At 38.3% G+C, this 132,379-nt stretch overlaps 1 protein-coding gene across 1 annotated transcript; it reads right to left on the reverse strand.

Moving 5' to 3' along the window:
• Positions 1–24,257: 24,257 nt before the first annotated feature.
• Positions 24,258–53,080, reverse strand: Tbcd (tubulin folding cofactor D). Its single transcript, XM_071588003.1, has 18 exons — positions 52,580–53,080; positions 52,314–52,498; positions 52,101–52,239; positions 51,212–51,398; positions 50,534–50,670; positions 48,683–48,902; positions 46,975–47,207; positions 46,758–46,897; positions 43,560–43,665; positions 42,522–42,699; positions 40,002–40,160; positions 36,400–36,597; positions 35,794–35,973; positions 34,266–34,399; positions 33,003–33,154; positions 32,085–32,280; positions 27,975–28,333; positions 24,258–26,721 (listed from the first exon to the last, which is right to left on the reverse strand). Exons 1-18 carry the CDS (start codon positions 52,928–52,930, stop codon positions 26,460–26,462), a joined length of 3,516 nt encoding a protein of 1,171 aa, XP_071444104.1. The 5' UTR covers positions 52,931–53,080; the 3' UTR covers positions 24,258–26,459.
• Positions 53,081–132,379: the final 79,299 nt, after the last annotated feature.

The raw sequence follows: 132,379 nt of genomic DNA on the forward strand, positions 1-132,379 counted from the left end.
TTTTTACCACCACTTCGTAATGCAACATGGTTTCTCTTCTCCTTTGGTTCGATTTGGACAATTTCATGCGAAAGGAAACTACCCCAAAAAATATTATGCAATTTGTTTTTACAAGTTTAAGAACTTTTAAGTTTCTTTTAGATCCATCACTGAGTTTAACCCATGCTCACTCACAACATTTTATTCCATGGGGTTACTTCAAATTTCTCATAAAATGTATGCTCATGCTGATTGTTCATTCCGGGAAAGCCGATGTGCCATATGGTGCAAATCAACCATTGTTCAGCTGTTTTTTGTACAAATTTAGGTTGCATCATTAGGTACATATTCTTTATTTATTCTCCTTTGATCTACTTAGCTTCCTAATTGCTACGTAACATTTTTGTTCTTTAAATAGAATTTCAACACACATTTTCTCTCATTATCACATTGAGTAGCTTCAGGCGTGATGTGGTGGAAGTCGAACACAATGAATAACTGATCGAAGCGCTTTTCCACTTGATAAAAGTGGAAAAGAGCTACGATCTTTTCCACTTCTATCAAGTGGAAAAGTGCCACGATCAGTTATTCATTCTCTTATTATATCAGCATCAGAAACAAACCGCAGGAAAAATGAATTCGGAGCGTTTTGATTGGCGATAGTTATGTTTAAAACTGACTGGGTAACAGAGGGGAGTACGTCAGGAAAGAGCTGGTAGGGGGTAAGAATAAGACAGGCATGTCGACTGGAATGAAGGAAGTGTGCGGAATTGAAGGAGGGTTTATTATAGCGTGGGTTGTGTTTAGTGAGGAGAATCGAGCAAGTGAATGCATCCTAGTACCGCTGTGTAGACTATATCCATCCAAATCCTACCTTAATCGATATAATACCTGTAATAATAATATCAGCACCATCATCAGTGCCTGTGGTCCAAGGATAAATTTTCAGAGCTCCCTCGGCGTACATCTTATTTCAAGGTTTCCACTCTTCATATTTTATCGTCTTCCTTCGAAGGAATTCTGAAGTTGATGCAATCTCCAAGTTCCTCCTCTGCTACCAACTGAAATGCCACCCCCTGTTCGGGTTCCTTCAATCTATTTACCAGCCAACCTTTGACAATTTTTTTTCAGACAAAGCTGCCGCTTCAACAGTAGCTTTTATCGTGCTTCATTCCATTACTAAATCTCCCTACAAAAGAATATTATCGATTATTTTTATCTTCCAAGTGTATTCTCTCCACTTGCCAACAATAATTCGTACGGTCAATGGAGAACCATGATAACTTTTTTCTTATTTCATTTTATTTCTCCGAGACCCATATTTGGAATGATTTTACTTCTCATTCTTGTCCGACGATTAAATATATGTTTCCCAAAAATATTAGATTTCCTTCTTCTTTAACGGTCTTCATTTTTGCCGTGATGATAATTCATTGTGTGCTTTCTTCATAAACGCACCCGGCCTGGGGGTCATATCTCAAAAATACGAGTCAGTTCACAAGTAAGTCCTTGCGATTCACACGAACGGATTTATCGATGGTAATAAATGGTGAAGAGCTCTCTACTTTCCTGCATTGAAAAATATGCATGCATTTGAAAGAGCAATATTACAATCAATACTGCATACGGAGTACTTGTAAATCGAATAATTCCTTGGATAAATGGGCACGTAGTGGCCATCGCAGTTTGTGATTGTGCCCTTTAAAACGGTACTACTACGGTGTGCGCGGGTTGAATTGTGTCGGCACTGATAAGATCCTTAAATTAGTTGTGTCGCAAGAAGATCTCCACTCGCATCACAGGTCTCTTCAGTGCCACATTTTCACTCCCCATTCCAGTTTACAGATCCCTTGTGATCTACACAGCAGCCACTTTTCCAAAAGTCAGCGACACAATACCCATCTACAATACACATCACACACAATTAAATAAACATCTACACAATGCCCCGCAAGCCGGGTGTGTGGCGGGGGATGTTAGGTCACATTCATACATGCAGAAATATTAGTTTACACATTAATTTGAGTATTTTGTTTGCACATACAACTTGCATTAAAATTAATTTCATTTTTTCGGAATCTTGGGCGTATCTTTCTTATTTGATCCCAGGGGTAGAATCTACCAATATGATTTGATACAATAACAATGTCCCCGCAAGTGTCACAAGATATCTCAGGTTTCTTGTACTTTTCCTAACACCTAATTATGTTTTCTGTTGTCTTCTAGAATCAAAGAGACTCCCAACCTAATTACTCCAGAATACCCGCTAAGATTACTCTCTTTTTGTATTAATTTTTAACTTCGGGAAATGTTATTTAATTAATATGTATACATATGTATGTTTAAATAAATAAATAAATAAATAAATAAATAAATAAATAAATAAATAAATAAATAAATAAATAAATAAATAAATAAATAAATAAATATATATGCATATATGTATGCGTGAGTGTATGTATAAATATATATATAATGTGTATATACTATAGTATATATAGCATATATATATATAATATAGTATACTATAGTGTATATACTAATGTAGTATATGTACATATATATATATATGTGTGTGTATACGTGTGTGTGTGGGTGTGTATATTCCCTAAACTTTCGCAAGCACGAAATTACATATCTGACCATCCAAGTATCAACCCCCATTTGGCTCACGTACTTGGCTGATCTGTACGCTTTCTCTCTCGAGTTATTCCAACCAGAATATTCGAACGGGAAAGCAAATTATCCCAAAATATTTTTTAATTCGAAGAGATCTCAATCATATCTACTATTACGTCGCGAAAACAAAAAAAAGGTACATCTAGTGGTGACCTTCGAGGCAGTACGTGATGGTTTTCTTCTGCCTTTCGCCTCATAGGGCAACGATCGTTAAAGTGATTTTCATTAGACCGGCGACTATGATCTCCCAAGTTAATACAAAGAAGACCTGCAACGCCCTCGAGCTATTGATCTACCAGTCAAGTCATTATACCTTCACAGGGATTTTTAGTAATTTTATGGAATCGCGTATGCTTAATCGAAACCACGTTAACCAGCCCGAAAGGTTGCTTTTGATGGGTGGTGCTTGAGTTAGTATCAAACTGATTCCTGTATAATAATCGGTAAGAAAATCACACATAAGGATAGGGGTATCCCTGCGCCGCTTATGGTTTCCCAGGAAGCTCTGATACCCATCAAACACCATCGCTTAGGTATCAGAAGGGGTTTCGTCCGAAACCCTCTAACCAGGAACCCCCGGCGCTCTACCCACTGTGTAATCTGCTACGCCATCACCAAATATCCTTGTCGACCTCATTCGTCGAGTTTGTTTGATCTCTCTATTTGCTGGTCGAGCCGCAACCCGGCGAAAGTACACGATAGCTTTCGGTTCAACCACGATTCAATCAGAGCGGCATGTAAATAAGAGAAAAAAAAAAGGAATTCACCCAACCAGGACTTCACATTTTCCACCCTGGTGTGCTATCGGTAACAGATCCGATCCGGACAAATTTTTGAATTTTGTAGGTCCAAATTGAAAATTGGCGCCCGGACAAAAATTCCGACACGAAACAAAAGTTTTCCTCAAAGATTGGTGGCCCAACTCGCGAAAATTGGAACGGCGACAAAAACTGAAGAGGAAACTAAAATGCTCTCTGCTACAAAATGGAGGCATAATTTTGCCCATTCCCCCGTGATGTCGCGAAATAAATGCATACATACTTATTCCCAATAATTGGGTGGAGAGAATACCTAAAATAACTGATAAATAAGGGCCAAAGGAAATGTTTAAATTCATCCCCTTCCCAACTACTCCGCCAGTCCATGAATATGTATACATATACAGGGTGCGGCGCTTAGATCCGGACAAATTACAATTTGAATTTCCCGTCATCTCGATGTTCCACTGGAGGTCGCGATTGGCGTTCTTGAAAGCTATAGGCATCTAGTAAGCAGTCATGACCTCAAAATGACCGAAATGTTACGTACAAGTGCGGAGTACAATCGAAGAGCCGCTATTATCGAAAGTGCTCGCGCTGGGCATTATATTTCGATTCTTTTGGTACCCCAGATCAACTGTATACGATATTGTGGCTAAGTATAATGCTTCGGAGAAGTCTAAGGAAGGTTTCGCTAACCCGGCGAGGAAATCTCATTCTAGGAAACGCGCGCCTGTCCGGATTTAAAGCGCCGCACCCTGGATGCTACAATTTCATTAATTGACCATTAGCGACAATAGCGTGGCTATCCCTTTTTTTACCGTGCATTTATATTTGACATAGGAATGCTCAATCAACGCGTGATTATGCTAAAAAGAGAAGATCTATATTCATCAATATGTAAATTCCCTGTTGCACGCAGGAGTATTCGTTTTTTTTTTAAGTTTTGTCACGGACGGCTAACCCCTAAAATGACTTTATCGATCAGAAAAGGGGGAGGGAGATCAGAAATAGGTCGAGAAAATGGATTTGGAAACGAGCATCATAACACGAGAATAAATAAATAACTAAATATACATATAACGCTTTCCAGCGAATTTAAATGCCGACGGAGTCACCAGGTGGGTTTAACACAGGTTTGTGGATCGGAAGGTTTCCGAGATCAATAGAGGTGTTGATTCCGGAACTAATTCCCACTCCCTTGTGATTACCAGCATATCGCTAACGGCCGCTACCGCGTAATTAAAAGGTAAGTGACACCACCAAAGCACAAGGGATGTGAAGATTGGTGGGTAAGGGGGGGAGCAGCAGACGTCGATCTCGTTCAAATATTGGCCGAAGACTCATCCCTTCGTTCCTCAATGATTAAAGTAGTTAGGGTCGAAAATCGTTCCGCGCCCGATATCAACCTGAGATCCTAAATCGGTTTACGAAACGTCTCACCTGACGCTGAGGGGGTCTCACGGGTGAACCCATTCAGTTGAGCCAATGTCACGTCTCCACTCCTTAAAACGATGCGCAATAGATCCGCACATAGTTTAAAATTGATATGGAATTGATACAAAAAAACGAAGTCGCAAACTCAAGGAGTCCCAAGCGAGCCAGAGACATGGAAATCACCCACGTGACTTTTCCGCCGGGCAAAACATAGGGGAGATTTAGTAAAACTTGGGAGAGTCAATTAATATTCAAGAAATTTTTATGGTTAACCTTAAAGGGGAACTGTTATAATGACTGAAAACTCATTTGAATGAAAACCTCTACTTGTGACTCCCACACGGCTCCATTCGCCATTCCAAACAAAATAAGCGTGAAAACAGTTTTAATTTCTTCATTATAAATATCACATTCGTCTCACCGCAAATGTGTCATGATTTTTGCAAAAAGTGACGCCTTCTCTGTTACTATGCGAAAACCGAACGATAGTACCCGATAAAGTAAAATGGGACTTTGAAGTGAGACTTAGACGTCCATTTCCTCACAGTTAGGGAGGAGAATCCTTAGGCTGAAACAAGAAAGAACGAGCAAAGGTGACCTTGTATCCTCACATTCGTGCATGTGCATGTATAATAATGAAGCCCAAAGGAGCAACTGTACCGTGAACTTATGCGAGGTAAAAATTTATCTAAATGAGTCGATTATGCTTGCCTTTGTCCCGTATGTCATAAAACAGTCTCCTGAGTGAAGACAATTACTTTCAACATCACATCTCTGGGCTGTTTGATCGCATTGACACGCTTCGTTTTCATCGACAAAGGGTCCTTGTCGTCCATTCACGAAACTTACATATTTGGTTACACCTTAGCAAATAAGTTGACGAAAGGGTATCGGAGGAATCAACCTCTTGAGCTGTTAAGACGTCGGAAAGCGGGCAACTTTAATCGAATTAAAACTTCCCCGGCTCGTCTCGGCCCCGGGCGGGGTCGAGGGACGACAGCTCGCCTGCTGCATGGGGTGATCAACGACGGCTGTAAGCAGGTAATGATTCACCGTGAAACGGTAGGTCTGAAGTGGGCGGGAGCTCACTGTGTGACGCCCACCTGCGGCATGGCCTTCAGTTTTAAAGGCCGTATGTAAAGATGCTGTAGCTCGCCCGCTTTAGGTTTTCGTCGCTGATGAAAGAATAAAATAAAATGAAAATAAAAAAGATGATGCATTAGCGGTCTGAGGCAATGGAGTCATTGCCAACTCCGTTCCGGCCTTCCCACGGGGCAAGACGGGCAACCTGTTCACGACGGCGGCCATGGTGCAAGTCACGTCGTGTGCTTAGCGAATTTTGCACAAGTGTGCGCTCAATGCTCGGGTGTTTAGGCATAGGGAGGAGGAGAAATTCGCCCAATGCACGCATCTCACGTGTTACAGAAAAATGACGCTTTGAGACGGTTGTCCTTTCCGACAGAAATCGAGACGCAACCGATTTTCGGACCAATGCCGAACTGTTGGTCACCATAAATCGAAATAATATATTCAATCATCTGGAATGGATGATGACATCATCATCAGTATTTAAATCCTAGGACTGGTTTACTGCAGCCCTCCATTCTACTCTGTTTAATTTCAATGCCCTCAATCCTTGATACCCTCTCTGTTTTACGTCCTTAATTTGTCCTATGCACATTTCTCTTGGTCTTCCTCGTGGAATCTTCCCTTCTGTTATATTTCTAATCAATACATTGTGCCTCAATGTGTGTCCAATCCATCTATTTCTTCTTTGCCGTGGAGTTCTCCATGTGGTCTTATCCTCTTCTGCTCTTCTATATACTTCCTCGCTCCTTACTTTGTCTTTCCATTTAATCTTCAGCATTCTCCTCCTGCACCATGTTTCAAAGGCTCCTATTCTTCGCTGGTCCACTTTTCCAATGTCTTGGAACAATAGAGCACTATGCTCCACATGACAGTCTTGGCGAATTGCTTCCTTGTTTCCAGCCTTAGGTTCTTTGAATACAGTAATTCCCTCTTCTTCATGAATATGTTTCTACCCTGGGCTATTCTTCGCTTGATGTCAGTTGAACGTATTCCATCCATGTTATGCTGCTGCCCAGGGAGATGAAGGATTCCACTTGCTCTAGTTTCACCCCTCGAATGGTGATATCTGCATTCAGCTCCTCTTTTCCTTACACAAGGATTTTAGTTTTCTTCTAGTCGATGTTCATATTATATTCCCCCAGCACTTGATCCATAGCACTTAGAGTTGTTTCCAGGTCCTATCGCGTTTCCACCACTACTGCGATGTCATCTGCAAACCGGAGCATGTTGATTTCTTCTCCATTTACCTTGACTCCTCTGATACCCTGTTCTTGTGTTTCTTCTATTACCTCTTCCAGATATTCGTTGAATATTGCTGGCGAGAGGTTGCATCCTTGTCTTACTCCTTTGTTTATTTTGGCTTCTATTTTTCTTTCATTTTTCGTTTGCATTGTTGTAACCTGATTCTTGTAGAGGTTATGGATAATTCTTCTGTCGTCGTAGTCCAATCCAAGCGCTTCTAGTATCTTGATGACATATTTAATTGTGAAATCAATACTCTCAAGCGGATTCTTAAAATTAATGAAAGTTAAATAGTACTTGCCACATTTGGCATTTTATAATTGGTCATCTGGTTCGCAACGAAAAAATACCGTTTTTCCTCTTATGGGTGGATGGATGTCTTGACGAATCCCAGACGATACGATTCTCGTTGGGCTTTCAAGAGTTACATCCAGATGTCAATGGATTGCTTTTGTCACTAACGTGGACTGCGAGTTTTGGAATGCACACTCTTTACACGCTATTCAAAACCCTTGCATTTGCTCTCGATGGAAGGATGATAGCTTCTAAAACTTGGCATGAGCACTTGATAATATGATCAGCTTTACATTAAGACCGACAAAAGTACGTATAACAGACGGAACTCTGTTTCTGAAAATGTTTCCAAATAAATTTGAACGTGATAATAAAGAAAGCACATGGTCGTAGGCAAACCAAATACATGCGAAATAAATCCAAATCAAAATAGACCTAAAACACTAAATGGCCCACAACTCAGAGAGACAACATTGTTTCACCAACTATTTGAACATTATTGTTATTTACAATCTGCCCGCTATAATTACACCGTCGATTCGGACATCTTTAGAAATCTTAGACTGATGGAACCCTTAAAAATATTCTCATCCGCCCTATGAGAGAAGCTTAATTTGTTTCCTTTAATGCAGCATGGAATAAAACGGTCACAGATTAAAATGCCGCGAAGGATTCATGATGATAAACGTACGCCGTCTGCAGGTGCTGGCTGCAAGTAAAACACTTCCGTGATACTTTTGGGACTCCATAACTGAATACCTTGCTTTTAGAGGCATGACAAACTCATATGAGATCAGCAATCATGTTTCCGTTTTGTGAATTTAATTGGCAAATAACGTAAACTTTATGGATTCATGCTTCACAGCGTGAAAATTGTATACATTCATGTTAAAGGAGGTAACGGCGTACTTTTTCGCAGAATTAGCAGTAGCTTTTAAGGGAGGCGACCGACAGCTGAGGTCATTTGCGTCACTAGGCATAGATGGGAAAGGAAGGGTGGAGAGAAACCCGGCATCGACATTAGCCTACTGTGGTCGAAAGGCGCCAAGGGGTCCGCCGTTCCACATCCCATCCGACGGACGTCGTACTCACTCGAAGTGATCTCCACAAAGCACCTCAAGTACGGATCGGTATCCCACTGAAAAATTTTTGTTATGCCCGGGATTTGAACCCGGACACTTTCGGAGGGGAAGCCAGTACATTAGCCACCGCGCCATTCCGCGCCCCTTTTTCGCAGAATTTTACCTTTTGGTCCACAGCGTTTCTCCTTGATACGGAAACATTAGGGGCACAAAGAATGGGCGGGTGTATAATGTAAGTTGACTAATAGACGCTCAATGAAATGCAATGAGAATGGCGCACTTGAGAGATTTAAACGTTCGCTCGGTGTCATTTTTCGCTTCGCAAATTTTGGTTACGAGTGCGTGACGAAAACTTAAACGGATAGGATGTTTACCAGAATCTGATGGTATTTGGGTGTAATGGCGGCTCAGGTCCATTCATTCCAATTCCTCCATTCCACTCTCCACCCCAAGCTTGCTTCACGCTCCACATGACTCTTCATAGGCTTCCGGAGCCACGCGCCTATACGCAACGTCAGATTTTGACAGAGGAATGCGAGCGAGCCGAATGCCCGCTCCCGACAGCTGCCAGCATCCTATTGTGTTGCCCATGTGTCAATGACATCGGCGGTCGTTAATTAAGCCATTACCGAACTAACCCAAAATCATTACTCTACCATCGCTCAATGCCACTCTCTCCAGGGATGTGTTTAATCACCACCATCTGCCGCTCGCTTAGAGGAATTCAGTTACCTCAGAAATAAAACTAAGAATACCACAGCAAGCATTGCGTAATGTTGTCAGACGCCATGTAAAACATCTTCGATGACATCCGGAATCAATGAAACGAGGCTGCGACGAAATCTATTGGGCCACGACTAAATAACTGTGAGTAGCCCGTACATAATGTTGGTTTTTTCTCCACAGGAACAAATACGACGCAAACAAATCGATTATTTGAATTCTTCGAATGCTGATTTCATGAATCTCACTTAATGTTTCCACTAAAAACATTCTAACGGGTCTTGGACTTTGGACAGTTTTATGAAATTTAGAATATTAAAAAAATACTGAATGAGTGAAACTTGTTTTCAGAGCAGTTCAAAAAGAAAAAAATAGAAAACACTCGATTCACGAAGTCCAGATTTCAAATTTCATGCCCTGAAGACGATGGACGACTCGGCCATCGAAACGTCGGCAAACCTACGAACGTGGACCCGGTGGGAGACCCGAATAATCTTGGAAAAAGATTAACTTTGTTGACATTATTGGTTTTTTCGATTACGTCAGACCGCAATGTTTCATAATTTAAGCGGTATAGTGAATATCTTAATTAACTTGACTCCAAATTCACGGATTTTGCCGAACTTAACGATAGATTTCACAAATTAAAAGATTTTTTGAAATTTCAGATCGGGACTAAACGATTTGAAGGTTTTCTGAAAGCTCAAAATTTTCAATTTCTGGAAAAAAAACAAATGGAATTTTTGGCTCTTAAACATTTTTTTAAGAATAAAGGAAATCGTTTCTCGCAAGATCGCTCGGTGAAAAAGTTATCGTTTAGACAACGAGCCTTCGAACTTATCCCAAAAATGGTGCCTTCGCCACGTGTCTATCACTCAGATTAAATAAATTATAATTAAATATATTTTACTTAATGACCCCATTCTACATTTTATACCATTTACACTCATACATACGATTACATTCTGTTTTTTCGCAGATTTCAGGCATTAATAGCACAAATTACGAGTAAATTTCTAATATCGTTAATTTCCGTGGAGGAAAATCTGCGTCTAATCAGGATCATTTTTTATCCATCGGCTAAGCTCTGCTTCTTGGAGATTAAAAATCGAGATATTATTAAATGTCACGCTTTTAAATATTACTGAGCGAAAATATAAGAATTATTCATCTTGACATACTCAAACGTTTTTTGAAAAATAGTATTATAATTTTTTATCGCAGAACATAATAAAAAAATGAGTTATATTACGTAAAATATTATTAATTACATATCCGATGAGCTTATCTAAAATAACAGAGTAAAACTACTAGAGCACTTAAAAAATGACTCTGATGAGCCAGGGGATGTCGATCAATTTCTGGTTCATCTTTCACCACTCGCATTCGCTGCCCAACAGATTGAATAAAATTATTAAACGGGCATATTAATCGACTCCAAAGAGGAAGACAGTAACCAGAGCAGGGAGGAGACACAGGCCATCGACTTCAGACCCATTGCTGCAGGCGACTCGGTGCTTTTAAAAGAGTGGCATACGGGCGTCACAGGGATTTGAGAGAGGAAAGGATTACGGGGGAGGAATGCAGGCTCTCGGCGGGGAGCGACGGGACGATGGAGGCCGGTGTGACGACACGCATGAGGGAAGGAGACTCGTGGCCGGACAGATGACGCGAGCGGGGTCAGACGCACGTTTGAAACATTGGAAGTGGGACTGGTGCATTCGCGCACGAGGACAGAAATGGTGTCGGAGAGGGCGGAGGAGAAACGACTGTGACAGGGCCGACGAGATGAAATCGCTAAGCAAAGATGCGAGAAAAAAACATCTCTCTCGAGAAGGGGAGGGTCGTTTTTGCCAGTTCCATCGGTCATGCCGGAGTAGAGCTGGGGCTCGGTCACAACCGTTCCAGGAATTCGGACGAGTATAATTTTAAGTTGTTTTTGAGGACATAATCAGTAAAGAATATTGCATCGAGATGTCAATATTTATAAGTGTCATTATGATAACATTTCCTCGACTTGTAACGCAAATCTATCGAAGTACGATAAATACAAGATCTTCCTGTGGTAGTTTTCACAGAAATTGGCACCGAAAATCCAAGATTTAATATATCTTGTTATGACAGCGAAGGAATAACGGCTGAACTATGGATAAATGGTGGAGGAATACATATCGTTCTCACGAAAAACTGATATTATGTGCGCGATTATACTCGTAGAAGAGTTCTAACACTGTTAACATCATTGTATTATTGTACATAGAGTTGGTCCATCCAAAACCAAACATCTCAATCGGTAGACTACCAATTATAATAACACTAGTTTTAACGTAAAACTACCATCCCGCATTAGTTTCAATTATAGTCATTAATTTTTGGGTAAAATATTCCGAAATCGCATAGATTCAAAAATTGTCGCCAGAGAACTAATCCAAAATAAGTATTAGAAAAAGTTTCACAAATCAATAAGAATCTCTTAGAGAGCTTAAAACTGTACATTCACAATGGATATCTGTTTAAGAACCACACATGTAAGGGTGTTACATTAGTTTCATAATTCGTCAATAATAAATTGAACTAAGGTAACAATTTGACTCGTGAAGTCACGATGGAACATCTTCAAAATACCCAGCCTGGAGGAAGTCACTTCGACTTCGATTCCCAGGAATGTCCCGAGTGTTTCGATCGCATTTCGAGTTTGAATTGAAACCCTCTTGGAGAGTGACTCTCGGTATGTGGGAAAGAGTCCGCCGCAAAGAACGTTAACCCCTCTGGCCTTTCGAGCAAGACAATGCCTGCGCAACTATGCTTTACTCAATCCATTCTTCTATTACACAGTCTATTTCTATTCATTCCTAACCTCCAATCAGATTGTATTAATTCAAAAGCGATTCAGCGTCAACCAGAAATAATAGAATTGAGTTTTAATTGCACACGGGCAAATGCGAAATCGAGGGAAAACGATCGAAAAACTATTTAGAGCACGAATTTGAAATTCTTCACATAAAGATAAGGTTGTCTGGTACTCTCTGATAAGTAAAACCGGTTCACTTTTTTATTAGATTACCCTCTCCTGCACCTGAATTAGTCTCTAAAGGAGATATAAGCGCCAATAAGATCCAAACATTCGTGTTTGTTAGTCGAATGCACACACGAAAATGCACCACAATATCCGTGTCATTCGTCGGAGAAGATTTCTCCTCTGGATCTGCAGTTATTTCCCGTCGGTTATGTTCTGCGAATAGGTTGGTTATATGATCTTCGGAGGGCACTCAGGGAATGAGACAGACATTCGACGGTTATGCCTCGTCCGAAAAAATCTTTTCCGCCACATTCCTTCGTCCCGCAGCCGATACAGTTCGATTTCATCCCTCGCGTACGTATGACTTTCCGATACACGCAGGAAGTCGGACACATCCTCCGCTCCTTTCAAGCTTTTTTTTATCCTGTGGTTTCTCCGCAAAAAAATTGAAAATATGTTCTTCTTGCTCTTACTCCATTTCCTTCGCTTCTCCCGCTCTTTCCTCCACCCGCCCCCTCCCCCATTCACTCACAAGAACACACATTCCATCTCGGACGATTCGTTTATTTTTTTGTTCGCTTCCAGAGAGCACTTCGCTTCATCTTCGTCTCTTGAACACAAGTGAGGTATTCCCAGGGAGTATTCCCATCTTTTTTTTTTAGCATTTCATTTCCTCCGCGTCGCAGTTAGCGCGACTAAGCACGCTCTTTCTCTGTCTCTTGTTTCAAGTTAGCGCTCGTCATTGTGTCAGTGTCCCTCTAGCAGTCTAGGGGGGGCTAAGTTTCACATGTTTATCGCCAGTTGAAGAATTTTCTCCTTCTTGTACTCGCAACGATCTGGTCTAAATTTTCTGACTGGCCAAATGTTCCTGGTCGCCGTGCGAATTTAGAAATCCATTCCGGCGATTAATTAATATATTCATTTGTAATACATTAACGCAGCACCTATTGTTGAATATTAGCGTTCCGCGGCCATTTTAAGTTTTCCTCAATTGTTTCAGACTTTTTTCTATCAAGGTGGTACAAAATACGCAATGCGAGTCTACTTAAATTCGACGATTAGTCAGGGTTATTTAGAGGATAGTTTCCAATTTCGACAGCGTACTTAAAATATTGAAAGAGCGAAAAAACGCGTAAGAGCGAGGGAAATATTGCGGCTTATCTCGTACATTTTTGAATTGGTGCGATAACGGAGTAGGACGTCGTGTATAGTTCTAATCAAATAGGTACTGATAGGTACATAACTTGATTGCGTGTAAATCTAGGATTTATGATTTTTTTTTATTTCACTACTGTATTTGATCCACGTGTGGTAAAATTGTCACTTTTATGATAAAATTTCATCAGTTTTTTATCTCAAACGTATCCTTCATTTCTAAGAAGGCCCACCAGAAGACCAAAGCACAGGTCACATCTTCGCAGAAAGAAGGAAACTTAACGGCCTTTGAAAGTTGTTGTTTCCAAGGCCAAGCTAATTCCAGCACCATTGTGCGTTTATGAAAGCACTATTTTTATACCTTCCGGCTTAATAATTCGGAAAAATATCCGTCACGTGATGCTCCCCATAATCTATGCACACTGCATGGGTAAAAGTTAATTCTCTATGCACGCGGACCGAAAAACACAAAAAAACGCGCGCACCTACGCAAATACAACATACGATCATACATAGGCCCAAAGCATGTGCAAGGTGAATTGAAGGACACTTTAGAAGCATGCAAACAATCAATCTCCAAATATAAGTCCTAGGTTCTAAAACCAAATGATCCGAGCTAATGAATGACTTTAATTCAGGTGCCAAAAAAATTATCACTCCGGTCCACCCCACCCAAAAATGAATCCTGAGAGCTGACCTTCCTTTTTTTACCCAGTGACCTAACCTCTCATGTCGCAGTTATTTAAGGCAGACCCCACTGCATGTTAACTTTGTGCTCTTGGTAATACGGTAGAAATTCTTAAGCCGATACAGTATTTCAAATATGAAAAACACAGTGCTTTTCTGTCACAAATCCTGGTTTAAGAATTACGATGAACAGCATCTTGAAGAGCTATATTATATTTTTGTCTGATGACAATGCTCGATAGTTGAACGCATGATCCAACAAAATTCCGCCCCTTATCCGTATACTGTCGTTCATAATAATAAAAATATCGCTTCAGTTGAGATGAAAATTTCAATTAGGTTATCATCATTTCAACTATAAGTTTGGTTTGCAGCAACCCTCGATTGTTCTCTAACCATTGATGATTCCCTCACCCCGTGATGCCTTTTCTGTTTCACGTCCATTTCAATGTCCTATGCACTTGTCTTTGATCTTCCTCCCGGGATCTTCCCTTTGATTATGCTTCCAACTAATCCACCATGCCTCAAGGTGCGTCCAATTCATCTAGTTCTTCTTTGTCGAAGAGTCCTCCATGTTTTCTTTTCCTCTACTCTATACTTGATCGCTCCTCACTTTTCCTGTCATTTATTTTCCAGCATTCTCCTTCAACACCACGTTTCAAAAGCTTCTTATTCTTTGCTAATACACTTGTCCAAATGTGTGTGTGTATATATATATATATATATATATATATATATATATATATATATATATATATATATATATATATATATACATTTGACGGAGCTAAATTCCGTCGAAATTATTAAGAAATAACGCGTGAGTGTTCTTTTTATGTGTTCTTATATTGTTTATCGCTGTCTAAGCCCTTGTCAAATTCCTTTGTTTATCTTGGCTTCTATTTTCCTTCCTTTTTCCATTTTCATGGTTGTTACTTGATTCTTGTAGAGGTAATTGATTGTCATTTAATTATTAGAGTACATACATTCCAAGAGTTTGTAGTATCTTGAACATCTTGCTCCATTCGACGATGTAGAAGGCCTTCTCCACGATGCCCACGAATGCCACACATAATGGCTTTTTCAAATAGGTGAATCTATGGGTTTATATTAGAGAACTACATACACGTCGCCAATAAAATTCGCATTCTATTAGTAAGGTTGTTTCATATGGTCAGAAGGGCCAAAATCGGCGAAGCGACTACGCTTTTTTTTGCAAGCACACACACACACACAAAATAATGAAAACGAAGTGACGCCACTTAAAGAGAATGTGTCCAGGGGGGTGTGAGCAACCGCTATCCCCACATCCATGGCTGCCCCTTAACGATAGGATCACAACTCCTCCAGTAACTATGCCACAACGCCGTTATAACTCGGAATAATACCTCGACCGTGAGCGGCGGCATGCAGCCTTTTTACCCTCGAAAAACAATCTACCGACACGTGAGTTTAACATCAATGGAATTCTCTTCCCGGCGTCTTTTCTAATTTGCACCGTAATGCTAGAAATTCCGAGGAACAACGTGAGAATAATTTCGTTAGTCCACACTCCTGACACACATATATATATATGTATATAAAACCTCGTTTTGGCCAGCGGAATTTCGCCAATCCGCCCCAAACTGAAGGGCGAAAACTGCAGACCAACCCCCCCCCCTCCACAATGAGAATCTGGGAATATTAGTTTTGGGAGTCTAAAATGGGATTTTCCAAATTATTTTAAGCACGCGGAGCTTGCTGCTGACGTCGCGGTTAATGTGCTTTCCGAAACTGAGACGGAATTTGGATAACAAAGAGTAATTTAATGGTGAGCGATAAACATTTCTCTTCAACACGGTGAGGTAGGTGTGTGCAAGCCAGAAAGAGGTATTACTTATTACACTTTCCGAAAACAAGAAGAAATTTACATTTCGTAGTCTTCAGACTTTTTAAAGGTCATTTGAACTTGCATACCAAGCGCCGAGATGGGTAAATCCACATATTTCATATGACTGCGGAGACTGGATCGTGACTGCACGAGTCAAATGCGTCACGTTCAGTCATGCATTGATGGCAAGTGATGAAAAGTAATTCGATACCTTTTCAAGCGCGTTTCGTAAATATAAATTCTGTGAATATGCAATTACGAAGAACTCTAAAGAGATTTGTTGTCTCAGGCGTAACTTTGTGGAATTTGCATAACATATTGAAATGTAATGAAATAATTGACTTTGTAATTCCACACACTTTATTTTTCACCAACGTGCCACCCATGGAAGCGGTGAACCTTGCCGAAGACATCCTCATCCGGAAATCCATCCCAGTTCCAGTTATAAGTGAACTTTGTGCATTACTTAAGACGTGTGTTTCCCAAAATTATTTCATTTTTAATGGTACCTATTTCCAACAACCCAATGGTTTAGCCATGGGCTCGCCCTTGTCCCCACTCCTGGCCGATATGTATATGGACAATTTTGAAAAAGTTTTGTTCTCCTCAGCCTACCCTCTCATTAATAATGTATTTTGTTGGTTAAGATATGTAGACGATGTCTTCTGTGTGTGGACAGGTTCTGATAGGCAACTAGATCAGTTTCTAGCACATCTAAATTCTATCAATTCTAATGTACAATTCACGTGTGAAAAAGAGGAAAAAGGTTCCCTGAATTTCCTCGACCTATCCATTTCTAAAGACAAAGATGGGTTACAGTATTCCATTTTTAGGAAAGAAATGTATACAGACCAATTAATTAATTCCTCTTCAAGGCATTGCTTCACCCAAAAGCTTTCGGCATTTCATGCAATGATCCACCGTTTGACCGCTATCCCTATGTCAAAATTCAATGTAAATAAGGAACTTAATGTAATTAAAACGTTAGCAGTAAACAATGGGTATTCAGAAGATCTAATAAATAAACTTTACCGGAATAAACTTACAAAAATAGCCTTAAGCCACATTTACAACCCCGAACATGTAAAAGATCCCACTGCCAAATGGCGGAGAATACTATATCTTGGGACTATTTCTCAAAAAGTAATTAAAAGTTTACCTAAAGAAAAAATTAAATGTGCCTTTTACAGTCGTTCATGCCTTAAGAACCTGATCTCTCACACTAAAGACAAAGTCCCCGAAAACGAGAGGAGTGGAGTGTATGAGTTAAAGTGCTCGGATTGTAGCACAAAGTATATTGGACAAACAGGACGGAAATTTAAAGAAAGGATTAAAGAACACCAAACATGTGTAAAAAATAAGAACATAACATCCCTCTTTGCAAAACACCTCATCGAAAGTGATCACAAAAGTGACTTTGTGACAAAAATTATTCATTTTGAAGAAAAAGGTCAAAGGCTCGATGCTTTGGAGCAGTTAGAAATTTTGAAATGTGTCCGTTGGAAAGATGATCTTGCCAACGAAATTTTGTATCCCTCCCACTCCCCACTCCTAGACCTACCACTCTTCTAAATCAAAAATGTAATTCTCTTTTCTTCCCAGCTACATTGTAACCTTTTTTACCCCTCCGACCTCCCTCTCTGACCAACCCCCCCCTCCTATGATCAGAAGGTATATATAGCCAGCGTGCTTCTATGAGGACCACCTGATGATGACGTTCAACGTCGAAACCTGGGTCGTGTGTTTTTTAAATAAAGTGTGTGGAATTACAAAGTCAATTATTTCATTACATTTCAAAACTCTAAAGAGGTTATTTTAAATTAAATAGAAAATGCTCTGATATTTATTTTGAGGCGTCGATTTTCGAAAATATGAGGTTTCAACTAATTTTACCCACAGATTAATTCTTATCATTGAAACAAACACGGGTATATGCTAATATTTTAACTCTAACACAACTCTTCTTTCACTTAGCACATGGCATTGGTTTTTCATGAGACAGACATGTATTTCAGCATCATAAATCTTTCTGAGCTCTTTTAGTGCTAATAGTCCACTGCCATTAGGCGTGTATGAAATCTTGGATTTTCAACGTAAAAATATACAAAAACTGGAGGACACCAATTCACCGCTTAAGTCTCACTTCCCTTTAGATTTATATTCGATAAGTTTATGTTTACTGGTAGCAGTCTGCCTTCTGACATTCGATTGAAATGTTCGCTCACACTCCTTTGTATTCTCCATAAAATAGGAGATTCAGGCGTCAGGAAATAATGACAGAGGAACAACGTTGACACACAATGTAAAATACGTGCCAGATTCATAAATTCTAGACTAAAATCATTACAGACACGTTATTATAAGAACAGAATGGGATTCGGAAAGGAATAGGTCTTTGATAATGAGAAACGACCGCCATTATTTGCAATAATGGAGGATTTCCCTGAATAATCAACCAAAGTCTCCCAAAGTCTGTGTGTACATGTGTGTGTGTGTGTGTATGTATGTGTGTGTGTATATATATATATATATATATATATATATATATATATATATATATATATATATAAACTATTACCTAATCTATTTTTGAATGACAAATTATCCGAAGATATTCCTAAAAACAAAGGCGTTCAACAAGGGTGTCCTAGCTCACCCATAATTTTTAACATTTACATAAACGACATATGTCCTGTGTAGAAAGCGTATGGTCACCAAGGAAAATCACTCCACATAACTATACATCTCGATTTCCAACTAGACGCAAGCAGATGATAAATTTATTACACAAAACACTAAAGACCAGTGAAAAAGGTGTTATTTCCCTTTTTAAAAAAACTATAGTTTGCAGAATGTCACTAAATAATATAACCCTAAATTTGGTTACTTAGAATGTAGTTAACACCTCACACTACTGTCATTACTATTGGCTGGAGTATAAAACCATTAGGGTATGGAAACATACAGGTATCTTGGAAAATCTATCGAATACTAAGAAACAAAACTAGTGAGGGCAGACTCATAAAATTAAACTAAACAACAGCTTTTCTTAAATCATTTTATGCAAGAGAAAACAATGGCCTTCGGTACAACGAAAGAAAAGAGAGTACAGTCTGCAGAAATGATATTACTGAGATAAAATTAATTATGTCCTGTCGTCGTGTATATGGAAGGAATAAAGAAGAAAAGAGGGAAGCTTCAAAATCCAATTCTTAAAACAAGAGATCAATGAATGCATAAAGCAATGCTAAAAATTAAATATGCTAATTTCTGATATGCAATTACCGCCACGAATCGCGTTTTTTTGCTACCTTCTATCAGAAACAAAGGGCTGCTAGAATAATTTGAATCTAATTTTACGCGACCGAGCCGAATTGATTACTTTCTATTATTCTTTTATTATTTCGAAATAACTTGCCCTTTAAACATTTTCCCTTCACAACAAACATTAATGATTCAATTGATACATGCATAAATAAATATTTTTATTTGATTTTACCCAGTACTTAAATTCGCCAGAGTGGGTACGGAAAAATAAGTCTTTGAGCGTTAGGCGGTGAAAATGAAAGCATTGAGTTAATGGCGTCCAGCTCAAGGCAGCTTTGAATTCCCGAGTGCTAAAGAGGTAGGGCATCGGCGCCACTTATATCGAATACAAAACTGTGCACGTGAAATGCGGTGGCGCCAATCTGATAGTATCAAGAGTACCAATCATTAAAATGGGTATGAGTACAAAGCAGAAAAGGCATTACAAATCTGTGCATAAATTTACTGAAAGAGTTCTCTTAAAAAGAGTGCGAAAAGTGAAAAATCAAAACATTTTAAAAGACTCCTCCTCCGATGTTCAAGTTCTCGGGAAATACCCACGAACTGGGGTAATTCTGATTGCTCAATCTAAATGCAAGGAATAAGGCGAACAATGAACTTCAATGAGTTCACCCATGGAAAGTGCAGAGTAACATGATACGCACCTTCGCGCACCAGTACGAGTGATGCGGCATCCCACGCCGTTGGATTACGGGTGTAGCACGTATCTTCGTCGAGTGGAGAACACCTACAGAGTTTATTTTCCACGTCAGAGAATATTTATTCACAACTAAACAATGCTTGTATTATGACCTCACACTTCTACAATAATAACATCACACCTCCATGGTAACGTCTATTTAAGTATGATGGTTAAGACCTTCAGAATGATGTGCATGGAACATTAATGCTGATAAACATTCCCAGTAAATGAAAAGAAAATAATGCTGAACATCATACTCAAATGATAATTTCCTCATTTCGCTCGGGTACAAGCATATATCAGAGTATTTTTTGTGTGATGTGTAAGTAATATATCTTATTTGTATGTATTAGTATACACATTGTAAATGTCCACAGCTATTAAAACGGAAAATATTCCAAATTCAAAAGAAAGCCATTTAACTTCAGATTACGGTAGTGTAGTCGTTCACCCGACGTAAACTAAGCAATAAGAGTATTACACAGCGATCTGTTGACCAAGTGAAATATTGTAGTCGGAAATTTAATTGTAAATGCCGTTACTTTCGCGTTTCAATTTCACATTTGTAATAACCTATCCAACGTGTGATACAGATAAGTCCCGTGTCATTACAGCAAACATGCTTATTATTCAAAGAAATTTCATTTCTGAATACTTGAGTAAATTAAAAAGGCAAATGTCCTCATCAGTACTCAGGACCACATGTTGGGGTATGAGTCACCCGGGATTCCGGAAACTCGTACAATTTGTACGCGTTGTCGTGTTGCAGGAATTATCACAATCGCCGAGGAGCGTTCGGTAAACAAGAAACTATTTTGCCATCTTATAACGCTCTGCCCAGCCGCGGCACATCACTTTGTGAAGCAAAGGTTCGATATCAAAAATATACTTCGGAAATTAACAGTTACTGCCGAGTTTCAACAATTTACTTTTTAATTTCGACAGTGGACTGTTGAGATTCAAAAGTAGCTCGTTTAAAGTTTGTAGAAGTTTTCCGTTGATTTTTCATTGCTTTTTCCAACAGAACGAATTCGTAAACTCAATGGTAAGTCCATAATTTTCTGATCGTAAATTCAAAATTTTTCTGCGGCAAATGCATTACATTATTGACAGTCGACAGTTTTTTAAACCGTATATTCAACAGTCCAAATTCAGCACTGAAATTTCCAGTTTATTTCGCAAATGAATGCCTCGTCTAGCCCCGCCTGATCGCGATCCTTGCCGAGATTCACTTGCCTCCACGAAAATCTGACAAAAATGTAAGCGACCATCTCGCCGAGACTTGGTGCAACTCATCACGGTGAATGCTGGGCACACGACAGTGTGGACTTGGCAGAAAACTGCGTACATTTTAATTAGCCGACCAGCGGCCAGAAATTTCCAAACGAGAATCAAATGGCCCTCACTCCATAAAAGCTCACGCATTTTTTTATAGCCCTGCGAACTCTCTTACAATTCAGCCCACGCAGAGTGGATCACATAAAATTAAAAATATGCAAGTTCATAAATAAAATTCGGGCTTCTTTCGGCGCCTAAGACAAATCATTCATATTGATGGCGACGCTTCGCAGCACCCTCGAGTGAAATAACCCACTTGAGAACCCTTCTTCCGTGAAAAGTGGGGGGGAAGTCAAACAGTTACCCCTCCTCATTTGAAATGGAGAATGAGTACACAAAAATCCCTTTAAAATGACATCGGAAGCGAAACAGAAATATTGAAATGTTCATTCCGAGTGCACATAAATTATTCCATCACCTTTTCCAGTTTGGCACAACCATTTAATATTGTTAACAATCAAACGAAATGCCAAGGTGAAAATTTCTCCTCCCTTGTGACCAAAAAAATATGAATTTATGATCGACCTTGCAGAATTACAATTATCTTCACAAATATTAACTAAGGTTGACTACTTTTATTTCGGCCAGGAGAACTTTATGAACTAACTCACATACGTAATTAGTATTCTACTCATCTAATCTAAATAATTTTTCATTTAGATAAATTTAACATTTCCCTGAGTCAGTTCAAAGGAAATTCTTAATGAGTCACTCCAAGTGGACAGAAAGAATAATAATTTTAAAAAATCCGACCATAGACAGGGTAATTTTGTGGAACACTGACACCACTGCATAATTAAAAAAACTTGGAAGTATCCCAAAAATTTAAGTAACCCCGGCAAGTTTTGATGTTATCACATCATCCTCATGGGATAGGAAAACAAGGAGGGCTCTGAACATCTAATTTATTAGCAGGGAATAGGGGGGGTCATAAGGTACAGGGTGGGGAGGTGGTGTGATCTGTCATGTGGATGGAATATTGTCAAAATTAAAATAAAACCAAAATATTAAATGTCAGGAACCAATTAAGGTATGGGGAGAATGACAGTACACATGGTAGATGGGCATTCGATACTAATTCATTAAAAATTTATTTAAAATTTGAAGTTAAGAGTGAATGCAGATTAAAAAAAAACACAATTTTAATGTCTTTGTCACAAGTATGTAAAAAATAGTTGCGATGAAATCAAAGTAAAAAGAGTCATTAAGCAAGAATTCAATCAAGACACAGATTTATTTCCATTATTTTGAAAAAAATATTAAATGCTGACATGCTGCTGTTAAAGTTCCTTCCATTCTCACCAATATGAAAGAATCATAATCTGGAGTATTATACACAGACAACATAGAAAAGTCAAGTAAATGCATATCACATATCAGAATTATTTAAAATACTGTACATTCAAAGTATGCCCGATTCATAATGTTTCATTGATCCAATTTTCGACAAATGCTTCTCTTGAATAATACCCTCATCTACATTTAACGATCTAATTCCATCTATTACCTTCCATGTTCCTCTTTTCCTGATCTATAAATAAGATACAACATAGCCCTCCATATTTATCTTATCCCTTGAAGAGGTCGTGAAAATATTAGCACTGGTCAAGGCTCATCAAAACTGTGGAATATTACCAAGCGTTCAATACCCAGAAAATTGAAGTAATTAGCGCTGGAACTACCAGCATATAAGAAATTAGGACAATATTAGAGTAATCATAGCAGAGAAGAATAAAACATTATAGGCAGTTAGATTTTATCAGTGAATCAGCATGATAGCATGTTATCAAGGGATGTCACATTTTTCCAGCTTGCAGAGGAGGGCCAAATGTAATTATGTGACATGTTATCATGCAAAAATAACTATCATATTTTATGGCTGAGTATTTTTTATTTTTGCATATTTTTTATTCCTGCGTACTTTATGGCTGCGTATTTAACTGCACCAAGAAAATAGCAGACGCTCTCCCTGGACCGAAGGACACAATTCCGAAAGACCTATACGAAGAGGTCTACCAAGTACCCTGTTCATGTGGGAAAGCCTACATTGGGGAAATATGCTGCTCAATGAAAGTTCGGATGAAGGAACACCTCCGGACAACAACAAATAAGCAATTTCACCTGTCGGCCATTTCAGAACACAAATGGAGTGAACCCGGCCACAAGATCTTATTCCAAAAAGCAAACGTAATAGCAAAGGAGAGTAGATATTACCCACAATTAATTAGAGAGCCAATTGAGATAGCAAAATAACCCGGAGAACATCAACAGAGATGAAGGCTACCATTTCCACAACGCGTGGAAGAGAGTTCTCCAGGAACGGACCAATCAGCGAGCAGCCACTAGACGGGACCACCTGTATAAGGGTGGCAAAATTCCGAGTCCCTCATCTTCAACCTGAAGACGCTGAATGCAACTTCGGCAAAACTGTTGTCAGATTCAAACAACGACGCGGTGAAACCCAAGAATGCAGAATTCTTCAACTACCGTATTTCCCATCCTGTAAGCAAAACTTATTTTACCCCAAAATGAGCTCCTAAAATAAGCCTGCATCTCATGACATGAAGTTAAACTGGTATAACTTTGACCTAAAAGCACAAGCCGATTTGCTAGAAAAATACTTACTGCTAAGTATTTTATCCCACATCGTGCATGGAAAATGGTTGCCCTAAGGTAAATTTTGATAATAACACTGTTTTGCACCAGTAGTAAGCAATCAAGTTTTAATATTTCCTTGACAGTACTTCCTGAAAAAATTACCAAATAAATCTTAAATGTATACAATGTAGTGTGTTTAGTTAGATATATCACATGACATGATACTGTTGAAACATACATGTATTATGCCAAGGAGGATGTTGCCCCTATGCTAATACATTGTATCTCTCTCGATAATTTCAAAAGTCTACAGGCACTCAACCATAAGTAGTATAACTGAGTCAATGGTATTTCAATGGTATTTAGTGCCCATATCTGCTTTTATATGCAGGAATTAAGCATTGCATAAAAATTTAAAATTAGAATGACCTCATGGAATCTAAAAAGAGAATATTCTCATACAAAACATCATTTAAACTGGAAGTCATATATTACACTAATGGAAGTTATGAATCGAGACTTACATTGAGTGTTATTTAAAAAAATGTGGAATTAGTAATGTCCTAGATGACATCGTGTCTGAGGAAAGAGAGAACTCAAGCGAAAATAACTGCAGTTATGATTTTAGCGGAAGTGATTAAGGCTTTCTGTGATTCTGCAATGAAAAAACGTTGATAGACAGTTGCTAATTTTTTAATGTAACAATTCTATTTTCTTCACATGAAGTGTTAACATTGAAATAATTTGATCCTTTCCTATCTAATCCAAGTATTTTTCGTAATTATAACCAGAAATATCACTGTGCATTTTATGTGCTCGTACATTATGGTTTTTTACGGCCAGGAAATGCAGTAGTGTTAGAATAAAAGCTTAATGTTAATGACGGTTATAGTTTAATTTGGCTCAAAGTTTTTGGAAGCCGAATAATTTTGTTACACACAAGGATGGAATTTCTTTAACATTTTCTTTTCATGCAAGCTATTTTGATATTTAACCCAATCAAGCATTAGATATATCCCAATGACATAACCGGAGATAATGGGTAATCTTTAGTTAAGGGTAATCAAAGGTAACCTTAATACCTCAATATATCTGTCACTTGTTTCATACACTGTAGTTTGCTATGACATAATTTTAAATTCTGGTCATTACTTTAAGAGGCTCTATGCCCTACATAAGTAAATATAAGTAATATATATATAACAAACTTTGTTAGGCACTAAATGTCTTCAATATGACCATTTAGGAATAAATAACTCATTATCAGAAAGAGAAACCAATAAAATACAATATGGACCTATAAAGTATTTGAAAATAGCACCATCACTTTTTAAAGGGTTTTTTATCACTTTATTTTTTTTCATTTATACTTCAATTATCACTTTTTTTAAATTTCACCAAATCAATAGGCTTATATGTGGAAAAATATGGAATTAACTACTTTTTAATTCAAGTTCAATATTAAAAAACCTCAACTGTAAAAACAAGGCATTTAAAAATTATTCAATGACAAAGATAGGTCAGCTTTTTAAGCTGTATCCATAGATTTTCCCAGATCCCAACTTTGCAGGATCAGATAAACCCTGATATTTACCGCAAACATTTTTACATGGCGAAGGACAGCAACCTTGCTTGCAAGGATATCAACATTTGGAATAATAATAGAAAGCTTGGGTAGAACTAAGGAAAGAGGCGGGAAATCCAATTTTTTTTAGGGAGGAATGATCACAAATTCTAAGCAAAATGCCGGGCACAAAGAAAAAATAAAAAAAAATTCCATTTTTTAATAAAACAATTGTTGATTGGACGGTTTACCAGCAAAACTATTCGAGCCCTTTCCTAACAGAGTGTATACTTTTAAGAGAAGATGTAAACAGTTTATATAATAATTTGATTGATGTGTTGTGTAAAATTGTATGTAACAGCTTAGTTTTCATATTTTTTCTGTTGGTTTGGCAAACTGATGTAGATGAGGTGGGGATTTTCTTATTTTTGTGTCAGAGATTGGTGCTTGGAAGTTTCCTTTAAATGTATTTCTTTTCTGACTGACTTTATTTAATATCTTTTGTGATATTTATTGGAATTGAGATGCCATGTTATTTTTCCCAAGGAAAGTTTGATTGTAAAACTTGGAACTTGTGTGCCATCTGATACTGTGTATCAGCACATGTGAATTTTTATAATAATAATTATCTTGTGAGAATACACCGGACCATCTACTTGTCACTTAAAGTCACTGTACCAAGGAAGATGGTCACATATTTGGCATATTAAAGAGTTAAATATCCAAATTAAAGCTGTTAATGTCAAGATTTATTAAATTAGTAACAAATAGCAAAATATAAATAATAACAATCTGTAAATCCACCATCAGATCTACAAACGATATCTCATTAAAGGTTATAATACCATGTATTAATCAACTGAAAGAGCAAAGCTTAATATCACACGACACGCCTTTCCTTCATAAATGCAGCGGAATTATTAACCCACAGAAATACTATTGGGGCTTTGAAGTACCAGCGGTGGAACGAGGAATGGGTAGACCTAAGTGTTTGCAGAAAGCATTTCGAGATTCTCGAACCGCAGACATGTCTGGTGATGCCCAGTCAGTTTCAGCGAGGAGCGACAGAGCTTCCTCGACGGACGCTCCAAATATCTCCTCCCCGGCCACCAAAAGTGCCTCATACAGCAGTGCTGCAGTGGCTGTGCGAGCTCGCGAAGCACCACAGCCAAGGAGAATGGCGAGCAGTGAGAGGCACCTTTGATGATACAATGACAAACAATGACAATCAGAATCACATTCATCCATTGAGAATTCACATACGTTGTCAAACAGCAATGCACTTTTCACATTGTGTTTTGCATCCATACACATGTTCACAGAATTACACTTAAGATTTTCAACATTTTACGGCCACGGAACGGGGAGGGGAGGAGAAAAAAGGAGGGATAGGATACACATTTCCCTTGCATGGAATTTTGAATTATGTTTATCATGCATTGTGACCTCATTTGGAACAAGACAATACTCTGAATAACTGTCAATGGTTTGTTTCTTTAGAGAATCACTGGCTGAAGGAGTAATATCTCAATGACAATAACAAATATCTCTTCCCTTGTAAATTTTTCCCAGAATACCGCAGAGTTAAAATATATGAAAGCAGTAAGACAAAATCAACAATACACAAGTGACATTTTTCACACCCTAATTTCACTTTACTTTTCCACAGGGCAACTGTATGAAAGATAACTCCATTTATAAAATAATCTAAATGTACAGCAGGTGATTTTACATGCACACGTCTAGCGCTCTGAAACCTGTGCAGTGGAGACCTGTATCACCTGCAGTGGACACTTGTCTGTGATGAGCCAATTGAATAAATTGCACATTATAAAGGGGTCAGAGAAAGACTTACCTGTCCTACTCAGGTGTAATGGCACTTAAACTAAAAGGAATTGCTTTTTGAATAGCTGGATATATTTGATGGATAGTTAGAAGAAAAAAAATAAAATCGCACTGCAAGAATTTCAGTGAATTGGTAATTCACAGACAGTTATCGTTGAATTGATCAAGGATCACTTCGAAGTGAAAGAGGGTTAATTTTAAAAGGTACGGTCTCATCATGATCACTAATATTTTGTCAAGAAAAGAAGCATAAAACAGAACATAATTGACCCAATATTGTACATGGTACAGGCTAATAATTAATGAGCACATTCAGCTGGCCAACTAAAAAAGTATGAATTTTATGTGAAATTTAACAGAAGTGAGCTCAGGAAACATATTTTGCTATCAACAATTTGGAAAAGCTAAACTTACCCTTCAAATGGCAATTTATGTTAGAAAAATGATTGAAGTGCTTTATAAGGGGGAAGTTAAAGTCTCTCTTCAGTGACAGAGTACAAGGAGAAAACATAAGCTGTTCATTTTTGCTAGCAAGAAACATGAACCTAGTTCTCATTGGTACACGCTTACTTAACACAAATAAAGATAACATTCTGGGATACATACCCCTTAGAAACAGGCGGCGGGACTCCAGCTTGAAGCAGCTGACAAAGTACACCAGCAGCAGCCATTCGCTTATACACAGTTGGAGTATTCAACATTTCCTTGCGCACAATCCGCAGAATTTGAGCGGGAAGGCATGATGATCTACTCAGCTCATCTGACTCATCCACAGGCACCAAAAGAACAGGGTTAATTGCTCCTGAGCCAATTATCTGCTCGAAGCTGCGGAGTATTGGGAGAGAGAGGCGCTGGGAATTGCTGTGGTCATCTGCTACTTTTACAAGTTCACCAGTGATGCTTTCTAGGGTGGCGAGGGGCAATGTCTGCAGGTGACTGGCCAATGCTTCAATGGATTTCTTAGCCTATAAGAGTCAGTTATGAGAAATGCTGTTTAATATTGCTACCACATTGTCAGAAAGTAAAAAAGTTGAAATAAACTATAACATTCCTCAAACTCCCAATAAAACTGTAAACAATTCCTTAATTTAAAATGAATAATGTAGGTATTCATTTATTTTGCTGAGATACACAATTAATAATGTAGTCAGGGAAGGGTTTTTTTGGCAGTTAACCTCCTCAGGAGAAGTAAATTAAGATATGAGAAACAGTGGAAAACAAAACAAGAGCAAAGTGACAGAGATCACCATGCTATGAGAAGAAAGCATTCAGAGAAACCAGAACAAACTTAACCGATTCCAGCATTAAATTTGCCTCTATTTATATCAGCTTAAATATTGGAAAGTAACTGACCCAGGCTAAGATATGTATAGTCACCACACCAGGGTTCACACAGCCTGATTAGAGATGGTTTGTCTGCATACTACAGTGCCAATACTGGTAGGTGTACAGTGAGTAAGTTACACATTCGGATAGCATCTGATTTAGCCCAGATATGACTATAGTACTTAGACCAGAAATGTACATTTAAGTCTCGTTCAGCAAAATGAGAAGTTCTTCCACAGAGTTTAATCATTTATCATAAAAAATAAATAAAATATTTTTATGGGAAGTTTGAAACTGCAGTCAATATCATGAAATGGACAGGTTCCAATGATCCTGAAAAATCCATATGCCATCTGCTACCACAAAGAAAGAATCATCTACATATATAACCTTAATGACAAGTTTCTTCTCACTCAGCATGGTATTACGAATGTATACTATTCATATAAAAAACCATAAACAAAGTAATCAACCCGAAGGTCAGTTTGGTAGGTGATGATAGAGTTCACCTAGTACTAAGCCCTATATGGCGTGTGAAATTCACACATCAGGGTAGGGGGGCCAGTTCCTTTCCCTGTGCCGGTTATGGTTTCCCAGGAAGACCTGGTACCCGAGAAATCACATATCTTGGGTGGAGCTGCAGGTGCCCAGGGGCTCGCCCGGGAATCGAACCCAGGACACTTCGGTCAGTAGTCCAACGCTCTACCCCCAACACTACCGCGAACCACGCTATTCATACATCACCTGTATATTCAAGCCTGTTATGAGAGTCACCTAGCTAAAATTACCTTCACCTTTGCTTGCCACACATCATGGCTGACAAAGGTGAAGGATACCTTTGATATGAGAATCTTGGTATGAGCCTCAGTCTATGGTAATCAAAAATTAATACTCGGCAAAATTCAAGCTCTAAGACTACATGGCTGATCAGTGCTTTTCCCTTGACCACACATGCCATCAACAAGTACCCTTGACTTTTGCTGTCCTGTTCACTTCCCATCATGGATTAGCTTAGTACTGGCATTACTTCCTCCATGTATTCACTACCTTTCTATGAAAGACTTTGTGATGAAATGTAATGAAAAAGCTAAAGAGAGGTGTTATTTTGCTCTAGTTAGACCTCATTTGGAATATGCCGCAAGCATTTGGGATCCGTGGGAGAAAATTTGGCAAAAAGAATTAGATAAAGTCCAGAGAAAATCCGCTAGATTCGTTAAAAATTGATAAGAACACAAGGGTGACAGGTCTCTTAGGGGATTTAGGCTGGGAACCACTTGAAGTGCGGAGAGAACAAGCGAGGCTTAGACTTTTAGAAAGGTTCAGAACAAACGAGTTTAACTATGACACTGAAGGAATTCTAATGGCCCCAAACTACTTAGGTAAATCAGACCACAAAGATAAACTAAGGGAGATAGATTCCAGGACAGATAGGTACAAATACTCATTCTTTCCCCGAACAATCAGAAATCATAATAGTAAGAAACCGAAGTAACTTTAGAAATATTGAAAACATTGAATTTACAAGTTGGAGCAAAGTTAAACACTGCAAAGCTGTAGGTATACTTTCAGGTGCATGTGTATGTAAGATGTAGTTTGAGTGTTTGCATGTGTGTGGGGTATAAGTGTTCATGCATGAATGTATGCCATGTTTTTACTTTTTGGATATATGATTTTGTGGTTATTGCATGCGGTTTTTTTTCTTTTTCTTTTCTAAATTACGGGTGGTGTCCTAACACCCCCCGCCACATGCCCTTGCGGCGGCTTGCGGGGTATTAAGTAGATGTAGATGTAGATGAAAGACTTCAATTTTAAAAAGATCTTTGCTACCCCTAGCATATATCCAATCTAAAAAAATCCTATTGCTTGTTTACATGGTTCAAATTTTCAGAGAGCATTGAGATGTATTGAGAGGAGATTGTGAAAAAGGGTGTATGTATTCTCTTTATTTGATACATAAACAATAAAGAGCTAACGTGATGCTATGGCTAGCAACAAAATTTCATTCTATAGAATTGGGCAATGGAAAGAATTTAAAGTAAATAAAATGGACTTAATAAACAAATATAAAATCATTAATCTTTTTTACAGATGAATCTAAGAGGATCTTGAACTTCCGAGATACTTATAATCCAGCTCTGGCCCATAATTAGGTTTCCCAGGGCTAAATATTAAGTAGGTGTTACAAACCCTATCCCTGCAGCAGGATTCAAGCTTGTAACCTATGGCAAATACTATGGTACTAGGATCATTATACTAAGCAGAGTCTACTGCGACTATCTAATTTGAGTAATTCCAAAGAAATTGCGGGAGATGCCGCAACAGTAACTTTTAATGGAATCATCCGAGATTTTGAAATTTGAGAAATTTCAGAGTTTAAGAGGACGCCTCGATAGCTTAATGGCTGAAAAAGCACTTTTATTTTATTTTAAAACATTATTCACATACAGCAGTAGCGCTATTTTACAGTGAAAAATATAACAAACAAACTGACCGGATATTGAGGATCTGGGTTCGAATCCCGGTCAAGGCGAATGATTTTTACACTCTGAAATTGTTGCATTGAGTAATTTAAAAAAATAAGAGCATTTGAGGATAAATGCAAGATAAAAAAGACTGGAAATGATGTCTCTTGAAAGCAAAAAAAATAATTGAGGGTCATGGGTACTAGAGTAAGTTTTACCTACAGGTAACAATAAAAATACATTAACAATAGGGTGACATTTCATGTTAACTTTCTCTTCCTATAATTGATATTACCTGTATCGGAAAATATATGGACATATGCACTTAATGGTACTTGATCATAAACAAGAAATAAATGAAAGTGGTTATGAATTTGAAAAACGAGTAAAAATAATCAGTCTTAAGTAACATCGGTTATGATGTCACGCATTAATAATATGATTGGTATTCTATAAAAAGCACTGGGTATCATCCAATAATGATAAGAATCATAGAGGAATAGTTATTAAGTGCCTAGAACAATTTCAGCAAAAAGGTACACAATTTGGATAAAATATAGCATTAGGCCAGAGTACACCACCAAAATCATTTTTCAAAGAAACTGCGGGAGATGCCGCAACAGTAACTTTTAACGGAGTCATCCGCTAATGTGAATTTCAATGCAACAATTTCAGAGTGTAAAAATCATTTGCCTTGACTGGGATTCCTCAATATCCGAGGGATCTGGGTTCGAATCCCAGTCAACGCGAATGATTTTTACACTCTGAAATTGTTGCAAAATCATTTTTGTTTATCAATACTCATAAATATTGATGTAAAGAGTAAATTCAATCAATAATTTCTCCGATTAATGTGAATTTCAATGCCCTATGACGTTAATGTGAGGGAGCAGGATACAACCAAGCAGCAGCCCCACAATTAACTTACCAAGCTTTCAGTAAGACTCCCTGTGCTGCAGATTAGACCGAGGAGGAGACGATATGTGTACCGAGGCAGTGACACAAGAGTGACCAGTTGGGAAAAGGTCTCCGTCTCAGTGTAGTGGGTGAGTCCACTAGGATCCTTTTTTGGAATTGCATCAGTGAGTTCCGTACGATGAGGTACATTCGGAACAGGTGGATCCCTATTAGGTAATGAAAATTGGCATTTTTTCATCAAATATGCTATAAAAATTCTTCCACGTTCCTCAAAAATATGTTCAGAAACCAATGATGAGCACTGACTCTATTTTTATGTTGCCAAAATTTAACAGGAAAATCACTTAAGCATAAATCAGTAAGAAAAATAAATTTGGGTTCCTGAACTTTTCAACCACAAACATTAGGGTTGTGCCGAGTGAAAACAATTGTACAGCATGACAGATCCATGATAATCTGTCCTGGATATTGTTTGACTTCAATGAGAATGGTGACTTTATAAACTTTAACCATCATCCATGTAACCTGTATTGATACGTGGCAATAGGATTTCTATGATGAATAAGAAATACTTAGTTTTTCCACACAAACTTTATTTTTACATAAAAAGTAAAAAAGAGTAAAAGTATAAAGAGTAAAGTAGTAAAAGAGTAGTAGATCCATTGAGAAAAGAGAGAGTATAAAGAGTAGCATAAAGAGTAAAAATAAAGTTTGTGTGGAAAAACTAAGTATTTCTTATTCATTATGAATCGTTTCCACAAAGTGACGGCGGATACTATACAGGATTTCTATGATTAATGAAAGCAAAATGAAGCAAAAGAAAATAAATAATAAAAATGGGAAGTTACCACTTGTTTTAAAAAAGGACACATCCACGAAACATGAATATTTCACCACCCATCTATGTAACAGGGGTATATATACTTACATACTGAGGAGAGCTCCCAGAGACTTAATGGCACAGTTCTCCAACCTCCCAATTGGTTCAACACACTGCTGGAGTATCCTTGAGAACATATCTCCCACTAATTTCTCAGTCAGAATACTTGGTTTTGAAGATGACACAACTTGAGTCAGGACCTGGAAGTATTCCACGATAAATGAATTTTCTGGAAATGGCAATGAACCAAACCCGTAACTGCTCAATATATTCAATGAGAATACAACAGCAATCGCTATTGAATAGGGTTAATGGATATGTTAAGTCCTTAGCAACAAATAGTGTAGTCACAAAAGGGAGCAACATAGAGCACTAAATGAATTCCTTGAGTTTAAAAATGAGCAACCCACCAGCACATATTTAAAACTTCCCTTTTCATACTACAATGATATTTGGATGCTGGCAAACGTCTCTATGATAATGCTATTGCCATAAAAATATGAAAAAATATTAACTCTTTCCAAAACAAATGCCCAAATCATTAACATCCAACAAGCAGATGATTAAATATTTTAGAGCAAGGGCGATGTTCAGAGCATTCACAAAAATCAATTTTCAAAAATCAATTCAAATGAAATTATATCTTGTTCTACCCATTTCTCTGTTCTGACCTTTTGTATACATTTCATAACAAAAATGCTTAGATCAGTTTCTAAATTCCCATACATATATAAATTTGCCCGTTAGAAACAATATCATGCATGACTTTATGAAAGAATTTAACATGATTCTTGGTAAAAAAAAAAGATCCTCCTCTGAACACCACCCAATATTAAAGTTCAGACATTCATTGATGATCCCCAAGTTTTGTTCGATGACAGTGACTGAATTCAATCACAGTTGCCTATGAGGCACAACACATGATAGCCATTCGACCCTATTATAAATAGATATAGAAATAAAATTTCAGATTCTGCAGATACAATATTTAAATGGGAGGGATAAATTAAAAGCAATTTGTGCTAGCTGTTCCCAGTTCCTAGCATTTTCCAGAAATAAGAGTTAAGCTACATTCTTGATCCCCACCTAATGCAAGCATTAACTAATTTTTTACTAAACAAAGTAATCTTAAGTATGTTTAACAATTACTTTTCCCCTCACCAGATAAATACTTCACTGCGAAGATATCATTGGAATCCATGGATTTCTCAACACTGGATTTGGGGAACCAATCGCATTAGAGTTCAGAAGAGCACCGAGCATTTATAAATGATTTTTATGAGGATTACGAGAAGGTTTCATTTCACTCACCACTAAACCATCCATGGATGCCTCTCTCACCCATGCTCCAATGTCACCCGTGCCATCTGACGAGTAGTCTTCCATGCCTTTGAGAAGACACTTATAAATGAGAACAGCATGCTCCTCCTTCAACATGTTCTCTTCTGAAATGAGAAGTAAAAACAGCTAAGCAGCGCATGTTTTGGTAAGCTGGAATTGACGACAAAAGTCAGGTTCAAATGAAGTTTTCCCACTTCAAGTTGGGCGAAACATTAAGATGCATGACAGGTCAACTAAAGCTTGACTTTAACGAGTAAATCTGGCATTTCACTTGAAATGGAGTACTTTATAAATAGGAGTTTCATTATTGACACAAAACTCATATGTTAAGGAAGGAGCATGATATGAATATGGGGCTTACTTTTAACATTAATCCACTTCCACCCATACCCCTTAAAAATAATTGAAATAAATGATAAGAATCAGATAAAGATCATCATCTTGGGTTGTTCTGCTCTGTGGCAGGCTCACTTAGGGTTGACCTCCATGCCTGTCGGTCCTGAGCCAATCTCTTGGTTTCTTCATAGTTTCTTCCAATATTAACTCAGTCCAACATTGTTTACCTCTTTCTCCCTCATTCCCTCTTCCTTCTATGATTCCCTCGAATACAGTCTTCCGCAAGCACTCATTCCTCATACAATGTCCTAACTAATTTCATCATTCTTTTCTTGATTATCTCTACCAATTGTCTCTCTTCTCCAATGCTTCGTATCACCACCTCATTCTTAATTTCATTCCTTCCATCCTCCTCCAGAGGCACATTTGGAAGGCCTCTATTAATTTTACTTCATCTTTCCTCAAAGTCCATGTCTCCGCTCCATTAAACAACACAATAAAATTAAGAAAGTAAATTAAAAATTTCTCTCAAATGAAAAATAAAAGCTACCAATTTTTGTAATCTTTATGTTTCTTCTCTTATGACTGGCGGATGAGGATTTATTTAAGAAGCTACCTAATTATGCATGAGATTTTGAAATAATATATGAATTTAAAAAACCAGAGAAAACAATAATTTTTGCTACAGTATAATCTGCTAAATGAGGAATTCATCATAGATGGGTGACAATTGCTATTACTAATGTAAATTTATAAGCATTTCAAACTAAAATAATGTGAATTTTAGGAACTCTGTGTCATAACCAATCATTTTCTTCATCTCCACAAATTCCTGATTTTTCTAAGTTTCAGGTTTTCCCAGACTGCATCCACCCTATTTCCTTACCATGGCACAACTAATCAAATCCTTCCACTGAATTTAACCAGCTGTTTAGCTTTGACACACTGATAACTTCATTAAAATTATTTTACTAAATCAGAGACAACATCACGTATTCTCCGTTAATCTAAAAATGTAATTTTACATATCAGACGCCACATAACATTTAAATTACAGCCCTCCAAAATATTGAAGTATAGAATAAGAGCCATTAGAATAAAGTTGCCAGACTTGGGCTAGTTAACTATAGAAGATACCTGCAAACATGGAAGTGGAACTCACCAGAGTCATCAGAAGGTGACAATTTCAATGTGGAGGCCATTGAGGACAGAGATTTGAGTGCTGCCTTGCGACAATCAGCCCATGCCACCGTCTCAGGGGGACTGTAGCATGTGGCACAATTAGCCAGTGCAGACACTACTTGCGGTACTTGCCCTTGGAAAACAAATGCAGGCAATGCTCCTGGAAAGAAAGACACACAGCTCTGGTAAGCAGAAATATAGGTACAAGACAAAAGATTCAGATGAATAACAAATCAACCAATTCACAGATAATTCATGATGGAAGAAACAATCCCTATACCATGACATGCTAACTTCATTTATATTATTATCTCTTGGTGCATTTTATATTTTATTTATTTAAGAAAGATGAATTATGTATAGGGGCCTCAAATATTCTAAATGATATTTTTTGTGGGAATAACATGAGCAAAACTGATAATAATGAAATGGTAAGTCAAGGATTGTTAGTTTCGTTCCGCATGATAGAGGGAAATTAGCACTAAATATGGGTGACCATGCCTAAAGAGTCAGGCATGAAACAAGCCATGTTGACATTGTCAACAATTGAAGATAACAGAGTGAGAGGGGGTTAAATCAATCTTACCAAGCCCCAAAGATGATCCCACCCTCTCAATTCGGCCTCCACTCAATCCTTTGATTAAGCGCAGGACTAGTGACTTGGACTGATCCTTGTTGTCTTTGGTGTACTCGGTCATAAATGCTGCAAGGGTCGGTGCCGCTCTTTCACGAACTGATGCCTCCTTGTGCACCAAACACTCCTCCAACGATTCACTCCACTCATCTAAGCATAAAGAAACAATCAAGTAATTTTTGTTTGGGTAAACACATAAATACACATGCCCAAGACCCCTTGGTCCCATTTCTCGAAGCCACAAATTAACTCATAATTTCTCCAAGAGTGGTCATTAATGTGATAACGGGCATCCTAGAGCACATCTGTGAACTGAAAACAAACATCCTTAACACAGGAAGGAACAACAAACTGTTTTACAGAATATTTACTTCAGGTATTTTGTTTTTATTCTTCATTTCTATACTATGGATATAAGCAACTTCAACAGAGTTAAGCCTGAAACAATCAAGTTTATACACTTAAACAGGTGCTAAAAGCTTATAACATCAATACTATTTTCATTATATGAGTGAACTAAAAGGACTTATAAATCGACTTAAAATTTATTATCTACTTGAAACATTACTTGAAGAAAGAAAAAGTATTCATTACTGTAAATTGTTTAATTTTCACAATTATTGTCATCTTTAACAACAATAAACACTCCACCAAAACATACCTAATTCACTTATAAATATGTAAAATCTTAATGCAAGGATGCAAAATCAACATTTTTGGAAGAGCAATCTCAACTTTTATCTCATTCAAGACACTCCAAACGCATCAATGAATATTAACAAATGAAAAATCCATTCCTCTTTTTTTATCACCAATATAATTACGTGGGACAAATTGCACTTTAAATAAAATACATAATGAATGAAAATGAAAAATATAAACAAATTTTCAGGTATACTTCACTGTAGTGTTCTCTCTACAAAATATTTAGTCAAAGGTAACGAACCTGAAACTCACCACGATAGGATTTATATTTTATTTAATTCTCACACATTTTTCCAGTGGATTGAAAGAGTCATTTCTGTTTATTATGTCTCGAAAACAGGAATTAATTGAACTTAGGAACTCTTACTTGACCATGAAATAAAGAAAACACTATGATTCAATCCTCAAAAGAGGATAATCTGGCGCAAGGAAACAGAATTGAATCAGTGCCTTTGCTGATATTGAAGACACGTGCAATGGAGGTGGTGAGAGAGCACAAACATGTTAAGAAATAGAAAGAGGGAATGAATATTTAAAATTTCAAGGTTCAGAAACGTTTAATTAAATTCATTTAAAAATCTTGATGCATGTTAATGCATAATATAATTAAGTGATTTTTAAATACTGGCACTTGGTTCAAGTTTTCCCCACTAACTTACAGGGATTATGGCCAGAATACATATGTAAATTCATATAATATACATGACTTTTTTATTAAATATTTTCAGTTTGGATCAGATGGAGCTCATTAAAGCACCTAAATGAAGAAGAAATTGAAATTTACATTCAGGTGGACTATTATTATGTACAGGCATTGTAGAAAATATTTGATTTCAACAACTGTTGTAAGAAATTATGTAAGATTAAACTATTGAGAATTAAAGAATAACCTCCTTAATCTTTACGTTAACTCATGTAAAACATTTTATCATATTTTTTAAATACATTCCCTATATTTAGTACTACTAGATAATGAATTATAATCACCAGCAACAACTTTCTAACTTGTAATTTTCATTCAGAGACCAAAACATATTTCTGCAATGAAAAACCTGAATTAGCAATATATTCTATTGTTTCAGGCTTCACTTCGTGAAAGTATTTAATATCCATACTAAAAGGAAAGACTTGAACTTTTCCACACATTTGTGGAAAAGTACAAGTCTTTCCTTTTAGTCTGAATTAGCAATGTGCCAATCTATCAGAATTATTTTAAATATTAGGTAAACGGCTTGTCAATGGCCAATGATGGTTAAATGGTAAGAGATGAGGAATGAGATGAGAGAAAGATAAAGATTAAAAGGATATTCATTCAGTGTGCTTAATAGATTCAATTATCTCCTTGAAATTTTGTTATTGTTCAGTATGCTCAGATATACTCAAAAGCAAAACACTACTTTACATCCATTGTATTCGATGTAAACATCAAGAAACGCAAGGCTAACAAAAAAAAACACATTTTCAAAAACTAATTACTCTCTACTTTATCACTATATCCAATTTAAGTGCTTTTTTCTATATTTATTCATGCTAATGTCACAAAATACATGCACCAATGCTTTTGAATATTTAGGCTAGAATTGAATTCTACATTCCATATTCTACAATAAGTTGGACTAATTCTCATGAATAATAACCAAATTTCATTTTATGTAAGAGTGAATCCAAGCAAATCGAAGAAATTTTGTCCTAGGTTATGAAAAATATTGCAAATATAATAGCCAACTTGTAGCATATAATGGCTACACCATTTTAATGCCATTTTAATTATTTATAAAATTTGGAGTAATCTTCCATAGTTTCTTGAGAAAAACCACTGTTCATCATATAACTTTTTATAACGAGGACATTGGTAAATGGTGACTTATCTATATTAGGAACATTCAGTGTTTTTAAGTATTTGCATGACTGGAAAATATCTTGAATAACAAAGTAAGGATGTTTATTTGTGTATTTTTAAGTTCTACATGAGGAGGTGAGATAATAATAACAAGCAATCAAGTGTTTAAATTCCTTAATTTCCATCATTTTGTCGATCAATATTTATAAAAGAACCAACCATTCATAGCAACCAGACAAGATGATGCACTACCCATTCCTAACCTATGCATATTTCCATTTTCCTTTAGAAAAACAGAGTAGGTAACCATGACATAACCCCAATATGTCATAACCGGATACAACCCAAATATTTTTGGCATAGCTGTAAATTTTCATGAACCCTACCTCACCGCAAATAACAAGTCTGGCACCATTTAAACAGCGCTTCACTTAAAATGCACTGTAATCACAATCCAGGCATCCCCTCCTCCTGTCTAAGGGGTAAACCTCCAAAGACTCTCAAAGAATTTCTTTCAAAAATTTTTGACCCAAAGTGGAGACCAAAAAAATGCAAATACAAATTTAATAATGAAATCGCATTGAAACGTAAGATATATTCATGGGAATTTTGGTCAGTAGATGTCATTGTTATACTTTTAATTGATTCTGCAGTTATAAGATGTCAAATTAACGTATTATGTGAATTGTTTTGAAACCAAGGGTAAGGATCAGGTCATTCAAAGTCAAAATCACATTCCAAATCAAGCTAGGGAACCAGTTCCTTTCCTAGTGTTACCTTTTTTCTCAAGTACATGAATTCATTTCACAGAAAATTAAATAGCTTAGTTTTTGCTGAGGGTGTCCTATGTTATTGCCCAATTTGAACTTGAATAGTTAAATGAACTACATTAAGCAAGGATAGATATGTTCAACAGTAGTGTTTTGTCAATACCTCTAGTACGTGCCATAAAAAAATATTATAAAAACACAATAAAACCTTTTAGAATATATGAATACTTCAGGCTTACCAATGACTGGCATTGAGTGCAGTGGAAGGTGTGCCAAAGATGAATTTTCAATAAGCTTCAGCACTGCACACCACATCAGTTCTCCACCTATCCCACGGAAATAGCCTGCATTTTTTGACTTTCTAACAACTGCCTTCACTCCCTCTAGGACTCCAGCACCTGAGGACAAGAACAATTTTTAGTTACGATTGGAGAAAATAATGTCAAAGCAAAGGTTTCGAAAAGAAAAAGGACTAACTTCACAATTGAAGATGTGCAAAACTAGGAAGAGATTAAACTTTATCAGCCTAATTTTATTGCTGTTACGAATGAATTATAGAAAACTCTGCTTTTAATTAGCCATGTTCATCTTGAAAGAATAAATCATACACAAAGTAAGCCACATTACACGAGTAACAAATATAATGAAACTAAGAAAAAACTCAGTATCAATAATTTTGAAAGCAGTAACCAGGCTAGCCAACTATGTATATATATACACATTGATGTTGCAACCTCAAAACTATACTGTTTCACTATAAATCAGGAGATAATATATTATTATTATTATCTTTTATCAATATTAATTGTTCATGCATTATAAATACAATTAATAAAAAATATTTTTCCAGTTCAAAGCTTTTAATTCAATCATGTCAGTTTGGTAATTGTGGGCATTAGCGGTGTAAAGTAGAAGTAGCCCAGGAAAAGCATCAGATCACATACTACCACATAAAACCATTTACCATTTGCATTTTTTTTCCAAAAAAACACCACCCTAAACATAGGCAAGGCATGGATGTCATTTGATCAAGCAGTAGAGACAAACCTTCCAGTTTGAATGGAAAATCACACAGGATTGTAATTGTTCTCAATGAATGATTTAAGGAGTTTTAAAAAGACACAAAGGTGATGATATATGTCAGTTACTGAAAGTGAATTGAAGCACTAAAACCATCTGATTCATGCTTTCAAGTGATAATTCCTGCAGGTTGAAGGAGGTTTATTTTGTTAAACCAATGCTACAAGGGGGATTAGAATTATGTACTGGCTTCCCACCTCAAAGGGTTCAAATTCGAGAGGTGACATAATTTTTTTTATGTGGCATTCCAATCCCTACTAGGGGTGCTATGTGGAGAATACTATATCAAGTGGAGGCCACCATCTTTCAGATAGGAAGTTAAATATTCCCCCCCCCCCCTTGGCACCTTTCGTTAAAGAGTAGGCTAGTGCACATACCAAGTTCCTCTCCACCCTTCCTACATTCCCTGAGCATCTTAACCCTACTAAATTATCCACCTCCCATAATAACTATTGCTATTGCCAATACTCTGAAGTGAGGATGCAAAAGTTGAAGATCAATTTCAGGCATACGCACTTTGAAACAAGAATTGGAATGTACCATACACGCTAGCTGAATAGGAGTTGTTTAGAGTTTGTGAAAGTTTCACCTAATTTTTAAAAGAATTAAACAATATGGTTCAAAGAAGTTATGCAATGGAATAAAGAATTGACTACTCATGTTTTTCTTGTATTTGAACTTTTGTTTTGAGATGGATGGATTGATCTCAATCATTAATCACAATTTGACGAATCTAATGTACCATGATATCGTTCTATTTTCTAATCATGACATCACTTCATTCAAAAATCTTTAATCACTTGTCAAAATTTTTGTTTCAATGCTAATTTTAGATATTTTAGTGTTCACCATAAATATTCAATTGTTCCCAGCTCAACTTGGTGGAAATATTCATGCTAATTAAATGAAGAATACAATGTATCTTTCCACTGTCCTTTATTCACGTACAACTGGTTTCAACGCTCAAGCGTCATCATCAGGTACAAATTAATCAAGTGGCAGTCCATTTAAATACCATTCCTGAGGTAGAGATCAGGAATATTTAAAAAACGGGTCATTTGGTTAACGATTTATTGTTTGAATACCTCTCCCCAATCCTGGAAGTACCCCTTTCCTTCACAGAGAGACCCGACAAACCCCCTACCCCACTGTAAACCAACCAATCACCTTTCCTCTTGCCTAACACCCCTCTTCCCCCTCCCCATCAACCTCCTCTCCCTCATGAATGGTATATAAATGGACTGCGACTTGATTAATTTGTACCTGATCATGACGCTTGAGCGTTGAAACCAGTTGTACGTGAATATAGAACAATGGAAAGATACATTGTATTCTTCATTTAATTCACCATAAATATAGATTTTAAAAAATTCTGTGTTCATATAAAGTCACAGCTATTTTTTGGCCCTTGAGCCACATTAATACTCTCATTACTTCCCGAGCAATAAGTATGACTCAATACTATGATTTATGCAAAATAATAACCAGCCCACTGTAGGATATTTGACATTTTATGTACATGATCTTGCATGTAAAATAATACATTTTGGTAGAAAGTCTATGGTCTACATCAGTTCACAATTTTCTCTCTTAAAATAGGGCTAAAGTAGTCGGCTTGGTGCACATTCGTGCTAATAAATAGTGGGGTTTTAAATGTCTACGAAGTACATATTACTTACCAAATGCAATGGTATCTTCAGATGAAGAGCAGTCAGAGAGAGCAAGCACCACTTCTGCCAGGGCCAAAACTGCACCATGCCGCCAATCCAAATGGCTGGATGTGAAACGGTTGATTAATTTTGGGAGTACATCAGATGAGATGTAATGTGGATCCCTTTTTGTTAACACACCAAGTGCCTAAAAATGAGATAAGTTAATTACTTTCTGAAATACAGACAATTGGAGCTAATCTTCATGGTATTATCTTTGAAAATGAAAGGATACATTTTACTTTGCGAGTGAGGCTAAGTCATTAAAAGACACATAGGCTACCGCTTAACAAGGAATGGACACAAAGACAATAAACATTTCAAATCTCTTAAAGGAAAAGGATTATTAAACAATAAAAATGAGGATTCATGGACATATACAAATGAATATTGTTTATATATTTACAATCATAATTTTATGAGTGCATCTTTGGAGAAAATTTTCCTTCCACTCTTCATCTATCAATTTCCTGAGATGAAATAATTAGTTATGGCTGAATTAATTCAGTAAGAAATCAAAAGGTGCCCTATAATAATAATTAATTCAATGCGATACCATTACAACAAGTTCACATTAATTCAAAGAAACTGCGGGAGATGCTGCAATAATAACTTTTAACACAATCATCCATTAATGCGTATTACAATGAAACAATTAAAATCCCAGTCAAGGTGCATGATATTTACACTTTGAAACTTTTGCATCCACATTCATTATTTTTAATCACTTTCTCTTCCATTCAAATTTAACTTATAGTTTCTTTACACATGAGTGATAATTTTATGATGAATTATTGCTAATAATACTTAAAATAAGTTTACCAATGCGATTGTAAGGTGCATATGACATTGAGGTGATGAAATTGTTATCCGGCATAAACATAAACAATAAAAAAAAAGATTAATGCATTATTTCTGTTCAAAAATCAATGGAATCACTGCAAAATATGGCAGGTGCAGTATTTTTCTACGCAGATGGATGGTCGTCAGAACAATAAAATGACTTACCTTAGCAGAAAGCTCTCTCACAGATGCATCCCAATGATTGATCTTCCTCTCCACCAGATGGTTTATTAGCGGCCTTCTGTACTCATCAAAACCAGCAACAAAGTAACTAATAAGATAACAAAGATATACAAATAGATAAGGCACCTGCATGACAATATGCAGAAAAATTCACATTCAACTTAAAAATATTTTCTGACAAAAACTGCCCAGTAAGGGTTCTATGGTCCACTAAATGTTGGATAAACATCTCTCAGATTTAAAGTCAGCCCACTGAGACAATAGAACCTGACAGTCTGGGTCAGTAATAGTTTTTTTTAATTGTTTCCCATAACTTTAAACACAAAATCAATAATTTAAGACTGAAAAAAGAACATGAAACTTTTTTATGCACGTGGGGGATGAGTGAGAGGTAAAGAATTGTGCAGAATAAAAAGTTTCAGCAGAAAACACTGGAAGAACTTTTATGTGAATTTGCATCAAACATGACATTCCCTCCTACACTTAGTGCTTCTGATATATCTGCAAAAGAGAATATTCCACAATACTCTGAGGTTGATTGATTACTGAAAATGCAAATACCTTGAATTAAGGGATATTAATACCTTCAACATTTACTAGATGCATTCTAGTAGAGATGTTTGATAAGAGCTTTATACAACATTTTAATGGCTACATTACTTTTAGAAAAATGCATCATTCAATTGGTTCATCTGTTGCCCTAATGTTATTCACAAGGTGGATACTCATAGTAACAGAAATTGATAAACTAATACATTTTTCCCCTTTGTGTCTCTTACTACTGGAATTACCTAGGTTGTCATCCTCTAACATACATCTTTTTCAATTTCAACTCAATCAAAACTGAAAAATATTTACAGTGCGATTCAGTACTTCATGACTTGTACTTTATTAAATCCTTCTTTAATATTCACCCTAACTGCAACTTCTACCTCTTTTGTTCACCAAGTGTTAACTTAAATACCTGATAATACTAAAGCCAGAATTTCAATGGCTACATGGTCTTGAGTAAAAATTAATCGATAAGAATCAATGAGTAACAATTTTTACAATCTTTGCACATCTAATAAACTTTACTTTTTCCTGCTGTTTTCATTGCACATTATCACTTCCAGAATGCCATAAATACTGGGATTTAAGGATTTAGCTGATGTTAGGTGAAATTTCACTGTACAAGTTGACTTCGATCTATGGATACCAAACTTATTGATATAGAGTTTAATTCTGGTACATGCTTAGTGTGTGATGATTTTAAAGTATACATTTGTCCATAGTAATGTTGAGCATCACAAAGGGAGTAGGTGTAACTAAAATGAGATGAATGGCAATAAACAACTGAAACCAAAATGAAGGGAATCAACATCAACGTTAAATACCTTTATTTTTGCCATGTTTTGCTAAAATTTAGGGTCTACATGTGCTGAGCCTGTCTTTCAAAATATATATCTATGTGGCTTTAAAACCAAAAAAATAATGTTCTGAAACATTGAACTATCCTTGAGACCAGCCGGCCCATTCATTCTGAAACAGATGACTTAGATATTCAACTATCTGTAATCAAAGAAAGTGAGCATCAATACCTATCCTCTCTATATACACGCATGTTGATGATTTTGAATTTGATAGAAATTAAGCTGAAAACTGTGGTTTTCATTATCAATCAGAACTTTGCAAGAGCAATGGTCAACTAGGGTCAATAAATTACAAGGATTTAGGAGGAGGTAAAGGGGTAGTCACATACATTTTATTGAGCCAAAGATATTATGGTGTTCGTGCCTAAGTAAAAATCTCTACATAATAAATACATTCTTAAAAGAAATTATAATATTTCAGGGCATTGTCAAGCTGTATGTGCAACATTGCGGGAATGTCCAGTCTTACACTGAGGCAGGTAATAGTCATGGAAGACTAATAATTTGCAGTAATAATCATAGTCCAATGATCCAGAATGCATGTTTCGCCAGGTTAAACTTCAAGTGATAAAAGAAACTGAACATTCTTTGTAATACTTCTAGGAATTCGTAAAACACTCCATTGAGACCATTTTACCTTCCACTATCAGACTTTTTTAAAAATTAGCTGGAGACCCTTATCATGTGATCAACAGACAATTTGATGCCTTTTTTGCTCCTGGAACTTTATAAATTCACAAATATTCTTTTCCCCAGTGAAACTTATGGGAGAAGTATAGTTTGTGATTATCATTTGAGCTCACTTGAGATGGGTGATCTTTCTTCCTCCTCTAATTGGATGCAAGGAACTTAAAAAGGAGCTTTTGTAGTTTGATAAAATGGCAATAATCTCAAATAAGGTAAGCCAATGATGTGACTGACAAAAAATCTTTGGAACAAAACTGAAAATTGAATCGCATTTTACTGAGAAAACTACTGTCCCTTTGTCCTTTTACAAAGGACACGAATGAAAAGACAGAAAAAATTGAATCAAACTTCCACTTGATGCTGATTCCCCCACACATTACTTTCTGGATGGCCTTCCTTGGCATGATAGGAATACTTAAATAACATATTTACAGGGCAGAACTAAGTAAAAGATAATGTAGGTATTGAGGAAGCCATTACCTAAGATGCATTACATTTTTTACAACAACCAAATGAAGTGTTTTTACCATATATTATGATGAATTATCAACAGAATGAACAGTAATAAGTAACTGCATCATAAATTGCCAACCCTTCTTTGCAGATTCTATATCTTTTTTCAAAAAAAGGTATTTACATGATATTGAAACAAGGAGTAGTAAAGAGCACGATAGGTAATGAGTTTCATATGCATTACTAAGTTAAAATCATTGGCTTATTTCAACAGAAAGTGCATCTAATCAATACATATTTTAATAATGAAGATATTCAATGCCTGAAACAGATTGGATTTTTAACATTTGCTCCTTGTTGAAATAAAATACTTGGTAATACTCCACACACTTCATTATATCCAAATGGTTTTGACGTCAAAATTTCATTCCAACAGTAAATTACATATGTGACAATGACACAATGGCATCAAATAAAGTCAGGTTGAATAAATTAGGAGGAGCATTACAAAATACTTCGAATGAAAATTTATAGTTTTTCATTTAAAGAGGTTGATCTGAAAGCAATCCTTTGCATTTGAGCATTTAGAATGAAAGATTTACGATTTATAAAAACATTTTCACCATACCTGACTTTCAAAAATGAGTTGCTTCGACTACCTAAGGCAAAATAATCAGCAACCGTCACTATTTCTATTCCATGAGGAAAAGTTCCTTGTCTTCCAACATTTTCCTGGTAAGCTGCTGACGCTGCTCTTCTGCAATTTATCTGAAGAATTAAGCAAAGAATTAGTGAATCTAGCACAATATCTTCAAGTGAAACAGGCCATGAAGAATATAAATTACCTCGCGGTCAAACACAGCAACGCAGAGCAATGCTGATGCAATAGTCTGCACATGTGGGCACAATATTGGAGCTTCAAAGGCACGCGCCAGTGACCAGGCAACATAACAGGCTGCATCTCGCACTGATCCACCAACAGCAAAATTATGTGCACGAACGTCATCAAAATCTAATCCTCTCAACACTGCAGCTACAACATCAGGGAGACGAGTTGGAAGTAGCAACCCACGTCGCCCTGTAGAATGCAAATGATTGGTACACATTCAAAAATATTTCTTAACAACCTATCCACTAAGCATTTGTCAACACAAGGAGAGGGTATTATGTCAAACACGTATACGCTGAAATAAAAAATAATCTTTCAAGGACTTAAGTTTTGATTTTCCCAAGTCAAGAGAGATATAAATTAATACATGGGTTATCATTTAAGAAATAGTAGAATCCAATTCCACTAACAACAATAAATGCTTGGTTTCTGACAATATCCAGATTTAACTTTATATCATTTTCGAAAATAAAGAGCAATATTTACATGGCCATCTGTGATTAAATTAAAAATTAGATGGTACAAATAAGCACATGCTCAGTACTCAATGATTGAGCACAGTGTATCTATGATCACGACACGAATTTTTTTTTTTTAAAGAATCGTTGCTAATAAAGTGATTTGCAATCTAAGAAATGTAGTAAGATATTAGACTACACATGACAGCTTATAATAAAGATGTATTATGAATAAGCTAGAGCAGATGGAGAAGCTCACATACTTGGACAGTCTTTTAGAGGAAAATAGATAAAGCAATAGGGGCATTATAAGAAGAAGTGCTTTGTTAAATAAGGACTTACAGGAAGAAACAAATTAATTAGAGGCACTCTACATAAATATGTTAAGAAAATGTTAGTCAACACTTAAATATCAAGCAGAGTGCTGGTTGGCTCTATAACCTGGTTTTCGAGGCAAGGGGATTAATATACATGGGAGGTTTTTAAGATATGGGCGCAGAAAAGAATGGAGAAAATAAGTTAGATAGAGGTGAAAAAAATGTAGTTTTGCACATGGTGGGAGGGGAGAGGAAGTCATTAATTGCTATCTGATAAAATTAGTATGTTAGGTAAGCACCACTGGGGAAGAATAGCCTTTGCAGACAGCACGTAGGACAAACATAAGGAAGTGAACACAATAATTGGAAAATAACCATTTGGGGCTCTCCAGAGAAGGATGGAGAAGAACCAGTCTTTGGCATTAGCTTGATCTTTAACAAAGGTACCAAGAGGCCCACAATCCAACGTTACATCGGACAGAGCTTACTCATCTTGAAGCACTCTTCAAACAGCACCCCAACTAGGGATTGGGATACCACAAAAAAAAACCTGAGCCACCCACTGAGATTCAAACCTGGGCCCTCGAAGTAGGCAGCCAGTACATTAGCCACTGAACCATCCCAGTCCCCTTAGAATGACTCAAATGAATTTTATTGCCCAAGAGAGGAGGTGGCAGTAGGAGTAGCCTAGTAGATAGAACACGGGTGCTGAGTGGAGAGTGCCAAGGTTCAAATATCAAGCGATGCCAATGGAGGTGGTAGAAAAGACTCCAATGTCTCAATCTCACCCCATAATAAAGATGCTTATCTATCTATCTAATATCTCTCTTTACATCGACCCCTGATTTTTATCATTGAAATTTTGAAATACAGTAATTGAAAACATTACCAAGTTCAGCCAAAGCAAGGGATGCTCCATGCCATGCGCCATCAGGCTCTCCTGGTGAGAACAATTCCAACACAGTTGCAAGGATTTCATCAGCCATATCTTGGGGGAGTCTTGCAGAAAGGCGGCCTAAACCTTTGGCAGCTGAATAACGGACACGTGTGTCAGAATCTCGAAGACCACCAACCAATTCTTCCACAACATCCTCTATCTCAGATGGCACCTAGGAAGCAAGAAAGGCCAGAACACTATCCATAAGGATGAATTTGTATGTTTCATAGATTTTAAAAAGGTATTACATTAAGCATATTGAGCAGAATTAATGAAGTAGTAGTATTTAGGGGAGGCGACCGACAGCTGAGGTCATTTGCGCCATGGGGGATGGACAGGAAAGGATGAAGGGTGGAGAGAAACCCGGCATCACCATTAGCCTACTCTTTACGAAGGCACCAAGGGGTCTGCAGCTTAACGTCCCATCTGATGGATGGCGTACTCACTCAAAGTGCCCATCACAAAATACCTCAAGTAGGGATCGAGATACCTCTGAAAAATATTCAACACTGCCGGGATTTGAACCCGGGCCCTCAGGGGGGGAAGCCAGTACGTTAGCCCCCGCACCATCTCGATCCCCAGAAGAATTAATGAATGTCTTAAAAAAAAAATAGGAGTAGACTGCAGGGACAAGTGGCTTATCCAGACCTGTCTCAGACTGCTCAGGCGTGTGTGGTGGATGGAGAGTCAGGATGGGCAGTGTTAGGAGGAGGATTACAACAGAGGGGTCCAACATCACATATGCTTTTCAATGCATATGAGTAGGCGTGTGTGGTGGATGGAGAGTAAGGATGGGCAGTGTTAGGAGGAGGATTACAACAGAGGGGTCCAATATCACATATGCTTTTCAATGCATACGAGTAGGAATGCTAAAAGAGTCTTGGCAAGAAATAGATATAGGAATAAAAGTTGAGGAATTCATAAAAACAGTTAGGATAGGTTGATCAAATCACAATCATTGATGAGCAGATTAAAAATTCAGTGTGTTAAGTATGGGATCAGAATCAATGCCAGTAAATCTAAGGCAATGAGGTTTTTCTCCACTCATTATACCAAAAACCTTCATCCACATCACCCACCCCCCCCAATACTTTTCCTTCCCTCATACCCATACTCAGAATGATTATGAGAGGAAGATGGCTATGCTTTACGTTACACAATGATGCCACAGTTTACCAAAACTTGTTGACTAAATTCTGTCCTTCCTTTCGAAATAAGTTTTATGTATTCATAGCTCTGTGGTGCCCAAATTTTATTTGAAGAACAAACTTCCAACACTCAGGATGGTTAATAGAAAAATTACTTGACCCCATGTCTGATTTTCTAGATTTACGTGCATATAAATAAATAAGTCAATACATGGGCTCATGAGTCTTGAATTGAACTATAAGATATCAAGCAAGAATTCTATGTTTAAGGAGTCATCACCTTTTTGGCAACCTGATTTTATTTGGTTGGATCTAAATTTTACAAAGTAAGGGTTAAAAGGTTTTTCAAACTTAGAACGTTGGATGAAAAATTGTGTTTCAGAATCACTCTTCAAATTACACCATCTCAGGAAAATCCATTGAAAGATATGATTATATTTCTTTAGAGTTAATTCAACCCTGTCCCAGGGCTCATGAATCATACTAATAATACTATGATAATACTTTACATATAATTGTTCTCACAAAATGTTGAATTTTGGAAGTTAATCATATTCAATTGCTAGTTCATGAGCAGTAATTAGACTTTTAGCATACGTTTACTGAGCCAGTAGATGAGTCAAAAGGCATGTTATAGGTATTGAAAGGCATCTACCTCTACATCATCATCTTGATCACAGTCTTCTGATGAGGGTGACTGCAAACCCGCCGTCCGGTCTAAATTGGCAGCTAGGGATCGGTTGCCTCGCTGATATCTCCAGGTTGCAACACGAGGCTTCAGGAATGTAAGACCTTTGGAAAGATTAAATTAGCAAAAAACCTGTCATGTGAAACACAAGAAAAATTGCTGAACTTCACCTATGACAATACCCTTATTAACTATTACAATGACATTTACAATGCATACTTCAGACTAGGTCCATAGTTGGCATATATGGTCACTAAGTATTTCATTTTCAAAGGTCTACAATGAAATTATACCATGTAAGGTACGAAAGAGCATTTCAGGGGGTTACAGGTCACAAGCTGTTACCATAGTTTATAATTTTTGGCAGAGGCAACATTTTATTTTTGGTTATTGGATGTAAGCATGATTCTATTCCACCCCATCTTATTTTATACATGTAATACAAAATTGTGTTATGCAGTAAATTATGTTAAACCTATAAAGATTTTACCCCTTTAAGGATGCTATCCATATTCTACTGTTAGGGTTTGATTTACATGGTAAGATGAAAATTTAGCAGCCAAACATAACTTTTTTAAGATATTCCTCTTCCAGCAACTTATAATGTGAATTTAGTTTGGAACACCTCTCATGATTCATCCTTACCAATTCTCTGCACAACCTTAATTGAAAATTTTCTAGCCAATGACTCTCCACTTGAGCGAAAACCACTGTCCAGGACCCACTGAAGTAGTTTTGGAGCGAATGGTAATAATTCTTCTCTTCCACCATGCTTTAATAGAGAGGCCACTGGCTCCAGGCCACGCCATGACAACCTCACATCACTTTGTTTCTAAAAAGGATTAAACCATAAGAAATAGGTTATCATATCTATAGAGTGTACTCGTGTATACCAATCAAGTGCTACCCTAACACAAAATACACAGAGGAAATGTGAGGCTGACAAATGCCAGTCAGTTCAGTTCAGCATCATGAAATGGAGAAAAATAAGGACAGTTGAGAAAAGATTAATAAGAGTTTGCCTGGGTAACTACTTAAAACATGTTTCAGAAATGTGCACTCATATTAAAGAAAGGCTCCATTTATTGAAATAAAAATATTTTCCGAAAGTATTACATAGAAAACACCATTCAGAGCTGCAGCATGACTGAAGTTACAATGAAATTTTAGAACAGAATTTGAGAAGTTAAGGAGTGGGCATGAACACAATGATCTAAGAAAATTTATCTGATTAACATACAAGACTTCTATTAATCACACAAGTGCAAATATATACAGCAACCAAACTTACAGCATAGGCTCTTTGTGTTCCCTGCAAAATTAACTAATTTATTTGCTTAAAAGCTAACGTTAAAATATGATGAACATATGCATTTTTCAATCTAATTACTCATACATGTCTACTGACATTTTAAAGATGGATTAATGCATGGAAGGTTACGATTTAATATTAAGTTAAAATATCATAACTGACATTTACAAAAGTAGTTAAACTTATTTTTGTAAAATCAAGCTTAAGAAAAAAGATTCTCACTTCACAACACCAATCAAAAAATCCTCCAAGATGCTCTTGCTTGACATCTGCCCGGATGAAAAACCGAGATGCTAGAAATATTGCCACACTTTTACATGAATCCCTAGCCATAATGTATCTTTTGCAAACATCAAGGATTCTGAAAAAAAGTATCCAAATAAGTTTCACCATTCATTTATAAAGATTGATTACCAATAAGAAAGTAAACGTCACCTTTCAATTATGGTTTTTCTTTCAATTTCTTCACTTTGAGTGAATCCATCAATTCTTGACATGTGGAATGGAATCATTACAATTATTGAAAGCCAAAGGAGTAGCACATAACGCGTACACCACGTTTCCAAATTGGCTGGATCCTGAATCTCAATGAGTTTCAATACTTTCTCAAGATCAGCCACCTGAAATAACCCCAAATGTCATACACACGTCGGAAATTCTTCACACTCAATTCCAGTCAAACATTTGTTTATAAAACTAACCTGATGAGGTAAATGCCTAATGACAACTTTATGACCCCTTACTTTGGTAATAAAGTAGATATATTTAAAACATTCGTTCATCAAAACATCACAGTCTTCGCAGCTCTTCACCATCTCAATTAACCTGTTCAGCATATCATCAAGATGAGGATCAAGCAAGTGAGGTTGCTCCTGATATTCATCCATGATTTTAGAAAATCTTTCAAAAGCAACTTCCGATGATGCTGCATTCTTGCAGTTTACTTTCACATCATCGATAAGTTTCGTTACTTCTGCAACTTCAGTAAACATATCATGGGCACATCGAATCCCTACATCATCATCTCCTTCATTCTCTTTTATTTCCACCATTTTTACGCTTAACTGGGTTTAATGACTTCAAATAAAAGACTCAACTCTCTGATGATTTACAGTTCATTACATTCAAGTTATTAAAGACACTATTTCAAAATGTCATGAAACCCCTCGTCAAATTTTTTCGACTCATTCTTGCGCACAATGTTTTCCCACTCCCTTACAGTCAAATATGCTCCTAATGTGACATCTATGGTGGAAGTTGAAATTAAAAACAAACTCAAAACGATTTTTTAGGTTTGAAAGGCGGTGTACAAATTCCAATTAGACTATGCCATATCGTACATACCCAACAAAAAATATATTTCTGATAATATTCTGAATCTAAATATCATCCTCGTTTTAAATTTCCGAAATATGGTGGATTCTCTGAAAGAGACTGTGACCGTGCTATACATTAAAATACCAGGTTACTAGATAAATAACCGTCGACCTAACCGCAGGATGTCTTCATGATGGTAGCAGTCTTTAAATCTAGCTGGATTCTCAAGATGAAATAATTACACCGAAGTGGCCTTCAGGAGTTCCAAATAGGGTCAATAATTTACGACTGGGGTCGCAATAGTATTATTTGGATCAGAGAGAGTAATAACTGTCTCAAGTATTTAATAATAATAATAATACTTTATTCGTTTTGAAAAATGGTACAAACATATTAAATGCCGCCAATAGAAATATCATTTAACACATAAACATAAGTTCTTAAATGTTATGAAGATTGTCCCAAAAGAATACATCCAATGAGTAAAGTAGGTGAGCAAGTAACCAGGTATATACCCTATTCTTGAAACTCTGCATACAGTCCGATTTCAACTGAGTAGGCAGATAGTTATACAGCCGTATGCTCATATTATGAAATGTGTTATAAGTTGATGACAATTTAAAATAAGTAGTATTTAGATTTGATTTACCTATTGTGGAGTAGTTATGGATGTTATATCTTAATTAGTAAGTTTCTAGATTAACTTTCTAGATTAACAAACGGTATATAGCAATGATTATAGAACCTATGCAGATAATATCGCATATTCATACTCTATTTGTTTTCAACTAAGAAAACATACAGATAATATGCAATATTCCCTTTAAAAAATTTGAAAAAATATTATTTGTGGTATAATTAACTCACTCAGTTTCACATAAAATTTTCCTTTCACTTTAAAAATTACAATTAATAGGTATAAAAACAAAAATAATGCTCATTGAAGTAAATCATTTTTTGCTCTTTAATTATTTTTCGTCAATTATTTTTATCAATGTATTAAATTTATTTATATCGTCTTTTTCGGTTACAGTGACAATGTGGATACTTATCCTTCCTCCCATGGTTGTGAATACAATACATGTAAACACTGGTGCTTAAACGAGTCCCACTTCATCTCTGTATCGATCTATTTACATAGCCATCTTTACGACCTTGGGTGTGCGGCATCCAACGGCAGGCACAAAATATATAAAAAATGACGTTTTTCTTAATTTTAGGCTTATAATATATAGGTTTAAATAATTTTAAGCATATAATAATTCAAATACTGTAGGTAATGATAACTGCAGGTACATGCATTACGGTATTCAAGTGATATATACTTTTCTTAGCATAAGAGATCAGCCGCTAGCTCCAAGAAGGGAAATAAACTAAGGTTAGATGAAATAAGGATATCATAATAAGCCACTTTAAAGTAAAAAAAATACTCTCTATCCCCATGGAGGGGCCGCATGTAGTTATCCTGATCCCTTATCGTTAGTGGGAGAAAAATCATCTGCAATCTATCTGTTCTACACTCCTATTTCTTTAATTTAATCGACATGATCTCACCTATCGTAGTACGAATGGGATAATAATACATTTGCAGCATCCTCACTAGGGAGACCTCTTTCCAATTCATTCACACGTTTAATGCCATCGTAAACTTTCTCTACGAGAGTGATTCCCTACCTAGTGTCTCTAATAATCTTGATAAGCAACTCAGTTTATCATAGCAAAATTTTATGCATCTAGCTACTTAACGCTGCATGCGATCTACTTCGACACACTAACCAACTACATGAGGATACCATATAATACAAGTAGGCGCATTTTCTAAATGCGGTTTAATTAATCAAGTATTGCCCATAAACCTCCTTGTCACATTTTCCCCATAGTCTTCCAATAAATCCTAATATCACATCCTCACTGTACTATAAGGGTCAGACATCATTATCACGGATTTTACTTGAGCAATGCAATGATCTTCTATATTCAGAATTGAGATTCGACACAAAATGTTCTTTCAATTAACGCATTCCTAGCCTCATGGTGTATATTGAACGCGTAAGTTGCAAATAAAAGTCTTTGATATGTGAATAATAATTTTCTTTATGGCACCATTTGTTGCTTTACACATTTATTATGCATAAATGGAATTAGAGAATATGCGGATTAGGACCTATTCCCCATGTTTATCAAATGAGGATTACCAAGATATTTCGATAATTAAAAATTAATTATTCCAATGTTTGTTTATTTTACGATCCAGGTAACAAACTATTACGAGAAACTCTGCGGCCATGTCTTAACGATCGCCCGAATACTTTCCCAGTGGTCTCGATCCCAACAAAGCTCTAGAAGATTTATTTCTTTTTTCCCTCATTTTTTGTCAAAATATAAAAGTGAAAGTAAGAGTCAAAAAAGATTTATTTCACCATGCCGATCTCTTTTTCAAAACATTCAGCACGCATATACAATTATTTATTGATGGACACATTACTGAAATAGTGGACATTAAGTTTATTGAAACTAAGTCAAATTTGTAGTTTCATCGTAAGCATGCCTTCATGACTGATATCTGGATACAGCAATTTCAGAGTGTAAAAATCATTCGCCTTGGTCTGGATTCGAACTCGGATCCCTCAATGTCCGGTCGAGTGCTTTAGCCAATTAAGCCATCGAGGCGTCCTATTAACTTGGAAATTTTGGAGGCTTTAAAGGAACATGATGTTGTGACGAAATACCGTAAATACAATGTCACAGGTATTCGATGTCTTGCTCGACGCGCCACAGTCCACGAGGTTAAAGCCAACTTTTAAACACTTAGGCTGTTGATACCGTCGAGAAATTGAGAGATGTCCGATCGAGTGCTTTAGCCGAGGCGTCCTCTTAGACTCTGAAATTTTGGGGCTTTTAAAGGAACAAGATGTTGTGACGAAATACCGTACATACAATGTCACAGGCATTCGTAGTCGATATTGAGGGATCCGGGTTCGAATCCCGGTCAAGGGAAATGATTTTTCCACTCTCAAATTGTTGCATTGCAATGCATATTAGCGAATGACTCCGTTAAAAGTCACTGTTGCGGTGTCTCCCGCAGTTTCTTTGGAATTTGATATCTGGAATTAAACTTCCATTAAAAGGGTAATTAGTAAGAAAAAGCAATAAAGAGTATTTCGTGATAAACGAAAACTTTTTATGGTTATCGAGGGATTTTCGATGATCTCTTCAACAAACATGCAGAAGTAAGATGGCAAAATGATGCACTCGATGAAATACTACCTTGGTCACTTTTAATCCAAGCCTGCGCCTCTGGTCATGCTTAAAATATTCAGTGCTTATTAATTTTAGGAACCTGATCATATCCTTTGCCGAAAGTGGACTTGAGTAGCTACTTATTCAAATACTGTTAATTATTTCATATGCTAATGAAGTGAGGTATAATGTATGCAATATTGAAGAACAAGACCCCTTACTATATATTACATTAACCTATTCTTCAGCTCTGCATAGTTTCTGCCTCCATTCATTCTCTCCTACATTCATTTTCTTTTCCTACCTCTAACTCGTCGCTTTACAAGCACTCTCCCATTTTATTTACTAATCTTCAGCATTCAACTGCCTCTCAGTATCTCCTGCATCCACTTGTCCTGCCTTCTTCGATTCTCTCCCAACAGCCGTCTGTCTCTCTTCCCCGACCATGCCTGTAACTTCGTCATTTGTTTCCCTTTCCTTCCATTTCATTTTCTCCATTCTTTTACCCACTCACATCTTCTCAAAAACCTCCTATCTACGCTTATTCTCTTACCTCAACGACCAAGTTTCTGAAACAGAAAAAAATATACTCCATTTATATTATTATATTTAAGTTTTCAATAATCTTTTCTTAACATCCACACATATGGTACCTGACATCTAATCCCGCCGCTTTTTAGATATTTCTTTGTATGACGTAATTCTTCTGGCAATGTCCCCTATCACTCTACCCACCGACCACAGCACAAACCCTCTTTATAAAAATAATTCCAATGAAACCTTTCTCCGTAAGACGAAGACCTTTCAAAGCAGGAAATTTAGAAATTATAATGTTCACATTTTGAACGTTTTATTCTTAGATAAACCCTTATGAAATACGGATTTCGTGAAAGGCGGACGGAAACCATCCAGCTTGGAGTAGCCTAATGTATCCATGAAATCGGTTGTGTTTGACTCCGAAAATGGTGGAAAATATGGACGATAGGAGATAGATAGATAGATAGATAGACAGAGGTCTTTATTTGGGCGAAATTGAGCAGAAGGGAAAAGAAGATTGGGAGCAATGGCGTTGTGAAGAACGCTGAATATAAAATGGATTGAGAGAGTAGCAAATGAAGGAGTACTTTGAAGAGTGAGTGAAAGGAGAAGCCTACGAAGAGCAATTAAAAGACGAGAGAAAACGGATTAGGCACAACAGCTTGATGGATATCATAATTGGAGGAGGCATGGAGGGGAAGAATTATACAGGAAATCCTGAGATGTACTATGAGAAGCATATAATGGAAAAAGAAAACTATGAGGGAATGAAGTGATTGACGGATGGGAACGGGACACAGTTCGAAGAGCTGCAACAAACTGATCTTCAGATCTGGGGAGACGAAAGGTCAGGTCTGGGGAGATATATCTCAAATTTCCGGAAGATGTTTTTTCAAATATACGATCTCCAAACTGAGAATTATTTAAGAACACCAACTGCGATCATGAACTAGTCCTTTTATTTTGTTAATTGATATTTTTTCTTGACTGTTATACTCTAAAAAGGTAAATCACTCCGTCGAAATAAATTTAGTCGTGCTTTTCATGTCTTTAATTTTCTCAAGGACGTCCATGCCCATCCATTCGACTTGTCTAATATGGAAAACAGGGAACATCCCGTGGAAGTCACGTGATCCCCAGTGACTCCGCATTGAGCAGATTTTACTGCATTACAGCGATATTTGAAATCATAAACGAAATCATAAATACAACAACCATCAATGAATATGCTTTCGAGGAATATGAATTCTTCAGGGAACTTCTTATTTATAGTTCCACCTATCCGTGCAGCGCATGGTTTTTGAATTCCACGCACCTAGTAAAGCACTATAAAGCACTATACTTATCGCTTATATTACTTTTTTAGCACCACACATATTGAATACTTTCAGTTGTAACTCGCCGGCCATCAATCCAACTGCTTGGTTACGTATTCTTCACATTGGTGGGGTTTACCTTTATTCCGGTGAATTATTTATCTCTCTCAACCCATAATGGTCACACTGCCTGTATTCAATCCACACTATGCTGTTAAGTTCGTGTGGATTTGGAACCTTGAATCTTTGCTATAAGGGTAAACACAAATCTGAGCACAATATCAACTCTGAGCCAAGTATTTTTTTATGGAAAATGAGGACGTTCCCAACAAATACCTCAGTACGACCATTAGTTCTTTCTTAGTGATTTTAATGGATTAAAAGTGAAAGCAATTCCGTCTCTGCTCATCGAAAAGTTAACACTTAAGCCTTTTCCCCAGTTCAAGACTATGTATTTTCTATGCCTATGAAGGCGAACAATTGAATTACGCCGTTGTGAGTTGTCATAGAAGTTAGTATTAGTTTCACCTTATAGGTCTCTGTGAGGTTGGTTGGCATTATTCCCGCTGGGACAACGTTATTAATTTCAGTGACGCTTGTTGAGGAATACGGGAAATCCTCAACTCATTCCTGTCCTGATGGTCGTGCCTCCAAAGAATATTTTCTTAGCGTGTGGTACGTGGACGGGATAATTAAGGTGTGGCTGTGCATAATCAAAGTCGGAACAGGTGAATCAAATTTAATGCGGAGAGATTTTAGAGACTTGACTCTGATTTTGGATTGGACTTCACGCTTCTTTTATTCTTAGACGCCTGCCAACCAGTATTTATGTATTGGAGAGTTATGTAACGAGTCGAAATGGTTACGTAATTATGTTGATGTAATTGTTGATTCAATCTTTTTTGAAGAAATGGAATTTAATCGCGGATTACAAGCTAAATGTGATTCATGGTGATGAGGCTCGCATCACTTGCTTTTGTAAGGTGGTCGTTATTAACAATTTCATAAGAAGATAACGAATCCCCTGGGCATATAATAATACCTACGGTTCAAATCTTGCGATTGTATTCAAGAGATCTTTTGAACTCTAATCGTTACTTCAAATAAAGTTGCAGTTAAGTCCTGCATGGAATACTTGGCAGTTTTATCAACAACTTTTTGTTTCTCGTCTTTCTCTTTTTATTTTCTGCATACGAGGTGTGTCCGAAAACTATCCGACCTGCGTTCATATATCCGAATTGGTGCTATTCTTCGTCACCCGGGCCGTGGCATCCTTCAAAGTAGTCAGTTCGAATTCCGGCGATGGCAAAATATTTCAAGGATCTCGCGATCCCCTATTCTGGCGCTACGTGGAGAGCACTCCATGTGAAGTGGGCCGTCCGTCGGATGGGACGTTAACTTTTGTGACTCCTTGGCGCCTTTCGACGCCAAATTTCTCTCTAAACCCTCTTCCCCCGATTCATTAAAAATCCAACCCCCGCCAAATTACCCACATATCCACCCCAATGCGGCAAATGGTCTCAAACGTCGGTTGCCTCCCCTAGTATATACTACTATAGTTTTCCAATGCAAAACCTTAAAAGAAAATAAGAAATGAGAAATTCATCTTGACCACGTTTTCAGGTGAATAATCTAATTTTCCCCCACTGGCTGAATAATCTAATTTTCCCCCACTGGCCATGGATATCCCCCATCACCAACGACTCGGAGATATCTATAACTCATGCGTTGGACACAACCGCAATGTATTTACGAACTCAAGTGACAGTTTTCAACGGATTAAACCTACAGACCTTGGCAACAGAATATCCATCGAGTGCTGATCAACGAAAAGGTTTTTTTTCGCTCCCAAATTCCTCCCGAATCCTTCAATTTTTTTATTGAAAACAAATAATTCTCCTCGAAGTGTTTAACATTTTTCACAACGCGGTTCAGGGACAAGACAAAAATAAATTAAATTAATTCAGGACTTAACTGCACGTACCAACCCCCGCGATCTAAAATACCTACTTTCACCTCCGTGGTAGATTTTGGCCGAGCGCCCATGAAAAGCTGCGTACCACTTTAGAATTTTGATAACGATGAACGAAACGTAGAGGCAGTGTCACCTAAAATACCACGTGACGGATGCCAAAATTCAATTGTTATTCCGGAAGAGGTAAAAACGTCCAAATATAGGCCTCGTAAAAACTCTCGGTCGAATTCGTAAACGCTGGGGTCTGAGGAGAAAGCTAGGATCACAAATGAAAACCTCGATGGCGGAATGTGTTCCTGAAGCATGAATTATCTGGCATCATATCGCATTTAAATGATGGCATTGACGCAAACATGTACTCGGTTGGAGGAATAAAAAAACTTTAAAGGAGTCACTTTATTTTTCCTCAAAACCTAAATTCAACACCTGCGATGGAATTCACGAATCTATCAATAGGTCATTATGTTCATGATATTACTCACCCATGGGCACCACAAGGGGGTTCTTCTACACCCTCTAGGCTAATGGAATAAGTTGGGATATTTAGGTAAGGTGAAACCCTCCAAACGAACCCTATCAAGACGATATGCCTAGATTTGAGGATTTCGAGAGATGATGTGGAGAAGGATGGAAAAGGTAAAATGGACCGAGAGGAAAACCAAGGAAGAAGTACGAGAGTGGTCCCAGAGGTACCCGGCCTGGCCTAGAGATGGCGGCAGTTGTTTGAAAAATATCACTGAATTAGAAAGCGTGCAATATATAAAGCATATGCTTTAAGTTTGAAGACGCAAACTTGGAAAAATGGGTTGGTGGTCAATGATTTTCAAACCGTGTAGAAGTGATGTTGGCTGTTAATGGCTATTTTGAGGAGCAAGACAGTTCTTATTATACAAAGGGTCTATCGAACTTATTAATAATCGCTGGGAAAAGTGTATAGAGCTGAAATGAGATTATGTTGAAAAACAAATACATTTTTTCCAAAATGTTTGTGTTTTCTTTGTTGGGTCGGGTACTTCTGGGATTACCCTCGTACTAGGCATGGTGAATGAGAAGAGAGGGTGGCTGGGTGAAATCCAAAGGAAACAGGAAATGTGCGTTGGAATGTCGATAACTGTGAGAGAAGGGAGAACGTTAGGTAGGCAAGGTAGGGTCTGGAAAAGGATACGTCACGTGGGAAGGAAATGAAGGGAGGTGGAACGTGTGAGGAATTGAAATTGGCTGTTTAATATTGTCTGTGGGATAAATTTTTATCTTCAGCGAGGCTAAGAATGTAGGCGTGTTCAGTCTGCGTCCATCCAAAACCAATCTTAAAAGCTACAAATCAATAATAATTTACGAAAGAAAAATTTGACAATAATTGCGACTTGATTGCAACCATTTTTTCGTCGTTTTCACAAATAGAAATAATAAATTTTCGTGTTATACCTTCCTGTTACTGCGGAATATAAACAGTTCATATCATTGAGTATTTATCCTCTCAAAGGCCTTGTTTTGCATTTTTATTAGAAATTTTCACTTTATCGTCTTATTAAATCAACGAACTTATTGACTCAATGTAATAATCTAATCTCTTGGATTCTACATCTACATAAATACCCCACGATCCACCAAAATGATATCATCTACATCAATACCCTGCGAGCCACCAAAAAGGTGTGTGGCAGGGGGGGTGCAGCACTAAGAGGAAAGGGTAAGGGATTAGGGGGTTAGGGTTTTTCAAATGGATGGGGAAAGGTGGGGGGGGGACCTGCAAAAAAATATATCTCGTATAACTCGATATGTGCCAGGGAGTGCAAGCATCAGGTGTGATGTGTGAGGGATAAGGAAGGATAAGGGAGAGGAAGGAAAAGAGGAAAAAAACAATAACTAAAAACCTCGAAAAAGATGCAAATTTATATTCATGCCGGTGGAAAACTGAGTACCGAACAAGTTAATTTCGTCCTCTGGAAAAGTTCTTCGTTATACGAATTGGAAGGGTATTCGAAAAGAATGGGTAGAGCCTTTCACTTGGCTAAGATTTAAATCTATAAAAACATTATCCTTCCATCCCACTTCTTCATTCCTCCTCATTGCTGGCGAGCGTTTATATATCTAAACGATTCACTTTAGGTCACCTCTGAAATCATCGTGGCGTTCCAAAATTATATTCATTTTCATGAATGAGGAAACTCGGTGGAATTTGGGAGACTACTCGTACGTACGTCATCGTTATTAATTATGAAATAGTCAGTATATCAATGATGATTTTTGGTCATTATCGATACGTTTTCTAATTAAGTAATTACGTAATTTACTGCCCCGCGATAAAGAGTATCCAAATTCATTCCTGTAGCATAGAAAATACATATTTTTAATTTTTACTTTAGTAGTTTTGGTATTTCAAAAGCTCGGTCATTTGGGAATACTGTTTTCGATATCGCAAGCAAGAAAAGGAAACTATTAAAATAATAAAAATCCAGATAAGCACAAAAGATGGTGAGACTGATCGACTTTCATGGTTTTTAAAAGTTTTAATGACATACTTAGAAGATTTCATCCACAAGTCTTGATAAGTATGCGGAAAAACATGAAAAGCAAACATATAAGAAAGACCACCACCTATATACATTTTTATAATTAAGAAAATTACCTCTTACGGGTCATCTTAAGACGGTAACGGTTGATTTCACTAAATTATAGAAAAATTTTGATCGATAGTTTTCAGGTCACCAATATCCGTTAATTCGTAGTGATTTTCTAGAGAGAGGGACCCTTTTCAAACACAGCCGGCAACTTTTCGAGCAATGCACCACCGTTAAAGGCGATTCCAACAAGCGTTTACTCGATTAAGCGCGAGCTCGATTTTTACACTTTTAAAATACACTCAATTTATCTTTAAGAAAAAATTAGGAATAAGTATATATAAAAAATGGGGTCCGGAAAAGCGCGCTTTCATTTAAGTAACATTTGTCAATCGGAACGCGAAAGGAAGCCAATGAGAAGGTACGTATTCACGTTTAGATTTCCTTGAATGTCGACGCTGAATATTAACCGATAATCGACTACCCAAATAGTTTTCTAAGATAACTGGTAAGAAAACCCATCAGCAGAATTTTGGAATAAATAAAGTTTTGATCATTTAACAAAATGGTAGCCCAACCCTGTAACGATATACCAACCCGTGGCCCGAAGATAAATTTATTAACAAGCAGCAACATTGTTATAGGTAATCTTCTTGTTAAGGTAGGTTTTGGATGGACACAACTACGAAATAATTCACTTGTTTCTCCTAACAAAACACAACCCAACATCCTACTCTGCATCAGGTCCCTCTTTATCTCAGTGTACTTCCTTCCTCCCTTCATTCCGTCCAACATCCCTATCATATTTCTCCTCTTCTTCGTTTTCCTAACATTCTCCCCTCTATTAGTCAACATCCCACTGCCGATCAATATGCTTTCCATCCATTTTTCCCGTCTCATTAAGATTTCTCCCAACAAACCCCTCTCTTCCGCCCACTATACCCAGCACTTCCCCATTTGTACCCTTTCTGTCCACTTCGCCTACCATCCTGCTTCAATAAGGGGTACAAATCCTCTAATCAAACTCCCCTAAGCATATCATTCTAATCATCGTTGATCAATGACACGGCAGTATTTTCATGATGCAGCTCATTAATGATATTTCATTACACTGCCAAAAGATTAATTATAAGGTACGATCATATTGCCAGCATATTATGAAATTTTACTGATCATTCTCAAAGAATTCTTAAATGTTTGAGAAGAAAGTAATATTGATTACTTGTCAAAAAATTAGTTATCAAATTATATTTTATTAATTTGTGTCGGAATTTTGTCATAAAATATGTACTTTTAGGGTTGTATAATTATCAAAATATTATCAGTAGTACTTCTTTGAGAGTTAATGATCAACAAATCGCTCTAATCCTAAACTGAGAAGCCCACGAACAATTGCTAAACGTATTTAACCCAAGGTGCAATTTTCCTCTTCAGGACAGCGCGACACTAAATCCTGTTACACCCAATTTCACAATCAACCATTTTTCAATATGCACACTTTCTAACTTCCTTCATTACGTCTTACGTGCATTTTCATCTCTCTACCTCGATTGCTCTAAATTCTCCCCGCTATCACAGTCTGCTGACAATAAACGTCTCCTGAATTTGCCCATTCTGCCTTCTTTAAATTTCTGTCAACCACTCTTTCTCTCGTTTCCTACCATGCCTAGAACTTCTTAAATTGTTTTCCTTTCAGTAAACTTAATGTTTTTCCCATTCTTCCACACTTTCAAATCTCTAAATTCTTTTATCTACTCTTTCTCTTTATCCTATTCTTTCTAATTCTTTAACTGTGACGACCAAGTGTCAGATTAAAACTCAAAAGATAAAAGACACAAAATTACTCCAAATATAAATACTTACTTAAGTATTGTTTACATTAGTACTTTACATCCTTGTTGCGAGGGTTAACCCTTATTTTTTTCTCCTTTTTAAGCCAACGAGGGTATAGATGTGTTATACGAAATAAATAGATACATCTAAAAATATATACATACGTATGAATTAGTGTATTATTATAAGATGGATAGATAGAGGTCTTTATTTGGGTGAAATTGAGACCAAATGGTCCCTTCTTCCATTTAATCCATCATCATATGCATATTATTATAGCCATAAAATTTATAATTACTTGAATGCATACTACCTATACTCGTGCATACATTTAAATACACACAGGCTGCATTTATAGACAGACAGACATACATTATGCACAGATATGCACATCTAAAAAATGAGTAAGTGACTGCAGTGAGGCTGGTCACATTAGCGAGAAGGCATAACCACCCAGCAACAGCACATTATAATGATCCACAAGCATTTTTCCATGTACTCAGCATGAAATAGCGATTATATCAAATTCATCGAGAGCTTGATTGCCAAGAGTATATGATCGAGGTGATCTAATTTTTGCCATGTTATTGCATTCAAAAGCTGTGAATATAGTGATAGATTTAGTGGGTGATGTATTCGTTCAAATAGTGTTTATAGTTGTAACTAAAATAATTGACAATTTATTCTGATTCCTAACATCTGTGAAGTAAATTGATGAAACAGCGATTATTTAGAAAAAGGTCGACATCATGAAGTTAAGGGATTGAATTTTTTTCTAATTATACACATCTTCGTTTCGGACCATAATTGCAAATCGTCAGATTTGAGTGTGTTTGTCTCGTCGACTTCTCCGTTTTTAGTATCTCAATTTTGTTGTGTATTTTAGCAGCATAGCATGTTGACCCCTAATACCAAATTTCCGGAAAAATCAATAGGGGATGAATGCCTAGTTTTTACAAGTTTGACTTCGTTACCCCTCTTTTTAGATGTTGAAGATGAAAAAAATTACTTTATTAGATTTGCCGCAAGGATTTAACTGGGTATGATCGCTTTTTTTCTCCCAGTGTTCCCTCATTCGACTGGATATGCCGTCATGAGTCATTCAGCATATCCCCTTTGAGACGAATTTCACCTATACACATTGTCATTGAGAGATTAGGTAATATCAAATTTCATTTGCTCAAAGCTACTTAAGCAGAATTTCCCCTTCTTCCAACTTATTCTTATGTCAAAATTAGTTATTAACTTATTAAATGATTATTCAGTGGATGCTCGGATTCGGGTCAGGAAGGAGAGGGATACCCGTGATGCAATAGCAGTAATAAGGTCACGAATTGAGAGGAGCATAAAATACAATAGGAATGTATTTTTTTGTTTCGTAAATTCCAAGAAGGCGTATTAGAGAGTATATTGGGAAGAATCAATGAATTTATTACAGAGGATAGGAATAAATTGGAGGGTTAGGCGACGTATCCACAACCTGTGCACTCATATATATTCGGGATGGGCAGTGCTGAGCAGGGGAACGAGAGAGGGATAACCACTTTCACCTGTTCTTCTCAATATATACGTGGAGATAATGGCTAGAGAGGCATAGAAAGGGCTGTATACACGAGAGAAAATAGGCGAGGAATCCATCCAATCCAAACCAGGTTTACGGATGATCAAGCATTGGTTAGCTAGTCAGCCAAGGGGTTGCAAGCATTGCTGAGTGCATTGGAAAGTCAGACAAACATTCACAAAAATATCCAATTTAAAAGCGTAATTTCAATAAATCAAGATTACCTCAGCGGTTTTTCTTCTCTCAATTTTAATGCAACACTGAAACGATTATTTAATGGGTTAAGCTCAACAAAAAAAAGCAAATTTTCCCCACTGCCAACTCACGAGGTCAGCGAGATATTTTAAGCACCCACCAAGTCAACCTTCAATTTTTCTTTCTTTCAACCGACGTTATATCATCCAGAAGATTCCAGTTTCCTCCGCAGCACCGAGGAAACTTGAATCCAAGTCGAGAAAAGTCGTCCTGATTGTTATAATGTTAATTTACCGCTATTACTTCTTCGTACGTTATCATATTTACTTCAACGGGCTCATCGCGAAGACTCCTTTGCGAGAGGTATTCGACCACTGACGTCAATTTGTCATTTGCACCGATCAGGACCCTCTGATATTAATCAGGTTTATGTTGAGAATCGGAAACGGAAAGAAGAAACCGTGGGAGTGTCGTCGACACCTTAACTCTCGGGGAGAGAGTACAGAGAAGGCGGCAAGGCTAGAGATCATTTTTCGACTGAGAAATGCGAGGCAACGGACTCTCCATTGTAAAGTGCCCTCACAGGGCACAGGTAAGGTTCGAAAAACTATTTAAAAATTTTTCCGACTATCATACTACCAATTTTTTTCATAGAATCCAGAGACCTGAACGGGCGAATCAATTGGACTACCGATGGAATAAAGTACTCTGAGTGCATTTCTGGAAAAAGATAACGGAAAAGTAAACCTATCCTCAGCTACTGAGATAGGTTTGCTTTTCCTAATAATTCGCAATAATAGATAATTCATAATAATTCGCAATCCACGGCAATTCAAAATCCAATTCCAACGGAGAAGAATAAGAATACATTTTATCGGAACCTAGCTTCGGTAAGACTTAAGATTCAAAGGAAGTGCAATCAGAAATTTAAGAAAATGTTTTCGGTAATGCATATTTATGATGCAAACGGAATAGTAATGATGCACAAATGAATGATCGATATGATCAGGTTACTTGGGAAGGGCTCACTCCTTCTAAGAAGTTCTCTCGGGTTTCCCACCGGGTCAGGTTGCAGTACACCGACGTTTCGATAGCTGACTCTGCCATCGTCTTCAGGGTGAAGTTCACAGCATAAAAAAGGCCTGGTATTTATACCCTCCGCTAAGCCTCAGGTGTGCCCTGATTGGTCGGAAGTATATATTATATATAGTATATATATATGTATTGTATACATATATATATATATTATATATACGATACATATATATATATATTATATATACGATACATATATATATATATATATATATATATATATAGTATATATTTTTATGCTCTGAACTTCACCCTGAAGACGATGGCAGAGTCAGCTATCGAAACGTCGGTGTACTGCAACCTGACCCGGTGGAAAACCCGAAAGAACTTCTTGAATACCATACGCCGGGAAAACCTGAGATCCTTCATTACTCACTCCTTCATTTAACATGCGACACGTCTAAAAAAACAAAATAAGTGAAAAAGTGAACGATTTGTGTTTTCCTCTTTAGTCAAAGAATTTTTACATCCTTGGGGTAGTCGATGAAGTGGAGGAAAGGTGGGTTCTTGATTGGGTGGGAGAAATGGGTTCAACCTTGGGTGTCTCAAGACTCCAGATATTGAGTGGCTGCTGAGAGAAACTTGACAGACACGGATGTCGTTAAAAATCTTCCAAAAAGCTCAATGATTACCTTTTTATTCACTTTGCCAACGATTGTGCCCTCAGTCGATTTACGGCTCCCTTCCTCATTACAAGGAAGTTCTTCAAGGAATATCAAATTTTCCGTCTTCTCAGAATTTTTCATCCACAAGTTCTCGTCTCATGCAGGATATAACACTGATATAAGACCGTTTTTTATAAGAAAATGTTCGAGGGAGAAAATGTTCACCTTGGCATTACGATTATAGAGCAAGGGGCGGAGTGGCATCCACAGATTGCTCGATCCGCGAAAGGCGTTGGCGGTCATCAAATGCTACCAAGATATACTCACCCTAAGGACAGGGGCTCCGGCATTTCATCTCAATCAAAAGCAGTGAAAACCTTCATTTCTAACTGACAGCTTTCCGTGCATACACCGCGGGGTGAGTGGTTAAATACGTCTCTCCAATTATCAGTGAAATTATTCCTCATTTGAGGGAGAAAAGGAGGTCATTTTCACATGTTATTTTTGTTCATGACCAAGGCTTTCTTAAGCCCTCTTCGTCGTTTTCTGTGTCATCAAAATATTGCTCATACATCTCCCGCCAAGAACCCAACATTTAAATGCCTGTCATTCAGAGAGAGAAAGAGCACGTTTAGGATTTGCTTTTGACAGAGTAGACGTCTGTCGCAAAGATGGAACCGAAGTTAATTTTGGCAGCCTGCTAAGTAACCGTAAAAATTAAACTTCTAAAAAATTTATCCAAGCTAATTCACCGTACAAATTGCATTACATATGTTAAGCATACCAATTGACTTTTTACATACACCAGCAAGATACATAAATATATCTTCCTGGCGTACACCTGTGCGCCATTTAATTATATAGTACAGATCCTTGATTGAGGAATTTACGGACGAGACTGCTTACGATTCGCTATGACTTGGCATACGCCACGGAATCTCCGCTGTCTTAGGGCAACTGGGATATATATCTTAGCCTGGAGATAATCCCAACAGTGATTAAGGTATTGGGTCAGAAGGAATTATCCGAAAACAAACTTGGATAATAATAAAACATACATTTTTTCTGCTGATATATGTATGCAATGCAGCAACAAACAACAACCATGTAATGCATATAACTTGATATGTCTACGGCATAAATATAAGAAACGACAAAGACTTTATTGGAATAATATTTACTGTCAGTTACTTGATAGCTTACGTTTAGGATGTAAGACGTTTTTCTGCCTGGAGAGCTCACCAAATTTACTTCTGCGAATTTATCCATAAGCTCATAGCGCTGACCCGTGGCATTAATCGAAAAAACATCTATTTAAACATAATAAACGCGGACTCAATTCAAAAGCTTGCCCTGTTTACTAAAATATTATATCACACACACACACACACACACACACATACATATATATATATATATATATATATATATATATATATATATATATATATATATATATATATATATATATATATATATGTGTGTGTGTGTGTGTGTGTAACTTGTACGGCACAATGAAAACATAAAAATATGTATAGAAAACACGTATAAGGACACTCACATTTATGATAGTTTGAGCTTTTGGCCTTCTTACAAGATATATTATTATTCTCCTTCTCCAGGTCAGTCTGGCCTGGAGACCCTTATGGTGGGGAAGGTGGAATTGAGCAGGGATGAGGGAGGGTTCCTCGGAAAAATTCAATGTGCGCAAGAAAAGTGAATGCAGGGCATTTTGATTGGCGGTAGAAGACCTTAATAGAAGGGAGAACGTTATGCAAGGGACGTAGTGGGAGTAAAAGGATAGGCATGTTGGACGTAATGACGTATGCGGAAGTGAGGGAGAGTTTATTGTACAATAGATTTTCACGCTGTATCTTGTTAGTCGAGGCTTGGAAATATAGCACCCTTCACTACGTGTCTATCCAAACCCTCCTGTAAGCGGTAGATTACCATTAGTATAAAAATACTCGGGGGTAGGAGGACAAAACTGCTTCAATAATTATCGAGCATCTGTGAATGTTAATTGCACTCTGGTCACCCTAGTGCTAGATTAAATTCCCTTGGGTAGGCCATGCCTAGGAGCACGTTATTGCTTTCAATCATTAGTATTTCAATGCGATGATAGATAGATAGATAGATAGATAGTGGTCTTTATTTGGGCGAAATTGAGACCAAATGGTCCCTTCTTCCATTTAACCCATCATGATGGGTTAAATGGAAGCGATGATTGGTAGACTCAAGGGAAGAAACTCTCTAAACCTGCAAAGGCGCTAATATCCCTTCCATCTTAGGCGTATATTCATATTCGGATGTTACCTTATAAGTTTCTATTATTATTTATCTGCTTTTCCATTTGAGTTTATATTGAAAATAATTCATCGTCTCAAGGTGTCCCAATTAAATCGAGTTCTGTCTTCAGCGAGTGCTTCTCAAGACAATTTTCTCTTGTAATCTCCTGTATACTTCCTCGAATGTCATCCCAACTGTACGTTTAATTTTAAGCATGTGAGTCCGGCATTAATTTTTGATAATTCCTCTTTACACTGATTTTCCTCTCGAACGCTCTCATTCTCTCGCTCATCCTCCTTTCTCAAAATTGCATTAACTGATATCACCTCAAAGACTTCCGACAGTTTTCTGCATTTGATTGTTTTTAATTATGTCTTTTATCATATTTTTCTTCAGACCTTTCATATAGCAATAACAACAATAAGTATAACAAGCTGAACATTGATCTGCCATGATTTTTTCCTTCAGATTGGATCTACTTATTTTTGGGACAGACCACAGACCCTTCAGCTCTTTCCAATAAATTCCAATTTCCAGTACACTTGCCCCCAGAACTATCTCATCCACCTGGTTTCCATATTTTTATTTATTTATTATTTTTTATTATTTTTATTATTTTACAGTTAAGTTGCAATTAGGCGATTTTCCTGGTGGCAGCGAAATTTTTTCAAGCCACATACAAGAAGTTTTGGCTATGTTAGTTCTTTGCTTTAATCCTGTCCCCGCTGCCTTTATATTCAAATTATCACATTAACTTTTGTAGCAGTAGTAGTATTTAGGGGAGGTGACCGACAGCTGAGGTCATTTGCGCCATTAGGGATGGACAGGAAAGGATGAAAGGAGGAGAGAAACCCGGCGTCGGCGTTAGCCTACTCTTTACGAAAGGCGCCAAGGGGTCCGCAGCTTAACGTCCCATCCGACGGACGGCGTACTCACTCAAAGTGCCCTCCACAAAGCACCTCAAGTAGGGATCGGGTTACCACTGGAAAATATTCAACACCGCCGGGATTTGAACCCGGGCCCTCAGGGTGGGAAGTCAGTACGATAGCCACCGCAACATCTCGATCCCTTTAACTTTCGTATATTACGTGACTCGACTAAGTATTTATTTACCTGAAGCGACCTTCGCTCACTTTCTTGCTGTTTCGATGTTTCCCTTCTCCATGATTCCTTTGAAGCATATTTTATTCCACTCTAACGTGGATCTTCCTTAGACGCTTGTGTAGCTTGGTCCCCTAACTTACTGAGGAGGGTTTCCTCATCTTCTTTACTTGTGTTCTTGTATTTTCACTTTATTCTTTGTCTCATCTTTAGTAGCAGTCCATGGCCGACCGGCGTATCTCCCTTTTGCAACACTTACTTCCTATTCAGCTATGACTGCGTGATTTGAGATCATTCCATCTTCCTTCATTCGATACTTGTGTTGGGGTGCGACCAAGTTCAGCAGTCTTCTAACTTTTTTCCTGACTAATTAATTACACCAGAAAGTTGAAAATCCTGTTACTTCTCGGCGTCATTTCCCTATACGTAGAAGTACACATTTTTCACAACGTGGACGCCATAGTTCCATGCCTCCAGAGAACGCTTCTGTTGAACGGATCCATTTTGCCACACGGAAAACCGACTGGTCCCTCGCCGAGGCTTCTTGGGTTCGTTGTCACACCGATGTTCGCCCCTCTTTGGGACTATATTACCCACGAAAGCACAGGTTATACACATCAAATACACCATTGCTCCATATCTAACTCAAATGACGATGAATTTAGATTGCTTTTTAACCATGCAAATGGAGAAAATGGTGGACAACACAGTGTTCTTGTACACTAAAAGGCGCCATTTTAATAATTGTAAACACTTCTCACTCTATCCATCTACGTATGCTTGCGTCCGCCTATGTTTTCTATTCGTAAATAGTGCCCACATATTTTAAGCTCAACTCTTCTCCTGATTCAGTCCAGAGACAAAATTGGATGGCCTCAGAATTTGAACGGACCTCGTATTACCCTCTCTCCACTTTATCTTCAATGGTCAAGGTGAGTCTCTCTGCGGTATATTTATCCTATACGTTCGAGTTGCATTTTTATTGGTATTTTAACCCCTTCATTTGCATGTCTCTTATAAGACATTTCATTAAAACTTGGTTGTAATCATCAATTTCGCCTGAATAGCAATTACACCACTCCAATCAGTCCTTCATTTCCTCCCTCTTTGACAAGGATGTGGTCAATTTTTTTTAATCTGGATTTTTTAAAATTACCCAGACTGATGAGTATCTCCTGCGCCGGTATCGATGAAAGAATGTGCCCGCCGTTATCACACTGTATCTCGCATTGGAGAACTCCTCGTCTTTTTTCTTTGGGGTTCGCATACCCAACTGGAATTTCTTTACGCTGCTTCCCTCATTGCCCTTCCAAATAACGCTGTTCCATCCCCTCAATTTGATTAGGTTCTGATTTTCATTGAAAACGTCGAGGACTTCCACAAGTTGCCTGATTATTTTTTCTTCTGTAAGGCTGAAAAAATTCCATATCGGAACATACTCTGGCGTAATCACTGCATCCATGGGTTCTTCTAACTCAATCATCGGGATTCTCTCGCTATACTGCCATAAGGACTCAAACCGTATCCCAAATTCTACTGTTAACATATTTTATCTCACTCTGGTCGTACTCCAAGCGTATGAATCTGTATCCAAAGCTCCATAAGTCGTCTAGTTCATCTATTTCGTCCAGCTAATACTTCGTGTGTCTAACTCCAATCCTGAAATATCGAAAATGGACATGCTTTAGGTCGAAATGAGGCAAATAATGGTTTCGGAAAAAACTTCAAAAGTGATAGATCGGTCTTCAAAAAAACAATCTTTGAGTTTTGAAGATTTTCAGCAATGTCTTTATTCTTGGCTGCATTTAACTTTGAGTTTTTTGACTGCTAAATCAAAACAGAAATTACATCCAAATTACAACATTAAGGCTTAGAATAAAAATATTATATATTCAGTAAAACTAAAGAATTCGCTTTTATCATGTATATCACACCATAAATAGTCGTCATTATAAAACAAATTTGCAATCTAAATGAAAAACTGGACGAATTGGATGGAGCACAATCTTTAGAAAATGTATAATTTCCTTTTAATGGATATCTCAAGAGTATTGCAAGTATTATAACTCCTGAGGCTACTGGCAATGTGGAGTAGAGAATTTTGCTACAGCCTGAAGGGCCCAAGTGATGAACCTGATGAAAGACGGCTTCTCGCAGTCCATTTATGATTTTTAGGGTCCCAGAATAAACGCAGTGAAAGGGACTGTCCGCCTCTCCGCTGGATGTATAAAATTTACACGGGACTGCTTGAAATACCCATCAAACTAACTTTGGTTTGATAACAGTTATGCTTTTAAGGCTGATTCATGCACTCGATTCTTTATTCTTTCACATTATAATGCTGTAATGTCGCATTGAGTTAGCTCTGCCCTTATAAGGCCGCTTTCAATAAATTTCAATAAGGTGCACATGCTTCGAAATGCACATCACGCACCACACAGTCCTACACGCTCATTCCATTGGATCTTAAATTTTTTTTCTCCAACCTCTGGCATTTAAAAATAGAATGCTTACTTTGAGATTTAAAATAATAAAAAGAATAATAAAGTGAGATTAATTAAAAAATAATAATGAAACGTTTCGCAAATATTTGGATCATTTTAAAAAGCTCACACTTAATGGCCCAAAAGTTCGAAGAAGGCCTTAAAAGCCAAAGGCTCCTGTAAGTGGACATGATCCAATCATCTTGATTTCCATCACCTTCCCGCAAAGTTACTCCCTATCACCTGCGCCGCGGATTGAATCGATTGCAATATCTTTTGCTGTTGCCAATTACATCGTTTCGTTTGTGAAAAAAATGTGGTTTTTTTTCGATTAAAAATTTTTAATCACTCGGTTTCTTCGATATACCATTCAAGAACCTTTTGATCGGGGATCTGATTCTCAAACACTTCCGCCTATCTCCCTAACCCGTGTTTTTGTCTTTTTTTCTCGTATGATAAGGTACAAATTAAAGCTCACGTGGAAAGGAAATATTAGTTCTGTCCAGCCATCCCTCCCTCCGTCGTAGTCAATACTGCTATCCTACGGTCGCTTATGCAAATAACCCCGGGCAAGGACATCGCTGTGTCACTATCGCATCTCGTGATTTCGTCATTGTCAGATGTTCTGAAGAAGAAACGTGAGTTGCAGTGAGAGGCAGTCGGAACGGTGATACTAGTTTCTTCGTCACTGTTTTTATTACCCTGAGGAATCAAGACTGATGAGTGTACACATAGAATGACAAAATCAATGTAGTTTTGCAGTAGTTTATTCATATTTCACACGTGTGATAAAATCAAGGGGACAAACAAGAAAATGAAATATCCAACAACTAATTTACTCGTGGAAATCGTCGTGAGCATGAATGGCAAAACTAAACCCCTGGGCCTTACGTAACCTTGCATTAAGAGAAACAGGTTTTTGACACTCCTATAACTAATAATAATTTGATCAACACCAGTTATCACTTAAACTGTAATAAAAATTAACAATAATGGGTCGACCTAGCCATAGTCATTTGTTACGTGAGAGGGGGAAGTTTCCTACATGTACATTTACATAATACCCCACAATTCGCCGCAAGGGTTTATGGAGGATGGTGTTAGGTCATCACCCATAAAACAGAATACAACCACAAGCAAAAATAACAAATTCATATGCCGATTCCCACCCACAGAGGCGTAGATATATTCGTGCAAAAATCATTTTAACTTACAAACACGCACATGACTCTTTTTTAAATAGAACTATTATTGATTGGAACCAGCTGCCTGGAGGTTTGTTTGAGCCCTTTCCATCCAATTTTAGGAGTTTTAAGAATAAGTGTAAAGCAATCACAGGTTGATAAACTTCATTTTATTAAAATATTGTTTGTATGTGATTTGGGCGGCATTTTGTATGTGATGTGGAAGTTTGTTTGCATGTGATGTGGAAGTGTCATTGTATGGAAGATTATTTTGTCTCCTATATGTTTTTCTAGTGCGTATATGTATGTTATTTTTCGTTGTAAGAGTGATCATTGATCAAACTTGACCGTTGCCACCAGGACAATTGCCTAATTGCAACGTAATTCTTAAATAATAATAATGAATATACTAATAACTAACATACACATGCAAATACAACTACGAATATACTATGTATCTGCGCAGCGTTTAATCTTGTCCTCACTTGTAAATCGAATGTCTTTACAATTTCTATGACTTTAATTTCTTGCTATTATGATTCCTAATTGTCCGCGGAAAGAGCGAATATTTGTATCTGGACTCTATCTCCCTCATCTTATCTTTGTGGTCTAATCTACCTAGACGGTGTGGGGTTCTAACAATTACTTTTGAGTCATTGCTAAATTCTGAACCTTACTAAAGGTCTAATTCTCACTTTGTTCTCTTCGCATCTCAAGTGGCTCCCAGCCTAATTCTTCCAAAAGGCCTGTCACACTCATCTTTCTATCGGAAACCTTTTTGTCGAATCTGTAGGATTTTTTCGGATCTTAATCTAATTCTTTAAAAATAAACTTTCTTCCGATGATCCCAAATACTTTTGCGGCGTATTCCAAATGTGGCCTAACTAGAGCAAAATAAAACCTCCCTTTAACTTTCTCATGACATTTCCCCACTACGCGTTTAATCAACCCGTATTAAATGGCCGTAAGACCAAAAAATGAGTCAAATTCTGCTTAGCGCAACATAACTTAGTCCAGGATCGAATTTGAAAAACTCTTAGTTTAAGGTTCATCAAAATAAAATTTGAAAACACTTTACTACAGAGAAAGTTGTATCTCGCGTTAAATCTGAATCGTTCATTCATCGCGCTTTTGTACGGCGAGGAACAATGGTCGCTGAAGCAAGACGATGGTCGTAGATTTGGAGGCTTTGAAATGTGGATGTGGAGGAAGTAAAAAAGAAGTGGACAGACACGGACGCAAATGTGGAAGTTTTAAGTATGATGGGGAGGAGAGATGATCTTTGGAGAAATCCAAAGGAGACAGGAAATGTAGATAGAGAGCATATTGATTGGCAAAGGGATGTTGAAGGCTATGATAAGGAATAGGATAGATGGATAGGATAGGCACGTTGAAAGGACTGAAAGGAGGAAGGAAGTATGCGGAGTTGAAGAAGAGCTTATTGTTTTTGTCAGCGGTCAGGTTGTTTTTCTAGAGGAGAGGCAAGGAAATGTATCGTTGTACATTTTTATAGTTTGTATTTATCCAAAATCTACATTAACTGGTGGAATACCATTAATATGTGCTTTCTATTAAACAATTTGAAGTCTCCTTAATATTGCTTAGAAGATATATATATATATATATATAAAAAATATATATATATACGAGGGTCATCCGGAAAGTAGTACCCGTTCGTGCCGCATGAAGTGCTGACGACGCGAGTAGCCGCTGGACGAGGTCAGATAGCTTCAGTGGCTTGTCTGCCTTCTCTGAGCCAAGTTGCGTGACGCTAGCATTGCCTGTGTTGTTTCTGTGATTGTTTACAATGTTTAAAAAAATTGAGAACGCCGCCAGTTGTGAAGTGAGGGCAGTGATTAAATTCCTCAATGCAAGAAACGTTCGCCCATGTGATATTCATCGCCAATTAAAGGAGGTGTATGGAGACAATGTAATGGACGAGTCGTCTGTTCGGCGGTGGTGTCGCAACTTCAACATGGGGAGGGGGAACACACACGACGATGAGCGTTCGGGGAGACCGTCTGTCATTACAGACCAACTGGTGAGCTCAGTTGACGAATTCGTGAGGAACGATCGGCGCGTCACAATTGATGACATCTGTGAGCATTTTCCCAATGTTTCTCGAACAATTGTTCATGAAATTGTTAAACACCATCTGCATTATGCAAAAATTTGTGCAAGATGGGTCCCTCGCGTATCTCAATGAGCTGGCGGCGAAGGACTATGCAGCAGGAATACAGAAACTTGTCACACGTTATGACAAATGCCTTAATTTGCTTGGAGATTATGTTGAGAAGTAGTTTAAAGTATCCTCTTTCAAATAAAATTTTTTATGTTTGTTAATATTTACTTTTGTGTCTTTATTTCACGAACGGGTACTACTTTCCGGATGACCCTCGTATATAATATATATAATATATATATATAATATATATACTGTATATAAACATATATATTATATATATATAATATATATATAATATATATATATAAACATATATAATATATATATATATATATATATAATATATATATATATAATATATATATATATACATATATATATATATATAAACATATATATATATTTTATATAAATATATATAATATATATATATAAACATATATTATATATATATATATATATATATATCTTTCATTTGTAAGGAGAGAATGGAAGCAAAAAATTAATAGAAAGAAGTTCAGGTGGTGTAGGTATTCGACTTTACGTGACATTAAGATTGGAGCCGTTAACTAAATACGTGATATCCTTACTGATGATATTTCAAGAAAAGAGCCTCATCAGCTCCGGAAAAAACTGGAGGGGATAATAGCAGGAGGAGATAGCGTTCTCTTAAACATATAAAAGATAAGTCCTCACTCAGCAGATAAATATTTGGAAGAGAAATAGGAGCTAATGCGAATACAGGATTCAGGAAATCATATAACCTCTCACCGATATTTTCCCGCATATAAATGGTGATCAGTGTAATGGATGCGTATAAAATATTCGTTTTTGGCTGCGTTGAAAGAAGGCGGAAATTTGTGAGACAACGAACCCCAGAAGCCTTGTCCACAGACCAGCAGGTTTTTGTCAGTGGGCAAAAGGTACTCACTCTGACAGAAGCGCTCCCAGAGTTCATAGAATGATGGCGTTAAAGCTGTGAATATGTGAACTATTAATTCCCCTGGGAGATTAAAATGGAAGATGAAAGAATTTTCAAATTTCTATTTTTCTTAGTTTGTCAAAAATATTAGGAGATCTTAGAATTTGAAAGCACCACATTGCAGAAGAAGACCAACTGGAGTAATGGTGATGGAGTAATGTTGAATGAAGAAGAAACTCTATATTCAGAGGAGAGCTATTGTCATGATATCGAGAATTACTGCATTAACATTTTAATGCAATGAACTAAGTACTTTAAGAAGGACAAAAGAAGAAAATCAACACGAGAGAAGCTAAAAACATCATTATTTTTACGTAAAAAGATATTAAAAGGTAAAAGGCCAAAGGAAGACAATTTAACAGAAACCGTTCGCCAGTCTCGATCGGAAACAAACCACGGGATGGAAGAACTTAAATTGCCATGAAGTTTCGAATGCCTCAAGAATACTATCACGATGAAAAGGCAACTGCGAGAAGTGTTTGAAAAGTCATGAGTCTGCATTTGAAGGAGTCATCCCAGGCGAATAGCAGATTATTTAGAACTTCTATACCTAGTCCTGGAGGCACTTCTCCCAGCGGTGTTCCGGCTTTGAGAGCCCTCGGCGAAAGAAAGACCTGTCCGGTCATCAAACCGTACGCAGACTGCGTCCTTGACTTCTTCGAGAGTTGTTGAGGAATGTTTGCGTTGGAACTTGGTTGGAGTGTTTCCGTTGTTTGGTTTCTTCATTGATCTCCGGGGCAAAATGGTGGGCACATGTTTGGTCCTGGGTGACCGGATGGTCCGACAAAAATATTAAGGTCGGAACGACGGAAATGCGCTTCTGACCGATGCACTCAGCTTTCGTTTTTGATCAACTGCGAGATATCCGAGAACCCAATACAATGAGACCTTTCCAACGTGCAGATTGTCAGATATTGGCATGGAAAAGCTCTGTTGATACTACCATTAATACGTGTCAAGAATTCTGCTTGATAATCTCCTCAGCTTCATTTGGCTAGCACCAATACTGTTCCTGAAACACGCCATATTGTTTTATCTGGAATGATATAACAATCGCTATAAGTGAAATGGATACAACCAGTATATGTAAACAAATCGTTTAAGGTTTTGTTTAATGGAAATTCCGTGATTGCGACAGTTATCTTGTTTAGGGCTAATTATTGATGATATGTATGTTTGTGACTAATTCTATTAATCAATAGTGGAAAATCCTAGGTTGAGAAAGAAAAAATACTGTTCCTGAAGCACCAATAAAAATATTTCCGGCATTTATGATAGTAGTTGGGATGGAAGAAGCTCGACCGACATCAAGCGAAGAATAATAGCCCAAACAAAGAAGGCGTTCATTGAGATGAGGCAACTACTATTTTCAAAGAACATAAGATTGTAAACAAGGAAGCAATTCGTCAAAACGTTCGTGTGGAGCATGGCACTCTACGGATCGGAGACATGGAATATTGGAAAAGTGGACCAACGAAGAATAGAAGTATTTGAAACATGGTGCAGGAGGAGAATACTGAAGATTTAATGGACAGACAAAGTAAGGAACGAGGAAGTACGTACACAGACGAGCAGAAGAGGAGAGGACCACATGGAGAGCTACGGCAAAGAAGAACTAGATGAATTGGACATACCTTGAGGCACAATGGATTAGTTAGAAACATAATACGAGGGTCATCCGGAAAGTAGTACCCGTTCGTGAAATAAAGACACAAAAGTAAATATTAACAAACATAAAAAATTTTATTTGAAAGAGGATACTTTAAACTACTTCTCAACATAATCTCCAAGCAAATTAAGGCATTTGTCATAACGTGTGACAAGTTTCTGTATTCCTGCTGCATAGTCCTTCGCCGCCAGCTCATTGAGATACGCGAGGGACCCATCTTGCACAAATTTTTGCATAATGCAGATGGTGTTAAACAATTTCATGAACAATTGTTCGAGAAACATTGGGAAAATGCTCACAGATGTCATCAATTGTGACGCGCCGATCGTTCCTCACGAATTCGTCAACTGAGCTCACCAGTTGGTCTGTAATGACAGACGGTCTCCCCGAACGCTCATCGTCGTGTGTGTTCCCCCTCCCCATGTTGAAGTTGCGACACCACCGCCGAACAGACGACTCGTCCATTACATTGTCTCCATACACCTCCTTTAATTGGCGATGAATATCACATGGGCGAACGTTTCTTGCATTGAGGAATTTAATCACTGCCCTCACTTCACAACTGGCGGCGTTCTCAATTTTTTTAAACATTGTAAACAATCACAGAAACAACACAGGCAATGCTAGCGTCACGCAACTTGGCTCAGAGAAGGCAGACAAGCCACTGAAGCTATCTGACCTCGTCCAGCGGCTACTCGCGTCGTCAGCACTTCATGCGGCACGAACGGGTACTACTTTCCGGATGACCCTCGTAGAAGGAAAAATTGAGGGAAGATCCCGCGAGAAAGGCCAAGAGACAAGAACATAAGGCAAATGAAGAAGGACGTAAAACAGGAAACCTATCAAAGGGTGAGAGAATTAACACTAATTAGGGAAGAATGAAGGGCTACAGTAAATCAATCTTATGGTGGAAATACCGATGATGGTGATAGTAGCAGATGCTTAGAATTAAAAAAAAAGAGATAATATGAGAACGAAATTTTGGCTTTTGAATAACTTTCTCAGATGATAATTATAATGAGGCATTTAGAAATTCCCCTTGCTCAAAGTGAAGGAAAACCCACCTCGATGGGAATCGAACCCTTGATGTCTGGGTGAGCAGATGAGGACTTCACCACCAACAGGTTGGCAAATGATTTGAACCAAATGTAAAATTGATGCATGAATCGTGTATGAATGCAATTTGACTTATGCAAATTGTATGGGTTCCTATATCAAGACCGTACATACCTGTAGCATATATGCGTAGCAGTGCATAAAGATAAGTCTAGCATCATCGAGATAAGTTATCAATCCGAAAATTAGTTTGTAGAAGTACTCCATGCTCTAACATTCACATATTTTCATTTTACTTTTAAGTGTCTTTCATCGACTAGATTCCATGATTCATCCTTCACCTTCTACTCTATAATTTAACTTATACGGTTTCCTCATTTGCGGTCATCAGTAAACTTTCTCAGCTTTCTTCTTTGAGTGCCCAAGTTTTCCATCTCTGCCGCCATTTTCAAACTGATTTATCTCCTACTCTATTCATTTGATTTTTAGCATTGTTCTGATTCATTGCACTCTTTAATGTCCTCTCCTCCGATGCCCGTCTCAAATCCGTCACAAAATAAACTCCATATAGAAATGTTTATGAACCTCTTCCTTATATCTAAGCTTATTGCTACTATTGACCTACAGTGGGTCCTCATTCTCAAAAGAAGTCTCGTTTCCTTGCGCTATTCGGCTTACTTTCTCTCTTGCCAGTTCAGTTACCGTGATCGATTTGCCTTGATAGCAAAAAATAACTCTTCCACTTGCTCAATCAAGCATAATCTTCCCTTTCACTATTCTAAAATCATCTTTCTCGCTTCTATCAAAGATCATTACAATGGATATATAGTATTGTTGTTTATCTTGAGGAGACAGTTTTTCCACCGTTTCCATGCAGGCTAATACCCTCGCAGGGTTTTTTTTCTCATCTTTGCACAAATTGTGACATTGTCCGTGGATTACAGGCTGCTTATGTTTTATCCACACATCCAACCTCCCCCTTCTTGCCCACTGTCTCGTTTATTGCCTTCCGTATGTATATATTACAGATTAAGGTGAGAATGAGTATCCCCGCCCTATTCCTAATAGTATTTTATCTTCTTCTATGTGCTGAGCGAATTTATTGACCTCCACTCAAGATAGAAAGGAATTGCTGGAATATCTGCCGGATGTCCTCCATACTATCCGGTCTTGAGGGCCTTATAAATAATTTAAATAATAAATAATGTAGATAGTCATAACTACAGATACCTGCAATAAGGTATCTAGGTGAGATATACTTCTCCACGCATACGATAGGAGCTGGTAGCAACAAGGACAACTACGTTTATAAGAGATAACGACTATATAAAGCCTTAGATTGTGAATAATATTTGTATTAAGTGTTTTTTTGCATGAGACCGAAGAAATACAATGAATGCACAGCAAAATATTGCAGTAAATGTGCTGCTTCGTCAATAAATATGATTTCCCACCGAAATCCTTCTCCTATGAGGGATACCACGCGCTCAGTAAAATAAAGTAGCTTCATGGAGATGCATAAACAGGCGCTTTACCTTCACTTATCCTTCCTCTCCTTGCTTCCAGTGGCGCGAAAATTTGCGATATCCACGCACGGCCGTGAATGGAGGCACGTGCAACCGCGGGGTGCACAGCACGTGCTTTGCCGAGACGGCGTCTGCTCGAAACCTGACGCTGGAGTGGGAGGCCGAAGATCAAATTGTGAGATAAAGTGAGAACCTAGGAACTGCACGGAATTAATAGAAGAGAACCAGAGCGAGAGACGGCATTTGAAGCAGGTAAAATACAACTTGATGAACTGTATACGGTCAGTCAGACTTTAAATTAGCCTGATTTCACTGTGATCAACCTTATCTTCGCCTTTGTAGAGAGGGGTTACGTGAACTAGTTTAAAGTCGCGAGGTTTTGAAAATTCTCCTATTGAATTTTAAGAAACTACTTCTACTCGAGAATTTCCACATATGAGGCTTATTCGAAAAGTAAGGGTCATTTCTTGTGTTAAAATATTGGCGGGTCAGAAAAACGTTATAAAACGCCAACTATTGATTGTTTCCGAAGTCACTGAAGTAACTGTTTTGATTCAATAGTCGTTTGCTTGTCGGCGACTGAAGACAACAATGTCCGCGACATCCGTCGCTCCCGCCATTTGCGAAGTGCGTGCCGTGATTCGATTTTTAAGTGAAAATGGATCATCAGCGGCCCGAATTGATCAAAATTTGTGCCTAGCTGATGGACCTAGAGTGATGAGTGAAGGAGAGGTTTGACAATGGTGTGGACACTTTAAAAATGGAGGCACAAATTTGCATGATGAATAACGGGTTGGTAGTCTCAGTTATTCAAACCGATGAAGTCCTTTAACCAGTGGACCAAGAACTTCGATCTGATCGATGACTGACGATTAGTGCTCTGGCTGATTAAGTTCATCTTGGTTGACGCACTACTACTTACACGACTGTCACAGAAAAGCTCGGATATCACACATTGTGTGCAAGTTGTGTACCTAAAATATCGACCAACACTAAGAGGAGGGGATATTGAGTGGACGATCGTTTTTGGAACGCTATCTACAAGACGGAGATGACTTTCAACCAGCGACAATTTCCTCTTTTTGTACTTGAAGCAGTGGCTTGGTTGGGAAATGATATGAACACGTAGAAGAACTCCACTTTGTCATTTTCAATTGGTTCAATGCCCAGTGCGATGCGAACTTCTATGATGAGGGATTATAGAAGCTTGTGGAGCGTCAAGAAAAGTGCATAGAAGTGAACATGCGATTATGTGGAAAATAAAGTAGGTTTGTAGGGATCTAAAACCGTCAAAAGAAACTTTTTCTAACGGATTTGATTGATTTTTTTTATCCAACTAGCTTAAAAAATAATCCTCGTACAAATGGCACCCTACAATCCACCGAAAGGGTTCATGGAAGGGAGGCGGCCGGACGCCATTCATGCAACATCCGTTATGCAAATTACGAATATTGAACTGTTTCTAACTACTCCATTTATGAGTTGCACGTCCATGTGATAGTAGAATTTCCTCTTCCTACTTTTCAATTCTGCATGACCTTTCTTGTTATGGTCGGGGCTCGTCGCGTTGTGGTAAATTTTTATTCTCTTTTTTCATATAAGAAATAACTAATTTCTTAGGTGAATTAACCCTGGTTTTGAATCAAGTCTTCCTCCAGCATGTATACAAATTTACATAGCTTTGGGTAGATTTTTGCTAAATTCGTGGGTGCATGTGTCTGTTAGTTGGTAGCTAGTGTATATATTTGCATCCTTGTAAATTAAAAAAGTTTCCCCGTGAATATATACGCCTACGTAGATTTGCATGCATTTGTTGGTTTTGAATGTGGCTTTATTCTCTATTACGAGTGGTGACCTAACACCCCCCGCCACACGCCCCTGTGGCGGCTCGCGGGGTATTATGTAAATGTAGACTCCACTGGCTATAATTAGGCATATAAGGAAACCCATTAAAATGATTGGGCTCACATCCAAGACAGTAACTAATTACCAGTTAGCATCATACGCACGTAGCACTGACAAATCACCACTGAATTAGATCTACAAAGAAAATTTCACGCCACCACACTACCCGACCGAAGGGCTCGTGGTGAGGGGCGTTCGGACGCCAATCGTGAAGAGCATTGAGGGGGAATGTAACTTGTATGACAATTGGTATCTTTATGATAGGTTTAATCGGCCCTGTTCTCATGAATGTAATCAGTGTTTTTTTTTCGATAGATCCCATAAGCTCGCCGCTTACCCTATATTGGGGGTCTTAATTAAATAAAAATAGCACATTCCCTCCACTCGTTCATCGCTACATTTTCCAATTAATACAATAATAGTCGTCATAATTTCAAATTGGGTTCTTCGGCAGAGCCATCTATCAAAATTGGAATTGCAATTGGAAAAACACTATCAAATCATCTGTATCGTACGCATCTCCTGTGGTCGTATCGGTTGTCAGCCCGAAATTCACTCCCACTGCTCCTTATGCCATTGGCAGGGAATATTCGCAGTGGATTAGATATGCGGTTGTGATTTAGGCTTTTTCTCTCCACCTTCAACTCTTCCCAGGAGAATTGTTTTGTGCTCTGTATCATAAACAACGGTGACTAACGGAAAGTCCGTATTACGTACAAAGTGTCCTTCAAATGATGTCGGGCTCTTGGAATCTTAACTTAGAACACGAGACTTTCACTCTCTCTGGAGATCTATGGCTGCACTTCCACACCTCTCTTCTCATTTTGCGAATTAAACGCTTTGTTCAATTACCCCCGTATGGGTGATCGTCATGCCATTAGCCCTTTGGCGGACGCGGGAGTTCGTTTAGGCCTCGCGCCTCTTTCCGACTCCACCGTTCTCAGCTGTGAGTTCACTCACCACTTTCTCCAGTGATATCTTCCCGTCCCACGCGGTTCAGGCGCTCCAGCGCATCTCCGGGTCATCACCCTCCTCCACAGCCTTCACCTCAACCTTCCCTAAAAGTTGCACTGGATGACGATCTATCCCCTGCCATTGCCACCATTCTCGCTCGGTCTGGAACGTGGACGTAATAAAAAGAAAATAAATTTCGATTCATTAGGTGCGACTTCGAGATCGAAATCACACCCAAAATACTCGTAATTTTGGGAAACGACTGTTCTGGGGAATGTATTCCTCAAAATATTTTAGCTGGAGATTAAAAGCTGGATCATTAGCTAACGCATTGCCCTTACCTTTAATCCTTACCCTTACTCAACGAACATTTGGAGGACAATACTACGGGTTTTGAGATAATTTAGTTCCTACTTTGTTTATTAATTGTTTATTAAAATTGTTTATCATTGTTTATTATTATTATTATTACTTGGCCTGACTGGCATGATATTTAAAAATTCAATATCTCGTGATGTAATCAATAAAGCTTTTAATTAGCTTTTCATAAAGCTATTGAAACGTTTTTTATTATGCATATGATTAATGGTTCATTAAAAGTTTCTGTTAAATTTTTAAATTAATATTATTTTATCTTTTATCCACCCTCAAAATGGATGCAGAAATTTTCCATTAAATTTTCCTGTTTCCGATAAATTATATTCCGTCGCCAAAAGAGTGTTACCAAGACAGCGGTCTGAGAAAATGAGTAGTGAATGATGCTCGTTCGGTCAGCGGACTCAAAAATGCACCCAATTTTGCGTTACTTCTTCGGCAATCGCACTATTTATAAGATCGGAAAAAAATCCCATATCCTTTCAAAATATTTTGCTAAACCCCTTTCAATATGAGAGCTTTACATCATTGCTGAATCACTAACACGAGTCAGTTCTGTTCCTGCAGTAAGGAAGGCCGAATGAAAAATCGAATGTTTACTGGACAAAATCACTAGACATATGGGCGTGTGTGTTGTGTTTTTACACAAGTTTTAATCTTGATTTTTTTCTAAATCGGGTGATATCCAACCCAGGGTACACAAACTAAAAATTTTAAAAATAAAATTTGTTTTAAATCGAAAAATTAATACCCTTAAATATTCAGGTATTATGATGAAGGACATTCTACTGTGAGTATCGTACTAGGAATACCTTTTATTTGTATTATATGTATTATAATGTATATTAATATGGTACAGGTCATGCAGAAGATACTATCTATTCATCCCTCGTTTTGTTAGAAATTTAGTCTCTCGGACAATGAATGGAATAGTTTTTTTTCTGAGACCTCAGATACTGGAACATTCCCTCCTTTTACAATGCTAACGTAGAGGAATTCTGAATACTCGTATTTCTTAACCAAGTAAAAGAGTCGTAGCCATGGCACGAGGATATGAACATTTCGTGCTATATTTTTTATTTCCTCAAATTTTAAATATTTCATACATCCATCTATTTCACGCATAATGATATCAATAGTTGATATCACCATTATCTTATAACTGATCGTTCAATAAGTCCCGGGACTAACTAAGAAAACAGCATTTTTTTCGCAAAATTCATTTTTATTCATCAACATGACATCATGATTCATCAACATGATTCAAGAGCTACGTCCAACGTTTTTCTAACTTCTCGATACCATGCATGCAAAACGATTTGTCCTTGTCCTCAGAATAAGCTTCAGTTACAACGATGACATCCTCATTCGAGCCCAATCTTTTTCCCTGGGGCATCTTTTTGGGATCAGCAAACAACCAGTAGTAATCGCTGGGGGCTAGATCTGGAGAGTATGGTGGGTGGGGAAGCAGATTGAAGCTCAAATCGTTCAATTTGGCCATTGTTTTCATTGGCTTGTGACACGTTGTATTGTCTTGATGAAAGATGATTTTGTTTCTTCTTCATGTGCGGTCGTTTTTTTGCGATTTTGTCCTTCAAAAGCACCAATAACTCAATTTAATAGTCGCTATTGATAGATTTTCCCTTTTCAAGGTAGTCGTAAATTATACCTCGCGCATCTCATAATAATATCCCGTTAAATAGGTCCCGGGACTTATTGAATTATGGGTTATCTGCTCATTAATCCTCACCAGCTCCTTTCACCAAAAATTTCTGAAGAGCAATAATTGCATTTCTCTAGCAATAAGGTAACGTATGGATCTCAAGACTAGTCTTCTGTCTTTTACATAGGGTTAGTCAGTGACAGTCTGTTGAGACGTTTTCCTAGAAAATAGTATGAGCATCTCCCCAGTTGTGGATACTTGATTGAAGACATTGTGCACAGCATCGAAGAGTTTCACAAAATATCCACGAAGTTAATATATCTATTATTTTTATGGAATAAAAAATGTAACACTATATACTCGTATAATCTACAAAGCGGCAAAATATTCTGGAAATTGTTCGTGGTTTTGAATTCTTGCAGTGGTCGTATGGTGATAGAGAGAAAAAAAAACTTTTGGAGAAGGGAGTGAACTTTGAGTTAATTAGAGCGCACGAATAACTTGAGGGCATTATTCAGTCATTAAGGCGTAGTTCTAAAATCTGATTAAAACGATACAATGAAATTTACAGTAAGTACGTACTGCTGTCCTTTTGGTCCTGGAGGCAATTCAAAAGTGAGTGGGGTAACCCATCGATAGGCAATGGATTTAGGGAACATTGCAAAACACCATGTAAATTAACTATCGTTACAATCAGCGATCCGTATGGAAATATTGGCAGCATTAATTAGGATATCCTTTGGGATGTTGGTAATACTTGTGACGTAGTTATCCGCATGTAAATGTCTTCTTAGAATTTTTTATGCTCCTGTTTATATGTGGTGCCATTCCTTGATTAAGAATCTTTCCTAGGCCAGAATACAATGAGAAAATTTGCTATAGGTGGAAGTAGAATTTGAAAAGGTTGAAGGTCAACGATAATCCGAAGAGAGATATCAATTAAGAGCCTTTTAAGCTTAATAATAGGCACAGAAGAGGAATTAGACAGGAAAAAGTATACACCTGACTTTGAAGGTTTATGTGTATTAGACGCCAAAAATGAGGAATATAGAAATAATTGAAATACATTCGCCAGTAATGAGTACTTCTTTATAGATATAATTGAGTTGAATTTCTTTTAAACCGTAAAATGGCAATGACATTTGTTTTCTGTGAGTTTCCACATTTCCGATCCAGCTAGGTGTATTTCGACTGTGGACTCCTCCATATTGGTTGGCCTCTTGAATGATCGCCGTAATAGACGAAGAGACTTTTTTCATTAGAGAATGTACGGCTTTTTTTAATGGTTATTAGCATGGATGCAATCCTTTATTAGAACGATAGAAGTTTTATAGTATCGTTCATTTACACTAGAGATGACAGAAAATGGAAACCATGATTACCGATATCTCATACTGGATTCCCCTTCCTCGTAATTTAGTTCTGACACTGATTTCACTAGGGTGGATTCAACTTTTCCCCTCGAGGGAAATTTGACCGTGAGACCCTAGAAATGCGTTTGGGCGCAAGATAGGTATCTGATTCCAGGCATGCAGGAGACATGTAGTTCTTAGAAATGGCGCTAGGAAGAACATATTTGTTTTTGAAAACCACGTTAAAACTAACTGCCACTGAAGATATGGATCACTGTTGATGGACGACTCGCCCAATCACTTTGAATTAGGGATCCATCAGCCATGTCTTGGGGCAATCAAACAGGGAAAATCTAAAAACGTGGTCTTTGAGGATGTAACATATGATTTTTTTAATATAAAAACCAGAAAGGTGAAGTTTTTTTTGCAGTATCAACAAAAGTAAACGAACCATGACTTCATGTGTCCATGTTTTTAGTGACTTACTATATATATGAACAAATCAAAACAATACCTTCCTGTCAACTAAATGTAACATTTAAAAGTTATATTTTAACTGATTTTATACTCATGAATATATTGAACATATTTACTTGGGTATCGGGAGCGAGAGATATATGTACAACCGGTAAAATAAGCGTTACCCCACCTCTCCATTTGCAGAGGCTATATGTGGGCATACGTGATATTCGTGAATATTCCTTTTTAGAAATATTTGTCACTGAGTAGAGATCGTGCAAGATTTCATTGAGGTGAGAAATCTGTCACCAAAGGCGACATCCCATTCTCTCGATGAGAGGAGCAAACCCTGTGAAAACATCCGAGTTATTATTATATCTGCATCGAGAGATAATTGTTATGTAATGGAATTGACCTCGTGGTATTAGTAAAAGTAGACGTTTTCCAGTTCTTGTTAGGCAAGGACATCGGTTAACAGTAAGGGGTAACTCTCCTCATGAGTGATAAAGATGCGAAAGCAGTTAAACGGAGTTCAATCGTAATTTGAAGTCAGTACATGGATTAGAGGTGTCGAATCTTTACATTTTAAAATGTCACATAAGGTGTGTACACAAAATTAAACTTCGCAATACTTGCATGCAAACACATTACTAGTGTCTTTATATGGTCATGTATTTGTTTTGCCTTCACAATACATTCAAAATTTACATTCAAATAAGGCTGACATCCTAATCTGCGAAATTCAGTATTAATGCCTTAAAAATTACGGCATTTTTCAAAATTAATTTTATCCTTTTTCCTGATTTTCCGAATTTCAAGATTTATTTGACAGTTTGCATATAAAGTTGCTTGAACTATCGAGATACTGCGTTATTGATGGAGCAGCTTGGCTCTTTGCCTCTTCCTTGTTTATGGGAACACACTGAGAAATCGTCAGGCACACCTGCTGGAGAGCTCCCTCTACCCGAGAACATTATGCAATGGGATGCAAGGTGGGGAGGTTGATGAAGCATTCCACAGAACCTGAAGTTAAGTTTTAAATTCAGTTTTGGTTTGGAACTGGCAGCCTCTTAGGGTTTGATTCATTCTTGCTCATAACATCTTTCAGAGTCAAGCATTCGTCTTATCCTTTCTAAGCTTTTGCACGACAAATTAACTCTAAAACTCGAAACTCTCAACGCTCCCCTAGTACTTCTTCTTTTGCGAAATCATCCTGGGACAAACATCAACTTTCTCTTCGACTGGTTCTTTGTCCTGTGCATCCCTTTAAATCCGTTCGTAATTTCTTATTCCTATTTATTCCGACAACGAGTGAGTCCTTTTCATTTCACTTCCTCTTTTTCCACCTTCCATTCTTTCATTGACTCGTCATTGTAAAATACGATTATCCTGTCCAAATATGTGCCCAAGTCATTTTCCGTTTCTTTTTTAATTTTCCAAAGACCTTTTCCCCTACGACTACGAAAATATGAACCAATCCAGGAAAGATTTTACGTGACCATGCGACCTCGGCAACGTTTTCCCATTCCCGCCTCATTGCCGCAGGAAGAATACGTAATTTCTGAACTAGCCACGAGTGTTTTTGGTCTTTAAAAATTATAGCAAGAAGATATTATCAACAACATAATAAATTAAAACTATTGATTGGGTTTGAATGTATAGCTCTTTGAAATGTGATTTATATTTAACAAAGTATTACATACGATTTATTTTCAATAAATATTCAATAAAATATTTAAAAACATAATTTAACATTTTGATAGTTAAATGATTCATTGTTCAAAATTTGAATTTTATGTTATGATGTTAGTTTAGCGCATAATTTAAAAGGTTTGTATAAAAAAATCGGTACCAATTTTTAATAACGTGTGCGTGTTGTGCTGAAGTCAGAGCATTGGTTAAGTGTGCGAATGATCGCAGATCGTACTGGCATTGATAAGATGACAGTGCACACCATCATCACTGAAAATTTGGCGATGCGAAAGAGCCGCACTAAAATCGTCCCGAAGGTCAAGACGGACGACCAACAGCAGAATCGAAAAGTCTGCTTGAATACCTGACGAAAAACATCTTCGCGACGATCCCCAATCCAATTACAGTCCCGAATTGGCATCAGCAGACTATTCCCTATACTCAAAAGTGAGATCTTCCCTTGAAGGACTCCACCATGGGACCCTAAGTGCCACCAAATAAGCAGCGACTGGCGCTGCAACTTGAAACGTGTTCAGGTCGCCTTCGGTAACGATGGATAAAAGAAGTGGCAAGCAATACGCTGCATTTAAATGTTGCTTTCGCCTGAATAAATCGTCAGCTGGTGCCCACTTAATGCTACAGTACGTTAATGGAGAGTCTATTCTTCTCCACATTACAGCTATTGGATGGTTTAAAAAGGTTTCATGGATGATACAATCAATTTCAAATGGAGGTGGACACGAAACTACAGGCACTGCCCTCACGGATGAAAAAATTAACCCCGCTGCCCCCATTTAGAAAGGAGATCGTCGAATAGTGTTAAGAGCAATATCAGAAATATGGAAAAATGGCATTGGGTTGGGTTATGCGAGACCCAAAGCGAAATCACCATTATCTCGACGAAATCAATGTGATGTGTTTGTGCCTTTTAGTCCATGCGAATTTTTACCTTCCCCCCGATTAGAAGGCAAAATTTTGAGGGAAGCGTTTCACCATCAGAAACAGGCGTAAGCGAACTGAACATATCCACAGCAGCTGTTGCCGCTGACGCAATACTGGAACAAGATTAACGAACTTTGTGTCACATATTTAACAGGCATTAAGTTAATAACAAAAAAATGAAATAAAATGTCATCGCCTTTAATTACGCGAATTAAAATTACCTTTTGATCACTCACTCTCTATTGCGAATATCTCAAGGTTATTTAATCAGAAATCATATTAACAAACTCACTCTTCAAAAATCACCAATGAAGTTGGCCGCCCCCAATTAAGAATATAAGTAAACTCAGTAGTAAGTAAATTATTCGCGTTTCGTTTTGCGACCCATGACAAGAAGAGAAGTTGAAAATGAAACGATCTCGCATCGGTTCGCGAGGAAATATTTTGTAACTTCAGCCCTTGACTTAAACATGATATACCCATTATTGCCAAATAGGCATGTACGTGTGCATTGGTTCATTTATTTGTGCACATGAGGAGATGCAATACGGCCATATGGGCCCGCATTGATTCATATTTGAGCATTTATGGCAGCCTTGGCCCCTTCCACCCTATAACATGCCGTTTGCTGCGATGACTGGGATCTATTGTAAATTTGGATGTAGAACAGTTTAAAAGTACTTGACCTAATATTTTATGGTACCTTTTAACCAGAAAGAAGTAATATTACTATACAATTGGACGAATAATGCAAACAAACTCGCTTTTCGGACAGCCTACACGAACGGTATGCCCAATGAGTCGCCACAGGGATGTGCGGCGGATTTTGTTAGGACACCAGGCCTTATTAAGTTGTTACGGGTTAATGTTAAACATTTGGTGATGATGACGATTAGTTCGTTCTCTCTTAGTGGTCAACCAGTGCCTAAGAAAATCCATAAGAGGAGTGGCGTTGCTTCGAAGAAGAATTTCATGGGTCCTTTGGGTCAGAAGGATACTGGTCCTCCATTGCGGGACCGGTTTCTGTTTTGGTGCCGGGCGAATATTTCTGACGCTGAAAATACGAATGTCACGATCATCCGAACCCGGGACTCGTTCGTGCATGTGTGTGTGAGAGAGAGGAGAGATCTGGGGGGGGAGGGGCTTGCTTGGGGTTATTGGGTGCGAGGCACGGGGGAGGGACGAAGGCAGGAGTGGTCAGTGGTGGGGGAAGGGGCGAAGAGACTGATAGAAGGTAGAATCTGCGAGTAAGGCTTGCCAACTTTAGAATAATTCATTCTTGGTGATGACCACCCTCCGAGAGAGAGATTCCGGGCGATAATTTTAATTGCCAAACTGTCGCCGGAATTGAACCGTGGAACCCAGATTCCTACTTAATGCAAAAGTGCGAGCCTTCAGTTTCCTTCATGTTTACTGGACGATAGATGTAGTGGAAGCTAATATTATTTCAATATGCACGTGTGTTGGATGATTTCACGCGTGTTCTCGGAGAGGAACAGAATGTCTATCCAAGAATATGGTAATTGGAGAATCGGAGGGTATTCTCAACCAATCCAAGATGAAATTGTTGCGTGAATTTTATTGTTCCGCAATGCCTCTTGAAATTGAAAATTATAAGAGAACGTGTGACCAAACTGGACACCTAAATTTTTATCCTTTTGGAAAATGGAAATTGATTTTTTTACGATCAGCTGCATCGTCCGGGGAGAATTTGTGGATGCATATACAGATCAAGATAATTAGCATAAGTGAAATGTACGAGGGTAGGCTGAAAAGTAATGCACACATGCTTGTAGAGCGCGAACGAAATGACCTTCAGAAACGCACTGGATGGCATGTGGAAGTAACATTACCCCTCAATGCACAAACGCACGTTTGAGGCCGTTACATTCATCAAGTGAATTCCAAGAAGCGGAAGTATGGAGACGTGTTCTAGTGCTACGTCAACGCGAGTTAAACAGCGTGCTGTTAACGAATTTTTAGCTGCTGAAAAAGTGACTCCTACTGAGATAAAGGCTGTTTATGGTTACGATGCTGTTGATACGTCTATTCTTGATGGGTGGTAAAATGTCGTGGTTGCGATCATGGAAAAGCCATAATTGTTGATGAAACACGCAGCGGACGTCCGATCACTGCCACAGACGATAAACATCGCAAACTCGTCGAATATTTGATTCAACATGACCGGCGAATCACTCAGAAGCGTATCGAAAACCATATTGGAATATCCAAGGAAGAAGTTTGTCATGTTAAAGGCAGCCTGGCGCCAATAATGTTGACATCTTGTATCTTGCAACATGACAACGCTCGTCCACACACGTCGCGCGCAACTGGAGAAGCTCTGCGAAACCTGAAATTTGAACCGATTCCACACCCTTCTAATTCTCCAGAGCTTGCGCCCTGCGATTTTTATTTTTTTCCTCAACTCAAGAGACACCTCAAGGGTAATTAGTACACCTCGGACGATGAGAAGAAGGCAGTTGTCAAGTCCTGGATTCAAGAAAAGTCGGAAGAGTTTAAAAGACGGGATGAAATAACATGTTGCACGTAGGGAGAAATGTGTTACCCTTAACGGTGACTGTGTTGAGAAATGAATAAATGATTTTGGAACTCAAAAATTTAACTTTTGATGTACTCTTTGCCCGATGCCCAGTGCCCGGAAACCCGGAAGGGTGGGAATTGAAGCAGGGCGTAGATTGGAGGCATTTGAAATGTGAGTGTGAAGAAGGATGGAAAAGGTGAAGTAAACTGAAACAAGCGAGGAAGTGCTAGGCATGGTCTGGGATGAGAGGGGATTGCTGGGAGAAATCGTAAGAAGATAGAAAAAATGGTTGCAAAGTATTCTGATTGGCAATGGGATGTTAAAGACTGAGATAGAGGGATGAATGTTGGTCAAGTGAGGAAGGGTTAGAAACAGGATAGAGATGTTGGACGGAATGAAGGGAGGAAGAAAATACGTAGAATTTAAGAAGGGTCTACTGTAAGTTTGGATGCCGGTTGTGTTGTGTTAAGAAAGACGGAGGAATTATTGCTGTGCCGTTTGGTAGCTTGTGTTCCATCAAAAACAAACACTAACCGGTGGAATACCAATAGTAATAATATTTATCAACGTTCTTTGGCAGAGCCGCCCAAGAACAAACGTGCAGGTATAATATACAATCCAGGATTACCCGTATTGCTGCAGATAAATACATACGTTTTGTGTTTAACGCATGAAATAAAAGCCCACTTTCCTAAGGATGCATGGCTCGTGCCCTAAAACTCTCTGCCACACGCTGTTGCTGCGGCTTGTAGAGTATTTAGTTGATATAGGTGGGAATTACTCCCTTCAACTTAATTCTTAACACTGTCTCTTATAGTTAACACTGTCACTGCTACAATACTGTTACCGTTCATAGCAATGATATATAACTTGACAGAAATTTTATCAATTTTTATCAGATATTTTTCGGTCCTGTCAATAACCTTTGCATTATTCTTGAACATTCTGAAGTACTCTTAACCTCTCGGCATTTCCGAATTAAATATTAGCAAAAATTAAGAGAAAATGGTTCTATTTAATGCCATCCTCCTCCTAAGGACGAGTACTACTGATAGCATCCCTCACCAACACTTTATCAGGCGAACATTCATGCATTCACATTGTTTTCGCGAGGAAAATAAATTGCACGTGGCAATTCTCAGCCTTGACTGTTTTTGAAGTTTGACGAGAAGATCTCATAATCGAATGAATCATTGGAGTGAAAGATACATCTAAATGAACTGAATGCATCATACAATGGAATTTACAGACAAATACCTGAAGGGTCTTTATACCGAATGATGTAATACCTCGCTGCATTGGCTTTTGTGAATAAGACGTGGAAAAATTCCAGACGTACGTATATAGATACGAGAAATATCAAATGTTTACGATGGAATCCACGCCCGACAAACCGGTATTTATTCCTCAAAGCAAGCACTTTTTATGGACTTGGTTTAAATCCATCCGATGTATTTTTTTATCCTCAATTAATGTTGAAAGTTAACAAGACGCACGGCTGGAAGTATTTTGAATCGATCTCATGTAACCGTAGGATATTTGTGCTCGGCATAGTGGATAATCGTAATCAATCCAACCAAATTCATTGTATTGGTTGTCATTTCGCTCGTCTTCTCCTTCCCATCTGTCAGCCCGATGTAGTGAAACGGTCTTTCTTTCGGACGTTCTAACTGATCCTCCAGTTTTGACCATGGAAGGGCTAGGAAAATAATTTAGCCATCGTTTTTTCGATTGTCGTATGAGTTACAATAAATTCTCTGAGCCGCAAAATATGTTGCCATAATAAGGCTGGCTGCACTCCAATATCCGGTACTACGGCATCGTAAACTGCAAGTATGTAGATTTTATAGATCCACACAAGATAAATTTAAAGCAGGCAGTAGGCGAAACCTGCCTCCCGTCCGGGAATATTTGGTGAATCGGATCAAGTCGTTTCGGTGGCTAGTGTAATGGCTTTCCTCTCCTAGGGATCGGGTTCGATTATCAGTTCTGTTGCAGGATTTTTTCAGTGGTGTCCCCAAGTGCTATTTGGAAAGCACTTAAAGTGGGGTACAACGTCCGCCGGATGGGATGTTACACTGTATGACCCCTTGGTGCTTTCCACTATAACAGTAACATAATGCCGACGCCAGGTTTCTCTCCAACCATTCTTCCACCATTTCCTGAACCCTTCACAATCACCCACCTATCCCAAACGGTGCAAATCACCCCAACTGCCGGCCATCTCCTCTTACAGGGTACGTCCGGAAAATAAGTGTACTGACTCCTGGGCTGGGCGCGCCGCTCCAGGCGCGCCCAGCACCGCCCTGACGGGCTGCGATTGGAGGGGGGTATGTTGGCAAGCGACGCTGAAAAAGGCAGTCGGCTCTGAGCTGTGGTGTAGTGAGGAGCTCTGTTAACGCGAAACTCCACGCTCGACCCACGTCACGGAACGCGATGCCGAAGTTTTTGGAGCAGCGTTATTCCATCAAATTTGCGGTAAAGCTTGGGAAATCGTCTACCGAAACTGTCGGTATGATTAACCAGGCTTACGGGGAGTCAGCCATGTCCAGAAACATAATCTTTCGGTGGCACAAGATGTTCGTGGAGGGCAGAGAAGAGGTCGACGACGAGTCTTCGAGAGGTTCCCGATGATGCCTTCGCGGGAGCGTTCCAGGAATGGGAACGCCGCTGGAACAAGTGTATCGACTCACAAGGGTCCTATTTTGAGGAATATTAGCTTAAGATATGTAAAAGTGTAATAAATTTTTTTTCCTGAGCTCAGTACACTTATTTTCCGGACGAACCCTGTATAACTACTCCTACATACTCGTATACTTCGTACATGTTTTAAGGCCTAATTTTTTTCACATTATGGCTTGTGACCACGCCCAAGATTCAGCGGTCGTGATAAGAAGCACAAAGCGATTTGGGGAATGATTCTCTGAAACCTGTTTTGCAGTGGGTCAAAATACCAAAAAAAAAGGCGACTGAAAAATCTAGAAGTAACATTGTTCGTTAATTTGTGTGGAATATGGATCTTTTGTTTTATTATGGAGCCTATAAAGGTTTTTAACTTTGCACGTTTACATCCGTAACTTACGTTAACTTAAGGATTTCGCCATACCCGCATGTGAAATTGCCAGCAACGCATTCTTAACAAAACATATATGAGTCTGTAACAAAAAGATTGGCACGCTCTAATATTTAATAGTATTTCCGAATGCATTATGTAAAATTTAAAAAAAAATGCACGTACCGGAATGGCTCGTAGATCTACTTGATTGGCACGCTCTAATATTTAATAGTATTTCCGAATGCATTATGTAAAATTTAAAAAAAAATGCACGTACCGGAATGGCTCGTAGATCTACTTGATGTACTAATCAGTGAATCCGGAGGCAGATGTCGGGTGAAGGTAAGCGAGAACATTTCAAACCCCTTTTGCTGATCGACTTAGGACAACACACCCTATAATCTGACCAGTGCATCAACCAAGCACCATGATTTTTACGGTCGCATTGAGTTTAACTATCCAGCACGATTAGAATTTCGGTCGTCGACGAAGAAAGCATCCGTCAAGGAGCGGAATGAGCACAACTGAGACAATGCTGCTCAACGAAATAAGACACCTCTCCTCGCAGGATGACCAATATTTCGAAATATTTGCCAAATTACTCTCGGTTGATCATGGAGTGAGAGAGAGAGACTCAATTTAAACGAGAAGAAAAAATAAATGGAAGAAGCTGGAAACGTTTCTAAAACGCCAGAAAAAATTTGCGAAGTAAAAATATACTCAACACTCAACCTACAGATCTTTAAAATTTGAACCAGTTCTCAAATAAGAACAACCTTGTGGGAGCTATACCGAGGCTCTCTGACCAGTTATCCAACGAGAAAGGGCATTGCGATTGTGCGGCGGCCAACGTACTGGTTTTCCTTCCCAGATGGACTCGAGTTCGAACCCCTGAGAAGACAGAGTTTTTCATTGAGATCCCGATCTCTACTTGGGGTGCGGTGTGGAAATAGGACTTCAAGTGGAGTACGCCGTCCATCGGATGGTATGTTAAACTGTTGACTCTTGGGTGCCTTTCGTTAATACGAGGGGTGTCAAGAAAGTAACTTACGTGTCTGCCTAGGGGGTATGTTGGGTAGAGCTAGAGCCACTATCTTAGTGTTAAACGTCCCTACACTCAGTACGCATCCTGAAGTTTTAGTGTGCAGACTAAGATTCTTCTACTTTGCTCACTGCGAACTGTTAAAACGTGCGCTGCAATAGAAAATCCCGCGAGTTGTCGACGCATTATCGTAGGCTTAATGTCGCGACGCCGGATTTCTCGCCTTCCAGTTCCTAAACATCCTGCTCCTATCAAATTACCCACCTATCCCTAATTGCGCAAGCGATCTCAGCTTCTCAGGGCCTTCTCCCCTAATAACTCTCTGAATCAGTCTGTCAAAGTGTAACTATTCCTCGACGACTGCACCGAATTCAACTATCTCTTGTCGCTGCTAAGGCAAACGGTATTCATCTTTATTACATCGAAGTCTTGATGAATCGTGAAAATATTATAGGAAAACCATGATATTTGATGGAAGGATCCCACTTATAGTCCTTTTTGTCGGTAATTTTACTTGTTTGTAATCCCATTTCACACCTTTGCCTATTGGCTTTCGATATTTAAAAAAAATACATTTTGGAACACTGCCTACAGTTAAATCATGCGCAAAGTGGGAAAAGTTGAAGAGCATGGCGAGGAGGAATGGAGTCAATACTGCTACACGTTGCTATCCACAAATCTTACGCGGTTGCTTGGGTTCTCCTTCTCGTGTTGGTAGGGAGTGGGGGGTATGGGAGGGACGTAAGGTAAGGGGGGGAAAGAGAGAGAGAAGAATATCAAGCAGCACGTGAGCTTGAAAAATACCCGTATTCTGGTCAAAACCAGAGGGGGAAAAGGGAAACTTGAATGCGGCGGACAAAGTCCTCCGTGATACACATTTAAATTCGATTCTGATGACGGCATTAAAGTCGGAAAAGAGTAATGGATTCTTTTCCAATCGCTGATCGGTGGCATCTCCCGACGATAACTCAATTGATCGTTCTTGTACGCGCTTTTTTTTCACCTTTTCGACAAATAAATAGTCTTGCGGTTCGCTAAACTTCATGTGTCTTTCATAAAATAAATTTTAGGCTAGAGGAGAGCTTCTGCGGCCTTATCGACGTACAAAGTTGAGCAAATTGATGCAGTAAAACTTCATAGGTCCACGGTCACAATGGATATTTCATTAAAAATTATAACGCACCCCCAAGTACTCGTATACTCGTCCTGCATTTATTTACGGGAGAGAGGGGATTCCTATGCCAGGGATAACCACGGCTTCCCAAGACACCCCCACCTTGACCGCTTGCTGGGGACCTTGTGCTATTGTCACGATAGGAATCGTGTGCGGTTGCGAGTCTGATTAGGTGGTGTGTGGTGCGGGATGAAGTTCTTTGAAAATTTCTTTTTTTTTAGCGTGTAAACAGATCATTTTTTTCCCGAACGGACGCCCTTGTGAGGAAAAGCTTAATGTTAGAAATGTCAGAACCTTGAGGTTGTCCCTGGTAAGGGATTGAATTTCTTGCACACGGCCACCGGACGTGTGCACGCGTCCACTCGCTCCGATCGATGTGAACCCTTTGCTAAAACCGCGGTGTTTTTCCATTCATATATTTGGTGTTAAAGGGCCTCTACTTTTCTTGATATACAGTGACGATCGATGTTTTTACGTTAGCTACAACCTTAGGTTATCGAGAGAGGACACAGCGATTCGCAGAAAATTAAGGTCACCGAGAGATTGTGGGTTTTATCTCTGGCGATTTAGACCAGGTATCAGAGTGGCGTGGGGAATAGAGGTTAGGAATTAATAACAGAAAACGCGAAGCACTGATTTTTTGGAATAAAATAATAGAAAAACAAGGTGTTACTTATGAAATAGATAGGACCAAATTATGCATCTGATAATCAGCCAAACACTTGAGTGTTAAACTGAAATCTAAACTTTCATGGGGAAAACACATTAGAAGAAAATTTAGGTTAGCCTTAACGATACTACGTTTCATCAGATGGGCTTGAGGAAAATGAAATGACAATGGAATGGAGAGATATTGCTACGTATGAGTTTTCTTTCTACATCGAGGGAATTATTATGGCACCAAATTATATAGATAGAGTCGACAATCTGGATGAAATATGAAAGAGAAAGACACCATCACAGACAGATTCCAGTGCTCGGTCTTTCCTTAAGCGACCTACTCACAACAAAATCAAACCCAAGCACCCTATATATATATATATATATATATATATATATATATATATATATATATATATATATATATATATATATATATATATATATATATAATTATAAACATAAATGAAATGATTCAATCAATTATTTCATTAACTATTTAGGCAGGTGTATGTAAACGAGTTTTTTATGTGTGATCAAATGCATACTCAAATTCATGTATGAGATATAAGTCCCGCGCCCATCTCCTCCCATCATCGTGCTCTCAGCCTTCTCCCTTCCGTTGGGAAAAGTGGTTGTGCCAACGAAATTTTCAAAAAAACATACTCCTGTCTTTTTTTGTGTTTTTCATTGTTTTATGCCATCGTTACGGCTTTAACTAGTATGTTAATGTAGTTTATGTACAGTTTGGTCGTACAAGTTTCTTGACAGCACTGGTGGCTTTCTTCCAAAGAGAGAGAGGTAGTTGGAGATGAATAACATATTTTATCTACGAGAAAAACAATTCATGCTGCGTAACACCATCTGATGAGTACAACTTAACATCCTACGCCACTCCCGGATTACTAGTCTCAGCAAGCTCACCATTCCTTCTATATGTAACCGAAAGTGTTTCCAGTGCAAATGTGGCAATTAGATTTTGTGTGTATACGAGGGTCATCCGGAAAGTAGTACCCGTTCGTGCCGCATGAAGTGCTGACGACGCGAGTAGCCGCTGGACGAGGTCAGATAGCTTCAGTGGCTTGTCTGCCTTCTCTGAGCCAAGTTGCGTGACGCTAGCATTGCCTGTGTTGTTTCTGTGATTGTTTACAATGTTTAAAAAAATTGAGAACGCCGCCAGTTGTGAAGTGAGGGCAGTGATTAAATTCCTCAATGCAAGAAACGTTCGCCCATGTGATATTCATCGCCAATTAAAGGAGGTGTATGGAGACAATGTAATGGACGAGTCGTCTGTTCGGCGGTGGTGTCGCAACTTCAACATGGGGAGGGGGAACACACACGACGATGAGCGTTCGGGCAGACCGTCTGTCATTACAGACCAACTGGTGAGCTCAGTTGACGAATTCGTGAGGAACGATCGGCGCGTCACAATTGATGACATCTGTGAGCATTTTCCCAATGTTTCTCGAACAATTGTTCATGAAATTGTTAAACACCATCTGCATTATGCAAAAATTTGTGCAAGATGGGTCCCTCGCGTATCTCAATGAGCTGGCGGCGAAGGACTATGCAGCAGGAATACAGAAACTTGTCACACGTTATGACAAATGCCTTAATTTGCTTGGAGATTATGTTGAGAAGTAGTTTAAAGTATCCTCTTTCAAATAAAATTTTTTATGTTTGTTAATATTTACTTTTGTCTTTTTATTTCACGAACGGGTACTACTTTCCGGATGACCCTCGTATATGTGTATATGTATGTGTATATGTATGTGTATATGTATGTGTATATATATATATATATATATATATATATATATATATATATATAGTACAATACACAGTAACACACAATATAGAAACACAAAAAAAGAAGAACACTCACACGTTATTTCTTGATATTTCGACGGAAAAAATCCGTCTTCATCTGAAGATATAGAAGTAATGATATATAAAATATATAAATAAATAATATATATAATATAGAATAATATAAATAATAAATAATATAAATAATAAATAATATAAATAATAAATAATAAAAAATAATATAAATAATATACATATAATATATATAAAATATATAAATATAAAGTAATAATATTTATATATATACATACATATACACATATATATATAATATTATCATAAATTATATATTATGCATTATATATAATATATTTAGTATTCATATCGATGATTTAGAAGCACTCGTGAGAGTAATATAACAACCTGCCTGAAGAGGGTCTCAGATAAGGTCGAAAATTTTAACCCTCGGAAAGATCTTTTTACGTGTACTCTTGTGCCGTCCAAATATTATATATATATATATATATATATATATATATATATATATATATATAATATAAGTGGGATGTTGAAGACTGTAATAGAGGGGAGCATGTTAGGCAAGCGAGGAAAGGGAAGGAGCAGGATAGGGATGTTGGACGGGATGAAGAGAGGAAGACAGTACTCAGACTTGAAGAGGGACTTGATGTATAGTAGGATGTTGTGTTTTGCTAGGAGTCACAAAATATTAATTTAGTAGCTGTGTCCATCCAAAAACCGACCTTAACCGGTAGATTACCTAATAAAAATAATACTACCTTGATCAAAAATTTCCCGGAATTTATTCAGAAAATTAAAAATACAAGTTTATTCATCTAAATCTATATTATCCCCTTCAAAGTAATCCCCATCGACTGCAACACACTTATGCCAGCGCTTGATCCAATCCTCGAAACATTTTTTATATCCGGTTTTCGGTATGTCCATCAGTGCTTCCTGCGATTTTTCCATTACTTCCTCTCGGCTGCTAAAACGCGTTCCCCGTAATGGTTTTTTAACTCGATTGAACAGAAAGAAGTCACAGGGAGCCAAATCAGGTGAATTCGGTGGCTGTTGGATGGTATTTGTTGCATTTTTCGTCAAAAAATTACGAATAATGATAGCACTGTGCGACGGTGCGTTATCATCGTGCAAAATCCACGAGTTTTCTGCCCACATTTCTGGTCTCTTTCGGCGAATTGCTTCACGCAAACGTCTCATAACGCCCAAATAATACTCTTTGTTTACTGTCTGGCCTTCTGGCAAAAATTCATGATGCACTACACCGTTGTAATCCATGAAAACCGTCAGCATTGCCTTCTTTTTTGACTGAAAACGACGTGGTTTTTTTGGTCTCGGCTCATTTGGTGAACGCCATTCACTTGCCTGATGTCTGGATTGCGTGTCGTACTCATAAACCCACGTCTCGTCTCCAGTAATGATCCTTTTGATGAATGTGGGATCGGATTCAGCCTCGCAAATCATGTCTTTTGCGACGTCAACACGGTCTCTTTTTTGCATGAAATTGAGGTCTTTTGCTGCTACACGACGGAAACCCAAATCATTAACCACAATGTCTTGGGCGGATCCATAGGCAATGTTCAAGTCCTCCGCTATTTCTCTGATGGTTAATTTGCGGTTATTGACCAACATTTCTTTTACTTTATCAATTTTTTCACCGACTTTCGATGTCGATGGTCTGCCACTGCGTTCATCACAATATGCGGATCAGCTTTAAAGAAACTTGGCTTCATTAAACGGGTGGTGGGGAAATGTAATGAAAAAGGTAAAGAGAGGTGTTATTTTGCTCTAGTTAGACCTCATTTGGAATATGCCGCAAGTATTTGAATTCCGTGGGAGAAAATTTGGCAAAAAGATTTAGATAAAGTCCAGAGAAAATCCGCTAGATTCGTTAGAAATTGTTATGATAAGAACACAAGTGTGACAGGTCTCTTAGGGGATTTAGGCTGGGAATCACTTGAAGTGCGGAGACAACAAGCGAGGCTTAGACTTTTAGAAAGATTCAGAACAAACGAGTTTAACTATGACACTGAAGGAATTATAATGGACCCACACTACTTAGGTAGATCAGACCACAAAGATAAACTAAGGGAGATAGATTCCAGGACAGATAGGTACAAATACTCATTCTTTCCCCGAACAATCAGAAATCATAATAGTAAGAAACCGAAGTAACTTAAGAAAAATTAAAAACGTTGAATTTACAAGTCGGAGCAAAGTTAAACACTGCAAAGCTGTAAGGTATACTTTCAGGTGCATGTGCATGTTAGTTGGTAGTTTGAGTGTTTGCATGTGTGTGGGGTGTAAGTGTTCATGCATGAATTTATGCCAAGTTTTTTTTTTAATATGTGATTTTGTGGTTATTGCATGCGGTTTTTTTCTCTTTTTTTTCTAAATTACGGGTGGTGTCCTAACACCCCCCGCCACACGCCCTTGCGGCGGCTTGCGGGGTATTAAGTAGAAGCGTAATTTACACTGAGATCTACGGGTCTTACATGTCACCAAGTGCCCAGATTCTTTGGCCAAGAGGGAGGCTGTTTCACCCATCAAAGGAGAAATAGACAATACACAAGAGGAGAGGACAGTGGGTAAGCAATCATACAACGTCATAAAGGATAGAAAGAGTGCGTTTCATGGCACGCATAGCTAGAGGAAAGAGATGAGCCACATTGGCCGAATACACATTCAAACACGAAATCCCGCCTTCCACACCTCTCCTGTGGTCGTCCTTTTTATGTGTTCCTATCCCTTTTCCTTATATCTATTCCCATATATATACATACATTATACATACATACATATATATATAAACATAAACAAGCATTAAATACATATACGTAAATGACTGTTATGCAATATGATTTCCTTTTTTCGGAGATTATAATACCTGTTACTCATTTCCACCCTATTGGAGGAAATGACCGCAGAGGTCAAGAATCTTGTTCGGCAAAAACTTTCACGACTAGCATTACGCCACATCTTACTGAAATATCGGCTACACACTACCGAAAGGATAAGAGTAAGAAAATAGGAATTCATCGAAAACCCAATTCGCTTAATGTAAGGGTAAATTTTTCAACAATGGTAAATTTTTAAATATTTAACTCTTTTTAGACTGGCATATATTCTCTATTTAATGCACATCACGCGTTTATTCAATAATAATTTACTCATATTTATTTCTGCGTCATGTTTGAATCACTTTCAAGCATTCGGTCATCAAAAGATAGGAAAGCATTCTGTAATCTAACATTAATAGGAATTTAATAAATACCGAACACGATAATACCGTAAATGGGTGACTGTAATTGACAAAATAAGGTAAAAAAGACACCTTATACGTGCTGATTGACCAAAGAAAACGAAACAAATCTACTTGACGGTGAACGTAAACAATTAATCCAAGATGCAGTGTTTCCATGATAATATTCTCCTTCATGAGTGTGCTGGACCAAACTTTTTCTTCGGTGGTACTCTCCTCTGACGTATTTCAACCCGGATTTTCTTCATCGCACTCTATCCTGAGCATCTACTTTCATTTATCGGTAACTTCTGCAATTTTGTACTATTCCCTCAAACATTTCTAGAAGTTTTCTTCCCCTTCCTGTCTACCGTCCAACTTGTCTCTCTAGACCTCTTCTCAGAAAGTAATTTCGGCGTATGAATATGTCCCAGCAAAGATCTCTTCTTCCTTTTCATTTCTGTTAGCTGTTTCCTTGCCTCTCCTGGTCTCATCATTACTTTCTCATTTATAATTTTGTCAGTCCTCCTCACTCCTAAGCATCGTTCTCCGTTTCATCCATATCGTAAAACTTCTCAAGTACTTTTTTAATCATTCTTTTTGGCTTGCCATGTTTTGCTTCTATTAGACGCCGCAATCTTAGCCAAATGATTGCATTGTCTCAACACATTTTTTTCCTTCTCATGATATGTCAACGATTGCTTCATTTCAAGTTACTCTTGACACTTTTCCCTTTCCTACATTTATGTTCACCCCGTGAATTCTTTCCTCACTCTCTTACGATACCCGAACATCATACCCCGAGGCTCCTCTTCTGATTCCACCCGAACTGCTCTACTATCTGCATATTTCAAGGCCTTCATTCTTTCCCTTGCCATCGAAACAAACCGAATTTAAATGAGGTCAACCACGTGCTCAGTGCTAGTCTGATTTCTCAGTGGACACCAATGTGCAGATTTTCATTTTATGTTATATGCAAATGTATTATTTAGATAATTTAAAGTGTTTTACTTCTTGTTCATGAATGAAAACACTGTAAACCTCTCATAATGTATGAGGGGCAGTCAAATGAAAACCGAGCACCTGCTAAAACAACCAGTCCGCGCAACAACAAGGACATAAATCGACAACTGCGTGCGCCTGTGAGTTGTCACTGTGCTGTTCTCCTACCACAGCGATGGCAGTATTGATGCGTAAAAAGCTAGCTTCTAGCTTTTAGCGGATATTGTGATGGCGGGTGGTCCGTTATCATATGACTGTCCCAAGTAATATCAAATTTTTGACACAGAATCTATTTGGCGTGGAATAGCTTTTTTTTACTAACATCGACGACGAAGGAAGTTTTATCGAGCCACTTCAAAGAAATTTGGCATGTCGTGACCAAAAAAGCATGAGCGACGATCGGGAATACTAAATATATGTTAATGACGCAAATAAATTTAATGTATTATGAGTTGCTTTGAAAGTTACTTCGAACATAATTATTATTAAACATGTCTCGGATTGCATACTCCTATCAAGATGTTTGTGCCCCCGAAAATTTGCCAAAAACAAAATTGGCAGATGTTTCGGCGCCACAAGACATTGCTTCGTATGTTTGGCGTGTTCAACGTCTACGCAATACCCCGCAAGTCACCGTAAGGGTGTGTGGCGGGGGGTTTTTAGGACACCAGTCATACATCGAGACTTAATTAATTTATGTGTACGCTTGAATACACTTCAGCTCGTATATAACTCTCGTGCGCATACATGCACATACACATTGCAATAACTATTGCGCAAGATCAATCAATTCATCAAATTCTATTTAATTACATTTTTTCGGGCTATTAATTTCGATTTTTCCTATGTTTACCTATCGTGCGAGGAAACATGAGTGCTTGAATCTGTCTGCGAAGGTGTCTTATCTCTCTTAATTTATCCAGGTGGTCGAATATACCGGCATAATTTTGTACCGTGATAATTCCCTCTCGGCTGCAAGAAAACTCAGGTGACATATACCTTTTTTTTAAAAAGTCTACCTATTGCCCGCTATCTTCGAGAATCAATAGGCTTTCAACCTATATCCTCCAGCATACCCGTGATGCGATACCCCTCTTCTAGTGGCAAAATTTAACAAACCTAACGGGTTTTCTCTTAACCTTTTCTGAATCTTTGATTAGCGTGTCCTCCCATGGATCCCAGATAGTTTCAGTGTTCGAAATGCGGCCTAACGAAAGTGAAGTAACATCTATCTCTTGTCTTTCTATTATATTTTTGTTACCATTCGTCAAATGAAACCTAGCTTCTTTAAGGCAAACCAACATATTCCTCTAATGCGTGTATCCCGTAGAAGGTTTAATGTCATGGTAACGCCCAGGTATTTGAGCGATGTATATTAAGAATGTGCTTCCGACAAACACGGCATACGTCATTTCAGCACTTTGAGCTTGCCCGCTCGTGACAAATTGATATCATGAATTACCGCACGCTTTCCACGTTCTGAGGGAGAGGGAGGGAAATGCCATCCGATTCATTCAGTATTTGCGTCCGTGGTTCGAAGGGCGGGAAGTTTGTGACCTGCATCGAAAACTATCAGCACGACCCTCGTTCCTCTCTGCACACCCACAGTCTCCAATGAGCACGCGTGCGATCGCGGCGGGTCTCATAACAACCTCGAAGAGCTCTCAACCTCCGCCGCCACAGGTAACTCTTACATAAACTAAGGTCACCGTAACTCCTCGAAACTCTCCCCTTCCTTCCCCCTCAGTCCGCACGACGGACTTACATAAGAGGGGTCCGGTCGACTCGTCCCCCTCTCTCCCGCCCACCTCCCCCCTCTCGTCCACTGCTACAACTCCTGCCCCCGCCGCCGATCCGGCTCTCGACCGGGCTTCATTCCCTCCCTCCCCCGCCCGACATTCCAGCCTCCCACCTCCCCGACCCCCTCTCATTCCCGCTCGCCCGAACAGCGCGAGACACCGGTCCTCCCACCGTTCACCCCGAGAGAGCGCGCGGCCCCATCTCTCCCTCTTGTGGTATCGGCGTGATCCGGAGAGATGCTGCGGTCGGGAATGCGTTAAGTTGTTGCCTTCGATGAAACCGCAGCACCTGGGAACGGGTAAAGGCTTCCGAAAAGATTCTCCCGGCGGTGAATTCATTGACGTGTCACACCACCAATATGATTAATTTTGAGAGCATGCAAACGAAGGAAATTATGCAAGGGCGAAGGGATTCATCCTGCTCCTAGAGGTAAAAAATAATGGTCGTGGTAAAGGCGCGAGGGACGTGATAGTCACGAGTGTAGAGCCCATTGCCACTGCCCGGAGGGTCCAGGTTTGGCTCCGGGTGGCATCTCTGAACACCTTCATCTTCACAGTCAAGTTGTGTGATTTTTCAGACACCAGAACTTCCTGGGAGACCATCGGCGGAGCAGCGAAAGGAATCTCTACCTTGATATATGAATTCCACACGCCGTTCCGCTTAGTACATTAATTGAGTGAGCTCTATCCTCACTTATCAAACCGACCTTCGGGTTGGTAATTATAGTGGAAAACGGAATAGCCGAGACCGTAAACTTGACTGGCACTAGGTTTGTTTAAGGGCGGGTGGGGGGGGGGGGGGCTAAAAGCAAAGTGACAAGTAAGGGTAAGATGGGAAACACACACTAGGTCACTTGGGTGTGTTTGGGAAACAGTGACCCACGTGTGCCTCAATTACACACATTTTATGCAAAAATAATAAATTAGGAGACAAATTTACAACCACTCGATCGCTAGGGTGTGTTTAGGAATAACAGGCACTCAAGTGAATCACATTCACACACACACACACACTCAGGGTTTGCAGGGATATCAAACCTAGTGCCAATCAAGCTTACGGAATCAAGCTTAAGAGGACGCCTCGGTAGCTTAAGTGGCTAAAGCACTCGACCGGATATTGAGGGATCTGGGTTCGAGTCCAAGTCAAGGCGAATGATTTTTACGCTCTGAAATTGTTGCATTGAAATGCACATTAGCGGATGACTCCGTTAAAAGTTACTGTTGCGGCATCTCCCGCAGTTTCTTTGGAATTTGTCAAAGGGAAAACACCATACGTGTTTAAAGTTGGCTTTAACCTCGTGGACAGTGGCGCCTCGCGCACGACTACGAATGCATGTGACATTGTATGTACGGTATTTCGTCATAACATCTAGTTCCTTTAAAAGCCCCAAAATTTCAGAGTTTAAGAGGACGCCTCGGTAGCTTAAGTGGCTGAAGCACTCGACCGGATATTGAGGGATCTGGGTTCGAGTCCCAGTCAAGGCGAATGATTTTTACGCTCTGAAATTGTTGCATTGAAATGCACATTAGCGGATTACTCCGTTAAAAGTTACTGTTGCGGCATCTCCCGCAGTTTCTTTGGAACTTACGGTTTCGGCTATTTCGTTTTCCATTGTTTCACGACCGTAGGTACGTTCATTTGAAATTTACAAGATAATTACAGGTTGGTTACGGTGGTAAAGGTTGGCGACCCGGAAGCATAGAAGGTGGAAATTTCGGTGCATGAGGGTGGCGGGTCCTTGGTTAAAACCCTGAACGTAGGAATAACCCCATCTAAAATCCAAGCAGCTAGATGTTCCTGGTTTTTAGAGCTTAGCAGGAAGCCGAATGGTGGCACTGGAAAATAAAATGCCCCCCTCCTACAACCAAGAATGTGTGAATTTATATCCTTATGGAATCCTTAAGTACTCATTGACTGTGGGTAAACTGAGCGATTGCAGTAAGTTTAAAGAATATTACAATTGAAAGTACAGTGTGATAGGTTTTCTTATCAAATGAAATAAATATATGAATAGGCATTCGAACACTTCGAAGTGGCATGCATAATCCCCTACGCTTAGGTAAATAGATGTATACCCTTTCGAGTCCTTAGACGTAAGGCTGACGGTACTTCTTCCCACATATATGCATTATGGGGCTTCACTCGTGGCGTCAAGCAAATAATATTGATTACGTCGCCTCGAAGGGTCGTTACTATTGCTCATCATTGAAAGAAAAAAATATGGATATTTTTTCGAATTAAAGTCACTGACGAATGTCAATAAAATAAGGGGATATGTCATTCTCTTTACGGAATGTCGGAGGCTTCCTTTAAAAAAATCGGACTAATTCCGTGAATTTTAACTTTTTATTGATGCTCAACGTGTTTAAAACGAAAAACGTGAGTATTGCTAATTATATTGAATCTAATTTAACATGGTAATGATTTTCACATCAATTTATTCTAAGTTACTTGGTGAAATATGCTTTATCTTAATCCTATTTTAATCGATTATAATTGTTTTTATGACTTTCCAACTTTGAAACTCCGTAAAAAAAATCCAGATGTGTTTAACAAGATCCACTCTTTAGGGAAGCATGTTGATGCAATTTGGAAACACTTGCAATTTTCGAGGAGTTAAAATGTTACTGAAAACTGGTCAATTGTTCGATTCATTTGCATTGAGAGGATTTTAATTAAAACGGTGTGTTTTTTTCTGGAATATTACTCATTTTTCGTTTATACATACGAGAGAGTTTTTAATGAATAACTGATCGTAGCACTTTTCCACTTGATAAAATTTATTTACGACCAGGTTTCGATATACTGCATCATCATTAGACCTGATGATGATGTAATATATCGAAACCCGGTCGTAAATAAATTTTATCAAGTGGAAAAGTGCTACGATCAGTTATTCATTATGTTCGACTTCCACCACATCACGCCTGAAGCTAATCAATTTGTTCTTGACGCTAGAGAGACTTTTTATTTCTAAATCAATAAATATTCGGTAAAATATGAGAAAACCGTATTGCTGGAATATATAATGATTACTGTCGCCAGTGAATCAGACATTCCTTGTTTTAATTTGAAAAATGATAATTTTTTAACGGCATTAGGTATAAAACTTAAATTCAATTCCTGTAATTATGCATTATATCTTCCTTCACGTAATACCCCGCAAGCCGCAGCAACGGCGTGTGGTTGGGGGGGGGGGGGGGGTTTGGTCACCAAGAATGCCATGATAGTTCCGAAAGCAGCGTAAAAACTGTGCGTTGGATCTTCAATATGACTCCAATTTAGGAAATGATTTAGGATTAACGTAAATACATTTCAATTATGCTAATGATCTTGATCTGTATATGCATCCACATATTATCCCTGGATGATAAAGTTGATCGTAAAAAAATCAATTTCCATTTTCCAAAAGGATAAAAATTTGGGTGTCCAGTTTGGTCACACGTTCTCTTATAATTTTCAATTTCAAGAGGCATTGCGGAACAATAAAATTCACGCAACAATTTCATCTTGGATTGGTTGAGAATACCCTCCGAGATTCTCCAATTACCATATTCTTGGATAGACATTCTGTTCCTCTCCGAGAACACGCGTGAAATCATCCAACACACGTGCATATTGAAATAATATTAGCTTCCACTACATCTATCGTCCAGTAAACATGAAGGAAACTGAAGGCTCGCACTTTTGCATTAATTAGGAATCTGGGTTCCACGGTTCAATTCCGGCGACAGTTTGGCAATTAAAATTATCGCCCGGAATCTCTCTCTCGGAGGGTGGTCATCACCAAGAATGAATTATTCTAAAGTTGGCAAGCCTTACTCGCAGATTCTGCCTTCTGTCTGTTTCTTCGCCCCTTCCCCCACCACTGACTACTCCTTCCTTCATCTCTCCCCTGTGCCTCGCACCCAATAACCCCAAGCAAGCCCCTCCCCCCCCTCGATCTCTCCTATCTCTCACACACACATGCACGAACGAGTCCCGGGTTCGGATGATCGTGATATTCGTATTTCCAGCGTCAGAAATATTCGCCCGGTATCAAAACATAAACCGGTCCCGCAATGGAGGACCAGTATCCTTCTGACCCAAAGGACCCATGAAATTCTTCTTCGAAGCAACGCCACTCCTCTTATGGATTTTCTTAGGCACTGGTTGACCACTAAGAGAGAACGAACTAATCGTCATCATCACCAAATGTTTAACATTAACCCGTAACAACTTAATAAGGCCTGGTGTCCTAACAAAATCCGCCGCACATCCCTGTGGCGACTCATTGGGCATACCGTTCGTGTAGGCTGTCCGAAAAGCGAGTTTGTTTGCATTATTCGTCCAATTGTATAGTAATATTACTTCTTTCTGGTTAAAAGGTACCATAAAATATTAGGTCAAGTACTTTTAAACTATTCTACATCCAAATTTACAAAATATCCCAGTCATCGCAGCAAACGGCATGTTATAGAGCGGAAGGGGTCAAGGCTGCCATAAATGCACAAATATGAATCAATGTGGACCCATATGGACACATGAATTCTCCTCATGTACTCAATTAAATTTGAAAATACACACGTATATATCCCTTATGGGTTAGATGGAAGAAGGGACTGCCACAGTCTCAATCTCCCCCGAGTAGTAGTAGTATTTAGGGGAGGCGACCGACAGCTGAGGTCATTTACGCCATTAGGAATGGACAGGAATGGATGAAGAGTGGAGAGAAACCCGGCATCAGCTTTGGCCTATTCTTAGCGAAAGGCACCAAGGGGTCCGCAGCTTAACGTCCCATCCGACGGACGGCGTACTCACTCAAAGTGCCCTCCGACAAAGCAGCTCGAATAGGAATCGAGATACCACTGAAAAATATACGACGACGCCGGGATTCGAACCCGGGCCCTCTGGTTGGGAAGCCAGTACAATAGATACTGTACCATCTCGATTCCACAATCTATCCAAAAATTGCAATCAACATTTGACAATAATGGGTATGCTATGTTTAAATTATTAAATTTTGCTTTTTAATTGAAAAAAATATTTATCTACTCGGGTTCAATTTGTCATGATTGAGTGTTTTGCGAATTTTTGTGAGTCAGCTAACTGGTATAATCAGTTAACTTAGAGTTAACTTAGAATTTGATTTCAGAAAATATTTCAGGGGTAGTTACGCAGACTTGAAGCGAAAAGACACGAGCGTGAGAATGCATAGTAGTTCACCTTCGTTAAGCGAGCATGGAGTTCACCCTGTGATTCGTAAACCTCCTCCAACCCCTCAGAGCGTGTGAAATTCACACCTGGCGTCAGGGTCGGTCCCTTTTCTCCACGGTTTACGTACCAGAATGGTTCTGCACCCGAAAAAAAACACAACTCGCTTGCAAAAAGAGTACCAAGAGGGTTCACCCAGATTTGCACCCCAGACTATCCTATCAATAGATAGAAGTTCTAATCACAACGCTACCACTTACCGTGGGAATCTATAATTAGTCAATTCTCAAAGAGGTGTTTCAAAGTTTTAGGGGAAAAAAACGGATGGAATAAATAATATTATCACCCTTCCCCTGAAATAGAGATTACTGATAATCCTGGCACTTCCCCTTGCAAACTAAATTCCATGAATTAAAAGTAACGGTAACCACGGCCGAATGAATATTATAGGAAAGATAAATTAATGTTAATTCCATGTGATTGCTCGCTAAAAATCATTGGCAGGGAATTTCGCACAAAAACTATCCGCGCATCGAAGAAAATTAAAGTTGGTTTGACACACTATTGTATAAAACAGGAGCTAAATACGTGGATGAAAAGTAATTTAATAATGGATTGAATGCATGAAGCATGTAGCTACTTGTAAAACATTTCAGTCTAAACGCCTTTAGCTTTTGTAATCATAGTGGTCAGGTCTACCGCATCAATTGTACGTGATATATAGGCCAAAGCCTATGACAAGGGCATAGGTAATGTGCTTCGGTGTAAATAAATCCTTTATTCATAGTTTCCAATTAAGGCCAAGGAAGGGGTGATTCTCACTTCCTCACATGACGGAACTTTAATGTTGTTAAATCATGTCTAAGGAAGAAGGCTAATCAAGACTAGGAAATAGCTTTCAAAACAATTTATAATTCCTTAGATGAAGCTCGGTGAACGTGAGTTTTCATCGTCATATCCCTAAAAAGGATAAACCTGTATTTCTAAGTTGAATCGGACGTAGTTTTTTGGAGAAGAATCGCTTATTTTAGAGACGTTACTTGTTAGTAATTTTACTTCACAAGTGGACTTGATCGAATTTCTTCTTCTCAAGGGGAATTGTCATGCAAGAGGCTTCAATAGGATGTTCTCCAGCTCTGAGGTACTTATTTCATTTACTGGTAACTCCTACCATCCAGTATGCTCTCAAACATTTCTATAATTGTTCTTCCTCGTCCAATATCCGCTTGAATTTTTTCTCTCTACGACCCTTCTCAGCGGGAAATTTCTAAGAAATGTATTTCCCAAGATTTATTCCTCTTTCTAATTCCTCTCGGCAATTTTCTTTTCTCTCATTGCCTTCTCGTTTCTCAGTCTCTCTGCCCACTTCACCTCTAGGCGTTCTACCTTGCAACCATTTAGAAAAACTTTTCAACTACTTTTCATCCTCTTAACTTTCCATGTTTTGCTACTATGAGAATACACACTCCATACAAAACAATCACTTAACCTTCATGAAAAGAAGAACACAAGGTATTTTTCCACTGTTCTTTATTTTGGTACAACTATTTCCAACGCTTAGGCGTCATCATTAGGTACCTATCAGCTTCCTTAGTGGAAATGAACATGAACTTCCACAAAGGAACATGTACCCTCTCTTATTTCCTCGGCAGAGCTTCCATTTCAAGTTACTAAACTTCTCAAATACTGAAATGATATCAGTAGCTCAATTGTTTTTGTATATATATATATATATATATATATATATATATATGTATATATATGGGTCGGGTCGCGGTAGTCCAGGGGGTAGAGCGTTGGACTGCTGACCGGAGGGGTCCGGTTTCGATTCCCAGGCAAGGTACTCTGGGTACCTGCAGCTCCACCCGAGCTGTTTGATTTTTCGGGTACCAGATCTTCCTGGGAAACCATACCCGGCACAGGGAAAGGAACTGCCCCCCCTATTCTGATGTGTAAATTTCACACGCCGTCGGGCTTAGTACTGGGTGAACTCTATATAAAACCATAAACACAGTAATCAACCCGAAGGTCGGTTTGGTAGGTGATGGTAGAGGTCACCCAGCACTAAGCCCGACGGCGTGTAAAATTCAGGGTAGGGGAGCTAGTTCCTTTACCTGCGCCGGTTATGGTTTTCCGACTCACACACACGCACACGTATATATAGGTTACGGTTATTTGTCTTTATTTGTTTTTATTCACATTTACAAATTATTGCTATGAGTAATTCATTAGTTTATGTGCAGGAAATGACCGACTTTTAGGTGCAATGAGAGTAACAATCCGGTTAGCGCGGAGGTCAGGGACATGAGAGTGTTTTGCCGTTTCACCAGACAATGCGTACCTCGCTTCGTCCTGTTTTACGCAATCCGTGACTTAAACTGTACTCTAATCCTCTACGTGACGGAATCCTTACCTACCAATCTGTCATGTGCGCGAACTCCGATCAAAAAAATCTTTGTTGCTCCCTCCGGGCCTCTTCGGTGGTCCATGTGTGACTGGCTCCCCCGACAAGTGTCACCCACAGCCTGCTATCGAACCACCAGACCGAGGCCAGTCTCATGGTTCCACCTCAAAGAGCCACCATTGGACGAGGCCGAACCCACGACCTTTATGCAGGCAGAGGGGAAGCTCTTACGCAACAGGCTGTCTTATTTTTGTATTTTTGAAGGCAGATACCGTTCATGTCCTGATCATGTTAAAAAAACTTATGATTATTCCCAACCTCCAACGGAAATTATTGTCTGAGTGCATCTTAGACGGAGACAGCGTATTGGAAATATCATCAGCCATGATTTGAATCATTACTAACTGGTCTACCGTTTGAGGTAGATTTTTAATGGAGACAGACTGAACACGTCCATATTTCTTAGCTTCACCTTATAAGGCACAACATGACACTCCACAATATATAAACTGTTTTCCTACTCCGCATACGCTATAACTCCCTTCATTTCGTCCAATAAACCTATCATCTTCCTAAACCTACCTCGCATAACTCTCATTTTCTCCCCTATCACAATCTTCAGCAACCCATCGCCAATAAAAATGCTCTGCATCCAATATTTCTGCCTCCTTTGGATTCATCCCAACAAACCTCTCTCCTCTCCCACCGCGGCCAACACTTTCTCGTGTTTTTTCCTTTCTGTCCATCTCACCTTTTCCATCATTCTTTACACTCCCATTTAAAAAACCAGCAATCTACCCTATCATCATGTTTCAACGACCATGTTTCCGAGCCGCATTAAACCACGCTCCAATCAATAGTTTTCACTGGTCTTTCCTTAGCATCCTTACTCCACGTCCCTGGATGACGACAAATGATGAAGTAGGTGCTATGAGCAGAGCGGGGGAAGAAATGAAGTTGCCATTCGGAATTAAGGAGATATATAGAGGTTGCGGGATGCTGAAGGTCATCATAGAAAGGAGATTGTTATGTAAGCGGAGTTTTAGAACGAAGAGAATGGGTAGGCAGCAAGGCGAGTAGGACGGCAGGAAGGCGGGTAATAGTTATGAAGAACTGGAGAAGGAAATTGTTTGGAAAATAAGAATTTGGACAGGAAGGGTAACTTTAGAAGTTCACGACGATTTTTAATTGTTGATAGGGATCGTCCTTCACCCACCCTTAAGTTTCAGGCTTAATACAGGGCACAAATTGAGGTCGGGGTCGTGTGATATCTAGCGTACTATTGGTTTTCCACCCAGAATGCCCGGGTTCGAATCCCCGAGGTCGGAGGGTTTTTTAATGGTATCCCTATCCTTACTCAGAGAGCACTTAAAACAGAGTACTCCGGCCGTCGGGGTATTAATAAACTGTGGTCCCATTGGCGCCTTTATTTAAGTGTACACAAATACCGGCTCCAAGTTTCACTTAACCCTTCTCCCCAATTCCCTGAATATCCTATCTCTACCAAAAGACTCCCAGCCCGGCCCTAATGGCACAAATGAACCACAGGTGTCCGTTGTCTCCCCAAATGACCACTTGAGTGGATGAAGCCAGCAAGTGAACGCACCGACTAAAAATTAGTCTTTGAATCTCTATGAGTTTAAGTTTGCTTAATTCCATCGCCGCATTACATTGGTAGGTGAGAGCACATTGAGAGTAAGTCAGAGGGAAATTGACCGCGGAACAAATCGCTATTGGTCTCACATTTTCCTAAGACGATTCGAGACCGCAGCAGTAGGAAACATACGAGTATACGACACACCAATACTTAATTGTTCTAATGGCCCGGCGACCTAGCAATCCCTGCCAACGCACGGTAGAGATAACCGATAAATTAGTTTTAGTGAAATAGTTTTATCCCCTTATCAGCCAACTTATTCATAGGTTATTCAGGGAACGAAGGTAAAAATACCGATACTAATATGGAGACTCGGGAAATCGATATTCAGATGATCGAGTTTCTACTACGATTTTAAAAGGTAACAAAGTTGCCAATTTACTTGCGACGTGGCCCAAGGCCCCACACTTCTTCAGCACGTTAGATGTTCGTCCAAAACTGAAAAGATAAACTGCGCAGAGAAATGGATTTCCCTTGCCCGAAACAAAATCTCAACAAAACAAGAATACAATCATCTCCAACTAATATATTTCACCTTTACAGCTCTCTGTTTCCATCTTCATATCTCAGTGCTCACAGCCACAGACACTAGAGGGTAACTTACGTAGATGTCCTTACGAGAAGAGCGCGGTGTTCCTTCGCGTGACCAACGAAGTCACTGACCTCTGACGGCATCCGAAACCCTATATAGTATATCATGGACGGGAACAGTTGCATGCAGAGCAAACAGGAATTTAAATTCAGGGAAACTCATATGCTCATTATCTTCCAGCGTTTATTTTGGTTACGTAACTGATTTTATCTCGGTCATTCAATTAATCGACCGTATTTATATAACGACGAGGGCGACGCCGTTTTGTTCAGCAGATGCTATCGGAGTTGGCGAGTCGAACGACTGAAAATCCAGCTCGTTTCACGCTGTCAATCGATCCCCATGCCAAGTGAATGGCGATTTCCTAATAGTCGTGATTCTGGTTTGATGACGAGTTTGATTTCAGTTCAATGAAAATAATTTATGAGAGTACGACGCGACCGTGGACGGCCTGGTGTCAAATCTACCCTGAAAGCGAAATAAAAGGGCGTTTTTCTACTATTTCTAACTTATGATGGAATTTATTATTAAGTAATCTACCGGTTAAGGTAGGTTTCAATATGGACACAACTAGCAAATAAATATTTTGTTTCCCCTAACTAAAGACAACCCAACATCCTACTCTAAAAATCCCTATTCATCTCTGTGTACTTCCTACCTCCCTTCATCTCATCCAACATCCCTATCCTATTCCTGCCATTTTCTCGTTTGCCTAGCATCCTCCCCTCTATCACTTCACGTATTATTATCCCTATCGTACTACGGTAGAAGAGATCATACGAATAATATAATTTGAGAGATTAAGTGTAGAAAAGATAGATTTAAGGTGTCATTTTTTCCACGAACAATAAGGGATCATAATAACATTGTTCGACGGCGTTAGGGATGTTCGGGTAAAATTACTCAGGTTTGTATTCACCCCCTGTCACACACCCTGGCGGTGGCTCGCAGGGTATATATGAATAAATAAAATAAATAAAAATAAATCACAGTCTTCAATATCCAACTGCCGATCAATGTGCTTTTCATTCATTTCTCCTGCCTCCTTATGATTTCTTCCAGCAATCCCCTCTCTTCGCCCATCATACCCAGCACTTCTCCCTTTGTTTTCCTTCCTATCCACTTCACCTTCTACATCCTTCTCCACACCCACATTTCAAAAGCCTCCAATCTACATGTATCCTCCTGCTTCAATGACCACGTTTCCGCGCCAGAACTACGCTTCATATAAAAATTTTGACAAGCTTTTCCTTAACAAACTTACGCAACGTTCCTGTAATTAACTCCCTTCTCCTTGTGAAAGCCTCCTTGCCTAGTGCAATTCTTATCCCTACGTCCCGACTACTTTGACCATGATGGTCCAAAACAATACCGAGATACCACGGTGGAATATGAAATAAATTATAGGAAACAAAGATAACGGAATAATTTCTTTAAAATGTGTGTGAGAGGTTAAGGAAATATTAAGGTGCTGTGTAGGGAGCAATTCTAGTGAATTACACCGTCCGTCGGATGGGAATTTAAACTGTGCACGTCTTTGCATATTTCGTTAAGAGTATGATAATTTCGGAGAAGGGTTTCTCTCCACCCTTCCTCCATTCCCTGAACACCCTAACTCTACCATTTCACCCACCTATCACTAATCGCGCGATTGACCTCAGCTTCCGGTCGCCTTGCATAATAATCTACGGAAGTCCGAGTATGCTGTTTTCCTATCAACTGGTGAACGTGAAGGCACGTATGTGCTTATCATGTCGCTGTTCCATCGCATAAAATGAAGAGACCGTACCGAATTCCACACCCATTAATTCAACCTTAAAAATTCGTCCACCCACTTATTTCTCACCTGAGTTTTCATTCTTCCTTTGTGTGAATGGAACCTTGGAAGGATGAATGAATTTTACCGGTGCTTTGCTCGCACCGAGACGGAAAGTGATCAATGAGTAATTACATAACGGATGGGACTTATTCACGTAAACACTTACGAACCAACAAAGAATGATTAAGTGAAATTGAATTACGATATTGAGTTTGCCAGCTCCTCGAGTAGCCTGGTCTCTGAGGAATGCTTGAAATACTTCAATAAGGCACCAGAAATTTCACAATTTCTAGAAACCGTACTTTTGAAAAGCCTTTATCGGAAGATTAAGTGCCGCAAGATTGAATGAGTGCCCACGTAACTTCCACGAATAGAAGCGAAACAAACAATATCAAATCACCGATCGATATGACTGACAGACCTACAGGTATTATTCAAAATTCTTTGGCACGCATTAATAGGAACAATTCCATCCATTACCTCGGTACTCGGTACAGTTTCTTCGCAAATACCGAAACCTAGATTCAGACATAGGACATCTTGTGAAATGCTATGCTTTAATAATTCATCCACGGCATACTCGGAACGGGGAGAATAAGAAAATCAATAGGTTGCATAAAAACGGTCTGCCGAGTAACATATTATACCGAAGCAATTTTATGAAAGCGATAATACGGACTTGAAATATTGATGAATTCGCCCAGCGATTCTCTTCTCTTTGAGCGCAAACATATGGTAGAGTTGATGGACATATTTCCATCAATGAAACTGCTCGTGCAGCGCACCTTCGCGGCGGCTTGCAAGGTTAGACGTAGATGTATCTTAAGCGTCAATTATCACAACACTTTAAACAGAATCAACCCTCAGGAAATGAATTTAAAGTCCCGATTATGCACGTTTTTTTTAACGTCGCTGTTGTCAATGTGTCTTTAGAATTATCTGCTGAGACACTCGAAGTTATAAATTATTGAGTATAATGGTGATTCCCTAAAGCAATGACAATATAATCGGTAGTTAAGACCCAATAAGTCATCCATAAGACAGCCTGGGGTCAGGAATACTAAATAGCGAGACAGAACAAGTGTACGTAACGGGAAAGAAGTCAAACAAGGCTGCTGATATACGTAGACAGTGTCCTCGCGGAATAATTAAAGAGTTCAGGGACAAATGTAGAGGAGTTTTTTTTTTTTTAACTAGAGACCGCATGGCAATGATGAGGAAGGAATATTGGCCTGAAGACATCGTTGAATCATGATTACTCCCCATCCGGAAGAAGGATGTGAATGCGGGAAGCGATGTGTGTGAACTATGGGGGATGAGTTTAATTGCAAACGTAGAAAAGGTAGCTCGACCTAATGAGACGAAGTTTTAAATAGAGAGGGAGAAAAGTAAAAGTTGATAGATGAAGTGCGAAGAAGGTAGAAAAAGTGGGCGAAGGAAATATCGAGAGGTGAATGGGATGCTGATGGCTCTAAAAGAAGAAAGAATGTTTGAGACGAGGGGTAGGGGAAAGAATAGTATTTTCACAGAAGAAGCCCTTACGAGTGGTATTAGCGACGCTAACTACGTCATTAATAGCTTTGATGGGAAGGTAAACCTGAAAGTTTTATGCTCAAGGAAATTTTTTTTATAAATAAGAGGGCCGTCCAGGAAGTAACTTACTCATAAAAATAATATATGCACCAAGGGATAAGACAGTATTTTACTAAGCACACTTGAAAAGCACATTTTAAAACTATTTTTCTACATAATTGCCATTCAATTTTAGGCATTTATCATAAATATATACAAGCTCTTCAATCCAGGCTCCGAAGATATCTACGCCTTACATTTTAACCACTTGTTTACACCAGCATGCAATTCTGCAGCACTGTTGCAAGCCACGTCTTTATCGCAGGGAAACAGGTACTAATGTCTCATCCACAGTTAAAACACGATCTAAGAGTGTGTTACTATCTTTATCATAGGCTTTGACGAAAGTCAGGAAGATAGCAAGACGCTGTTTTTGTGGTCTTCCTTCAAGATTTTCGGCACCTATCTGGGACAAAACTTTTGATAGAAAAGCTTCCCGGCTAATATTTCATGCATTAGACTTCGTAAAATTTGAGAAAAAATAATCGATGGATTCGTAATCGTTAATCAGCGATTTTTACAAATGTTTTCGTTGATTTTCACCGTCAATTCATCCGTCACAAAGCTACCACTGCGGTCCTCTTCGTGAACATTGGCGCGGCCATTTTTAAACTGTTTGTACCACTGTCTTACTACACCTTCACTCATTATTCCGTCTTCGTACACTTCACAAAGTCTATAAATTTATTTTGGTTTGTGGTTTTTTGTCAGTAAAAACCTAATCACAGATCGCACTCCAAAACTCGCGGGATTTTCTATTGCAGCGCACATTTTTACAGTTCGCATTGAGCGAAGTAGAAGGACCACAGTCGGCACATTACCAAAGCAGGATGCGTACTGAGTATAGAAACGTTGAGGCACCAAAATGGTGACTCTAGACCCACACATCGCCACGCTAGGTCGAAACGTAAGTCACTTTCTGGTAAACCCTTGTATTACAGAATGTTTTGGTATTGGGAGGTTGAACAATTACTGTTATCATGAACCAAAGTTAATTCAGTAAAATAGTAATAAATTCTACTGCTATCATTGCTTATTTTGTAACAATACTGCACACACAGTACTGCTAGATAACATTGAAATTCTTTTAAACATAGTTTTCAGATATCAAGAAATGCTGATGGCAATGAATATTACTTTACCCATTCACGTCCACATTTCCTTCCATTTGACCTCTCTCGATAGTTATTACATGTCCTTCATCTTTCCTTCTTACAGTTTTCTTTCCTCTAAAATACTCTTCCTCAGGTCATTGTGTATCTATATGCACTCAAGGCTTCAGCCCTTTCTCTTTCAAGTGTTCTCATGGTACTTCCGCTTTTCATAGTACTTCTGATTGTTTCGCGAGCTATCTAATTGATCTTCATCAATATCAATGGGTGAATAATTTGAAATAAAATTAAGCAGTTTCACTTAGCTGGAGATCCATTCACATTTGAAGCTACCACTGAACTTCACAGTTTTGAGACAAAAAAAATGCCCATTATGAAATTTTGGAATGAATTAAAAGAGAAGCAAGACAAATGAAATAGATGCGATCAAATGATACTAGTCAGTACAGGCAAAGTACTTGTGTGTTACGCTTACATCAAACTTTTCATGGGGTACACACATCAGAATAATATACGGATCAGCGTCAAAGTATTACTATGTTTCAACATACGAGATGTAGGAAAGTGTAACGTAAAGGTAAGAGAAAGACGTTACTCCGCGTTAGTCAGGCCACATTTTTGAATATACGGGGGGAGATTTTATAGATCTATTGGAGAAAAATGTTACTCCGGAAATAGGAAAAAGTTCGGAGAACATTCGCTAGGATTGTTTAAATATGCTAGGAAAAGGGAGCAAGCGTCACGAAACGTTCGTTAAATGGAAGTCGTCCTTTTCCACAAAAACGCGCACGGATAGAATTCATACGAGCGTCATTAATAGAAAACATATTACGTAAAAAATAAAGAATAAGGCGCTAGCGTGGAAAAAAGGAAACTATTTTCTGTTTGTCAACGCGGAATTCATTAGAGATTGAACGGGAAACAAACAGTGATTTCACTTTAAAATTTTGATGTGGAATTGTGCTGTACTTCAACTTCTATGACGTCAACATGAAATGCTAAAATGTATCAACATGTATACAGGTGTATAGTGTATGGTCTCTGTATATATATATATATATATATATATATATATATATATATATATATACATATACATATATATACACATACATATATGTATGTATGTATGTATATATATACACATATATATATATACACTCACACATCACCTATAATCTACTATCACCTATATATATACACTCACACATTTATATATATATATATATATATATATATATATATATATGTATTCGCTCAAAACGACGACATTTTATCTTTTACCTTAGACTTTTAGTTAATTATAAAAACATTATATTTTTATACGTATGCTGTTTCTCAGTTGAAAAATGAATGATTACAATGATTTATTTATCCCTCTCAAGAGTGTAAATGATTTACTGGTTCTATTTTACAGGAAATTCCCTGGATTCCGAGCTGAAAGCACACAGAAGGTTTTCAATCTCAGTGTTAATGTTTTTGGAGGATAATAGATAAGATTTTTTGGACGACTGCTTTATTTGTGAGTTTTAAACAATTATGAGGTTTATATGGGAGAATTCTTTGGCTATTAGTGGTAAAAATGGATTATTTTTGCATTCCTTACTTCAACAAGATATCTCTGTTTTCCTTTTTCCCTTGATAGAAATTTTAGTAAAAGCCATTCATTAACATACAGTTATCTCCGCGGAAGAATCTCTGCACTAGCGGAATCACGCGTGAACAAAAACATTCATCTCCTATTGACAAAAATATAACACGACAGTTTTGCTGAAATATTCAGCGTCTCCAATATTTTTTGTTCGTGAAACTCCCATGGTAATTATTATTATTAGGTAATCTACCGGTTAAGGTAGGTTTTTGGATGGACATAATTACTAATTAAATAATTTGTGACCCCTATCAAAACACAACATCCTACTTTACATCAGATCCCTCTTCATTTCTGAGTACTTTCTTCCTCCCTTCATCCCGTCCAACATCCATACCCGGTTCCTTCCCTTTCCTCGTTTGCCTAACATTCTCCCTTCAATTACAGTCTTCAACATCCCACTGCTGGTCAATACCCCCTTCAGCCACTTTTCCTGCCTCCATAGGATTGCTCCCAACAAACCTCTCTCTTCGCCCACCATACCAAGTACTTCCTTGTTTGTTTTCTTCTCTGTCCATTTCACCTTCTCCATTCTTCTCCATACCCACATTTCAAAAGCCTCCAGTCTACTTCTATCCTCCTGCTTCATTGACCACATTTCCGCGCCGTACATAGCTACGCTCCATATCAAAGTTTTTACGAGTCTTTTCTTAACATCCTTACTCAACGTCCTTGTCATCGACTCCCTCCTCCTTGTGAAAGCCTCTTTGCCTAGCGCAATTCTTCTCCTTACGTCCCTACTACTTAGACCGTGTTGGTCCAAAACACTACCGAGATATGTAATCTGTTCTACCTGCTCTAGTTTTTGCCCTCCTATTCTAATGTTAAGCTTAGCCTTTTTCTTTCTAGAAAATCGCATAACCTTTGTTTTATTAATATTGATTCTCATCCAATATATGTCGCTATGAATTTTCTATTCACCCAGCACTGCTTGCAACCCCTTGGCTGACTGGCAAACTAAAGCTTGGTCATCAGCAAACATAACTGATTTTACGAATTCCCCGCCCACTTTCATTCCTACCTCCAGTTCTTCCCATGCATCTTTGATCATTTCCTCTGCATACAGGTTGAACAGCAACGGTGATAATGGGCAACCCTGCCTTACGCCTCTTCCTAACACTGCCCAACCGGACTCCCCGTTCCCTACTCGTACCTGAGCAGTCTGAGACATGTACAGGTTGCGGATTAGCCTTCTTTCCCTCCAATCTATTCCTATTTTCTGCAATATACTCATTAGTTTTTCCCAATTCACTCTATCAAACGCTTTTTCGAAATCTACGAAACAGGCAAATACCTCCTGGTTGTGTTATATATTCCTCTCGATTAATAATCTCATTACTGCAATGGCATCACGCGTACCTCTCCCCTTCCTAAACCCAAACTGATCATCCCCTAAGTAATCATTTGCCCTTCTATCTATCCTTTTGTTTATGATCCTGAGAACAACTTTAGCTGCGTGGGATATCAAACTAATTGTCCTGTAGTCCTCACATGACGTAGCCTTTACCGTTTTCGGAATAGGAACTAAAACTGATCTCACAAAGTCTTCCGGCCAGATTCCTTCCTCATAAATACTACGAATCAGCCCATATAGCCTCTTCCTCCCACATTTTCCTAAGCATTTTAAAAGTTCCACGGGAATGTTATCCACCCCCACGGCCTTATTTAGTTTCATCTCCCTTAATGCCCTTTCTATCTCATTGTCTAGTATGCCTGGACCTAAGATATCTTTCTCTGCGTCATGTTCCTTTTCAATGTCTAACTTTGTTGGTCTAAGCTCTTTACCATACAGTTCTTCTATATATTCCTTCCATTTCTCTTGGATCTTTCCTGCGTCAACTATTACCTTACCCGCCTTATCTCTAACTGTTAGCATAGATCTCCCTTTCTTACTTCCCGATAACGATTTAACTTTGCTGTACAGCGCACCGATTTCACCCTTCCTCTGCAGATTTTCCATATCCTCGCACTGCGTCTTCCACCATGCTTCTTTTGCTTTATTTGTTGCCCGCCTCAATTTATTGTTCAATTCTTTGTACTTCATTTTGCCTAATTCTGTATTTATATTCTTCCATTTTCGCCGCTCATCCATCTTTGTAATCATCTCATCCGTGATCCATGGTTTCCTAGTCTTTTAGCGTTAACGGTTCCAATAGTGTCTTTTGCGGCTTTAGACAACCCTTTCTTGATGCTTTCCCATTTTTCTCCGATAGTACTTAGCTATTTACCATTCTCCATGATTTCCTCCACCGCCTGTTTGTATTCCTTCCTTTTCAAACCATTTAATGCTTCTACATTCCACTTTCTAACTCTCCCCCCCTGCCTTATCTTTTTGAAACGGACGCTATATTTCATGACAACTAAATTGTGGTCAGAGTCCGCATCCGCTCCCGGGAAGCTGTGGGAATTTATCACACTGTTCCTTAACCTGTGTCTAACCAGGATATAATCTAGCTGATACCTTTCTGATACACCTGGCATTTTCCATGTATACCTGCGTCTTTTGTGGTGTCTAAACCAAGTGTTGGTGATGACTAGCCCCTGTCTCCTGCAGAACTCAACAGCTTTCTCCCCGCGGTCATTCCTCGTGCCTAAACCGTAGTCTCCGACCTCGTCACCATCTCTTCCTTCGCCTACCGTCGCATTCCAATCCCCCATCACTATCAAATGTTTCCCTGCGGGAACACACGCGATTATGTCCTCTAACTGATCGTATATCCTATCGACCTCTTCTTCCTTATGGTTGCTCGGTGGCATGTATACCTGAATAATAACCAAGTTCGTCGGTTCTCCTTTTATCTCTACTAGTAGTATTCTATCCGTTACCTGCTCTATGTTGACTACGCTTCTTCCTACCTCCTCATTTAATCCTATGGCAACCCCTCGTTGGCTCACGTCCCCACCGCTGTATATTATTCTATACTTATCACTCCAGTAATCCCCGCTATCTTTCCATCTCACCTCGCATAGACCTAAAATTTCTATATTTCCCCTTTCCATCTCTCGCTTAACATTCTCCAATTTCCCTGTCCTCATCATTGTCCTAACATTCCACGTTCCTATTCTAACTAATTTGGTCTTCTTCTCCTGCGTCTTCTGTCCTGCTGCTGCTGGTGTTCCCTTGCAAGGGTTTCGTGGAATGACGACCGCGGAAGCCTTGCCTCCCCCGCTGCCGGGCACTACACACGGCCGATTGGGCCGAGCCCCGTAGTTGCCAGGACTCAAAATCTCTGTATAGTCCATCATGGGAATGATAATTGAGGTGGTTTCCCGTTGCCTTTCTCAACAGTGTTTTTAACGTGACACCATCACTTATTCGCCGCCCCACTGGGATCAGACGCCATTGCAGCCGCCTCACTGAGGAACAGACGCTGTGTGGACTACCTTTCGTCTGGCTCCTAACCTTCGACCTATCTGGCATGGGTGACCCTACCAGGAGCAATTAATATTACTCCCGCCAGCACAGCTCTAGGGGTCATCGGAACGCACAAGCCCTTCCACCACGTCAAGGTTGTAGTCCGGGGAGGGCCCATGGTAATTATGAACTCGCATTTTTGCACCTCATGTTTCACTCTATAATTACCTTAGTTTGCTCTAAGATTATTATTCGTAGGGAACATTTTATCCCGACGGATAGCGCGTTGGTTTTTCCTTCAAATTCATGGTTTTGTATAAAAAGTATCGGGAAAAGTTTTGGAAACCTAGATTAAAATCAGATATTACTACAATGCCTCATAATTCTTCAAAGTATATCCCTTGAGCGTTACACTTTTGCCAGTGGCTTTTCCGCGACTCGAAGGCTCCCTGGTAGGCGAATTCCGGAAGGTCCTTATGGGGACGCGTGCAAGCTTATTTGACGTCACTTAAGGTCCTATGGTGGTGTCCTTTGAGGGAAAATTTCCCTTATTGGGAATAAGAAATAGGCTCCTAGTGCCATGTCGGGATTGTAAGGGGGTTTGGGAATCGTCGCGACGCCGTTGCAGAAGGTCTTCGCAAGCAGACACTCGACTCTGCTCTTGGTCGTCCGTTGAGACCTTGGGGACGAGTTTAGCGCAGATCTTTCGTATCGCAAAATGTTCAATGCTAATGGAGTGCACTGTCACTTATCAATGCCAATACGATCTGCGGTCATGCGCACACTTAACCGACGGTCTGAATTCAGCACTTCACGCACACGCCAGGAAAAAATTGTTATCGATACTTTTACACAAACCTTGCATATTATTTAGATTGTTTATGCCTACACATCAAATCAATTTTTCCCTTCTTTGTTCTATTGTTCTTGACAGCGATCTATTTCCTTTCACTTCTGCTGACATTTATTCATTAGTTGATCTTTCTACCAAGCTTGTTTTCGTCTGTTTCCCCCGTTTTTCTATCTTTGACGGCTTTCTTACAGCTTCTGTCCTCTTTCCTGGCGATCCATATCTCACCACCACATTATAATACACTTCAAACAAAAATTTTGATTAAATATTTTCTAAATTCTATGCTTATATGATGTCTAACTAAAAATTTCAACCTGTTTTGAAATGCTTGTTTCGCCAAGGCTATTATTCTCTTGGCCTCTGTCTCACAAGAATTTTTAAGGTTAAAAAAAATTTGAAAACGACATAACAAGAGGGTAACAAGAAAAATGAAATATATTGCTTTTACAGAGCGTAAATTTTTCCACTCAAAAAATTTAAATCACCAATTCTCACTGGTTTTATCGTCGAATCTGCTCCAAATATTCCCTCTAGCTTTTTAGAGTGTTTTCATACAAATATGTACACTTTTACAAATAGCATTGATTATGTATCATTTGAGTGAAATTGATGATTTATCATGCTAATTTTATAAACCAATAGAGTAAACTTTTGAAATATGGCTAACTTAAATATTGTTAGCGAAATTATGGCAAAGGGATAGAGGGAGGACAAAGCATAAATGTTAATATTCGGATCGAATCAACTCATTCAATGACTTGGTTAGTCATATAGCAAGTTGATCAAGTTGTTTTCCAATGTGGAACGATATGTATTCCTACTTATCTCTACGCCAAGATTTGAGATGCCACTCACCACAGATTTGGTAAAGTTTAACAGGAAAAATGACACGAAAATCCCAGGCAGAAAACTTGTTACATATGGCTTTAAAAGACATTTTATTATGAGTCGATTTCTTAGACTAATTTCCTCTATCAAATAAAATCAATTAAATATCCTATTTAATTAGAAAATCTGATAAGGATTAAAAAGACTCTTTGAAACAAGGGTTAGTCATAGACGGTGATAGCTCTAATGCAGTAGAAATCCATTCATTTATTCCCAGGGAAATGTTATCGAATCCCTTTTATTCCTTCTCTGCGTTAATGACATCAACTCCGTGATCAAGCATAAGATACATTTATTTGCCGGCGATGGAGCGTTTTTCAGGGACATTCATAATCCTGACGATAAAGTAACTTAAAGAGATTAACTGAATTATGTGTTATACGTCAGTGCGACACTTAGAAAGTGAAATTAAACTTTAAAAAGTAAGTAGTGATGAATTATTGGAATAAGAAAAATTCCCTCCGGAACGCCTACTGCACCGGAAACACCGAACTAGAAATTAATTCTCACTCATGACCTCTCCTGGGTGAAACATATATGGGGTATATGCGGGCATACTAACCAAATATTAAGATTTATTAGATTAGTATTGAGGAAATATGACGAAACGGTTAAATAGAAATGATATCCGTCAGTAGTTAGGCCTCATTTGGATTATTATGCAATTATATGCTTGATTCATAATGTGTTAAATGGAAGAAGGGAACATTTGGTCTCAATTTTGCCAAAGTAAAGGCCTATATCTATCTGGGATCCCCTTGAAGTTTAATCGATTGCCTAATGAGATCGCGTGCAGCGTAGAGGAGCTAGATTTGTAAATTTTTGAGTAGCTATCAAAATGATGAGAGAAGCTAGGTTATAAGCCAGCGTAAATCATCGTACTACGATGCTATACACTAAGAGATCATGTCAATAATTGAAAGAGTTAAGGGTGGATCAGATAGATTTAAGCTTTCATTTTTCCCGTGAACGATAAGGGATTAGAATGAAATAACGTTTGTCGGGCCGCGTTAGCAGGGAAAGATGTTTTGGGTCAAGGGTAGTCTGGTGTGTAATCACCCCCTGCCATACACCCTAGCGGTGGCTTGCAGGGTACTATGTAATATAAACATAATTTCTACCATACTATGTAACTAGTGACTATGGTTAGAGTTATGTACATACATAGTTGTTCGTTTTGATAATAAGCCTACGCCTACCAGTAATTTTCCCACCAAATATCCCATTGTTATTAATTTCAAGGGTCCAAAAGTCTAATGCCAATATGATTTAGTCAATTAATTGAAATAATTTAAGCATTGCGCAAGATGAGCTGTTGTTATATTCTGAATTAAAATCGCATGTCTGCTGGCCTTTATCTCAATAAAGTAGGTCAACGGTATGTATGCTTACATTCGTTCCCATATAATACATTATCAACGTATGCTTTCGTTATGTGTCGATTATATTTATTAATTTCCCCAGTCAAGTGAACCAAGAGAATATTTAATATAATTAAACAGTACTCGTTAGTTCCTAATGCGCTTGAGTTTAAGCTAAGTTTTATTTCAACGCAACAATTTCTGAGTGTAAAAATCATTCGCCTTGACCAGTATACGAACCCGAATCCCTCCATGTGCGGCCGAGTGCTTTAGCCAGTTAAGCTATCGAGGTGTCCTCTTCAACTCTGAAATTTTGAGGGCTTCAAAGGTGATGATTTTTAAACTCTGATGTTTTACACTCCGAATTATTTTTACACTCTGAAATTGTTGCATTGAAATGCATATTAGCGGATGACTCCGTTAAAAAATAATGTTGCGGCATCCACCACCGTTTCTCTGGTATTTGTTTAGTTGGTAAAAAATAGCAATATAACTCTATCTTATCACTTTTATGAATAAAGTTGTTCAAGACAAACGCAATCTTGATCCTGGCAACAGAATAAGCTTCCAATGTAGTGCATACCCGTAATTAAAATGGATAACTGCAGAATATAATGGACAATCACACCCCACACCATGTATAAAGCAACACAGTGAAGTTTATATGAATTAAAAATTGCATTCAATGTAAACAAACATGTTTTTAAGGTCCATGTGAACATATCTTATAAAAAAAAAATTCACAAGTCTCGTGAAAAATTCTAAAAGAGATTCTCAAATGATAATATCCATGCTGTTTTCATCAAGTATACCTTGAGGGAAACATCCGAGTCCAGTTTGTATATTTCTTAATTTTAACACGCAAGCTTAGATTACTCCGCATAAAATAAATGCTATTGTTTAGATCTTCGGCTTTAAGTCATATTTTAGTACTTCAACCACGACTTTAATTGGTGAAAATGACGCAATTGCATCGCTCTTTATACATATATATAGTTAAGAACATGGAAGTTACATTCCCCACCAACTCCCGCAATGGCTGGCGTCCTAACGCCCCTCCGTCACTCACCCTTGGACTGAGTGGTAAGGTATCGTGTAAGTAAATTTGTAGATCTAACTCACTTGTGAATTGAACGTCTTGTATGAGTGGAATGCTACCTGATGATTTTAGTGACTCGTTGTATGTGAGCCTGCCCTTTTCTTTGCAAGTATTCGGGATCCTTGGGATAAAATTTGGCAAAAAAATTAGATGAAGTCCAGAGAAAATCCGCCAGATTCGTTAAAAATTGTTATGATAAGAACACAAGTGTAACAGGTCTCTTAAGTGATTTAGGCTGGGAGCCACTTGAAATACGAAGAGAACAAGCGAGACTTAGACTTTTAGAAAGGTTCAGAACAAACGAGTTTAATAATGACACTAAAGGAATTATTATTGCCCCATTCTACTTAGGTAGATCAGAATACAGAGATAAAATAAGAGAGATAGATTCCAGTACTGATAGATAAATACAAATACCCATTCTTTCCCCGAACAATCAGGAATCATAATAGTAAGAAACCGAAGTCAC

This window comes from Hetaerina americana, unplaced genomic scaffold, assembly GCF_022747635.1.
Source record: "Hetaerina americana unplaced genomic scaffold, ioHetAmer1.1.p SCAF_3, whole genome shotgun sequence".
NCBI classification, from domain to species: domain Eukaryota; kingdom Metazoa; phylum Arthropoda; class Insecta; order Odonata; family Calopterygidae; genus Hetaerina; species Hetaerina americana.

Coding starts and splice junctions, on each gene's coding strand:
- Tbcd (XM_071588003.1), bottom strand. CDS start 52,930: ATGGTGGAAATAAAAGAGAATGAAGGAGATGATGATGTAGGGATTCGA. Junction 50,671..51,211: donor TAAGGTTGTGCAGAGAATTG/GTAAGGATGAAT, acceptor ATCTTTCCAAAG/GTCTTACATTCCTGAAGCCT. Junction 36,598..40,001: donor GCACTCAATGCCAGTCATTG/GTAAGCCTGAAG, acceptor CTTTATGCTTAG/ATGAGTGGAGTGAATCGTTG.